This window comes from Ostrinia nubilalis, chromosome 16 (assembly GCF_963855985.1).
Source record: "Ostrinia nubilalis chromosome 16, ilOstNubi1.1, whole genome shotgun sequence".
Lineage (NCBI taxonomy): Eukaryota > Metazoa > Arthropoda > Insecta > Lepidoptera > Crambidae > Ostrinia > Ostrinia nubilalis.
Window position 1 is genome coordinate 12,218,851 of NC_087103.1, and position 121,170 is coordinate 12,340,020.

A 121,170-nucleotide genomic window follows, 5' to 3' on the forward strand; every position below is an offset into this window, starting at 1 on the left:
TGCCCATACTGATCAACTGCTCGACTAAACTATCGGCCGACGAAAAATCAATGGTCTGCGCATAGGCTTAGTCACTACGACCACCCAGCCAAACGCAGATGTCCAATTAATTATAAAATCCAGACATCCCAGAGTATTATTGTTTATTTTATGTTTATTATTTCTCATAATCAAACGAAATAAATCTAGATGGTCGACGTATAAACATTTCACCTTTGACCCGACCTTATCATTACCGTTATCCCAGAGGTCACGGTACAGTTGGTACGGTATACAACCGGTTTGCTAACTCTATTATTAACTTTTTGCGGTGTTTTAACCACAGGTAGTGGTAATAGAGTCTAAATTGCAACAAAATATACAGGATGATGTGCTGACAATGCTTTCATACCCCAAACGACATTTGTATGACCTCGAATAGTAATGAGAGAGATTTGCATGAGTTGCTCTTGGTGATTCCAAGTCCTGGCTGCGAGACTCGATATTTTTAGAATGACTCACTTTCTGGTTTTGAAACGAAAAACGTGATTTTCCTACTTTTTGTTATGAGGGAAATCCAAATGGCTTCAGTTAGTAATGCCGAATTAATGTTTAGGCTTGTATTATTTATTTTTAAATACTAATCTGTGCTTTTGTGTGTAATTTATGGAAATCGTTTTTCAAAGCAGGTTTTGAAAAACGATTTCCATATATTCGGATTCACCATAAAATTACTATTATGGAACAGCAATGACTGTGTTGAGTAAAGGATTCACGCTAAAACATTTAAAATAAATTACTTTCTATTTCACCATATTACACCACTAAGTAAGTAGGATAAAAATTCTAGAACTATTTTTGTTATGTATTTGGATTCCGCTAGTCAGTCTTAAATCCAAGATTTTCTAAACCATTGTTAAATCGCGCGTTAAAAGAGTTTTATTATTACAAATTAAAAATATACACGAAAAGGAAACTAAAATTAAAACAAAATTAAGTAAAGCTACTCTTCAGACTCGCAGTTAACAAAATTAACATAAATTGCTTCTAAATGGCATGTTTATAAAACTGATAAGTAGTAAACATGTGTTCCTGTTTGTCACACAATGTCATTGTTTCGAAATCGCGGTCCTATTTCATTTATTGGTATGATTAATGATTTATTTATAGCTAGCACATTGTGTGCAAACTCAGAACATTAGTATTCGACTGTATTATCTCGTATCCGGATTTTGACAAAGGATATAATTGCGAGTTACGACTGCAAATTGCTGATTTTAAGTTTGCAAATTCATTTATTCGTTTGTTTTATTCAGAGATGATTGGGAAATAAAAAGGAAGAGAACTTACCTAAAGAAACGCAAAGATGTAGCGAAACATATGTTAACAACTTACTTAAAAACATTTGACTGCGAGCAAAAACATTTTTAATATTTTTTGGACTAGGACAAAATAATGCTCCAAAACCATGACACTAAATTCCAAAAGTATTACTTACTTACATTTTTATTTTAACAAATTTTTCTTTCACACAAAAGAAAACATAATATTATTATTGTATTGAAAATTTGACATGTAGGTAATGAACATTATAAATACATTTCTTATTCTTAATAAATTGCCTCGTAAATTGTTTGACGAAAAAAAAATCTGGATAAATACGATCAACATGTTCTAAGTAAGTAAATAAGGAAATAATTTAAATAGACTAGACACAAACAATTAAAATAAAACCTTAATACTTAAATCTCTTTGACAAATATTAATTTACACATTAATTACTTAATTTAATGCTTTGCGTTACGTTCGTGTTCAATTACTTTCACCTTTTGTTTGTTTTGTATTGTTTACTATACAAAATTGCACACAACTTTGCACAATAGAGTTCAATGTTCTGTGGAGTGTTTGCTAACAGTTTATCAAACTAGGTACAGTTAACAGCGCAACAAGCTATACATTCTCTTTGCAAAAGCGCCCTTATCACAAAAGGGTGCTACTATGTTTACCTTAATTTCGTACTGTTAACATACTAAAGTTTAAGCAGTTAGGAACGGAGTTCGGATATACGAAATAATTAGCTAATTAGTTTAGTGTTTTGACATATAAATCATCTTTATCAGGTCGTTATATTAAATTGGACATCATACGTTGCGATTTTTTGTCGTATATTCTGTATCTATTTAATCAACTAATAGGGTGTAGAATTATTCAACTGATTGTTTTATTAATTTTAATATCTTCAGTTTATTCTATGAAAAAACGAAGAGAGAGTAAACGGCAGTTATTTCAATATTCTGCTTCCTGATATGAATAATAATTTCATGCTAGACATGCTCTATTAAATTTCCATTAGGTGTAAATTACAAACGATCGCACAGTGGGCCGACAAGATTTTTCTGGAAACAGGAGACGTGTTTGAAAACATTCCAGTTCAGTTCCCATACTTCACACAAATCGTATCGTTATCGTTACGGAATGGCTACAATCAGTACTGCACCTTCCACAGCTAATAATAACGGCGATAATAAATCACACGAACAAATAACGGAGCGTTTTCCCCAGCCCACTGGGAAATGACATTGACCTCCATTCGAATGTCTTTTGTCTACGCTCTGAAATTAACTTCATTGTTGATTGTCCGTGTTTCGTTATGTATCACACGGGCGTACGCCTTTGTTTGGTACAAATCCGATACTGAACATTTGTTGCCAAGTGTTTTTGCACTAGTGGCTCGTCCAGACTTTGTCTGGGTTAATAAACCAACGCTCTTTAATACTCTAGTACTAAACTAAGCAAAGCTTGTTTATAAGTAGATTCCCGAAAAATCTGACGATGAATATATTAAACATATTGCAATACATTTCAAACAGATTCATACGCACAATGATTATTGTATTATTCTGAATTTATTATGATTAAACTCGCGACTACTACTAGCATAGTATTCGTACCACTTGGCCACTTGGGCAACAAAAATGTGTTTTATAAATAATATTTTGAAGTAAGTGATATGTACGTACTTTACTATTTATTTATACTTTTTTTTATATGTATTTCGAAGTTTGTCATAACATAAACATAAAAAAATGGAGACACCTTTACATAATCGTTCTAAAGTAATAAATCAAACGTAAATAAAATAGCATAATTATTATTATTATGACTCATTATTCTGACTAATTCAACAGTGTCCTTTAATGAATTAAATTGGTTCTGTTGCTTGTAATTAATGATATAATTTAATATGTTGCTTGTATGTATGTATAAAACAAGACGGCTCATTACTTGTACATAATTTATACTCATTATAAAGTTAAATAAATATAAGTTATTTAATTGGAATTATGTTTGATGTTTTTGTTGAATTTTCCACGGTAAATAAATAATATGAGCGTCAAAAAAAGTTACTAACTGACGGATATATTGTTATTTTTACCTCATTTTTGAGGACCAGCCAGAATTTCGACATTTTTTAAATTACATTCATGACATCTGATTCTAAATGTTAAAACGCCAGATACGTAACATTCGAAATGATACAGGTTTTTTATGGATTGCATTCTTCGATGATATAAAATTCCTACTAAAATCGTCCCTAATCTAATACCTTCTCCATGTCGCTTGTCAGTGTTGCCACATCTCCGGATTCCTGGACCGATTCCAAAATGGAACTTATTTACGTAATTCTACATACCTATGCGACGATTCGAATCCTTTTGTAGCTCATAAACAACCGGATCAATACTGAATGCTGTATTGTTTCCAGCCCATTAGCACTTTCACTGTGAATAGCTTGGAGAAATCGTTTTACAATAGCCAAGGTTTTGCCGAGTGGGCCACACAACCAATTTAGTCTGAGCTATGGACCTAATGTTCACCCCGCGACGACACCGCGAATTGGGGATTCCAAAAATTTTCCAATGAAGTCAAAATGTTTGAGTGACTCAGAGCTGCTTTGGATTAAAAAATAAAATTGTTTATTTATTAATATCAATAACAGATTGAGTTCTAACTAAGTAATAGAATTCAAATCTTGCAGGATTACAAAGAGAATTTTCTTAATCGAATGAAGATTCATCTCTGAATCATCAGAGCTCCAATAACGGTGGGCGTATTTGCATGATTTGCTACACTCTTAATAATTTCGGTCATGATTTTACGGTCACGCGTAGAAAGTATGCCATTTGGTTATCGCAATTGGGATCTATTTAGAGTTCATATTTCATCAGCCCATTTTCAATATTACGATACCGTTACGGTGAATAACAGGGTAACAACGTTAGAGGTGGCTGCGTGAGCGGTAAAGCAAATTATACCATAGGATCCAAGTAGTTTATTATCTAATCTTATCTGCCATGTTTTCCTGTGGGGATTCACTACATAACGTCACAGACTACGTAACAATGAAGCCAAGAAAACTGTGCTAATGCTTTTTTAAGTTCTTATGATTTTCAACATCGTCATATGGTATGCGTATTCATCGCGTCTCTATCTCAACAACGAATTGGGTAAAGGTACTCTGCTGCCATCGTTTATAACTTTTACCAAAAGGATTATACATTTATTCTAATTTCGCTCTTATTCTACTATTCTTCAACGGAAACGGAATTCATTGTTAAAACACCAACAATTTCTGTTTTCCACTGTACACCGCTGAAATATGCAAATGCCACTCTCGTTTCTACTTTCAGTCATGTTACATCTTCGTCGCACCGCACAAACATCTCAACAATACCTGCATTCAATTACCCAACGTTAGCGACAAACGCGAACCTCGGTGAAATCGCGGCGAAAGCGTTTGCGCAACTGTTCCTCGATCACAAACGGGAACAGAACAGCTCGGTATACAGGCTGTCCCTGTAAGTAAGGATCAAACAAAAAGGATTGATTCTACGGCTCAAATGCCACTACTTTCTCCAAGAGAAGGAAGTTCAAATCTTCCAAAAATGTTTAAACTTTTCATACAAATTGTCTTTAGTAAAATCAGCCAATTACCTAGTATGGGGAGTGGGGATGTTCTTTTTTTTCTGAGAATTTTGTTCCTGTAGAGTGTAGAAAATCGTATTTGGATTTTGCACAATAAAATAAATCCTTTTTGTTTAATCCATACTTACAGGGACACCCTGTATTTGCGAATGTCACCACCAATGGTACACGTCACCTTTCTCTGGACATAAATATGGCTCGCGTAACCAAAGCGAACCCTTCCGCACTTTGTCACCACTTGTGACAGTAACTGCACCCGCTTCGAGAATTAATAGTATCGCCAGTGAAACTGCCAATTTATGGTCTAACACCTTTTCCTGAATTCGTAACGATCTGGACACAGAAATAATCCTAAAGGATGCTAAGAAAATTACAGAAGGCACAATATTGACATTTCCGTCGGTTGCTATGAAGAAATTTTTGACGTTCTTCGTCGTATTAGTGACAGAAGGTCGTCGTAACATGCAGAAAGGTAATCTTATATGACATCAGTACCTATCCGATTACAGCTTTCGTAAGGCATGTTGTAACACTTGTAACGACGAAACTTAAATCCTGACTATAATTTTATCGTTAGAGTTAGTAACTTTTAATAGTACAAGTGATTATATTGGCAAAAGCAATTTTAACTTTCAATATTTCTACATCATTATTGACCTGGTATTTGAGTTCTAGATAAACAAACAGCTGCTGATAATATTGTAAAACACCGTTTTAAATGCTTGGATTGTTGTTTATTTGATCAGTCGATTGTTATCACGCCAAGATTGGTGCCAACATGGTTTCATTGTATCATTAAACTAATTTGAAACTGATAGAGGATTTAATCTGGGGGCACGGCAGTGCCCCCACCAAGTCGAGCAAAAAAGCGGCACGGCCGTACCATCCTTTTCTCGAAGCAATTCAGGCCATTTTCGACTGCCTGTAACTTCGTTGTGGATAAAACTAGAAGGCTGAATTTTCATTAGCTATGCAGGCATTGTAAAGACACGGTATATTTAAAATTTCATTCAATTTGAATCAGTAGTTTAAGAATTATAACGGGTCAAAGTTACTTAATTTTGTCACTCACTGACTCACCGATCATCAAAACTCTAAGGCACTTCTAGCAGACCTAGAAGCTTCAAATTTGGAATATAAGTGGTGTTTGGTGTATGAATCAAGGAAAAACTAAAATATTTGGGGGCACGGTAGTGCAACCGCCAAGTCGAGTAAAATTTTTCAATTTCGGTACAGTTTTCTAGATACATAACTGCTGTCTACAAAATACAAAAAGAAATGAGATCCCATCAAAAACAATACTTGTCAAAAAAACCAAGTCTCGCAACTCAGTTGTTCTACGGTAAAAAGTTATGAGATCCATGTAATACCAAGTCCAGGCCAGGAAATCTTAAACGTTTTACATAAATATATTGACTTGGCCATCGCATGAAAACACGTGTAAATTAAATTATTTAGTGCGATGGCCAAGTCAATAATTTATGTAAAACGTTAAAGATTTCCTGGCCTGGACTTGGTATTACATGGATCTCACAACTTTTTACCGTAGAACAACTGAGTTGCGAGACTTGGTTTTTTTGACAAGTATTGTTTTTGATGGGATTATATCTTCTCCTAGTAATTAATTATGCAAATTATGCAAGCTTGAGACAAGCATAGATCGATGGTTTATAATGAAGTTACAATTAGCATTTACAATTAATTACATTACATATTCTTTTGAAATCTTGCGCTTCGTCAGAGAGGAGACAAATACACATTACTTATATCGCTTTATATTTTTTATACGTCAAGACAATTTTCCTTTAATCGTTTTAGCTCGAGTGTTTCTAATTGATACTGAATTCTACACGGAATAAAGCAATCAATCTTTTTTCGATACTTTACAGTGAAATGTCGATATTGTTATCCATAAAATGTATTATTAGAAAGATCTAAAATTCTTCCAACTGAATCCATGGAAATTTTATGTTTCAAAATAGACACGTCGGTTCCGATAGTTAAATCATCAAATAAACCAGTTGTTGTCGAAGAATGAAGGAGGACGAGATAGGGGAGACTGGCCCAAAGCGGGCACTCCGCCTAAAGCGGGCACCCCCCTCTAAACTTACACTCATTTGCTCGACTTGTTGTTTTGTCTTGTTCACGTTATCCCCCCGCCCCGCCGCTCCCGCGGAGGTCGTGTGTGCCACCTCCGAGTGACAACACCATGCGTGGACAGCGATAAACGAAATTCGACAATTTTATTTGAAAAAACTAAGGTATGGTTGTTGTGTTTTGGATTAAACTGAGTGACGTACGTTATTATCAATGTATGCGTAATGTGTTGCACCTACTTAACCGTGTTTTAAGGATATTTCCTTGAAAATTATTAAAAAGGAATTATAGTTTATGTTTTATGAAACGTGGTGTGGCGCAAAAGGCAAAGTGAGCAGGGCAAAATGAGCATGCTCACTTTACCCTCTTCATAGCCATATAAACTAACTTGCTTTTATTGTTAGTCCTCTACATTTATCGTGTAGGTATAGTCAGTTTTTCTTTGCTGGTAGAACAATGTAAACAATCTTTTTATAACTTATAAAGTAATATCAGTGAAAAAAATTAATAAATTATATGATTTGAAAAGACATGGTTGTGAGCTTTGTGTTTATCTTATTTTAAAACGAATTATTTCGTTAAAAAGGAATATTAAGATTGTTTACAATATTGGACAAACAAAGAAAAACAGACTTTAGTGTAGACATATATCTCTTATTATTTGACTTTTTAGATGGTAAATAAATATAAAAGAAAATCACAAAAAGGTTCTTGGAGTGAAGTTGTAATACTTCAGCTCAAAAGCTTCAAAATACTAGAAGATAATGATTCAAGACTGCATTATTCAAAGAGAGTTCCTTCTGATTAGTTTTATGTTTTAATTTTTATGTTGTTTGATGAATTTTTATGTCTAGAATCTATTTTTTCGCAATAAAGAAAGTATGATTCTCATTCTGTGTTTGAATAGACATTCCTTATTATTCAAAGGTCAGAATTATAAAGTAAAAATAAATAAAAAACTATTGCCCTCTGCATGCCCGTTTTGCCCGTGTGCCGGTGCTCGCTTTAGGCCACCCCCTCGGGCAAAGTGAGCAAGTGATAGTGTTTCGTATTTGAGTGCCTACTTTTTATATATTAGACAAATGAATGATTTGAAAATGCCATGTCAAACTACAATAAATGTAGTAACTGATCACGATAAAAACTTATTCCATTTTGCTTATTCTGTGTGTTTTTTTCCTACTTTACCTTAAGGTGCCCGCTTTGGGCCAGTCTCCCCTAAACACCGTGACAGGCGATTATTATTATGAATTTGACAACAAAATTATTCGTGCCAATATTGGCATTACGTCTTCGTCTAGCCGTCTCGTTACCGTTTGCGATGACAATACAAATTTAATACCAATTCTGTTGCGCAATCCATTCGACACTGTTTGGGCGATCGGATTTAGAGAGCGTTCGAAAGTGGACCACGGAAGCGAGAACCGGGCCATTGGGTGAAGAGAATCTACAAGTAGGTAACCAGACTGGGGCCTGATTACCCGTTTATCAGACCTTCTGAAAGCTAGCACGGTGATTTGACCTTTGTAATCATTGAAATAAGGGCGCCGGATCCATTCGCGACAGTACAACAAATTGAGAACCGTAAATTAATTAAATTACATTTGATTTGACTAAAAGCCAATTTCCAGTCAAGTATGATCGTTTATATGAATGTGGTGACCTATTTGGATAAATATTCACAGATTTTAAAAAATCGCGCACCAATTTGTCGAGGAAATATTTCCATGACTTATTATTAAGTATCCTACTTTGAGTAGAATGATTTATTGCGAACTGAATCCTAAAATTACCCCAGTTAATCTGGATTACGTGGACGATCATTTCATTATAAATTATGTGCTGTCTAATGCTCATGCTTCAAAATCTAACTTTCAACCTTATTATCGAGTAGGTCACTACAACGGTCAATTATTTCATCGCACGATCGAAGTTGCGGCACGTTGATGTTGCTCAAACGAATTACGTCTATATGTGCCATCCGAGTAACTGGTACGCGAACGTTGCATCCATGTTTGAGACCGAGTTTAAATAAGTCTTTTTGTACCTTATTAATCAAGCCTGTTACATGTTCGACTCCGTTCTCCTCTGGTATGCTGAAATCATCGCGGTATACGTCTGTAATGATGTGTTAACTTTCAGTGTTATCGTTTACATTAATGATGATTGAAATGTTTCTAATGACTGGAACAGAAGCATGGAATGCTAGAAAGTACCGACAATTTCCGCCGTGAAATGTCGGGAAGTGGCTGTCGTTCAATTTATACGAGTAATATAGATCTTATCGTTATTTGTTTTTATTAAACTCGAGTTATGAATTGCTTTCGTGTCTTTAATGGTTTTAAAGATTTGTTTGTCGTTTCCAAATTCGTTCAAGCTGGGATTTAGTTTAGTCCTAATTGCTTTGACAGGAACAGTAACCATATTTATCCATAATTTCTGGTTTTTCTTTGCGAATTAGAATATGCCTAAAGCCCCTTATCAGATTATGATAATTATCTCCCGCCGTCTCACTTAGTTAACCTAGTTACAAAGTATTTGTGTTTTCGCTATCCTGACCTCGTTTCTTACCTTCCTAGCAAATTTTCCTATCTAAACGATAGAGATAAAATTTATGTACTTTCTGCGATCCAACTTCACAGCGCCTGATCGTTTAAGTAAGGCCAAGTTATCTGACTCGGTAAATTTGCACTTGCACACAACTTAGGAGTGAATGATTTTAACTTCTGACTTAATGAAAGTTGTTTAGAAAACTGGTGCCGTTTTAAAACGGTTAAGTGATCTCGATTTGGTTGATCGAATATTATTTTCTAAAAATAAACGGAAATGGTGCCAGCTGAATATCTCTTTAGATCAATTGACCATTGGAGAGAGGTAATGGAGTGACTGAAGAGCTGATGCCAGATTGATGAAGTCTAAAGTAGATTTTGCAAAACTGTGCTGTAAACTAATTGCTTTCGTCAAATAGCGGTAGTAGCTCTTGTTAATAAAACGAGCGCTCGCTCACCGTACATTTGTTATTCATTGCGCACTGTGACATTGTTTTGTTTGTTAAACATAATATACTTTTATCTCACATTCTCTGTCGGGATCATAAATTATTCATTGTTCTTTTTTCGCTTCTTTGTTGCTTTGAATAATAAATTGAATTCCGCAATCGGCTTGTTTTTTAAACAATAATGTCATCAGCGTACGTGTGTTATATGGAACATCAGATGTTACGATTGCTATGAGTGTATTGTTTTGGTGTTTGGTGCTGAAAAAACTAGTTTGGAAAGTGCACTGCAGCTGTCACTTGTCAAGTCGTCACACGCAACGCATCGCTTGCTTGCTCTACATTTTCGTTTAGAAGAGTATCTTGAATGTTTGAGTTATCAACTGCATTTAACTTGAACATGGAGATAAATTAATGATGCTTGATACACTGCCGAAAGGAGGTTGCGATTTTAATTTTAAATGCTAGTTATTTCTAGTATTCAGTAGTAAAATAAATCCACATACTTAGCATCTTACACATTCGGTACTTTCATCATCATTTAATTATCAACGGTGTAACTACATGGATTGCGGATAGACTGCTGCTTCAGTTCATTGATTAATTTAAGCTTCGTCTTCTCATGAAGTCATGATCCTCATGATTCTCTTACAAAAACGGCTTGAGTCCTAGTGGTTACATTAGTCTTTTGACAGTCACGATCGCGTATCAAGTTATTCTGCGCAACGATATCCTCATTACGCCAATCAAGCCGCATTAATTTTTACTGCCACGTTTAGACAGCTACTTATTTCTAAACGAATTCTTAATAGACAGTTGTGCTTAGTAGTCTATTTTTGTCTTCGAAATTACATAATTACATCTCTTTATGCGTTGCTTAGATTTTTTATCGGCTAAGTTGGTAAGATGCCTAATTAGAGATTAGTTTACAGTTTTCACGCTCTCTTTCGTGTCTGTGATGATTTGTGGCTCGTGATGATGTATTTATAGATGATAGTTGAAACTCGTTCAATACTGTTAAATTCTTTACTGATACGGTATAATTTGGCCATGACCTAATCAGGAAATATGTCATGTTATCATCAATTGATGCTCAATGTTTGACAGATGGTCAGTCTGTTAGTACAGTTCGTGAACGATTGTATTGTACTTAACAAATTCGCTAATTGGATTGTGTCACGTGTTGAATTTAAGCAGGTACTCACGTTTTATTTTATTACCAAATTAACGTAACATGTGGATTTGTTATTATAGCTGGTGTTGTTGATGCCTAATTATGACCTTGACTCACGCAATTCACGGTTGCGGTCGCATAACGAAGTTCTAACTGAACACTGAACAGTAAATTCGCGTGAATGAAACACAGTGACGTGTTAAATCAAATTCATATACAAATTCCTTGACTCCACTTTAAATATCGTTAATATCGTTAGGACTTCTATCTACTACTACGCAAAATTTCATTTTATGTCAGTTCTTATTTTATATCAATTTGCTGTGTCCAAGCTGTTAATGTCCCTATAATAAAGTTGTTTACATTTTCTTTCATTTGACGTAGAGTAGACTAGAATGTATTCCTAGCTAGCTATCGAGAAAAAAACTAGCTTTGAAAATATTATCATTGATTCATTATGTATGTTTTCCTAGCTAGCTATCGCGAAAAATACTAGCCTTGAAAATATTATTATCATTATGTATTTTAATTTTTGTCATTACATCATCAATATCGGCACTAAACTAGATGTCGTTGACTGATTGAATATTCTGTTTACCGATGACATCATTGTAAAATAAATAAACGTTCAGGTTTAGCAAATAGTAATCGTCCTAAGATCGCTTCCTGTTAAAAACATGCTGATTATAAATTATAATAATACGGATGAATAGATTGTGACGTCAGTAAGTCCCTAAATGTGCTAAATGTGTGGCTATCTGACGCACTAACGTCAAACTTGTTTGGTAAGTAAGACGCACATTCGGCGATTATTTTGATGATATCGTAATTTTAAACGTCTGTTTGTTATTTTTTATTCATTTGGGTCAGATTGTAAGCGATGGAAACCAGATAGCTTAACGTACCTTAGCAAAACATGTGCGTATTTTGTGGTATTATTGTGTGGCTCATGCGTAAACTTTTTGCTAAACATAACGTTTTTTTTGTGGAAAATATTTAATAATACATTTATAGAGATCACGTGTACTAGCTAGTTATTGGTAAATCTTTTTCTGACAGAGCCTCAATACAAAAGTGGTTATTTATTGACATCAGCAATATGCAAATTTTGTTTGGAAAAAACAAAAAACTTAAGTTTGTATAAAAAAAAAAAACAAAATGAGCATCGCATAAAACCATAAATAATGAAACGTCAAACCGCGAAAACGGTATCATTGCCGTCTATAAAAAGAACTCAAAACGTAATCCCGAGATACGGCATTGAAAATCAATTCAGCGGTTGCTACACGGTCTGCACTAGCAATGGAAAGGCAAAAGTTGAATTACGTAACGGAATTGTGTAACCGCACGGTGAAAGAAGTGGTCTCACCAGCGGGCTTGCAGTGTTGCAGCCGGCATGGTCATGACTAGCCGACTGCGCGGCTTGTATCGCGCCACGCGTTAAACCCAGTTCAAACAAAACATTCCGTGGTACTGTGATTATTCTTAATAAACCTGACGGGAGTGTGTCTAACCCCCTCCTTGCCGTGGATTTTTAGGTATCAATGCTTGACCTAAAGTGGAGTTACGTTTAGAAAGCATGTCGCCTCTTTTGCTTTTGTTTGCGAAGGAGCTTATGGTCACTCGGATGAGGTTTACGTCCAAGTTTTAAACTCTTGAGTGTTTTTTGTTTATTTTGACCCCAGGTTCGCATTTCCAAATGTTTTTCACTATCTTCAGTGTTACGAATTTTCAGGAAACATTTTCCTCAATCCTTTGCAAAATACCTTCATGAATTAATCATGAGGAAAAAGGTTTTTTTTATAGAAAATTTGAGGAATACTTAAGAAAAAATTTTTTTACTGTCGCTTTCCTTACTGCTATATTATGGCTCTACCTACTCTATTCAATTTCATTATCACGTAAAGATCTCTATTTTCTAGCTTAGTTTGTAAAAACATTACACAGAACGGACAATATGCATGTCATTAGATAATAAATTGTCATGATCATTTATTTATAATAGCCATAATAGGATTTAATTGTATAACAGAAGCCTGTGGATGCGACATGTATTTATTGCAAAGTCAACTCTATCACTGTTGTCATATGACTCGAATCACGTAGAGCCTATTCACGCCCACATGAACAGTTTGGACTCGATAACTGATAGAAGTTTTTTTTAGTAATCGATTGTATCGTTACTTTAAAATGTTATTCTTACGTCATGATGACCTTAATTAATGCGTCAGCAGATTTGCGGCTTCTCAGACCAATCTCTGTACCGTAACTGGGTCAGCGTTCTTTCATAATGAAACCAGACAACCAGTTTTACATTATGTACAATATTGTTGTTTCTTTTCTCACTTGACTGTTGCCTCATTTATTCTGAGGCTGGGCTCCTTTTTGGGAACATTCTGACTTCCAAATTCTTCAATTAAAAGAAAAAAAAAGTTACGAGCAATATTGAATACCATTCCTCTCGTATTGTTTACAACTTAATACGGCGAATTCCTAAATATTCACTCCATAAAGACGTTTTGTAAATAGGCCGATGTTGGCATAAGTTGTTGGCATAACGTCTAAAACGCGCATCTTTGGCAAACTACACTGTGTGATATTCCAAGTAGAACTTTAACCTCATAAACATAACGTCTCCTATCATTTCTGATAAACATCGTTGGTGTTGGTCTACGTGTATGGTACATCATCTGTCATATTTCATGTTGGCATAGCCGTGAACTTTATTTCCTACAAATTAAGGTCAGTTTTAAGTTAAAAATGTAGCGCCCTTCCTTGTTTTAATATTTCCGCAGTTATTTTGATGTATTTCTCTTGGCTCAATATCAAAATCACGAGACAAATTCACTGATAAATTGCAATTGCATAAACGTGATGTTGTGAGAACATTCCCTAATTACCGAATAGCATATTTTTTGGATTCCGTCAATAGATTTTGTCATTTTCCTCTTAGCAATTAAATTGCGATGATATTTAACATTAAACAAAACACTGTTGTGTTGAATGGCTACTTTTAAGTGTTAGTTTAGATAGATAGTTATTTATAGCTTGGGCAAGGCAGAAAGTCCATCGATTCAATTTAACTTTAACTATCAACTATCAGGCCACTCAACTTTGTCAAGTGATTGAAATAGTTGCAACATAATTTATGGACCAGTTCAATATTCAGGGGCCTACATACGCTAATTTAAGAAGCTCATTAGTATGCTGAGTCTGAGTATGGTCAGGTGATGATAATTATAAATAACATTGAATAATAAGCTATTAAAATTGCATTGTTTCATTCTAAAACACTGTGCTTTTTTGTCTTTTGTACATCAAAACAAAATGAAAATACATTCGGTAGCTAAAACGGCTTACATGATGTTTAGAGTAGAATAAATATGGAATAGAAGTAGAATAATAGTTGCGTTAAATAAAGTACCTACCTACGTAAATTAACCAACCCGTCTGGCCAGCTTGGGGAGTATAGGTCAAATCTTCTGTATGCTTTTTAGTAAATTAAAGAGCTTCTGTATAAGCTCTGTATGGGCAGGGTACATAGTACGCAGAACTGACGGCCGATGGGGCAGAAAGGTTCTGGAATGGAGGCCGCGTAGCGGAAAACGCAGCGTAGGACGTCCACCTACAAGGTGGACCGACGACATCGTAAAGGTAGCAGGGAAGCGCTGGACGCAGGCCGCTACCAATCGATCGACATGGAAAGCATTGGGGGAGGCGTATGTTCAGCAGTGGACGTCCTATGGCTGAAATGATGATGATGAAATTAAAGAGGCTCGTTCTTCTGAATAGAGACTCAATCACCTGATGATGAAGCAAGAAGTTTTTTTATCTTATGAACATTGCAAATTATAAGATACCGAGTGCTAAATTAAAATCCAAATACAAAAAACTAATAGCGCCCGCTTATGTTATACTGTCACGTTCAGTTATTTTGTTTGAAGATGACAATTATGTTTGCATTTTATTAGCACCACTTGTGTCAGTGTCTAGAATAGTTTGTAAATGTTTACGGTCCTAGGTTAAGACAATAGTTCATTATCTCCCTACATGGCACTCCGTGGGAGTTTTCATAGCTTAGTTTCTCAATAACTTTTTATTCATCATATTGTGCGCGAAACAAACGCTTGTAAGTTGATTATAAACTTTTCTATTTTCATTTGTAAAATGTTATCAACATTTTAAAAAGTAAAACACTCATGTCTCTAGCTTTTGGTAAAAAATGAAGTGATTTTGATTTATCTTAATATTGTCTAGCCTAAAAAACCTAGTCGAATCTAAAGCTTGATTTTCAATGCGTGATTTTTCGACTTTCAAAGCGAGATTACAAGACAGCTTTAAAACTTTAAAATGACAATATTTACATAACAATGCCAAGAAATAATTATGCATTAGATAATTAATGAGCTAGATCATCACGAACGAAAGAACACTACCGGCATTTCAACACGTGCTAAAATTTTATGCGAAATGCAATCACAAACGTAACTGCGATTGCAATGGAAATCTTACTGCGCTGTAACAAAGTCTAGATTCTGATAACAGCAATAGTGAAAGAAATTCGATTTCTTAGTAGACGGCTATCGACCGGCTGATGTTGATTGTCTTCATTAAATTTATATTCGCGCGTAAAAGTGAAGGCTTCCAGATTCTGCAACATTTCTATTTTGCCGGGTACATAATATAAAATCTGTAGTTTTATTTGTCTGAACTTTTGAAAGTATAACAAGTTTTTAGTCAAAAAGAGTCTAGTGAAGAATATTAACTAACATGTCTTACTAGACAACGAGCCAATTCCACCAGCCCCCTTCCATCACTGGTGAACCGGGCGCAGGTTAGCGTACCATTCCACCAGCTCGCACTAAGCGTTTTGATGACTTTTTTATAATTCGAAACTCTAGTTCGAAAATTGGCTGCCTGCTGTTGTCTTTCCCGAAGACTATAATCCGGGCCTTTTCAAGGCGAGTGTGAATAGACACTTACAGGGCAGATATGTACCATCCTAGACTGCATCCCACTTAACACCAGGTGCGATTGTGGTCAAATAGCCTTGTTATGCATAAAACATATTTTTTACCAAACAAAACGGTCATAGTGGGCGTCGAAAACTACGTTTACCTCGGATCCATATAGGGTCGTTAGAATATAAGACAGCCCTTTAAGGTTAATAGATTTGTTTGCATCATTAGCTGTTGCCGATCTTGCGAAATGTCTGGCTCTTGCCCAATTAAAACTTCATACCACACATTTTCGTGATTAACAATTCAAATCTTCACTAAAATTCTGTTTATGTTTTTAATTATCTACTTTCAACCTTACCTATCAATCAAACGATAAGCATTTTCGTCATGTTGTTATGTCTAATCATTTACAGTGGCATAATTTTGTATAATTAATAAATTGTTCGAATCAAACTTCTCGCACCCCGCGCTTCCTTCGACCAAAAATTGGCGGGGCGCGTCTTCATGGATGAAAAGATCTATACTGGCTATTAAATACCTTTTCAGTCTATAATATAATATTGTAATCTGTCTGATGATAGTAACAAATTATTTCCGCCTCATTCAATAATGTGACCTATTGCAACAGACGTAATAAAAAGTGCCATAAATGTGTTTTTATGTCTTTGTTACATCTGCACAGATAAGTAGCAATACTATAAAATATTGATGTGCATTGGTGCTGTTATACAACTCAACTATTAATTCTTTGAACACAACAATAAATTGCGTTGCATGTTGAAATGGCAGATCACGTTGAAATTTTTATGGAATGTCATCAGCATACAAATAAAAAATACGTCTCTTTACACATTTGTAAAAGTAAATATCGCGTAAATTCGTCATTAAGGCTCATCATAAGTAATTGCAGTTAAGGTTCTGTCCAATAATTGTGGAAAAAAACCCGAGAGATCGTCAAAAGTTGTTAGTTTAACTGAAATATATCTTAATTGTCCAATTAAGTCTTTTCTTCAATGTCAGATTTCCCTCTTACACAGGTCAACGACCCAGAGACCAAGATCTGAGATAACCTCATGGTCGAAACTGACGGCTGACGTGACCTGTCTCTTGATGCAACTCCGTTCGATATTTATTTAAAAGAATTTTAATCGAAGGCACGGTATCGAAGGTCTCCTTGAAAACAAACAAGTGACTGCTAACTCGAATATTGATATAACAAATTGTGAAAGACTTCGTTTTAAATCACTTCACTGGGCTTCTTCACTAATACAACCAAACTCCCAATTTATCTGTAAACAGCAAGAAAAAAATTCATTCACACTATTACAAATACACATTTGCTTGGGATATTTCACACTATAATTACACCATTGAACTTTAGTGTACTTTGTGCAAGTATTGCAAGACATAATGATGTCATTAATGTCAACCAAAAAGTTGCAACCACAATTTATTCTTTCGAGTAAGTGAATTTAGTACACTTATGCTGTTTTCCAGTAAAGGAAGCTTATGATGACACAGGCGTTGTGTCACTTTAGGCTCGTGTTTCAAGGCTTTTAGTTTGTCGAAGGCTAAAAGCAAACATTTGAAAGTACGTCCTAAAGCCATATGAGTGTCTCACGTGATCCCGAGAAAATGGAACGTGACATCGACAAAACGTGATCTCCAATTGACGTCTTGTATCGCTATTTTGATTTAGTCCAATCGCACCACGCTTTCAATCTAAAACAATTGTATAAAACGATGTAGTTTTCCGATGCATTTATCATTGATTGCGATTGTATGTAATCTTGTCCATTGTCGAGTTTTTCCTTTGCATATTAACATATTTAATAATTCAAATAGTTTCTTTTTTTTTCATCTCAACGAGCAGACTTGTTTGATCTATTCATTGTTCATTGGCTTTCTCTTTATATCGGTTTATTATTTCAAATTAATTAATCACATCATTAAACTTCTCTTCTCAATGACGCATAAGATCTGTATCACGCATTCCTTTAATACGGTTCAATAGTGTAGTGCAGCCCAGCTCACTTGCTCTCTTCAAACTAGCTGAACATTGTCTAGCATCGTATGCTGTTGCAATACGGGTTATTTTGCAATTGAATTGTAATGGTCTGGTGTGTTGCCTGTACTTTACCATTCATCGAGCATTGATGTGCGTACAAGACAGGCAAGGTCGATCCGTTCGGCGTCTCATGCGCACCGGCTTTCGAAACAGTTCCGCCAGCCTTACTCGGTTTTCTCTGGCCCACTAGTACGTAGGAAATCGAATCGAGCCTGCAGCAACATAAACGTTTTTTGAAAGTTAATATCAAATAATGTTTAATGGAAAGTCCACTCTCTACCTACCTTTTTAATAAACATCGCATCCAATTTTCGAAACAGTTCAAAAGATGTAAAAAATGATTTATGTTTCAGCACCATCTAAAATAATTATCATCTATTTATGTTCATAAATCAATCCTATGACTACATGTCCGACTGACTGCGTGCTCATACGCCGAAGTCATGAAAGTGTGTTAAACGTTTTTGTTTATCGTCTTAACATCTTCTAACCGCGAAGTATGTTAATGTTGTTTTTCCCAGATATACATCTTTAATTTAAGTTTTATTTCTCTAATATTGGTTTGGAAGCTGTTTTAAAAAAGTGTTTTTGTCTATTATGCCAAAATATTTGCAGATTATCACTTTTGTGTTTTTTGAATAGTTCCAAATTTTGTAATCCATTCGTAATTTGTTGTACCTATACTTATTGTATGTAATATTAATGACTGTATTCATATTTCACAATATTGTGTTGTTGTTCGAACCCTGAAATCAACATTTTTGCATATTGATCAGATTTTTTCTTAGAAACCAATTATGATTGTTCAATATTTTCCGCGCCGTTCACTGCGTTGAGCTGATGGGAATTTACACTGCAGGGGTCAACCACGGATAATAGCCTCAATGTGGAAGCTGTCACACCGCCCTTGGCTTTCATTGCAGTCGGTCGTTTATGTTGTGGTCTCGTAATCTCGTTTAAAAGACATTAAGGCCTATGCAGATAACCAAGATCGCACCGCGTAAAATTGCTTTCCACCGCTTGGGGTGCAACCAGTGGAACCGGTACGAGTCAATATCCTCCAAGACCGCTTTTTCAATAATACCTCCAACCTTCACGAAGGTCGATGCCTGAATTCAATTATACAGATTACTGAAAGGCTTCTGTGGAAAATTTGCGCGCAATATTCATGCGGACAATTAGGAGAGGTGACACATTCCCGTTCAGATATTTATGTTATTGTCTTTGCAGTTGAAGTGATACTGAATTATTTTGAATTGTGAGTGATAAGTGATGTGGTGATAATGTCTTCGGGTGTATGGGATCTCATGCCGGTGCGATGCCGCTGGATTGAGACGTTGAGGCACTGTGGGAAGACTCTGCTGCGTCGGCAAAGACGACTCCTCAGAAGAATCAAGAAGGTAACCTGTCATTAAAAGATCTGATATGGGAAATAATAACAGCTACTGTTTCCAGTCATGAAATAATAATACAGTTGATAATAGTAATAATAAAAACAGCATTGAAACTGCCGGTAATGACAGCCAATCTGTAATATACCTCATAAGCAATACCGGAGATGAAGATGTAACTGTAAATTCTAGATCGATCCAGTATGAAAAATATTATTTCCCGGTAAAGTAATTATTTGTAAGTTATAATATTTTTTTGTTGTGTTACGTTTGACTGAACAGTTTAGGCACTTCTAGGTTTGACTTAGTCAAAGGCCGAAATAAGAATTCACTTCGGGGTTTGCCTGAAGGCCTTGGTCAAACCTAGGATAGACCAGTCATTCCGCGAAGAGACTGCATATCGACCTTTGACTATGACATATACATTTTTATATTCTTTTTTTTAATGAATATTATGATCCATATTTGAAGTTTTAAAAGACAGGATCCATATTTGAATTACAAATTATTGTTAGCTTTACAAATTTTTGAGAGTTGAATCGAATCAACAATCACCATTGTTTTCACAGGTTTGTGAACATTTTTAAGTATTAACGTTCCAATGTCAATAGGTAATTCACGCCACTAAACTGATATTTATTTATTGAATTTAAATTCGACTTCTGAATGTACATGAGTTGCGAAATCGGAGAATCATCGGTCATTGTGTATCGTGCAATACGACGAAACACAAAAGGCTGGGGTTGTGAAACAGATCGAAGTGTCCACTGAGCATTGTTTTATTAGTATTTAATTAGATGCACTGTCAGTTGTTCTTAGTGAATCGTCTCTAACGCTCTGCGCGAGCTCTTATTGTCAGTAAGTTTTTTATGTTTTGTTTACATTTAAAGTATCAAGAATACTGTTCTAAAGTATTAATTGTTCAGAAATATTTCGAGGAATTTCTGAGATCTCGTTTTTTTCAATAGGAATGAAAGTATCAATATTTCATTACATTCATAGTAATAATTGTGTGATACAAATAAAACTTTTTTAATAAGGTTTTTCATTGTTCTACTTTAAAAACTACTTGTGAGAACTTAATTATTTTTATGTAACAGTTTTACTAAGTACTGCAAATTTTTACTTCACGACCGTTGACCCTGCCCCAGTTACGTTGTTGATAAAACATCCGTTGTTAGTGATAAGGTGCACTTAAAAAGTGATATAATTCAGTTCCTTTTAATTACAAAATTTTAATAAACGAAACTTGACCTCTACTTTATTTTAGTCTTTTCTGTAGAAGTAAAAAGCCTTCCAAATTAAGTGCTTTACATAATATAAAGTACATTTCAATGTCAATAAACTGTATTCACAGGTTTCAAGATTAAAGAGGCTGAAATTTATTGTTTGCTAAAAATCCAAAACGGGCTTCAACATTAATAAAGTCTACGTAGATTCTCTAATTGAATTTTATGTAGACATCAAAGGACAAGAATTTTAATTAACTACACAATAAAATACAATTGTATTATGATTAATAAAAGCTTAAGATTTTTAGGAGATTTTTAGTTTTATTGGAGAGATGAAAGTAAAGGTGAGGTCTAATTTTACAGTTTAATTAATTTTCTCTTGTCGTAGTCTGAAATGCTAGAAATGTCACAGAAAGTTTCTGTAGGTTGTAAAAACTGATTATATGTTGTCTCTTGTTGTGGATTATGAAAGGTATTGAAAAAAAATTGTAGAGCCATCAAAGTTCATTGACATTTTTTCACCCCTTATCACGACTATCATTACTTCTTGGTATTCTTTCCAAGAGTAAAAGTACCTAAACAGATTCTCTTTCACTTACCAACAACATATCAATAGCAAAAATTCGTGGCCCCGCGTAAGTTTTGCAAGCGACCGCTTGCGCCATAGGTGCGCCCGCGCACGCGTTGCCAAACTCGACCGTTGTTATAATATCGCCGGTTTCACTTTGCGAATCTTGAAGTAGGTATACTTACACGTACACGTGCTCTCCTCAGGGTTGCCAGTCGACCGGGATTTAGTGGGATTCTCCCGACACCCGACAAAGTAAATCTCCCGAAAAATAACTTAATTTTAGTGCTCCCGCATCCATACATTTACTTTTTTGAAAATAGTTTTCGTGATAATAGGGTCATTTGATCTGGCAACCCTAGCTCTTCTCTTCATCTTCGGATTTGCCCCGAGCGAATGTGGGCCGAGTTGAAAAAGTTTGTTTACCAAATTTTGGCGAAATCGTTTTCTCTGCAGTTGATGAAATAAAAATGCAGCACTTAACCACTTATAACTACGTAATATTTACTCAAAATTTAGCAGTTTGATCAACCTCTTAGAAACCGGATAGGACTTAGCTCGGATCTCAAGATTTGCATGTATCTTTTTAAGGTCTTCTTCTGACCTAGATTCTTACTGAGTTATTCTTACAGGTAAATATTATACCTCAATGTTTAAATGTTAGTATGTAACTAGTATTTATTCTGTGGCATTATGTAAATGTTTAGCGAGTTCTTTGAAACTGTGATTCCCCTGGAGTGTTTAAGTATATTTTGTGATATATTATTGCTGACTTGCTGACCTATAAAAATGGGGCAAATGAACTTGGAATACAATAAATTTTAGGTTTATGTTCTTTCTACCTATCACGTCTATTTTGATTCTAGCTCTTTTCTCAAAAGAGAAAAACCTGTACCTTGGCTATTTTCCAGACATAATATTTTATGACAATAAATTAGCTTGAATGAACACATACAAAGTTTTACAGACCAACCTCAGGTCATTGGGTCGAGATGCTAAAAATATGCACGATGAACTGATGATTTTGTTTGTTTATACGCCTATAAACTCGTGCTACATTTATAACATGCTTTACGCCTTGTAAATCTATATATATAAAAGAAAGTCGTGTTAGTTACACCACTTATAACTCAAGAACGGCTGAACCGATTTAGCTGAAAATTGTCAGGGAGGTAGTTTAGAACCAGGAGAAGGACATAGGATACTTTTTATCCCGTTCGAAATTAAAAAAAAGTCTGCTTATTTATTGCCATTAAGGCGGAACAAAGTTCGCCGGGTCAGCTAGTTAAAGATAAAGATGCAATGTCTTTCGTTACACGAATTTGAATAGTTTTTCTGCCAATCGGCAAATTGTATGTTTTCTTATTTTCTATCAGAATGAAAGTTTTACTTATCTACCAACTTTTTTGTGAACGTCATAGTTCAAATGGCTATGTATGCGTTTGACCTTTCATCCAATAAATACTTCTTTGTTGGGATTTACACATTTTTGATTGACAGCAATATACAGTGCTAGTTTCACCACAATTTCCTCAGTTCTTATAAACTTATTTATTTATCCTAGTTAAATAAATTTTGAGATCTAAGTGCATATTGCTGTTATTAGTACCGTATGTTAAAACAACCGTTTGACAAAACACCAAAAGAGTTGTCTAAATAAACGAAAGTCAATAACCCGATCGGATGTTGCTCCTAATCACAGTACGAACATGTATGGTAGTGCGAACACTACACCGATTTGGTATCGGCCGATTCTTCATACTTTGAAGTCGACCCAACTATCAGCTAACTAAAAGTCTGTAGTCTGTAGGTTGCCTAAATTATCTATTTCACTTCTGTAATGGTGCGTCCAGAGACTGGGCAAAAGCCAATTCTACAGCACCTAAATTAAAGCTCAATTTCCTTTGTCCACAGGTGTACCTACACAGTTGGCGCTCCGCAGACGAGCTTAACATGTTGGTGGGTGCGAAGATCGGCGGCGCGACACCTCTGGTCATCGCCTGCAGGAACGGGCATTACGACGTTGCTGAGTACCTCATTGAGAGGTGCAAGGCGGATATTGAGCAGCCTGGATCAGGTGAGCATCATCTCAGTTTCATGCCAGCTCTAAATTCTGAATTTTGAGTGAAGCTACGGAAAAAAGCTAGTCTAAATAACCCTCCTTCTGGCTTGACTTACTTGACTTATAGTCCTATGTCCCCTAGATGGGTCAGAGGGCGTCCACAACAGTCCTCCATCGCGTTCGGTCTTGAGCTATGTGTTTGATCTCGCTCCAAGTCTCGCCGATCTTCTTTGCCTCGTCTGCCACAGTGCGCCGCCAAGTTTGCTTGGGGCGACTACGTTTGCGTTTTCCTTGGGGGTTACAATCCAGAGCCTGCTTGGGGATGTGATCCTCCTTCTGGCGCAGTCGGGTAAATAGCTTGCTAAGTAGAGCTCTAGATTCTGACTACACAGGAGTTGATTATGTGCGAAAGAGAGGAAAGAAATGGTATCTTAAAGCGTTTCTAAGTATTCAATTTAGATAGGTAAGGTTATTTATTCTCGGAGAAAAGGGGCTCGTATTAAATATTTAGTGATTCGTCATTCTGTTTCTAAGAAATCTACTTTATCTACGAGATTTTAAAAAAGTACTGAATGAATACCCAGAAGATAGGCAGCTGTTTTATATGCGTGTGTTGCGAAATGCTTGTATACGAGAATGCTTCCGTACTCTCTGTCTTAATTAATTAGCATGTATTATTCCGAAAACGAAATAGCTGCGTCGTAAATTTATCTGTAGAGCGTTCATTATGTAATTATTAATTTATACCCGTATGTCAGTTTTAGTGGATATTATTTATGTTGTTTATCTCAAAAGTCTACAAACATTCTAGTACTAGCAGGTTGATAAAGAACAGCTCAAATTGTAGAACTTTCATTTCTGTACACAAACTATCCATTGTTACTAGGTATCTATTACAATTACGTCTTCACAATAATAGTAAAACTGCTCTCGTAATTCCAACATTTAACTCTGCTGTAATTATTGTTCTCTGTAACATTTCTTTGTCGAATGCTCGTGATGACTTTCCTATTGCGTCAATAGTTTGGCGGCTGGCCATTTCACCTTACTAAATAAACACCGCGGTTGCGACTCGCTCAACTCTCTGGCAATTGACAAACGTGTGAGCAATTGATTACATATTGTGGATTGTTAGCAGCTAAATGTGTGTAAAATTTAAATAGGCTCAGCTAAAGAAGTCAGCATTTTATAAAGTCGTAGTAAAATTGACAATGTTTATTGTTTGGAAGTTTGGTTTGAAAGTAAGGAAGATTGTAGTCTTATTTTTAAACTTTTAATCGATTTTTTCTATGATTAATTTTGCGATCAGTCTGCTTCACATCTCGATCCTTTTAATCGAAAACGAATTTTTGATTGACAGATAACTCGATAAAAATTAATTGGTTTCTCAACGACAACATGGCAAAGCATGACAGAAGTTGTCAGAAGTCATTGTCTTAAAATGTCGGCGAAATGCTACAACAAAACATCATGTTTTCAATTAAAATCAAATATTAATTAATTTTCTTAAGGAAATTGTGTTAATTGTGAACATCATCATTAATAGAAGTGCTGTAAACAATGTGCCTGAGATGTTTGAGTTTTGCCGATTGCAAAAACGAGGAAAGAATGCGTACGCATTTCATAAATTTTTTCAACGCTAATGTAAACTTGTAGGAAGATTATATAGGAAGTGAAGTTAATAGGCTATCAAGCAATGTTGGCTTCTTCCTTCGATTTGCTTGTAATAATATCCGGTATTATCAGAATTATAGTTTAGTTACTGTTTTCAATAAGGCATCATGCTATGTTTTCAAGACGGATACCGAATAACCAATATATTATTTATCGGTAACCAGTAGAGATCCATGGAGGAGGCCTTTGTCCAGCAGTGGACGTCATTTGGCTGCAACGAAACGGGTTGGACGCAGACCGTCCCATTCGCATTTCGTCACGAATTCTAAAATGGTCCCATGAGTGGATAATCCATTAATTTTCGTACTACCTAGTAGTAATAATACCTAGGTATTGCTTTATAGTGGAGAGTCTCAGGTAACAGGTTTCAAGGCGCCATCGATCGAGTCCAATGCAAGTTTTCCCAGGTTTCCACGCAACTTGTCGCTTGCACATGATGCATGTGAATTATTATTACTCGTAGAATTGCCACTCAAGTAACAATATTCAAGAATAGATTCAAGCCGATGTTTCACTTTTTTAATACTATCTAGTGTAGTGTTTCAATTTGTACCCGTTTTAGGTACAAATTGAAACTACTATTCCCACTTAGGGGCGCGATAGGGGCGACTTTGAAACGAAAATGTATAGTCTGATGTGCTGTCGACTGTACAAAACCCATGGCCATGGTCTACAAATTAAAGAATTACAGACCGACCTGTTTTCCGTTACTCATACTCTCCATGTCTAAAATTAACACTTAGTAGACATTTCTACTGTATTTGTCACTGTCAATTTGTCAGCCCTCCTCCAGGTCGGTGATTGACGAGGACTTACAACAAAAGCTAGACTGAAACGTGAATTATTCTAGAATGGTGTGAAGGTCGTGCTCACTGATTACCCAAGGCTCTCTCAAGGGCGCGTTTACAAAGCTTATTTATATTTATAACCTTGTCCTTGAGTATTGATTGAGGTTAACCCTTAACAGAAGTGATGAATAAAACAATACGGCTGTTTTTGTTACTACCTTTTGATAGAAGTATAAATGGAACGTTCGCCTATAATGTAACAAGCTAAGATTGACCTCTCTACAGATTTATTATAAGTACCTATAGATTTTTAGTCCGATTAAGTCATTGCAAGTGCATACCAAGTGCACGTGGAGACAAAACACTTAAAATCTTACGAATTCAATAAAAATTGTGATATAACCGAATGTTATCATAATTTATTTTAAGTAAATGCAATTGCAATGATTGAAAAATATATTAAATTGTTGCATAAATGATAATCTTGATGATATTATGCCGGATGCATGAGTTTGTATGCACCGGGCTGAATGTAAAAAAAAAAATATTTTTTGGAGCGTTCCGCACGCGTGAGCTAGCAGCTAGTGTATTCATTACTTTCATATGCAAAATCTTGTCGCGAACCCTGGTGAACCATTCCCTAGGCTTTAGGGCATCATGTGCGTTGAAATAATGCAAAATACGTATTACGACATCTACAATAAGTCCTTTTTTTGTTCCAGTGACATTTGACGGCGAAACAATAGAAGGTGCGCCACCGCTATGGTGCGCCGCGGCCGCAGGTCACTTGCAACTGGTCAGGTTGCTGGTTCGCGCTGGCGCGAATGTGAACTCTACGACGCGGACGCACAGCACGCCACTCAGGGCAGCGTGCTTTGACGGACACTACGATATTGTTAAGTTCCTAGTCGAGAACGGCGCTGGTGAGTTGGTCTACTGCATGCTTATGTAGTTATGTAATTATGCCTAGGATGCGCGCCGTGATAAAATCTTATCAACGAGAAATGTATGGGGTTATCGTGCAAATCGATAAAATGCCAAGATAAAAGTATCGTGGCGCGCATCCTAGGCTTACCTACTGGTAGTTTTAGAAAGAACACAGCTAGATATGTACCATATTGACATATCAACTGGTAAATTGTCTATTTACGAATAATACGGTCCCATAGTAAAAAAAAAGTATTGTATAGGTACCTATTTGATTTATCAGTCATCAGCGCTGCGCTAAATAGAGTTTGCACTCTCTATTTTCTTTTGATTAATTAACTAAACCAAATTACTGACCACACGCAACTCCTGCGCACTTATGCTCGTACATGTCAGTAATAATGGTCAATTTCGCTTACAGTCACTTGATTTTAATATCACGTTTTTATCTGTGCCTATTAAACTGTCCGTTAAACAGCAAAAATTCATTACAATTGTTCCACTCGTTATTTTTCAATTATCTCGTCAAGTGTGCTAATTACTGACACGCCATTCGCATTCCAGACATAGAAATAGCCAACCGGCACGGGCACACGTGTTTGATGATCGCGTGTTACAAGGGCCATATCAGAATCGCCAAGTATCTGCTGTCTTTGGACGCTGATGTCAACAGAAAGAGTGTTAAAGGCAATACAGCGCTACACGACTGCGCTGAAAGCGGGTCGCTGCATATACTGAAGATGCTGTTAGGGCATGGCGCTACGATGGACGTTGATTCATATGGTAAGTTTAGGAAGTCTGTCACAGAAAAAACTCATGAAACTCTTTTATTAAAAAGCACTTACACGTCCCAGTATTAACTCTACCACTGCTTCGGGACAATAAATGGGCCAGTGCGAAGAACAAGAAACCCAAAAAACTCAAGTCACTATTGTCAACCCTTGAACTAACCGGGCAACATGGAAAGCATTGGGGGAGGCCTATGTTCAGCAGTGGACGTCCTATGGCTGATGAAAATACAGTATTATGTCGCATTATAAACAGCTATAATAGTGGTAAAGACTAGCAGATTTCTACTAAACTTTAGTCTTTAACTTTAATCAATACTGCTTTCCATATAAAGTTTGGGCTATTTCTGTTGGTCATTGATTTAGCCTCTGGAAGTCTAGACTTGGCTGTGCTGTTTTAATAATGAATGGAAACAATGAAAAATGATTGCATATTGATTTGGCTATCCCAAAGCTTCCACAAAGCTTTTATTGCATAGTTAACATGTACGCGTGAACATATTAATGATATATACTAAAGGTTTCCGTACCAGATGTCCGTACTTTTGGCCAATTACGGCTCTTTTTGTCCTTCCCTTTAACCTTTAAGATACTTTCCTGGTGACAGACGTAAAGCCAACAATATGAAAATTGCATCCAGATTAGTAGTTTTGATTAGCGGTTCTCAAAACTTAATTCATTCAATGCACATTTTCACACAATCTTCATCAGTCTCGACCATAAATATACCATCATACCAATTGATCCTCATTATTACCAATTCCTTTTATCTTTCAGGAATGACACCACTCCTAGCAGCATCAGTAACGGGTCACACGCACATAGTCGAGCATTTAATAAACGTGGAGTACGGTTTAGTGACGAGGCAGCAACGTATTGATGCGTTGGAACTCCTCGGAGCGACGTACGTCGACAAGAGAAGAGACATGGTCGGGGCTTTAGCACTATGGAAACGAGCGATGGATGACAGGTGAGGGAATAGATACCTTATTGCCCAGTAATAAAAGTGGAGTACGGTTTAGTGACGTACGTCGACAAGAGAAGAGACCAGTAGGCCTAAGATGCGCGCCTTGATAACTTCTATCGACATCAATGTATGGGCAAAATCGATAAAATGGCGTGATAACCGTTTATCGCAGCGCGCATCTTAGGCCTAATGGTCGGCGGAATAGATACCTTTTTGCCTACATTAAAATCACCTTTGATGTCGATAAAGTGACTAAGGAACCAACATGTGCACGCTAGGTCTACCTAACCCGTCTAGACAGCGTGAGGAGTGTATGCCAAGTTCTCCATTTGCTTCTGGTAAATTAGAGATGATGTTCCTGCAGTGATCTGAAGATGAAGTTACATAGTTAACTTTTTGTTCACGTTTGAGTCACGTTAGACTCACGAGACACTCGTTTACTGCCCACAAGGAATCATATTGGGAAGCACCTGGGTACGGGTAGCGCAGTACTAAAGCCCAGTCTCTGAGCACATAGAATTTTGTCCAATGACCCCAAGCTACCCATCCTTATCGCTCGCGCGTAATTATATTGCTGTCGCGACTGTGCGACGGGCGCGCCGGCCGGCTGCAGTGAGTGTGCGAGCGCGACAGCAACATAATTACGCGCGAGCGATAAGAATGGGTAGCTTGGGGTCATTGGACCAAATTCTACGTGCTCGCAGACCAGACTATAGTCGTTATGGAAATCCGTGGGGAAATCCTTTATCCGCAGAGGACGGATTCGGTTGAAAAACGAAACGTAAAGTCCTCAAGTATCATGTTACCGTGTTCTAAAATAATTCTTTTTTTTTTTTCAGATTTCCCGCCGACGGCACGGAACCCATTCCAAAGCCGAAAGACGTGCCGCGCATAGAAGCATACGACTTCGCGGTCGAGCCGAGTAACGCGCAACAACTGGAGGAAATACTCGCCGACCCTGATGCCATGAGGATGCAAGCTCTCGTCATTAGAGAAAGGATTCTAGGTACGTGGACACTTGCAAACATATACCACACTAGCGGCCGCCCGCGACTTCGTACGCGTGGATCCCATTTTACCCCCTGCATCTATCTTACGCGGTTTAGATTTTTTCATACAAATGTTTTTTCCCGCTAACTCCCGTTCCCGTGGGTATTTTGCAATATGCTGTTGTAACTAAGCTTTAAATTTACTAAGGTATGTGCATGCCAAATTTCAAGCGTCTAACTTAAGCGATTTAGATTTTTCATACAAAAGGATTTTCCCGCTATTTCCCGTTCCCGTGGGAATTTCGGGAATTCCTTTCTTAGTGCACCTCTACGGTACCTAAGCTACGTCGCTTCCAAATTTCAAGTGCCTACGTTTAGCCGTTTAGGCTGTGCGTTGGTCTGTCAGTCAGTCAGTTTCTCCTTTTGTATATTTATATTTAGATTAGATACTGTGGTATGGGTGAAGTAGGTATATGTCGCGAGCAAAATCTAGTGATGAAAAATCAACGAAAATGTAGTCGAAAAAACAAGCACAGATGTTTTATGAGACCGATAACATGTTGTTGGAACCCGTTTCAGCAGATCTTACAATCGTATTCACAAACGTTGCTTGCTTTAGTGAAGCAGCAACGCTATGCGAAGTCAAACGCACAGCTTTATGTTTGTGAATCTAGCTGTACTGAACTGAAATATTGTTCACTTGAGTTATTGCCACATCAGTTAACCGAATTTTTTTTATTCTGTTTGGCCGAACCTTTTTAAAATATAGGTATAATGACGCAAAAACTACGCAAAAGGAGAAGCCGGCAATTGTTTTTCTTTATTGGCAATAAAGGAAAACCCTGACCATGAGAATTCAACACGTGGTTCGTTTAATGGTTCTTAATTTATTGCTAGTTATTTTTTATGATCCTTAATTCATGTCTTTAGCTCGACTATAGTACAATTCAGGGAGGAGACTAATAAAAAGTGATTATAAGATGATTGTTTACTGCGCCGATTTTCCCCAACTTTAACGTCTTTTGGACCCATTACGACACTTGGTTAGGCATAAATTCGCTAAGATTCTCAAACCATCTCATGTAAACGCGCGAATACAAACGGCCTTATGTAATAATTTATGCCCGTTTTCACCATCAATCCCTAGTGACCCCTATGAAAACAAAATTCCTGTTATGTGTTACAGTAGGGGTCACTTAAAAATTAGGGATTGATGGTGAAAACGGGCATAAGAGTCTCTTTACGCACATTAAAATTTACGCGTGTCGCCTCGCGACCATCTGAACTTTGCCTAAGACTCGTGTAAATATTTATGTATTTTAAAAGCAAGATTGCTCCATTTTAGGTTCCATACCAAATATATAAAACTAACTTGCTAAGTTAAACATATCGTTTTCAGGCCCAGCGCACCCCGACACGTCTTACTACGTTCGATACAGAGGAGCTGTATACGCGGACGCCGGTCGCTTCGCGCGGTGCCGGCAGCTATGGCACCACGCGTTGGACATGCAGAGAGCTGTACTACCACCGCTGTCGCCGCTGACACAGTCGAGCTTGTTCAGCTTCGCAGAGCTGTTCTCTTATATGCTGGCTGAGAGAGCACGCCCCCCACTAAGAGGTAGGTCTAGAAAGTTCTTCTACTCTAAAGCCTGGTCCGTGAGCACGTAGAATTTTGTCCAATGACCCCAAGCTACCCATCCTTATCGCTTATCGTAATTATATTGCGGTCGCGACTGTGCGACGGGCGCCCGCAGTGAGGTTGCGAGCACGACAGCAACATAATTACGCGCGAGCGAAAAGGATGGGTAGCTTGGGGTCATTGGACAAAATTCTACGTGCTCACGGACCAGGCTTTACCAGGAGTAACAAATGACGCGTGCGGCGTGCGCACGCTCTTTTGTTTCACATGTCCCGCCCTCCGCTCTGAGGTAGGAGAAGAGTCTAGAATAGAGATGAGACGTATTTACTAGAACAGATCCACACACTAGGTATTTTACAGTACTAGGCGGCACCTATTCCAATTTTTTAAAATACTTGATCCACCTAGTATTTTATAAATTACACGATTTCCGACCCTACCATCAAAGTAATAGAGGTTATTATTGCGTAATCCGTAGTCGTGTATTACGCGCACCTAGTATTTCTCGCTAAGCTTATGTGCGAACGTAGAGATTCAATCCGTCTCTGTCTGACCAAACCAATTTGAGCGCGACGAAGCAAACGCACACAAACGTAGTCAAACCATATTCATGTAAATAAGAAAAATATGTAAATATTTTTATGAAATTGATATCTTTTAAATACGCCAACTTTTAAGTTGACAGTCATATGCCTGTTGAAGTATGAAGGGAGGAATTATTATTCAATTTCAAATTGCATTATTCATACTACGGTTGTATCTTTTAAAAAAAAATTGTATTTTAAAGTCATATTACGTGGATTAGTCCGCACTAGTCGCGTCAAGTATGCAAAATTACTATGTACTAGGTGGAATAGGTATTTGGATCGAGTATTAATAAATACTAGGAATAGGTGCACCTAGTATCAAATTTACCTAGTATAACCCATCTCTAGTCTAGAACATTCCTTTAAAACAAATGACGCGTGCGCTAGCTCTTTTGTTTCTCACCACACGTTGGACATGCAGAGAGCTGTCCTGCCGCCGCTGTCGCCGCTGACTCAGTCGAGCTTGTTCAGCTTCGCAGAGCTGTTCTCTTATATGCTGGCTGAGAGAGCACGCCCTCCACTCAGAGGTAAGTCTAGAACATTCCACTCAAGATGAAACAAATGACGTGCGCGCACGCTCTTTTGTTTCTCACCACGTGAGTCAAGCCCCGCCCCCCCGCTCAGAGGTAAGTCAATAGTCTAGAACATTCCATTAAACTAGGTGAAACAAATGACGCGTGCGCTCTTTTGTTTCTCACCATGCACCAGCTGGACATAATCCGGAGAAACAAATGAAGGAGAAGAGTCTAGAACATTCCCTTAACCCAGGTGAAACAAATGACGCGTGTGCACGCTCTTTTGTTTCTCACCATGCAGCAGCTGGACATAATCCGGAGAAACAAATGACGCGTGGTGCACTCGTTCTTTTGTTTATTTCTTATCAGAGGTAAGTGAAAGGCCTAGTCTAGAACATTCCACTCTAGGCACCACGCGTTGGACATGCAGAGAGCTGTCCTGCCGCCGCTGTCGCCGCTGACTCAGTCGAGTTTGTTCAGCTTCGCAGAGCTGTTCTCTTACATGCTGGCTGAGAGAGCACGCCCCCCACTAAGAGGTAGGTCTAGAAAGTTCTTCTACTCTAAAGCCTGGTCCGTTAGCACGTAGAATTTTGTCCAATGACCCCAAGCTACCCATCCTTATCGCTCGCGCGTAATTATATTGCTGTCGCGACTGTGCGACGGGCGTCCGCAGTGAGTGTGCGAGCACGACAGCAACATAATTACGCGCGAGCGAAAAGGATGGGTAGCTTGGGGTCATTGGACAAAATTCTACGTGCTCGCGGACCAGGCTTTACCAGGAGTAACAAATGACGCGTGCGGCGTGCGCACGCTCTTTTGTTTCACATGTCCCGCCCTCCGCTCTGAGGTAGGAGAAGAGTCTAGAACATTCCTTTAAAACTAATGACGCGTGCGCTCGCTCTTTTGTTTCTCACCATGCGCCAGCTGGACATAATCCGGAGAAACAAATGAAGGAGAAGAGTCTAGAACATTCCCTTAACCCAGGTGAAACAAATGACGCGTGTGCACGCTCTTTTGTTTCTCACCATGCAGCAGCTGGACATAATCCGGAGAAACAAATGACTTGTGTGCCCTCGTTCTTTTGTCTATTTTTTATCAAAGGTAATTAAAAGGACTTGTCTAGAACATTCCACTCTCAGCACTACGCGTTGGACATGCAGAGAGCTGTCCTGCCGCCGCTGTCGCCGCTGACACAGTCTAGCTTGTTCAGCTTCGCAGAGCTGTTCTCTTACATGCTGGCTGAGAGAGCACATCCCCCGCTCAGAGGTAATTCGAAGGAATAGTCTAGAACATTCCATTAAGCCAGGAAAAATAAGTGACGTGTGCGTACGCTCTTTTGTTTCTCCCTGCTCAGGTAGGTCAAGAGTCTAGAACCGTCCACCCTGACACCTTTGGTATACAAAGGTGTAAATGGAACGACATGATGTGGTTTTAAGTCTCTCAATTATCTCATGATTTTTTTTCTGTGCAGTGAATGATGCGAGCTCGCTCTTTTGTCTTCTTACTACGTTCGTTTCGTTCGTTTCAGCCAAATGACGTCCACTGCTGGACAAAGGCCTCCCCCAAGGTTTTCCACAATGAACGGTCCTGCGCTGCCCGCATCCAGGTTCTTCCCGCGACCTTTACCAGATCGTCGGTCCACCTAGTAGGAGGCCTGCCCACGCTACGTCTTCCAGCTCGTGGTCGCCACTCGAGAACTTTCCTGCCCCAACGGCCATCGTCTCTACGAGCTATGTGCCCCGCCCACTGCCACTTGATTTTAGACTTCTTACTACGTTACGCATTAGAAATGCCCGCCCCTCGCTTAGAGGCAGGCTGAACTGTGGATTAAACCTTAAGTGCTAAATCGACCGATCAAAGATCTGAATTCTTGTGTGTAGATTTATGTTTATAAATACGAACTCTATTGATCTTTTTAAGAATACAATAGTATTATTTCTCTTCGCCAGGTCGCATAGTCCCTCCGGTGACGTTCGACGACGTAGACCCGGTGTTCAGGAAGGCGCTGTCAGAGATCCACCGCGGCATGGAGCTGTTAGACTCGAAGCTCAGCATCGACAGGGAACAGACGCTGACCACGCTGCAAAGGTAACCGACTTCAAAATGAGAAGGTTCTCAATTCTCAAAACTCGGTTCTTATCACTATCAAACAAAGTCGCTTCGCTGTCTGTCCCTATGTATGCTTAGATCTTTAAAACTACACAACGGTTTTTTTATTAGTGATTTAATTTTTAAGTATAATGCATGTACCTGTGCGAAGCAAGGACGGGTCGCTAGTATATCTCTAAAATTATTCGAATTCCAGATTGCTTCCATAAAAGTTTCACCAAAATTGGTTCAGTTGTTCAGTTTTTAACTCATATTAAACTGGAAAAATAGTATGTCATCCAAGTAAACGAATTTGGCTTCTTGTGACTTTTATGCTCATACGTACTTTCAGTGGTACGATAAAGTTCAATAAAATGTACGAAATCAATTTCTTATTTGAAAAACGACTCCAAAATTTTGTATATCTGAAAGTGTTGTGAATGCTTATACTAAAACGTTTGTTTTTATTTGTATAGAGAACAATAGTGTCTATACTAACCTAAAGAGGATTTAGGGCGCTATTTGGATCAAATATGTAATTGCTCAATAATGAATAATAAATTAAAAAAAAAAAGTTATAAATAAATAAATTCCTTTATTCCTTCTTTTTTTTAATAATATGACTTTGTTTTTAATAACATTTTATTTTGCTCCATCTATTTGTTTGCAAGTACAATCGTATCAAATACCTATGCAAATGTTCATAATTACAGGGTACTAGTGATATCTCTGCACCTGGCCACGCTAATGGCGCGGCTATTGGAAGACCCGGAGTGCACGGAAGAAGTATCCAGCAATATTCACAAGGCAGTGTACTCACTCGTTAAGTTAGATATTAAGGTGAGCGCTTGATTTACTTAGCAATGTCTACCGTTTCATAATTATAATGTAGATTTTATTGTAAGGTGATCATCTTGAATTTAACAGAGGTAAAAGGGAGAATAGCCTATTTTCCACACGCTGGTTAGACGGGTCGGGGAGGCCTGATTTTCGCATATGCAGGCAGGCTTCCACCCCCATCACTTAGATGGTTGGCAGTCCACAACAGTACGTTTCTCTAGAAACTTCCTGCCCCGTACAACCAAACTGTGGAATGGACTGTCGTCTGCGGTGTTTCCGGACGGATACGACCTGCAAGCTTTCAAGAGGAGAGCGTATCTTTACCTTATAGGCCGGCAACGCACCTGTAACGCCCCTGGGTCTGCGGGTGTCTATGGGCGACGGTAATCACTTACCATCAGGTGATCCGTCTGCTCGTTTGCCTCCTGTCACATAAAAAAAAAATATGCCACGGGAAAAGTGGGGGCCATTTTTGAATTAGTGTTTCTATTTTGGACACAATTATGTATCATGATGGCTGTGACACATCTAAAGCATTATGATTAAAACATACCCGTAGCGTAGGCGTGTACGTGTAAACACACCCGTAGCCTAAGCGTGTACGTGTACGTCCCTACTCGCCAGGTTTAAGATAAATCCCAAAAGATTTTGGAGCTGTCCCTGTCTGCCTGCCTGCTCTTAAGAGCAGTGATACAGACAGACAATTTAAATGGGTTAACCATCACGGAAGCGGTTTGTTTATCTTAATATGGCATATAATATGGCAGTAGGAATATAGTTCCCACCATATTTCGAAAGTAATTCCCTTGTCTTAAGATCCAAAAAACACATTTTATGCCCGTTAAAGGCTTAAATTCTTTAATTGATACATCCGGCTAGCTCTCAGCGCTGCGCGACCTTCTATCCCGGCTCAAAAACTGAACATGATTTTACTTCGACACTACATTACTCAGACAAAAGATATTTGCCTTTGTCTAAGTAGTGTAATGTCGAAGTAAAGTAATGTTGATATTCAGTAGTGTCGGAGTAACGTAATGTCGAAGTAACGTTTGTCGGAGTAGCATTTTATAGCCCTTTTTTCCTATCTAACTTGAAGTCTTTACTTGTCAGGTCCGGCAAGGTCGCTCAGCATTACACGTAGCGTGCTCAGCCGAAGGACGGGGAGCTCGCGGCGGCGGTGCTTGGCTGCCCGCACCCGGCGACGCCAGTCCTTGCTGCGCGGCGCTTGTGGCTCTCATGCTGCGTCTCGGAGCCTCGCCGCGCGCTCGGGACGCCTCTGGGAACACGCCGCTGCACCTCGTCTGCAAGGTAAGGCTAGAGACTACTTTCATTGCTTCGTCTGTGAGGTATCAGGCGCCTGTGACGTCACAGCTAGCTCTCAGTCTACGCCCGCGCCCGGTACCTCGTCTGCTAAGTAACACGTGCCTGCCACGTGACGTCACAGCTTCGCCCGGCGACGCCAGTCCTTGCTGCGCGGCGCTTGTGGCTCTCATGCTGCGTCTCGGAGCCTCGCCGCGCGCTCGGGACGCCTCTGGGAACACGCCGCTGCACTTAGTCTGCAAGGTAAGGCTAGAGACTACTTTCATTGCTTCGTCTGTGAGGTATCAGGCGCCTGTGACGTCACAGCTAGCTCTCAGTCTACACCCGGTACCTTGTCTGATAAGTAACACGTGCCTGCCATGTGACGTCACAGCTAGCGCTCAGCCTGCGACGCTAGTCCTTGCTGCGCGGCGCTCGTCGCTCTTATGCTGCGTCTCGGAGCCTCGCCACGTGCTCGGGACGCCTCTGGGAATACACCGCTGCATCTCGTCTGCAAGGTAAGGCTGGGGACTACTTTCATTGCCTCGTCACGCACCCGTGACGTCACAGCTAGCTCTCAGCCTGCGCCGGCGACGCCAGTCCTTGCTGCGCGGCACTTGTCGCTCTCATGCTGCGTCTCAAAGCCTCGCACCCGCCACGTTAGATCACTGCTGCTTTTCAGCCCGCGCCAGGTACATTGTCTGCTAAGTAACATTATTGTGCTAGCCCCGTGACGTCACAGCTAGCTCAGCCTGCGCCGGCGACGCCAGTCCTTGCTGCGCGGCGCTCGTAGCTCTCATGCTGCGTCTCGGAGCCTCGCCGCGCGCTCGGGACGCCTCTGGGAACACGCCGCTGCACCTCGTCTGCAAGGTAAGGCTAGGAACTTACGAAACGGTTTTCTCCCACGCCTGACGACGCAAACAGTGCTGCACCTCTAATGCGAGGTAACACGCGCTCGCCTCGTGACGTCACAGCTAGCTCTCAGTCTACGCCCGGTACCTCGTCAGCTAAGTAACACGTGTCTACCATGTGACGTCATAGTCTGCTCCCAAGCCCGCGCCAGGAGACGCCAGTCCTTGCTGCGCGGCGCTCGTAGCTCTCATGCTGCGTCTCGGAGCCTCGCCGCGCGCTCGGGACGCCTCTGGGAACACACCGCTGCACTTAGTCTGCAAGGTAACATGCAACCGTGACGTCACAGCTACTCCTCAGCTCGCGCCCGCTAAGAACACGTGAATGCCATGTGACGTCACAGCTTCGCCGGCGACGCTAGTCCTTGCTGCGCGGCGCTTGTGGCTCTCATGCTGCGTCTCGGAGCCTCGCCGCGCGCTCGGGACGCCTCTGGGAACACGCCGCTGCACTTAGTCTGCAAGGTAAGGCTGGGGACTACTTTCATTGCTTCGTCTGTGAGGTATCAGGCGCCTGTGACGTCACAGCTAGCTCGGCCTGCGCCGGCGACGCTAGTCCTTGCTGCGCGGCGCTTGTGGCTCTCATGCTGCGTCTCGGAGCCTCGCCGCGCGCTCGGGACGCCTCTGGGAACACGCCGCTGCACTTAGTCTGCAAGGTAACATGCGCCCGCCACGTTACGTCACTGGCACCCGTGACGTCACAACTACTTCTCAGCCCGCGCCCGGTGCCTCATCCGCTAAGAACACGTGAATGCCATGTGACGTCACAGCTGGCTCCCTCAGCCCCCAAGCCAGGAGATGCTAGTCCCTGCTGCGCGGCGCTTGTCGCTCTCATGCTGCGTCTCGGAGCCTCGCCGCGCGCTCGGGATGCCTCTGGGAACACACCACTGCACCTCGTCTGCAAGGTAACATGCAACCGTGACGTCACAGCTAGCTCTGTCTGCGCCCAATACCTCGTCTGCTAAGTAACACGTGCCCGCCATGTGACGTCACAGCTAGCTCTTAGTCTACGCCCGGCACCTCGTCTGCTAAGTAACACGTGCCTGCCATGTGACGTCACAGCTAGCTCTCATTCTACGCCCGGTACCTTGTCTGATAATTAAAGAACACGTGTCTGCCATGTGACGTCACAGCTGGCTCCCTCAACCCCCAAGCCGGGAGATGCCAGTTCTTACTGCGCAGCGCTTATAGCTCTCATGCTGCGTCTCGGAGCCTCGCCGCGCGCTCGGGACGCCTCTGGGAACACGCCGCTGCACTTAGTCTGCAAGGTAAGGCTGAGGACTACTTTCATTGCTTCGTCTGTGAGGTATCAGGCGCCTGTGACGTCACAGCTAGCTGTGAGGCTGCGCCGGCGACGCTAGTCCTTGCTGCGCGGCGCTTGTGTCTCTCATGCTGCGTCTCGGAGCCTCGCCGCGCGCTCGGGACGCCTCTGGGAACACACCGCTGCACTTAGTCTGCAAGGTAACATGCAACCGTGACGTCACAGCTACTCCTCAGCTCGCGCCCGCTAAGAACACGTGAATGCCATGTGACGTCACAGCTTCGCCGGCGACGCTAGTCCTTGCTGCGCGGCGCTTGTGTCTCTCATGCTGCGTCTCGGAGCCTCGCCGCGCGCTCGGGACGCCTCTGGGAACACGCCGCTGCACTTAGTCTGCAAGGTAAGGCTGAGGACTACTTTCATTGCTTCGTCTGTGAGGTATCAGGCGCCTGTGACGTCACAGCTAGCTGTGAGGCTGCGCCGGCGACGCTAGTCCTTGCTGCGCGGCGCTTGTGTCTCTCATGCTGCGTCTCGGAGCCTCGCCGCGCGCTCGGGACGCCTCTGGGAACACGCCGCTGCACTTAGTCTGCAAGGTAAGGCTGAGGACTACTTTCATTGCTTCGTCTGTGAGGTATCAGGCGCCTGTGACGTCACAGCTAGCTGTGAGGCTGCGCCGGCGACGCTAGTCCTTGCTGCGCGGCGCTTGTGTCTCTCATGCTGCGTCTCGGAGCCTCGCCGCGCGCTCGGGACGCCTCTGGGAACACGCCGCTGCACTTAGTCTGCAAGGTAAGGCTGAGGACTACTTTCATTGCTTCGTCTGTGAGGTATCAGGCGCCTGTGACGTCACAGCTAGCTGTGAGGCTGCGCCGGCGACGCTAGTCCTTGCTGCGCGGCGCTTGTGTCTCTCATGCTGCGTCTCGGAGCCTCGCCGCGCGCTCGGGACGCCTCTGGGAACACGCCGCTGCACTTAGTCTGCAAGGTAAGGCTGAGGACTACTTTCATTGCTTCGTCTGTGAGGTATCAGGCGCCTGTGACGTCACAGCTAGCTGTGAGGCTGCGCCGGCGACGCTAGTCCTTGCTGCGCGGCGCTTGTGTCTCTCATGCTGCGTCTCGGAGCCTCGCCGCGCGCTCGGGATGCCTCTGGGAATACACCGCTGCATCTCGTCTGCAAGGTAAGCAAGGCTCGGTAGGCGAGCGACGGTGGTTCTTCTGTTACTAACCGCCCGTCTTGCGATAATCGTCCGCCAAGTTTGCAGGTGACAAACGCAACCGTGGCGGCTGCGTAAACAAACTAGCGGTCACGTGGATTTTGGAATAAAACAGCTATCCCGCAGCCGTATGTGCTCTCGTGGACGTCACACCTCGATCTATCGCGCTCTGTCACCTGATAGCGCCCGCGCTCGTGACGTAACGTGACGTTATCAGCTGGGTCTACTCATCAAGTGATCCGTTAGCCCTCGTGTTAAGCTAAATAAGATTGTGTTGCCTTAATAGTCAGTGTGGGCTCACTACAATAGTCGAGCGGGCGCACTATAGATCGAAATTGCGATTTATGGACATAGCGACTATTTCACAATTTCTATTTGAAAAAATTACCTATACCTAAGTTTTTATCTAAAACCAATAGTTTGGCTGGAAAAAAATATTTCCCATTTCCGTTACGTTAAACATAAAGTGGTCGATTTCGACTAAGCCTTGACAGATCTTGCTTTGAAACTACTTGAGCCTTGTTTTATGGCTTGTTGACTATAATCCTACACTCACCGCGCGCCCAAAGTTGCCCGTTCACAAGTTATGAGCTTCTAAAAAATTTTAAAAAAGTAAGTAAAAGTGACTCGAACCCGCGTTCCTTAGATCTCGAGTCGTTTTTTCTATCGTCGTTTGAATATATCACACCACACAACTATACTATAAAGACTAATCCAATTATTTTCATCCCCAGCTCAACCCCTGCCCTGCTGAAGTAGTCCGCGAGTTACTCGACCACGGCGCACATATAGACACGGTGAACTACGAGGGAGACACGCCCGACGACATACTGCGCGCCTCGCAGCAGTCCCTCGCAGCTATCGTCAACCCCCTACGCTACACGAGGTGAGTTCAACCCTCAACCCCTGCCCTGCAGAAGTGGTCAATGAGCAGCTAGTGCAACAGTCAACCCCCTACGCTACACGAGGTTAGTTCAACCCCTCACCCGTTGTTCTCACCCCTGCACCGTATAAGCGATCTGTGAGCAGCTAGTCCTCGCCGCTTTTTTCAACCCCCTTACACTAAACGGGGTGAGTTCACCCCCTATCCCGTTTTTACCACACCCAGCTCAACCCCTTCAGAGGTGGTCAATGAGCAACTAGTCCTCGCCGCAATAGTCAACCCCCTACGCTACACGAGGTGAGTTCAACCCTCAACCCCTGCCTTGCAGAAGTGGTCAATGAGTTACTGGACCACGACATATAGACACGGTGAACTACGAGGGAGACACGCCCGACGACATACTGCGCGCCTCGCAGCAGTCCCTCGCAGCTATCGTCAACCCCCTACGCTACACGAGGTAAGTTCAACCCCCTACGCTACACGAGGTGAGTTCAACCCCCTACGCTACACGAGGTGAGTTCAACCCCCTACGCTACACGAGGTGAGTTCAACCCTCAACGCTACACGAGGTGAGTTCAACGCCCTACGCTACACGAGGTGAGTTCAACCCCCTACGCTACACGAGGTGAGTTCAACCCCCTACGCTACACGAGGTGAGTTCAACCCTCAACGCTACACGAGGTGAGTTCAACGCCCTACGCTACACGAGGTGAGTTCAACCCCCTACGCTACACGAGGTGAGTTCAACCCCCTACGCTACACGAGGTGAGTTCAACCCCCTACGTTACATGAGGCAAGTTCAACCCTCAACCCCTGTCCTGCTGAAGTAGTCCGCGAGTTACTCGACCACGGCGCACATATAGACACGGTGAACTACGAGGGAGACACGCCCGACGACATACTGCGCGCCTCGCAGCAGTCCCTCGCAGCTATCGTCAACCCCCTACGCTACACGAGGTAAGTTCAACCCCCTACGCTACACGAGGTAAGTTCATCCCCCTACGCTACATGAGGTAAGTTCAACCCCCTACGCTACATGAGGTAAGTTCAACCCCCTACGCTACATGAGGTAAGTTCAACCCCCTACGCTACACGAGGTGATTTCAACCCCCTACGCTACACGAGGTGATTTCAACCCCCTACGCTACACGAGGTGATTTCAACCCCCTACGCTACACGAGGTAAGTTCAACCCCCTACGCTACATGAGGTAAGTTCAACCCCCTACGCTACATGAGGTAAGTTCAACCCCCTACGCTACATGAGGTAAGTTCAACCCCCTACGCTACATGAGGTAAGTTCAACCCCCTACGCTACATGAGGTAAGTTCAACCCCCTACGCTACATGAGGTAAGTTCAACCCCCTACGCTACACGAGGTGATTTCAACCCCCTACGCTACACGAGGTGATTTCAACCCCCTACGCTACACGAGGTGATTTCAACCCCCTACGCTACATGAGGCAAGTTCAACCCCCTACGCTACACGAGGTGAGTTCAACCCCCTACGCTACATGAGGCAAGTTCAACCCCCTACGCTACATTAGGTAAGTTCAACCCCCTACGCTACATGAGGTAAGTTCAACCCCCTACGCTACATGAGGTAAGTTCAACCCCCTACGCTACATGAGGTAAGTTCAACCCCCTACGCTACACGAGGTGAGTTCAACCCCCTACGCTACACGAGGTGAGTTCAACCCCTCACCCGTTGTTCTCACCCCTGCACCATATAAGGGATCTGTGAGCAGCTAGTCCTCGCCGCTATTTTTCAACCCCTTACGCTACACGAGGTTAGTTCATCTCCCACTCTGTTATTCTCACCCCTGCACAATATAAGGGATCTTTGAGCAGCTAGTCCCCGCTGCAATAGTCACCCCCTACGCTACACGAGGTGAGTTCAACCCCCTACGCTACACGAGGTGAGTTCAACCCCCTACGCTACATGAGGTAAGTTCAACCCCCTACGCTACACGAGGTGAGTTCAACCCCCTACGCTACACGAGGTAAGTTCAACCCCCTACGCTACATGAGGTAAGTTCAACCCCCTACGCTATTCAATATTTTTTTTTTAATACCAAAGGCTCTGATCACCACGTCAGAGGTGCGTAGAACAAAACTAAAAAAAAAAAAAACCCCTACGCTACATGAGGTAAGTTCAACCCCCTACGCTACACGAGGTGAGTTCAACCCCCTACGCTACACGAGGTAAGTTCAACCCCCTACGCTACACGAGGTGAGTTCAACCCCCTACGCTACATGAGGTAAGTTCAACCCCCTACGCTACACGAGGTGAGTTCAACCCCCTACGCTACACGAGGTAAGTTCAACCCCCTACGCTACACGAGGTGAGTTCAACCCCCTACGCTACATGAGGTAAGTTCAACCCCCTACGCTACACGAGGTAAGTTCAACCCCCTACGCTACATGAGGTAAGTTCAACCCCCTACGCTACACGAGGTGAGTTCAACCCTCAACCCCTGCCCTGTAGAAGTGGTCAATGAGTTACTGGACCACGACATATCGACACGGTGAACTACGAGGGAGACACGCCCGACGACATACTGCGCGCCTCGCAGCAGTCCCTCGCAGCTATCGTCAACCCCCTACGCTACACGAGGTGAGTTCAACCCCCTACGCTACATGAGGGAAGTTCAACCCCCTACGCTACACGAGGTGAGTTCAACCCCCTACGCTACATGAGGTAAGTTCAACCCCCTACGCTACATGAGGTAAGTTCAACCCCCTACGCTACATGAGGTAAGTTCAACCCCCTACGCTACATGAGGTAAGTTCAACCCCCTACGCTACACGAGGTAAGTTCAACCCCCTACGCTACACGAGGTGAGTTCAACCCCTGAACCCCTGCCCTGTAGAAGTGGTCAATGAGTTACTGGACCACGACATATCGACACGGTGAACTACGAGGGAGACACGCCCGACGACATACTGCGCGCCTCGCAGCAGTCCCTCGCAGCTATCGTCAACCCCCTACGCTACACGAGGTGAGTTCAACCCCCTACGCTACACGAGGTGAGTTCAACCCCTCAACCTCTGCCCTGCAGAAGTGGTCAATGAGCAGCTAGTGCAACAGTCAACCCCGTACGCTACACGAGGTGAGTTCAACCCCTCACCCGTTGTTCTCACCCCTGCACCATATAAGGGATCTTTGAGCAGCTAGTACTCGCTGCAATAGTCAATCCCCTACGATATACGAGGTAAGTTCACCCCACACCCCATTATTTCTCACCCCTGCACCGTATAAGGGATCTGTGAGCAGCTAGTCCTCGCCGCTTTTTTCAACCCCCTTACACTAAACGGGGTGAGTTCACCCTCTATCCCGTTTTTACCACACCCAGCTCAACCCCTTCAGAGGTGGTCAATGAGCAGTTAGTCCTCGTCGCAATAGTCAACCCCCTACGTTATACGTTTTTCTCACCCCTGCACTGTATAAGGAATCTGTGAGCAGCTAGTCCTCGCTGCTATATTCACCCCCATACGCTACACGAGGTAAGTTCAACCCCCACCTCGTTATTCTCGCCCCTATCCACCCCTGCCCTGCAGAAGTGGTTGCTAGTCTAGTCACATAGCATAGTTCACCCCGCATCGAGTTATTCTCACCCCTAAACCGTATAAGGAATCTGTGAGCAGCTAAAGCCTGGTCCGTGAGCACGTAGAATTTTGTCCAATGACCCCAAGCTACCCATCCTTATCGCTCGCGCGTAATTATGTTGCTATCGCGCTCGCACACTCACTGCGGACGCCCGTCGCACAGTCGCGACAGCAATATAATTACGCGCGAGCGATAAGGATGGATAGCTTGGGGTCATTGGACAAAATTTTACGTGCTCACGGACCAGGCTTTAGTCCTCGCTGATAATTAAATAAATCTTTTTTTTCTCCAGCCTCAAATGCCTAGCGGCGCGCACGGTGAAGAACTACCGCCTGCCCTACCGACACGTGGTCCCCACCTGCCTACACTCCACCATCATCACGCACTGAGCCGCCAGGTCAGTGACCTCTATGGTCCCTAGCACCTCCAGAGATTTGTCCTGCGATCAACAAGATCTTTCAAGTCAACCACTCATTAAAATTGTAGCTGTGAGAAGCGATGACGTCAGCGCGATCTCAACGAATTCAAAGCACCGGATTGGTCGGTCGGTTAAATTTCCACTTTGACAGATGTCAACATGTCACCCGGTTTGACAGATGCAGATGCGAGCGAAACGGTTGTAGTGTATTTAGAATTTGAAAATTTATTTTGAGGCTATTATATTGTTTTAGTGCCGATGCCGACGGGATTTTTGAGACCAATTTGATTTGAAAATTGGAGCATTGGAAAAAGCGTGTTTATCTAAAAGCCATATTAATTTTGCAAGCTTGATATTAAATATCCTAACGGTACGCACTGTGCGATTACTAGGCACTTTATTTATAATTTTCAGTGTATTTATTTATGATTGTGCAATTTTAGAAGCTAAATTTGTATAAATTCTTCATTTTGTCGACATAGATCTTTTTGATTTTGAATTTTACATTTCTGATATGTTTAAGCATTGATGATTTATATCATTTTGAGCAATAACTTTATTTTTTCTTACCTACTTATATTTTTATAAATTTTAATACTGCCAGGAATTGACGATTGTTAGACAAGTTTATTTAATAATTTTTAACTTTATCCTTTTTATAATAGTTTTATTGTATTAGGATAGAACCTACTGGAATTGCAAATTGAATGTAATGTAAATAGTATAATATTGTGGAATAGTAAATTTCAGTGCTGTGCCGTATAAGTCATGTTGATATTAATCTTATTTCATCGCATTGTAGAGTCGAGTCTTTATTTGATAGAGATAAAACTGTGTATTTGGAGCTTCTTAACTATGTACAGACGATGGTACATCAAGTATAACACTGTGCCACGTAATGTAATACGTGTGATTTTTCGACAAGAATTTGTAACTTGATGTGTTGGCGACTGTATCTAGTGACGGAACGAAATATTTTTTGACATAGTAAGAATACTAATGTGAATCCGCCATCACGATGATATTAAAGCTAACTCAATGTAATAATGCTCAAGCTTATGGTGTAGTCGGTCGAAGTTGCGTCATTTTTATTCTGTGTGTGAGTTACTGTACCGGCTATGAAACAGGATAGCTGTTGTCGTTTTGTTTTATTTTTGACCCATATAACACAACAATGGATCCTTTGAATGTTACAGGAAAAGCATTATTTCTTTACTTTACCAGAAAGTTGTATTAAAATATCAATGTTATATTATCCACAAAGTTGCCGCGTTCTGTTGGGGATTAAAATCAACTTTCACAATATTTCAATTTGGGCACAAACATAATATTTTTATCTTAACATAACTTTTGACGGATACCCATTGCATCACACTTAATTTAGACCTACAATAGAATTATAGTTGGCCAGACATAAATCAGAATCTAAAAAATAAAGATTTACAAAATTGGGCAGTTTACCATTCATCTTCCAGTTAGATTGTTAGATTTTAATAATAAAAATCTATAAACTGTAGAATGAAATCAGTTACTAACAATATTGTCGTCATAAATACCTATTGCTACTAAATCTACGAATTTCATCTTTGAGTTTCAAAACTGTGTCATGTGTCAACTGCCCAATAATTGAAAATATCTTTATGTAACTGGAATTGATTGTGAATAACTTGCTGACCGTAATGTGCACCATAGTAAATGACAAAATATTAACGGGCAGGTATGGTGGCAGGCTTGCCCGCCGGGCATAATTCAAACATAATACTTAAAGTACGTCGCCCGCGCGTATGTATATGCCAAAACGCTATGCCATGTGTATAAGATCGAAACCGGTCTCGCGACCAAGTGATATTTGCTTTTAGTTACTGAGCCTCTCCAGTCTCTATTAGGTTATTTACACACGAATTACACTAAGGACTAGAATAACCGTTCAATTCGTGTGTTATCGGCCTCTAGTCCTATTTTGTATCTTACTACATTCTGGGTAAAATAGTTAATATCTTTACGTTTTAATTCGGTTAATCGAAATTGAACTTTATGTGTGTCACCGAGTGATCAATTACGTTTAACGCGTTTATATCGATGTAAAAACAAATTAGAAAAGTAAGTAGAGTATTAGAAATTTTAATTATACGAATAAATTGGTATTGTATATTAGCTAGATGGGTAATATGACAAATTAAACTATTAGAACTGATTCGAAAATAAAAATATTAATTTTATATTTTAATTGTCATGAGCGGTATGCTATATATTATTGTGTGTATTTTGTCATAGTATATTTGAATTTAGTAATACTGCGTGATTACATGATACTAGTTATTTTTGAAATTAAATAAAATGCTTTAAAATATATCTTGTTTCATTTTTACGCACTTTGAACCGTTATACATTTTTAGTCCTATTTTACATTGCATGATATTAAGTAAGTTTAAAATAATACAAATCATTGTTGTTTTATATTTTTATTGTATAAAGCAAATTAAATGAAAATATAATTCATTTTATTATAGCTTAATGTAATATTTTGTAATATATGTAATATTTGTGTGCTCACACAATATAATGTTAATAAAAAGTTTTACGCTGATAAATAGAAGCGTACAAAGTGATTAAACCAATTATTTCATACAAAAATAAATTCATTTCGGTTTCACAAAAACCTTCATCAATTCCTGCGGGGCAGTTGCCAGCAAAGTCCTCAAGTCGGTATTCGGAGACCCTGGGAATCGCGTCCATAGATTGTTGGTCACCACTGCATAGTTTTGCATCAGAACAGCTGCCATGGTGACGCCGTCGGTGTTTTTAATCTTCGCGATTTTCAGTACGAGCGGTAGAGTGATTTTTTTGAGAAGGAGTTTTCTGAGGGCGCATACCAGGGGGAAGAATGTGAATTGAGGGAAGTGTTCTGTTCCTGATACGGCTGAGAGATATAGCTGGCAGCCGATGAGGTCTTCGTTGTTCCATACCAGGCCGAGGGCAGCGGCTTCGCTTGCCACGATGGCTGGGAACCGCAGATGGTTCTCGAAAGCGTACGCGGCCACGAGACCAGTCAAGCGGTTGTAGGTAAACTCGTAGTCTTCCACTGGAATGTTAGCACCTGATGTGTTCTTCACCAGAAGCGGTGTACTGTAAAGAAATTTTTGTAAGTATTTATAGTCGTTAAGTTAACCCTAAGGCCCTTTTCACATGTCCCGGTTGCCGGCTAACCGGCGCCGGGTACCCGGTGGTGAAGTGTATGGGCATGCTGGATTAATTACGCCGGTACATGTGAAAGCTACGTACCATGCCCATACACCGGATTAATTACGCCGGTACATGTGAAAGCTACGTACCATGCCCATACACTTCACCACCGGGTACCCGGCGCCGGTTAGCCGGCAACCGGGACATGTGAAAAGGGCCTTACTCTTACTCTTCCCGCGGGTTTCGTAAGAGGCGACTTAGGGAGCAGGGACTACACATTAATCAAAGAACGGGCAGCAGCACGGCAGTTAAACATCAATCTTTTAAACTGCGATCTCCAACCCGCCTGCGAAGCGTGGACATTACGGCAAAAATCTTCCACTAAAGTGGAGAAAAAACATTTTTTTAAATATTGCAAGTTAACTTAAAGATGCAATATTAAAGTCAAAGTATCTATTTACAAAGAAAAATATTAAAATTAAAGAGACGAATTGCAGTAGTGTAACAGTTGTTAATGCAATTATATTCAAGTAGGCATTTATGATTAACTAGCTTTCCGCCCGCGGCTTCGCCCGCGTGGTATTTTGTCAGTCACAGAAAAACTTTATCGCGGCGTTCCTGTTTCAAAAACCGGGATAAAAACTATCCTATGTCCTTTTTCGGGACTCAAACTATATCTATGCCAAATTTCATTAAAATTGGTTCAGTGGTTTAGCGAGACAGACAGAGTTACTTTCGCATTTATAATATTAGTATAGAAGTACTAACTTTTTTTCTAGACACATTTTGTCTACCATGACGTTCTCCCCTGGCTCCACGGTCTTCAAGCTCAGCCTTAGCTCGTGTCCCCTGGCCAAAATCTTCTCAATATTCTCGCTACTCCGCAGGAACTCGGCCTCTCTATACACGGCGTAGAAAGTAGACCCAATGAACTTGGTTGTCTCTTTCTTTTTGTCGGAAAACTCGAATTTCTTCATGCTTCTGTGGAAACAGAAATAGGTTTGTAGACATTCAAATACATGTTGCGATTGGCAGAATACAGGGTGGCCAGTAAGAAATAGATTAGAAACCAACCAGGTGAAAGTTGAAAATAATCACAAAATTAACTCTTATCTCCTAAACTAAGCAAAATCGTAAAACATACATGGGGGTGATCTAGATACACCTTGATGTAAAGCCAATCCAAAGGATGATGGGCACAAATGTATGGAAAGTGGTACCCGCTCCAATAGCCATAACCAATATATATTTTAAAAGGCCTTTAGATGTAGGAAAATGTCTGCTATGGGGCCAGTTCTAATTCACGTTTTGAAAGCAGTAATTCCACTAAGTATTATAATGAAAGTATAACACAATCATCCATGTATACGAGTATGTATTATGACTACAATCTATTAATATAACTAAAAGAAGCATTGAAAAGGAAAGGATTATACCTACGATGAACTACCCAAGCTATTAGCCCTTTATTCGCTTTCATCATCATCATCATCATGATCATTTTAGCCATAGGACGTCCAGTTGAACATAGGCCTCCCCCAATGATTTCCACAATGGCCGGTTGGTGGCGGCCTGCATCCAGCGCCTTCCCGCTACCTTTATGAGGTCGTCGGACCATCTTGTGGGTGAACTTATTGGGTCTTGTGGATTTGTTCGCTTTAGCAACCCATAATAAAACCCTTAAGAAGTAATAAAACTTTAACCCCTTTATTAATAAAAGTTACACCCTAGTTGAACTCTGGCTTAAATTGTCATTTGGTATGGAAATGTCATTTAATTCAAGGTTCTTCCTAGGTGTAACTTTTTATTAATAAGGGGGTAGTACTTCTTTAAATAAACATATTTATTTCACAATCATCCCCATCAATAATTATAGAGTTAAGGAAGGATGCTGGAGCAGTAAACCCTTCCTGCCTCGCATAACCTAAGTACCATACGATGGACACGTATGATACTTCTTCTTCTTCTTCCTCGGTCCCTCACTGATGAGGATCGCGACCACAGATAGTGTTCCTCCACAGACTGCGGTCATAAGCTGTGTGGACCGCACGATGCAAACTCCCGCCCACCGTCTTCCTCACCGCGTCCGACCATCTTGTCGGTGCCCTGCCCCAAGCGCGTCTGCCTTCCATACTGTATGATACATCCATTGCTCAGTGTGATCCGCGCATCATTGTAGTGACGCAGCGCCGAGGAGCGTTGGATGGTATGCAATATTTATACAAACAAAGTTTTTATGTTGATGGATTTTTGGCTTATACTGTGCTCACTTTTAAATCATTGGCAGACTGTTTGGTGCCGTACTTTACTATAACTTTGAAGGTAGCGGCTAAATGTTCGCTTTTGCGAGTGCTCCGTCCAGAGTACGACTATTTATTGTTGGATATTATGGCGACTTTGTTTGTCGTAATAATCGATTATTTACTTGGACATAATTTACATTTATACATCTATATTACTTTTTATTCAAATAATAATAATATGTTGGGCGTTTTGCAGCTAGTTTTAGAATTTGTTTTGAATGATGATTTAAGAATAACACAATATTTTTATTTATTCCTTTTATGTTATCAGAGCTAGATAGAATCTTAAAATGTTTTTACCAAAATGTTCGGGGACTAAGGACTAAGACCAGGGTTTTTTATAGTAATTTAATTAATTCGGACTATGACATAATTTTCTTGAGCGAGACCTGGCTGTTGCCTGGTATTTTCGATGCCGAGCTTTTTGACTCTCGGTACAATGTTTATCGCACTGACAGGGATTATGAGCGACGGGGTATGACGATGGGTGGCGGCACTCTAATAGCGGTCAAGCGCGAACTAATGGTTAGTGTTGGCTGCTCGGGGTCACTTCCTGTATTTTCGGATGCCGATGTAACACATGTTGATATATTATTAGCGCGCGGAGCTAAGTCTAAACGACTACATATGTATTGTTGTTACTTCCCGGTTACTGCAGATCAAGCTTTATCACAACATTTATTATTCGAATCAATATCCGAGCTGAGTGTGGATAGATCTAATGATGAGTTCTTGGTTATTGGTGACTTTAACATGAGAAATGTGTCGTGGACTCCTGAAAATAGTGCTAGTAAAAAAAGTTTTATCTTATCGAATCCTACTGCTGACTTGATGACTGCTCAATTGTATTCTTTTATGTCATTTACTGGATGGTTTCAGTACAATGACATTCTTAATCATAACGAAAGATCATTGGATCTTGTTTTCTCTAGTTTTCATTGTGAAGTTAAACGAACTGAGCCTTTATCTGAACCGGAAGATAGTCATCATCCATCTTTGGCAATAGACGCGTTGGTCATTGATAATGATGCTTGGTTAAAGCAGGCGCCCCGCTCAATACTCAGATTTCACGCTGCTAATTATGACACAATAAAGGATGAGTTGGCTATGGTTCCATGGAAATTAGCTTTGTCTAGCACGGATATTGAGAGTGCATTGGCAAGCTTTTATTCAATTATTAATGCTATTATAGATAAGTATGTACCGGTAAAAAAGGCAAATAATTGTAATAATTATCCTGTGTGGTTTTCTTATAAATTAATTAAAATGATTAAAAAGAAAAAGAAACTACATAAAAAATGGAAAAATTACGGCAGATTATCGGACTACGAAAATTTCTCTATATTAAGAAAGGAGATAAAGGACTTGGAAGTATCTTGCTACAATTTGTATATAACCAGATCAGAAATAAATATTAACAGATGCTCCAAGCACTTTTGGACGTACATTAAATCTAGGAAAGTCACAAATAGCATTCCTGATACACTGTGCCTTGATAACGAGGTAGGGAATGACGGTCAGTCCATTGCTAATTTATTTAATAATTTTTTTCAGTCAGTATTTGTACAGGATGTGCCCTTAAACCAAAACATTTTAGAATCCAACTCTGCCGTGCTATGTAATATAGAAATTACGCAAGAAATTGTTGAAAAATATTTAAATAAAATTAACGTTTCCAAGGGATGTGGACCTGATGGCTTGCATCCCTTATTTTTAGTGAAATGTAGTAAGCAGCTGTCATACCCTGTCGCACATTTATTTAAGTTATCATTATCATGTGGTATTATGCCTCTTATTTGGAAGCGTTCTTTTGTAGTCCCTATTCATAAAAGCGGCGACAAACATAATATCCGTAACTATCGTGGTATCTCGAAACTCTCTGTTCTTCCAAAAACCTTTGAAAAAATTGTTTATGACACTCTTTACCCTGCTATTAGTCCTTTGTTAACAGTGCACCAGCATGGCTTTATTTCTAAGCGCTCGACTGAGACGAATTTATGTGAATTCCTGGATACTGTTCTTGAATCGATGGAAAACGGGTCGCAGGTGGACGCTGTTTACACCGATTTTTCCAAGGCGTTTGACAAAATTTCCCATTCGTTGTTAATTTTAAAGCTTAACGCCATTGGTGTTCATGGTGACCTCTTGCGATGGTTAACATCTTACCTTATGAATCGATCTCAAGCTGTCACAGTCAAAGGGTTTGTTTCGAGTTTTACTCCAGTTACCTCCGGCGTTCCCCAGGGATCTCACCTCGGACCATTGCTTTTTAACATTTTTATTAACGACATAATCAATTATTTTCAAAATTCAAGGTTATTACTTTATGCGGATGACACGAAAATATTTTCTACAATAAGATCTAGAAATGATTGTGAATTGCTTCAAAGTGATCTTAAACGGTTATGTGAGTATTGCTCTCGTAATGGACTTTATTTAAATGTAGACAAATGTCACACTATAACCTTTACTAGGAAGAAAAAAGTTCTACAATTTGACTACAAACTTTATGATACATCCTTAAAGAGGGTCACCGAGGTGAGAGATCTTGGGGTTCAACTGGATTGTGGCTTATACTTTGAACCTCATATTAATATAATTATAGCAAAAGCGTATAGATTACTTGGATTTATTTTGCGTCAAAGTACTGATTTTAAAAATGCTAACACGTTAATTTTACTTTATAACTCTTACGTTCGCTCTCAGTTAGAGTATGCATCGCCTGTTTGGAACCCGATGTATTCCAAGTATATTAACATGTTGGAGGGAATTCAGAATAAGTTTGTAAAACGTTTAAAATACAGGTTTAGGAACTTAGATTCCAATAAAATTGAATCCTTACTGGTTCGCCGAGAGCACAAAGATCAAATATTTTTATTTAAAATACTCAACGGATTAGTCGACTCTCCTTTCTTGTTAAGCAGTCTGGCTCTGAAATGTTCTAGACCTGGCGCGAGGCGTAAGTTCACGTTTTCAACCCCTGTTTGCAAGACTAATTACAGATGTAACAGTTTTCTTATAAGAGCTAGTAATAAGTATAATGATGCTTACAGTGATATCGACATATTTCATTTGAAGTTGGCGCAGTTTCGTCGCCTATTGAAGGGTTTATAGATTTCAAACTTCATTATTATAAAGATTTTTTTTTAATCCACTATTAAGAATGTAAGGTTTTGTTGTGCATTTTTTATATTTTGTGATTTTAAATTGCTCGCACTCTGCATAACTTTCGATTAACTTGTAAAGTTTATCTGTGGAAACTGATTAGGCTACTGTACTGTTTTTATTTTTTAAGTTCACATGTATAAACTCATGCTGTTTGTTTCCTTAATAAAGAAAAATAAAAATAAATAAAATAAAATACTTAGGTTACACAAAAAGTATCTTTATCATCGAACGCAACCAGATCTGAGGCTGGTGGCCATAGTAAATGTTGTTCGTCTCGGTAAGACCTTTCAAAGGACACTACAAACATAACTATTGGAGCCGGGTACCATTCTGCAAAAAAGTATGTATATCTTCGTACACAACCAGATCTGGGGCTGGTGGTCATAGTAAAAGTTGTTCATCTTGGTAAGACCTTTCAAACGATACTAGACACATATCTATTGGAGCCGGGTACCATTTTGCCCATTGTCCTTTAGATTCCTTACATTGTAAGGAATCTAAATTTCCCGCGCCCCACCATTTCCCGCGAATGTTTGACTGTTATCGGTACACGCTCATTTGTAGTTAGTATACAGGTTGTTTCTTGTTTTAAGGTGCAAATGGTGCACACTTGTCATGGTTCTCGTGGCCTAAGTAGGTACTCGCACGATCCTCGCACCGGCAATCGATAGGTATGAGAAACATCTTATCCTATCATTACGTATCGATTGAAAACTTGAGTTATATTCAGTTACATTGCCTTGTTATTGAGTTATCTTTTAAAGTTTGTTTAGTTTATCATGCCTAGCAATAGCCTAGATGACAAAATTTCAATTATTTGTCCGTCAGACAGGTAATTAGCAAATATTAGACTTGTCTTTTTTATTTTCTTTCATAACTAAATAATAAGTGCTAATCGAATTGATATGTCGCGTGACGTCACTTTGAGTAAAAATGCTCGAAACTAAGCTACACTTACAAAAATTATAGTATGAAAACTTGAACAAACAATACCCGAATATTCCGATACTTATGTATCTATCACCTCTCACTGCCTTGTCAACCTTTACAAGAAACACTCTGAGCCCCGATTACGGTAATTTTTAACGTCAACAATCCAGACACGCTTCTCGATTCTGCGATACGATTGGTCGTTCAACAGCGTACGTCAGCTGTTTTGACCAATCGTATCGCAGAATCAGAAACGCGTCTGGATTGTAGACGTTATAAAAGTTACCGTAATCGGGGCTCAGTTCAATATTATTGGCCTATTTAATTTAATGCAATGAAATTATGGAGCAGTAAGCCTGCTGATGCGTGAAAAGAAAGAGATAGTGTAACTAACTAACATAAAAGCGTACCTACTTAAGCAAGCACTTAATTTTAGACACGCCATCTTCTGCTGACTAATCGTACCTACTCGATACAATACTTAACTATGTACATTCTACACAAAAGATAAGAATGTTTACGTACTCTATTCATAACCAAGGGTCATTGTACCTACTTGTCGAAAATTACCTCTATAGTCTATCGTATAAATAAAATGTTATAAGTGCTATTGACATAGCTGGGCACCGTTAATCAAATAGTTAACTTCGTTAATCGTTAAACCGTTAATAAAAAAGTTAACTTCGTTAAACGTTAAAACGTTACATTTCGCAAGATTTAACGGAAGTTAACGTTAATCGTTAATCCGTTAACACATTGTCATGATAATAAAACGAAAAAAATAATTGGATGCAAGGTTCAAATAATTTCGAAAGCTTGTATCGCTCATGGAATTTATTCCTCTTTTATGTTTGCGCTACAAGCTTTCGGAATTATTTGAACCTTGCATAAGTACAATTATTTTTTTAATTTTAGTACAACTGCATTTCAGAATAAAAGATTGTTTTTAAAAAAGTTTTTTAATTATTATAATTTTATTTTACACTTTTTAGCAGTATCTCAATCTCAGAGCCTTGGTTCAATTACAATACAATTTAGCACCAAAGTGCTCGAAAAGACAAATCCAGCAAACCCAAACTCGATAAGTTTCCACCGTTTCGTTTAGGAATTCCTATGGCCACCTCCTGACTCCATCATCAGGACCCTGGACATCATCTAGTACTAAAGTGCTCGAAAAGACAAATCCAACGAACTCAAATTCGATGCGATGCCGCCGTTTCATTAAAAGTTCCTATGGCCACCTCATAATTCCATCATCAGACCAGCTCAATGGTACCATAACATTGCTATGTCTTCGTACTTACATAAACATACCAAATGACAATGCCAGATTTTGTATTTTGTATGGAAGGTGGCGTCTTTTTTTTCGCGCGGCCATCGACCAAACTTTGTTTTTTGATTACAAAATAGTGTAATAAACCAAACTTACTATGGCATGTATAAACTCAGTCTGAATTGAGTTACGAGCATTAGAAGTTTGATGATTTTCCTACTAAGATTTGCTTTTTGCGCGCAAGTTTTGTAAGAAATTGCAACAAAATATTGAGCTATTTTTTTATTGCGCTGATTCTGCTCCATATTGATGTCTGGAGCCTTTAATAGATGGTATTGTTTGTTTACACATACAATGTCACTATTTTGTTGCAATTTCTTACAAAAGTTGAGCGCAAAAAGCAAATCTAGTATGTAAAATCATCAAACTTCTAATGCTCGTAACTCAGTTCAGACTGAGTTTAGAGGTATACATGTCATAGTAAGTTTGGTTTATGTCACTATTTTGTAATCAAACATAACTATAATAAAAAAAAAACTTTTTTAAAAACAAGCTTTATTTCTGAGATGCAGTTGTACTAAAACGAAAAAAATAATTGTGTGCAAGGTTCAAATAATTTCGAAAGCTTGTATCGCGCTATGGAATTTATTCCACTTTTTTTCTGTATGCGCTACAAGCTTTCGAAATTATTTGAACCTTGCACACAATTATTTTTTTCGTTTTATTACAACTGCATCTCAGAAATAAAGCTTGTTGTTAAAAAAGTTTTTTTTTATTATATGTAATTTTATTTTACACTTTTTAGTTGTATATCAGTCTCAGAGCCCTGGTCATCATTTAGCACCAAAGTGCTTGGAAAGATGAATCGAACGAACCCAAACTTGATAAGTTTCTGCCGTTTCGTTTAGGAGTTCCTATGGCCACCTCCTGACTCCATCGTCAGGACCCTGGACATTATTTATCACTAAAGTGCTCGAAAAGACAAATCCAACGAAACCAAATTTGATGCGATTCCGCCGTTTCGTTTAGGAGTTCCTATGACTCCATCATCAGACCAGCTCAATGGTACCATAACATTGCATTGTCATCGTACTTACATAAGTATACCAAATTTCAGCTCAATCGGTTGAGGAGAACTGGTCTTAAATTCAGTTGCTAGATTTGTCCCACACATACTAACAAGTGAAGTCAATATAAAGCTTGTAAAATAATAAAGCTTGTAATAATAAAAAACAAGGTATGGTCGATGGCCACACGAAAAAAAAGACGCCAATTTCCGGCATTGTCTTTTCAAATCAATCGGTTCAGGAAAACTGGTCTTAAATTCAGTTGCAAGAGTTGTCCCACACATACTAACAAAGTGTCGTTAGTGATCTGGTTACAAAAACTGTTGTTTTGGTTTCTGGAAGTTCTGGAACCCCGAACGTACCTTCTTGTTAGAACGCGTTTTTCAGAGTGCCTGTTGTATCTTTTTAATAAATAGTAGGTACTGGATTAACGATTAACGGACTGAGGATAATTTAACGGAAGTTAACGAGTCCGTTAACATTTTTTAAAGTTAACTTAAAAGTTAATCCGTTAATAGAAATGTTAACTTCGTTAATTAACGATTAACGGATTAACGAGTTAACGCCCAGCTATGGCTATTGATTCCCACTCACTGTCACTGCACACCATAAGTGCGAGTTAAATGTAAATGTCAACGTGAAATTGTGAACTATGTCAGTTTATAATATAACGCGTTAGATTGTAAACTAACAGTGGGTTAGGTTAGGTTAGATTGTAATTTAACTACGTCAGACTATAATCTGACGGAATTCACAATTTTACGGTGACATAAACATTTAACTGAGCGCATTATACGACGAGTAATAATAAAATAAAGGTAACTATTGTGAAAGGACTAAAATGTTTATTAGATTGTTAAAAGGATGTAAGTAATAAATAACTAGAAAAATAAGTTAGATCTCGCTAAAAAGTTTAATAAAACATGAATTCCGTGTGTCAATAAATATGAGATTCTTCTTATTACACTATAGTCTATACCTACTTACTTACCTACTTATTTGTTGACAAAAAACGCGAACTAACTTCAAGGAAAGTTAGTTAAATGGATAAAACTCTTGTTAACTTTCTAATCTATAATAGATAAAATCATTATTGTTTACTTATAGCCTGACCAGGAACATAAAAACCCTGGCATAGAGGCGCGTCAATTGCATTTGATAGTGCAACACTGAGTACAGTCGTACCTGTATAAATTAATAGGCTAACTTTATGTATCAGGATTCAGGATTACGGGCTAATTTGATATTTTCATAAATTAACGAAAAAATATTATTATAGGTAACCTAATTTAAATAAATTAAATGAAACCATCAATCGAGCTAGTAGATTTATTTTATTATTCATCAATAATCAAATTCAGAACTTGAATATTGTCTGCAATGTCTGCTCATGAACGCTTCAAACTCGGTACTTCTTTCCCAATCCCATAAAATTCAACACTTAGAAAGTGACAAAATTTTTAAAATAGGTAGTTGAAACAAACCACAGCTAATTTTCATAGTGGACTGTACTATACGATAAACATGTCAGTCAATTTGACAACCTTTGTCGGAAACATTATTCAATGAAAATATTGTCCGAACCCTTAATATTTCTCTTCAACAAATACTTTAACACATTGTGAACCACTTTTCTTTCACGACTATAAAAATATTTTAGCAATTTAATTCATAAAACCAATTGCGCACATTTAAAATAAAGTTTGTTTACATTTTGACAGCAATAGACTGACATGCAAGGTGACATGTCAATGAAGTTTTCAGTTACTGTTGCCATTAAAAGAAATTAGTACCATTAGTTTTCCGCAACATGGCGAGGGTTTTTATGTTCCTGGTCAGGCTATACTAATCTTACTATGTGTGTTATTATTTATCTAAAGCACTTTTATTATTAGCACTTTGTTTGTTTTAGATAAAAAGTTGTAATGATAAATGTAAGACATTGATACCTACTTTGGCCTTCTAATGAAAAAGTGCAACTCACCTGATTTTTTCACTGAATAGCTACAAAATAACTTTATTTTGGTTTTATAGCACAGAATACACAAAACTGCGTCCGAACTGTCGAATATCTTTAAACAGAATCACTCTCTAATCTGTGAACTGACTGAATGACTCACGAACACATTAATATATACCTCTAAAATACAAAACATTAGCTAATAAGGCATGGCATTGTATTGCTACGAACAGTCGTGGCCATTCTTATCTTAACAAGCTGTCGCTTTCATCCAGCATTCTACAATGAAGAATGTTCACTAATTTTGTTTTTTAGCTTTCTGTATTCTCTGTTAAAAATAAAAAATACACGTGAAAGAATTATTTCGATACGTCAATTAGTTTCCAAGATATTTAATTTTAAAAGTGCGGGCGGCGGCTGGCCCGCCATTTTATGCGCGTGACGTCATATTACAGTGACCGGCTCATATTTGTATGGGTGGAATCTTGCAAGCTGAATTAAGACCCACTTCCAGGCAACCGATTAAGCTGAAATTTCGCAAACACATGTGATTTGGATGACCATGCAATATTATGATGACATGGAGCTGATCTGATGATGGAGCTGGAAGGTGGCCATAGGAACTCTATAATAAAACGACTTAAATGCATCGAGTTTGGGCTCGTTCGTTTTGTATTGATGAGTATTTTAATTCTATATAGCAATCGGGGTCTAATGATGGAGCTGGAAGGTAATTCGCAATAAAACGACACAATCGCATCAAGTTTGGGTTTGGTTCAATTTTAATTTCTGTGATGGGTCTGGGTGTTAATATGTATAATAAGTTTGTATTTACAAAAAAAAAAATATTTAAGTATGTTTATATCCGTTTTCTAGTGAGCGGACGCTGTGAATGTACGTCACACGGGGTGACGTGACCGTCGGCGGGACTCAATATTTAAGCGAACTTTGAATGCCTATAAAATCATAACTACTGAGTATTTTTGAATGAAATAAAAACTAATGTATTTGTAAATGTAAAAGCTAAACTGTAACATAGGTTTCAAGTGATTTTGCATACCTAGTAACATTCTCAATTAACACGTTTTAATTTTGCGCTTTACAAAAGCGCTTTATTACTTGAGAGACGGGAGCGGCGTGACTCTATGCCATGCTATGCTCTATGCACAGTACTTACCCTGCGTAGTGTTTTGTTTTTAAAAGTTGATAATCGACTTGGGTTGTGGTATCGCGTCCAATGATGTAATCGATTCATTCACTTCGGACTCGATTATCAAAAGCCTAGTTGGTTGAACTCGCTTGGAAAAGAGACAGATAAGGAAACAGTCAATAATGTATTTATGATGCATTCATTTACTTATTATTTCGCTTAAAGTTATTTTTGTAGTACCCTTATCGACTTATGGGAAGTCTTCTATAATTAGACTGTCGTATCTAGATTAATTATTAGCATTGTTTCCAATTGTCTAATTATAGCGTACCTACTATTAATGATTTGTACCTACTCTATAATTTGGTGTTATTTAGTAGATATTTAAAAGTAGGTATTCAACATTATGAAAACTTAGTTAAAGTGCTTTATTCCTCTGTTTATTTCCAATAAACCTCATTCGTCGAAAACATAAACACAAATAAACGCTGCGAGTTTATCTTCAACACGAGGCGCCATTACACTCGGTGGCGCGAAACTGCCCTATTTTGTAAGTATAAAGGAATACATTTGTCAAAATTACCGCTCGCGCGGAATAACTAGACGGCACACAACGGCTCTCGTTAGTCGCGCATTTCGTGGCCCCACCTCATACATTTTTATGAGAGGCTATATTATCCACCCATGTCTTGGTGTCAAGTTGTGCTGTTGCTAGGCAGACCTTTTCAATGTGGATTAATGGTAGGAGTAGTTTGCCACTGCGTTGTCAAAATTCAAGTATAGTCAAAATAAAGTTTGCGTTAAAAGTCGTATAGTGGGAATCGAACCCACGACCCTTCGCTTGCTCACTTATGACATCGTGGGTTCGATTCCCATCTCAGGCGATTCAAGTTATTTAAAATTCACCAAGAAATAGGTACTACCTACTACAGTTTTACATTTATCAGCACGATTTTTTGTTTCTCGCCCTTATTTACTAACTTACTTAAGTACTTCCTAGGCTCTTAAATAAATAATAAGTTGATGATCGAGTTTAATCAATGAAACTACGTGTAATTAAAAAAAAGTTTTACTTACTGAAGTAGGTACCTGCTAGTTACTCTTAATATTTTTTTTAAAACTAAGTCCTTTTTCGTAATGCGGACTAAAACCAGATCACTAGACTAGTATGCTATGCGATAATCATTAGTTTATCTAAATTAATTAGTTGAAAAAGAATAACCTAACTATAGATTTTCGCCAGGTCGCCACGACAATATTTTTTAGATAATTATTACCTATCGTCGTTTAAGTTCTATCACCACGTAAGTAATTTTTTGGCGGTTATGCCATTTCGATGCCATTAAGACACGTCGGTTTCGTCCAATCTCCTGAAAAGTTGCAAAAAATGACTTACGTGGTGGTAGAACTTAAACGACGCTATATTTCTAAACTGTCTTTATGTGTTTCTTTTCTTGTATAATTCTTACTCTTTGTGTCGTTTATTGAGACTTAAAAATCGTCGACATTGTAACGTGATAATATTTCTATTATAGCTTGTGCAGTAACATACTTACTATGAAGTATTTGGATTAAGGTAATAAAAGGTAACGCAAAGCCGATCAGAAAATCTGTCGTTTCTTTAAATCAAATCGTACATTTACAAAGCCGATCGGTTGTATTGCTGCAATCCGCTGACGTTACAATTAGACGACGGCTTAATAGCATTGTTTGGTGATTTGATACAGCACAAGTGGAGTTAGTAGGCTCATCTTAAATAATATATGTATAACTCAAAGGTGACTGACTGACTGACATAGTCTTCTTCTTCTTTTCGTGTCAACAACAAACCTACGCAGCCCAAAACTCCGCCACAAGAGTGGCGTTGTCAGCAGCACTCATCAAATCCTCCTGAGTGCAGTTGCTTGGGCTTGGGCTAGGGTTGCCAACTTTTGAAAGGACCAACCCGGGAGAATTGTGGGGGGGGGGGTCTTGCTCCATAGTTTCTCCATCACGCTGAATACGCGCTCGAATGAAGCATTAATAGAGACAGGAATGGAAAGAACAAACGTGACATTTTTTTTTAATTCAGGACAAGGATTTCTGTCTTTCGATTTCGTAAAGAAGTCAACCCAGCATAAATCCACTCCATTTTCTTCAATAAGATGTGGCTGCACCTCACGCAAAAGTCCAACTTCATCGTACAATTTGTCACTATCCATGTCAATATTTAATAATTCCTGGAGTTTAGTAATGCTGGTCCATGTGATTGGTTCTTTTATAGATATAATTTATACACAAGTACGAGCAGCAATGGATGCATTTAATTTTTAGAAATACCGGAGAAAATATTGCTCTCCGGGAGTTCGGGAGGTTAACCATTATTTCCGGAGTCTCCCGGGCAATCCGGGAGGGTTGGGAACCCTAGCTTGGGCACTCAGGGCACGACATAGTGATCTATCAAAGCACAGCCCAAACCGCTGGACGGATCGGGCTGAAATTTGGCATGCAGGTAGATGTTATGACGTAGGCATCCGCTAAGAAAGGATTTTACGAAACTCCACCCCTAAGGGGGTAAAACGGGATCCACGCGTACGAAGTCTGTGAAGTCTAAAGAGCTTAAGTATTGAATAAACTTTTTGAATTTGCTTTACCGCAATAGCTACGAAGAGCTATACAGGGTGACTTTCAAATCGTTGGCATCCTTTTAAAATAAGACTCTACTCATGATACATAGTACATTCCCCAAATATGAGACATCGCGGCGCACAGCCTGCGCCTAAAACAGGAGTAGATGTGATTTACTCTTAACTGCGATTTTATCCAGTTCAATCTAGATATTTATTTATTTATTTATTTAAGGCTCACAAAACAACTTACAGTCATATTCAGGCACAGATAATATTCCATAGATTAATCTAAACCGCAACTCTAAACATGTGTGCACAGAATGAATTGAAAATGATGAAATAAAGAGGGTAAGTAGTGTTAGTTTAACTTATTTTATGCTTAGTATTTAATGTTATTAAGTGTTATTAAATTTTACAAAGGACAACTTGACTTTATATTCAGGATATCTCTCCTGAATTTGTACAGCTTAGAACAGAATATGTCCAAAGAAGAGTGTTCAGTGACAGTGTCATTATAAAGTCTGCACATTCTGGTTATAGGGTTGTAAAAAAAGGTATTGTTTTTGTAGACTTGGAGCGAAAATAATTTTTTGGTAGGGTTTCGGGATTTGTAATGAATGTTAAAATTAAGAAGGGAAAGAAGATTTGGTGAATCAAGTTCAGAGTGCAAAATCTTGTGCAGACAGGCCAGTTCAAGACATTCACGTCTGGAGGCCAGAGACGTCATTTTGAAGCGCTGTAGCCTTGCCCTGTATGACCTATATTGGCGACCTAAACCCAATCTGAAGCAAAGAATATTCAGAAACTTTCTTTGGACACCCTCAATTCGGTCCGCGTGAACATTGTAGAATGGCGACCAGATTACACAACCATACTCCAAGATGCTTCTGATCAGTGAGTAGTATAGGCATATAAGGGTAGATTGGTTCTTGAAGTCCCTTGTAGAACGTGTGACAAAGCCAAGGAGTTGAGTACATTTGGAGACAATATGGTCGTAATGACAACGAAATGAAAGACCCTCGTCAAAGTACACCCCCAGGTCTCTGACAACGGATTCGCGTCTTAATACAAATCCGTGTAGAGAATAATCATAATATGTTTTATTTTTAGAAGTACCAAAAGATATAACAAGGCATTTGTCTGACAACTGAATCAAGATAGAGCTGGGTCTGGTCAAACCCATAACCGGCCCGCTAGAACCCCTGTATGAAAGAATTAATACAATAAACAACAATCTTCGAACGCGATGGAGGACTGTTGTGGACGCCCTCTGCCCCATCTAGGGGACATAGGACCTTAAGTCAAATTAAGTCGAACAACAATCTTAAATCCACTTGCGCGTTTTAAAACCGCGAGCCTACTGTCCAATTTTATGATGTTTGACAGATTTTCATGTTTGCTTTTAATATAATTGTGTATCAGTTTATCTGAGGCTTAGAGGATTACACGGGCGCCGCCGGCCGCTAAATTGAATTGTAATATGGTATCGTTATTAATAACTCCGGTGGGGTGCAGGGCTGTGCCAGAATTTACAGATTTATTGAGTTTAAAGGAAAATCTTCACTCTATTAATATGACTTGACCGTGAAAGATTGTAGCAGTAATGTGGTAAAGTAAAGGCATTCTTGTAGAAGTAAAACTTAAGCAAGATTTTCCATTGAAAAAGAGCAATTATGCTTGCCGGCCGATTGTTCTATTTTTTTACTGAGCTGTAAGACGAAAGTGTTATTATTTTTACGCCAGTCATTTTTAATCGCTCTCAAAACCTTTGACCACAGAGGCAATTAAACTCTACTTATCTCAAAACTCTACCTACCGTAAAAACTGTATAGATTTAAACGTAGCATCATTCTTAAGGGTTAATAAATTAAATATTTTATAAATAACCAATCAACCTCTATTGTACCGAAAAACTTTACCTCCAGCATTTCAACCCTATCAGATCCCGCAACCGCGCTCGCCGGAGCGTGCCATTTTTTCCGCAAATTTTAAGCGTCTCCCCGTATTCCACGAATCAGCTATATTTGTACAATAACTGCCCGCCTGGGATCGCTCCGGGCACAATAGGTTCTTTGTTTAACGACGTATTTCTATTGCGCGCGTGCTGAGTTTTTTGAATGGGACCCATTTCACCCGGGCCGAGGTTAGTTTTGCACATGCCTATTATAGGGTTGACATACGTTGCCTATTGTAATTGAATGTTTACGCGGAATTAAGTTTTTATTGTAGTTATACGCGTTTATGAAGTTGTTAGTCTTGCTAGTTTGGACGTGGAAACACTTGGTTAGTGTTTCTTTCGAAGCTTTTGTAGACCTAGTGTGCTTCTTACTTATGAAATCTTTTCAGTAGGTAACTTATCTTTCGTTTAAATTGAACACTTATGTACTTTTACTATACTTTCTATTACACAAAATAACTAATCTTAGCTTTAAGCAAATATAAGCAAGGAATAAGTAAAGATTAGCATTGCATTTTTGATATTACGCTAAGTACCTACTGAATTTAATAAGAGTGGCTAAAGTAATGTACTATTATTTAGCTGAAATATCGATGAGAGATCCCAAACTTCGACCAAATATATTTACGAACGTATTGTAATTGCATCCAGCCATTGTAAATTATTTCTCCATTGCAATAACCAGCTTAAACTGTAATACGGTTAAGCAAACCGATTGCGGGAGCATTGAAACGTCCATTATTTCCCCGCAAAGCGATCCCACAATATTTGCCTTTGCGTTTGCGCACAGTAATCGTGTTAGTGGTCGCCACCATAATATTTGTCTGATTTTGTACTACGAACTCCTCGTATGTTCTTCTGATTATTCGTTGCGGGTTCAATGTAAGTTTAACTTTCTCCCGGGACAAACTTGACCTTCACTGGTTGGGTTTTTATTGGCGGTCAAGCTGTAGATTCTGACTATACAGAAGTTGCAGCGGTGGAAATAGTCCCGTTGGTTTTGTACTAACAAAGTTTGTTCGTTCCTACGATCTTTTCCACCAAATGACATCTATTGGACAAAGGCCTCCCTCAAGGATTTCCATAACAACCGGTCGTTGCTGCCCGCATCCAGGTTTTCCGCGACTTTCACTAGCTCGTCGGTGCACCTAGTGGGAGTTAGACGTAGTGTAGGCAGACCTACACTGCGTGTACTGGCCCGTAGCAAGAACTGTTCAGACCTCAGATCATAGAAAGAGAATAGATATGAAGTCGCGCGTAACTCAGTGTTGCCAGTCGGGTCTTGTCAGAAATTACCAGAAAGATAAAGAAATGTAACCTTTTTGAATAAAAAGTAACCTTCATACGGAGCGATTGTTAAGGTTGTTCATGGATGGTTCATGTTTACCTAAATTCGAAATTTTGACCATTCCATGAAGACCGAAAAGTGACGGGTCGTATAAAACCGTTTCATGAATTTGCGTTTTATTATCGAAAAACATTCGCTAATACTCATTGTCTTTAACAAATAATAAATCAAATTCATGTTTAAATGCACTTTATGACATAATTTTTAAATTGTCACTATTAATATTTTTTACTGAATAACCTGTAAAAGTTAATTCTACAATTTCTGAAAAATCACCTAAAAGTAACCTTTTCATTAGAGTAACCTAAAAGTAACCAAAGCAGTTCAAAAGTAACCTAAAAGGTTACAAAAGTAACCTTCTGGCAACACTGGCGTAACTACACGAGAACCAGTGTCCCCACATTTCCCCCACCACAGCTCCCACACACACATTCAACTGTGTAAAAACAAAGCGACTGAGAGTCTACGACAACATGTGCAACCGGCTTAAAAGTGCTGTGATTGGCCAGAAGGCGTGCCTTATGGCCAATCAATGGCCGCGTGACGTGACGCACACTTTGAAAACGCTAGTGAGAGAACAAAGATAAAATGGAGTCGACAAGATATCGATACTTTAAATCGCTAGGGGCAAGGCTCGAAACTGGTTTCACAAAATGCTTATGTATGAAAACCTTTTTATTATTATACGTTATTATTAACTACTATGAACTATCACGCATTTACTTTTTAATTATGGCGATCTGCGTACCGCATAATATGTTTATCAAAAATAATGCCTATATTAGGCTTTCAACTAGCTCTTATAGTAATTACATAGTTGACAGTTACTAATTACTTCTACTGTTATTATATTTTTTTTGTAAAATCTTATAATCGCAAGTAACACATCATTTTTTTATTTAAAATTACAAAATAGAAAATTATAATTTACTTCTATTTATCGATAATAGGAAACCGCATTAGAACACGAGCACGGCACTATGTTACGACCGGCACATGCGGCCGTACTGTGTATTTTCACACGACAGTGGATATCGGAAGAATTAAATACATTGCGCAGTACTTGAGCATGACATAAAGTGGTTGCTAACTAAATCGTCAATGTACAAGTGTGTTAGAATTTTTATCACGACTGATTTCGATATCGCAGTAACTGTTACGGCACTGAATTCGTTCGTAAAAATGTTTAGTTTTTTTTATTTATAAGCAAAATACCAATGGATTTGCAATACTTACATGTAGTAAATGACTCCATTGTTCCTGTAGTTCTTCGTTTCACTTGTTTTATTGCACGTAACGATACATTAATCCAAAATATCGGAGAACATTTCCTTAGTACGACTGAATCGCGACTAACCTAGCTACGCGGCCGATGTTCGTTTCTGGGCATATCGCGGAGACACGCGCCACGCCCCCGTTTCACATCTATTCCCTTCTATGATCTGAGGTTGAGACTATTCAAAATATTTTTTTACAGTTAGGTATCTGGGGAGATAACATTTTTTCTATAACTTGAACCGCAAGTTTCAATTCCATTTCACTCCAATTTTAAGCGCACCCTATACCTATTCCATAGACTCTCTCTAACTAAGAAGGCCTTTTTCGGTAATCATTCGCCAGTAATCGCTTTACCACAAACGCTATTTACCGCTCCACCAAGTTTTGTCGTAAGTATAATGTACAACTTAACGAGACGGTCCGGTAGTCACTGGCTGAAGGAAGACTCATAATATGTATAATAGCTGTGATTATAGGAACTATTATATTTCTGACATCCATTTATTGCAGTTCATACGTGAGATGTAGGTACTAATAACTAGACAATAAACAATGTTGGACAAAGAGACATTCGATATTTTTCGACAACTGCTTAGGACAACTGTCGATTCGTTTTGGATCACTCCTTTACTGTCTAACGCATCTTCGACTTTTGAAGAATATTTTTTTTTATAAAGATTATTAGCAATTTTTATTGCACAAATTACTAATAGTCCCGTTAGCCCTTCGTGTTAAGCTAAATAAGCTTGTGTTACGATCGGGCTCAACACAATAGTTTAGCAGCGGTGGGATTCGAACCCGCGTTCCTCGGATCTCGAGTCGGCCAGTCCGACCCATTCACCGTTCGGCTATCGTAGCTATAATACATTCAAAACATAATAAATTGGTTTATGAGAATTCTCTTGCTACTTTGAATTCGAATGCTTCAATAATACGCCCCCTCCGCCGTTATAAGTACGAGATCGATTATCTTAGGGGGCGTCCATAAATTACGTGAGACAATTTTGGCCATTTTTCAACCCCCCCGCCCCCCTTGGTGAGATTTGGTGAGATTTTGCCTGACCCCCTCCCCCACCCCCTAATCTCACGTGATATTTAATAAAATGCCTATTTTGCAATGTCTATGCTTCGAGTCTATTAGATTTATATGAAAAAATCAGTAACCCAATGTCGTGCCACGCGCAGTGCAGGGTTCCGTAGCTTCCCGTCGTTTAGTAAGACAAGCAATTTCTTCAACCTAGGACCAGTTTTTTGATTCATAGTTAAAATAACTAATTGTTAAATTTTGCTACTAATGGTTAAATATTAATAAAATGTAAACTAATAGTTAAAAAATGTACTAAAAGTAAAGTTAAACATTGTTATAAAAACATTTTTTTCTGTTATTTAACCACTTGTCATTTGACATCTGTCAAATTTGACTATTGGTTACTTTAACTGCAAATACATAATATTTTCATACGTATGTAATGTCATTTTTTAGGGTTCCGTAGTCCTGAACCCTTATAGTTTCGACATGTCTGTCTGTCTGTCCGAGGTTTCGCTTGGAAACTATTGGCACTGGGGAGCTGTAATTTTGTGAAGGTATTTATATTAATCACGCCGACAAAACGGTAAAATTAAATTGTCATAAAAAAATCTAGGGTAGCTCCCCTGCATGTAAAGTGGGGATGAATTTTTTCAAGGAAAACTATAACGGTTAAGATACATTACTTAGTTTAAGAGTAATAGTCATTTGACTCATGTTTTATACAATTTCTTAAGCAGTAAAAATTCCTTAGAAGAAAATATGAAAAGTGACTTTCTGAAATATATTGTGGTAACGACAGACAACTACGGAACCCTACACTGCGCGTGGCACGACACGCACTTGGCCAATTTTTTACGCAATAGCGATGCCGATGACGTTTTTTTTTTAATTTCGAATTTTCTTAATTTCGACATTTATTCTGCATCTTTAGTGTTCACAAATGCAGATGGAGGCATTTTTAGTTTAATTTGATTAGACGGTTTAGAATAAATTGTCATTATCATCATAAAAAAATCATTTTTTTATACTTCAATAACCCAGTTTTCTGGCAATTTTACTCTATTTCTTGCGGGAAAAATTACGTGATATTTTCCGAGACCCCCCCTCTCCCCCACGTGAGATTTAGTGAGGTTTTCGTTGACCCCCTCCCCCCCCTAAAAGTCTCACGTAATTTATGGACGCCCCCTAAGATGGTGCAACTCAGCCTAAGAGTTAAGGTAAGGTTAGACGGGAGATTTAATATTGGCATGATTGATGTTAAAAGATTTCTTCTATACTTGGATCTGTGAGACGTTTATTATTGTTTGAAAATCAATCACATTTCAATTTCATTTTGATCGATCGATTCAGGTTTTTCAATCATGGAATTCGTTTATAGATAAAGTTAGTTTCGAAGAAGCTTTTGGTCAGCTTTCTCACCTGATGAAAGCTAGGCCGAAGGTCGAAGTGAACTTCACTTGATCACAGGACATAGTAATACCATGCATAATTGCATACGTTCTATTAACATAGGCAACCTACTGTAGCATGATCTGTTAAAATTATAATATGATTGATCCGATATTGTCCCGTTTTGTATACCTAATAAAATAAATTTTTATAAATAAATAGGTCTTAGAAATTATAACTACTTTCATACTTTCAACCGCCGTGTCTAGTGGTAAGACCACCTGCTTCAGACGCAGAGGTCCCGGGTTCGATTCCCAGTGGGGGCATATTTTTCTGTTTGGTTTGGTTGGTGGTAGGGCTAGTTCTAAGTCCGCCTGGCTAGCTACCCCCATCTTACCTAAGTCTGTCGCCATAACAACAATGTTAACAGCATTGTTGTGTTCCGGCAGTTTTGCCTGACCCCCTCCCCCACCCCCTAATCTCACGTGATATTTAATAAAATGCCTATTTTGCAATGTCTATGCTTCGAGTCTATTAGATTTATATGAAAAAATCAGTAACCCAATGTCGTGCCACGCGCAGTGCAGGGTTCCGTAGCTTCCCGTCGTTTAGTAAGACAAGCAATTTCTTCAACCTAGGACCAGTTTTTTGATTCATAGTTAAAATAACTAATTGTTAAATTTTGCTACTAATGGTTAAATATTAATAAAATGTAAACTAATAGTTAAAAAATGTACTAAAAGTAAAGTTAAACATTGTTATAAAAACATTTTTTTCTGTTATTTAACCACTTGTCATTTGACATCTGTCAAATTTGACTATTGGTTACTTTAACTGCAAATACATAATATTTTCATACGTATGTAATGTCATTTTTTAGGGTTCCGTAGTCCTGAACCCTTATAGTTTCGACATGTCTGTCTGTCTGTCCGAGGTTTCGCTTGGAAACTATTGGCACTGGGGAGCTGTAATTTTGTGAAGGTATTTATATTAATCACGCCGACAAAACGGTAAAATTAAATTGTCATAAAAAAATCTAGGGTAGCTCCCCTGCATGTAAAGTGGGGATGAATTTTTTCAAGGAAAACTATAACGGTTAAGATACATTACTTAGTTTAAGAGTAATAGTCATTTGACTCATGTTTTATACAATTTCTTAAGCAGTAAAAATTCCTTAGAAGAAAATATGAAAAGTGACTTTCTGAAATATATTGTGGTAACGACAGACAACTACGGAACCCTACACTGCGCGTGCCACGACACGCACTTGGCCAATTTTTTACGCAATAGCGATGCCGATGACGTTTTTTTTTTAATTTCGAATTTTCTTAATTTCGACATTTATTCTGCATCTTTAGTGTTCACAAATGCAGATGGAGGCATTTTTAGTTTAATTTGATTAGACGGTTTAGAATAAATTGTCATTATCATCATAAAAAAATCATTTTTTTATACTTCAATAACCCAGTTTTCTGGCAATTTTACTCTATTTCTTGCGGGAAAAATTACGTGATATTTTCCGAGACCCCCCCTCTCCCCCACGTGAGATTTAGTGAGGTTTTCGTTGACCCCCTCCCCCCCCTAAAAGTCTCACGTAATTTATGGACGCCCCCTTAGAGACTTAGACCAATTAGGGTGATATAAACTTAGATTGATAGTTCCGTTTGATAAGGTACCATAGTAAGTACCTTATCTATATTTGGGATTTGTATGTATATGTGCCCTGGAAAGGGCCTATGTACTTAATAAACTATTTAATTACATTTCATATCAATCTCTGGATATTACAATAGACTAATGTCAAATTAAAGCTTTGACTTCATACTTTCGTTTTGAACAACATCATCATTTTTATCTGTGGGGACCTATAAGTGGTTATCAAGTGTCATTAATTGTAAAATAATGAATTATGTAAACCCTGGTCTTCCTAATATAAATAAATAAATAAATTTCAGGCAGAACATAGGCCTCCCCCAATGTTATCCATGTTGTTCGTTTTGAACATGTCTCGCTATAATTTCATTGAGTAACATTTTAAGCAAGTGAGCCAACAAATATATTTCTAGAGCGCATCTGTCTGGTATTTAAAAGGGCGGAATAACGTACGTATTTAATTCGCAGCAAGTTTTCGCCGCCCGCCCTGCGCCGCCGCCCGCCCGGAGGAGTGGGGCGCGTTTTAACTTTCCGCACCGCTGCCGGCACTGCCAGTTCTGCCACTACTAAGGAACTCATCCAGTATTAAGTAAAGTTTTGTATTTTTAATGATTTTGTTATTATTTATATTGTGTGATGGGCACTAAGTTTTTTTGGATTGCAGAGACGACAAGACGCCCTACTCGAACAAAAATTGGCACTTTAAACTTTAATAATTTGCAAACAGATCCCTAAATGAAAAAAAATAGACTTAGAAACCCCTAATCCATTTTAAAAGACCTATCTGTGGTATCTTAAATAAAACACTGATATATGTTCACTGTGTAAGCTAGTGCAAGCACTGACGTCCGTCCCGTGTGGCGGCCCGACTACGACTGAGCCCCCACCGCGCCGTACTAGTCAGTGTTGCCATAGCGCACACTCTTTATTTGTGTAGTAGTACACCACATCTCTTCCTTATTTTATTTGATTCGAGACAAGCTATATTATAATTAATACTACTACTAAATTAAAGTACATTGGTTTGTAATAACTAGTAAGTAGGTACTTTCTATAAGCTTACAAATTATACACAAATATTTTGCTTATTCAATTTCCTGACACGTTACTCATCTTCCTTTCAATTAAATTGAAACAAGTCAAAAGGTCAAAATATTCAACCGTCTTTGGACAATAACCCATTAATGATCTGTAATACTTAATTAGTAAGTACTTCCTATAAGCTTACAAATTACACATAAATATTTTGCTTATTCAATTTCCTGACACGTTACACGTCATATTCCTTTCAATTAAATTGAAACAAATCAAAAGGTCAAATTAATATTCAACCATCTTTAGACAAAATAGCCAATTTATCAAATAAAATATTAGACTCAAACATCACAACACATTATTATTTGACGTCAAATAAGTTAATAAATAGTAGGTGTGTCTACTTACATTACGAATTTCCCACAAGATAGGTAGGTATCTCAAATTAACATGTCAATTATTTTTCTTACAATTTTAATTTCCTTAGTGGAGGCCTAGGATACGCGCCATGATAAACTTTTTATAAACTTTGAATGATAAGCCCATACGTCTGTTGTCTAAAATCATGGAAAGATTCCATCAGGGTGCGCATCCTAGCTCAGCTGATCTAGTTAAATACAATAAAAATAAAGTTTAATCTACCACTGCTTCGGAACAGTAAGTGGGCCAGTGCTGAGAAGAAGCAGCGCAAGAAACTCAGTCACCTCTGTGGGCCGCTTTTAAAGGCTTTACTAGTATTTTATATATTGATGCGAGCGAGCGAAGATAGTTATCATATTCGGATCATTTACCTTTATACAGTTTGTGGCATAAAATATAGTGCGTTCACTACTCCCACAGGTTAATCTTATGTAATTAATCTGAAATGTGTAGGCAGGCACATCACTCACACTTTTTCATAGACTTGTCTTTATTTTGCCATGAAATATGAACTGTGAAGCTACTGTCTCACTGACTGGCTTGCTGACAAGGTTTCGATATGTTGTTGAATTTCTCAATAAATGACACTTACGAGTGAATAACAACGCTGTTGAATAATTTACACAATTATTTTCAACGTTCATTATTTGTATGCTACGGAGTTAATGAATTCCTATCGTTGTTATATGCATTTTTTAGACATAATTATGATGTATGAGACTTGAAGTTATAAATGTCTATTCTTTTCGAAACTAAAATGATCTGTCACGCTATATATTATATTGTATGTATAATATTATGTAATATCATTTTGGTAGCGTTTGATTTTCCAAACCACCACCGGCACCGAGTGCGCTTCGATTTTCATCGAATCATCACTGGTTCTAGACCCATATTGTTTTCCCATTTAAGGCGTCACTGGACTATGTCAAACATATCAAAACCAAAAGCATCCAAATTGGTGCAGCCGTTCCCAAATTTTAGCAGGGAAAAATTAAATGAACAGCAATCTTTTTTTCGTAATAATGTAATATTGTATTATTGGCATAGCAACATAATATTCACATAGGATAGGTATATATATATATATATATTTTTTATTAGGCTAAGTGTACGAATGTCTGTATAGTTTGTCTGTATATTATAATATGTCTAACGGTACCATCCGCGGTAGAACATTATTATTGAAACTGACTCAGATACTGGATACCTGTATTATCGTGACATTGGTTCTGCTAATAAAATATTTGATTAGATTTGACTTAATTTAATTTGTTGACAAGACTGATCACATTTCTCAATTATATTGACTTCTTTATTCTTAAGAAGAAATAATATAGGTACCTACATTTATTTGGCACATTAAAACAGCGAATTACGAATTTGGACAGCGTATAAATTAATTTGGTAATAATGCCAAAAGGGCTTCCACCCAGCATAATGCCGCAGTGCGTAGCACTACAACGCTAGTTTCAAGTGGTTGCTGAGAGAAGAGGTCAAAACATTCATTTTCATCAAAGTTGATTCAGTAGTGTAGTTATTAGTCAAAATAACTGTAAAATATTGTCTATCTAAGTTAACGATTTCCTTTCCAATCGATATATATATAATATAAATATATAAACATTTCACAATTAATTTCAATTTAAATTTTTTATTCCCACATATATCACGTCCTTCCACGACTAGCAATTTTGATTTACAACGTTGATTATTTATTAGCACCGGTCGATAATTAATCATTTTGTGCATGCTAGTGATTATCGCACCCCTGCTACTAAGTGGTTATCAGTTGTATTTTTCAATATACAAAACGAACATCAGTGCCAAGGAACAACTGCCATTTTTCGATAATAGTTATTGTGATGAAAATCGCTTGTATAGGTATAATCGTTCCACATGATGGCTAATATATAATATCGGCTTTATCCCTGGCTATACAAAATGACTATTACAAACCTGCCTTTTATACGCCTTTGTACCTTTGATAATGTACCCTTGGTGATTGATTGGTGATAACCATTGAGGTAATTTATAAAAATTATAGAACACTACACTACTTAGGTAGGTATGATCCATACAATATCAGCGATTTAGTTGCTTGCCAGCTTTAGACGTGTTATTAAAGTTATAACACTTTTCTTTCTTTCTTGAAATAATGTGAAATGTATTTGTGCTGTGACTGTGACAAAATGCTGTGATGTGAAGATGTTGCATACATAAACTCAAGGAATACGGCAAAGTGCCAAGGAATAACTTCCCATCGGATAAATAAGATTCCTGGATGGCTCAAACTTGAAGTGAAAATGTGGTTATGTTCTCCAGTCGATGGACCACATGATGTCGTGCCCTGCGTGCCCAATCAACTGCACGCGGGAAGATGTATGCTATTGAGGACACCACTCTTGAAGCGAAGTTTTGGGTTGACACTGTATAGGTTTGTTGTGGACACAACAAGAAGAATAATAATTTGATGTCATAAAATTCAATGCAATCACCATATTTGTCAGACGCTATAATATCTACATCTGACCAACGATACAGCGCTTTGTCAACTGCATAGACAATTTGGTTTGACTTTTCAAAATAGAGTAGGTACGACTTTTGTGTACCGTCCTCTAGTTCACATTTGACACAGTAAACAGGTGTACCGATTAGTTTCTTTTTTAGTGGGACCTAAGTAGGTAAACGACATTTATTTTATTTTTATTTTTTTGTTTGTCTGACAATACTGATTCTTAATTGTTTTCAGAATCAGGCACAGATTGGTTGCAATGTAGAGAAATTGATGATTATGGGCACGCTGTACTTGTATACCACCTTATGAGTGCCGTATGCACGATTCACTGGCTCACCGTCACACTGCTGACGTCTACCATTATTACTTCTAATTTGACAGAGATCAGTTGACAACCTATCACTTGTGCGCGTGATACAGTACTGTAGGTACCTTGTAAATGTTTTCGATGGAAGTCACGTCCTTTTTTTTATAATAGATATTCTAGGCTACGTCAAATTTAATGGTTACCACATTTCTTCATCAATCATAAATCATCACATCACAATTTCAAAAAGAAAACCGAGACCAACAAAATCAGCTGTTTGTACTGTGTGAGATATTGTTTTACTTTTTTGACGGTTCATAGCTTGTCTCTGACAATTCACAACTTGCCTAGTTTTTTTTTACTGATACAATACTTCAATTTTTTTTGACGGGAAATCATCATAATATCATGAAGGTTTAAAATATTATCTTGTCTCGGGTCATGTCAGTTCCTTGGAGTAGGTACTTTGTAATAAATTATGATATTTTTTGTCTGCTAACCTTAAATAGATATAAGTAGGTACTTACTAATATTTGATGTTTGTACAGATTTAGTTTTAAGACCTTTTTAAACCCTTAGTGTGCAATTAATTAAATGAATACGTAATTTCAAATTGACAATGTGAGTGCTTAGGATTTATCTCTAAGCTCACTTGCATTTAAAGTAAATAAATAAATCTATATACTTTACTATAATAAATCTATCATTTTCAGCCACAATAATAAACCTATATTATGGTGCAATTATTTCATGAAACTCAAACACACAACGATACCAGGAGGATAGATATACTTTAAGACCACTAATGAATTTCACAACTTTCATTTTTGAATATTTTCTACGTGACAGTAAATTATTATCTTGTCTCGTGTCGTTGTATGGAACTCTTTAATAACAGACTGATACTTTGTACTAAAACTCTTTAATAATACACTGATACCTACTTGATTTAATAACACACTGATACTTGGCGCTAATAGTAATCTCCGAGTTCATTATTACGTGAATATAAATGAAGTTTCTTTATTATTCCATATTAGCAATACACTACTTGCTTTGTTTATTGTATATTATTGTATATTAGCAATTCACTACTTGCTTTGTTTATTGTATATTAGCAATTCACTATTCAATAACAGACTGATACTTTGTACTAAAACTCTTTAATAATACACTGATACTTGATTTAATAACACACTGATACTTGGTGTTATTAATAATCTCAGAGTTCATTATTTATCACTAAATACTTAATTTCAGTGTGGGCGGGAATCGAACACGCGCCCTCACACGTACCTACGTGAAATTGGTGTTAAATTGAAGTTTGTTTATTATTCCATATTAGCAATTCACTACCTGCTTTGTTTATTATTCCATATTAGCAATTCACTACTTGTTTTGTTTATCATTCTATATTAGCAATTCACTACTTGCTTTATTTATTATTTAAGATTATATACCCAATCAGATTGTCATAATTTCTTTACAATACACTATCTTGTCTCGTTTTATAGGTAGCATTGATGTAAACAGGAGGTAACCTACTAGTATTACGTATATTTCATTGTAGTAAAACAATTTAATTCGTTCAGGAATACGATCATTGTAATAATATAAATTATTTAGTTCGATAAGGAATAATGATCAAAACGAGTCTCAGTGGCATTGCAAATTACAGTTTAAATAGGTACCCTTCAACTGGCAGGCAGACATATTCTAACTGCGTCAGTTTGGCTCAAATGATCTTAGATGATTTAGTTTTAACAAGACTAATTACTTAATAATAACAATTGACTTTTGGTAAGTAACGAGTTTGTTACTTAACATAACACCTGTGACTCTGTGACTCATGCGTACGCGCAACATAATCAAAATCAATATTACTATGGGTTGGAGGTTTGGTATTGTTTGTAAAATTAAATATTAATTGACTTGACGTTGATAATAATAATGATTTTGATAAATAATAATCGGCAAATAGACTATGAATGTACATTCTGTAAGTGTAATGATTGTAGCTACCTCCCTTTTATTTTATTTAATTTATTGGGTATATAATCATTAAAATTATTAATTACTCACTTTTATCCTCGTCGCCATTGTGGTATCTTAAATAAAACACTGATATATGTTCACTGTGTAAGCTAGTGCAAGCACTGACGTCCGTCCCGTGTGGCGGCCCGACTACGACTGAGCCCCCACCGCGCCGTACTAGTCAGTGTTGCCATAGCGCACACTCTTTATTTGTGTAGTAGTACACCACACTATCCAACTATACCCCACACGATGGGGTAGAAGATGACAAAAAAATTCATCCCCACTTTACATGTAGGGGAGTTACAAAATTTTTTTTTCCAAATTGTATTTTACCGTTTTGTCGGCGTGATTAATATACATACCTTCACAAAATTACAGCTCTCTAGTGCCAATAGTTTCCAAGCAAAACCTCGGACAGACAGCCAGACATATCGAAATTAATAAGGGTTCCTTGTCAGGACTACGGAACCCTAAAAACCTTTTTTTTTTACTTTTGACTCAATGACAGTACGATAACTACGAGTAGGTATGTCCACTGTGTCCACGTAACATATAAATGATCACTATTCTACGAGTACAATGTTCAATTAAGTATTACTTATTTTACGAAAGTAAGTAAGTACATCAAAATGGTTCAGAACAGAGAAAAATAATTTGTATTTATTCGTGGAACTAATCTTAAACAATGGTAGGGGCAGTTATTCAATTAAGTGGAGGCCCGTTGTAGCCTCCACACTTTTAGTTATGTCTCGTAGTCGGTGTAAGCATTAACATTTACCTTATTACGCCCACATAAATTGAGTAAATGATTTACGAATTTGTTTTGTAATTAATTCAATAACTTTTGCCCAGTCAATCATGATTATGATTCGATTTTAGAGGCAGAAAAATGACTTTCTGTGACGGACCGAAAACGGGTGAAGCCGCGCGCAAAAGCTAGTAAGATAATAAAAATGCTTTTTATGTAGATACAATTATTTACTTATGTAATTTTTCTTATTCATAATCGTTAACATTGAACAAAACAAAACAAAAAAAAAATAGTTCAACCAATGTAACAAAAGTGTCCCAACTGAAATTTTGCAAAAAAACAAACGAAAGTGTCTAACGAAACTCAATAACAACCAACATTAATAAACTAGCCTAAAAAGGCCACACAAACCATAATTGAAATTACTACACCCTACCTTAATCACTTTGTGTTGCAACCCGACTCCGCTTCATTATGCCTGATAGTTGGACGTCTGGAATTACCTTACCCTTATGTCGGTTTTGGTTTAATTGCCTGTCCTATTAGTTTCTAGAAGTGGCATTATGGTTTCTGTAGGTGTAGTGAGTGCGTGTACTTTATACAATGGAGCTTTGAAGTCTTTATTAGAATACAATTACCTACTTATCTTCCTACGTTGCTCTAATTTTGAGATTTATGTGTGCATTTCTTTTGTTTTAATACATTTTTTTTAATTTACCCATTGTAATAATAAAGATAATTATAATATAGGATAGAATAAGATTAATAAAGAGAGATTGTATCGAGCTTAAAAAAGCAACCTCTTTCGCGAAAATAAAACTTCTAGGTGAAAACAGGAGATCGACGACAGAAATGTTAAGTCTGATGTACATACTTATAATCATAACGCTTCTATACAACAAAAAACTAAAGTTACCTATCCACGTATCGCGTTAAAACCTGTTTATATTAATTCAAACAACTAAATTAACTATACCAATCTGTAATAATCAAAAGTTGGAAATAAATAGATTTTGTAACGCGGCGCGCCCTTTTATTTACTACGAGCGACCAGCGTCGAGCCGGCCACTACGTCACAGCGAGGTCTACGCGCGCGCGCAGCCGGTTTACCCTGCCCCGAGACCCCGCACGCCGCCGCGTACGTCACGCGCGCTCACCGGCTGGCTATAAAAGGCGTGCGAGCCGGCCTAGCAGTCAGTTCGTCCGCGACGCTCCGCGCATCCGTACCACGGAACACGATGCGTCCGCCGGATTGAACTCGCACACACCGCGATGGTAAGGTCTGCTTCCGTAACACGGAACTGGCTGGACATCGCGTTGTATCGTCCTATGCACGCTTCACGTGCTGATAGATAGATAGATCTATAGTATTTAAATGTTGCCTTGTAATAATCAATTAACTTAGTTTCGCTAATTAGATGTTGCACATTGTTTACATTCATGCTTAGCTCAAATGCATAATCCAATCCTGGTTTTATGACTTAGATAATTATTCACGCTTCTGGCTATAAATTTATTAAGTAAATGCTATTGTACTAAATATGGCCCTAATGCATACGCCGATCCTAGTTTTATGATTTGCACATGCTTTTGTTATGAACTTTATTAATTAGACGCAATTATTTAGTTTTCAATTAAGTTTAGATCATATGCATAAACCGATCCTTGTTTTGTGTTCTAATTGAATTACTCACGCTTTTGTAATAAAGTTTATCAAGTAAATACAATTGTATAGTTTACTATTGGATCCGGCTCAAATGCATATACCGATCCTCACTTTTACTTCAAATGTTAAAATGACGCTTTGCCATAAGATTCATTAATCAATGCAATTAGTATTGTTTACTATTATGTATTGTTCATATGTACATGCCGATCCTAACTTTACTGTGATATTTGTTTATACCGACTAATAGCTCCGTAATTGAGAGGTTGTCTGCTTTGATTGTGTAATTTAGTCATAGGTTTATTGGCAATAAACACGAGATAAAGCCCTATACAATCGGTCTTGGTCATTTCTCTCTGTAGGTTAGGTTCCCCCCTCCTACAAATAGGGCGACCCAACGTGGCGCCCTCTTACAAACTGGCGTCCCAACGTGGCGCCCTCCTACAAATAGGGCGACCCAACGCGGCGCCCTCCTATACATTGGGCGTCCCAACGTGGCGCCCTCTTACAACTGGCGCCCAACGTGGGGCCCTCTAATAAACTGGGTCCCATCGAGGCACGAATCCAAACCTAGACCAAAACCGCACAGACAACCTGCTCTCTTAGTTTCACGAATTAGGGATTAGTCGAAATAGGGTTAGGCTAATTAAGATAGGCTAGACTCGTAACACGAGTAGGTACCTACTTTGGCAGATTCGTCATTCGTGGTAGGTACTACCACAGGCCGCCAAAGATACGACGTTGAGAATACCAACGGACCTGCCGCTTTTTGGAAGACCCTTCTATTGTCTACGAGTTAGAGGAGGTGTCCATCCAAGACATATTTGTAAAGCTGAAGGAGGAATTTGCCCTTCTACGAAATGTTTTCCTCTATGGCAACCACACTTGAATTTCAAGTCACCTCAACCTTCCATGAGTTCGGAAGTTGCAAGCGGGCTTGTAGTGGTGCCGTCAGAGATGAAGGTTAATAGCAGCGAAAAGCTGAAGGAGGAATATGCCCTTCCGCGAATCGTTTCCCCATGGTAACCACACCTGGATTTCAAAAGTCACCTCAACCTTCCATGATGAGTTCGGAAGTTGCAAGCGGGCTTACAGTGGTACCAGTGTTAGGGATGAATGTTAGCAGCGAAAAACTCAAGCCCTGCTTCGATATAGGGGGAGGGAGGAAGCTCTTGATGGCCTTGAAAATTACGGGTCGAGCTGAGACTATTATAAATTCAGTCACATCAGCCCTGTTTGGAAATAGGGGGAGGGAGGAAATTATTCCTTACGGGAGAAGTTTGAGAACGCCTGAGGGTTTTCGTGGCAACTGTACTCAGGGCTCAGCACCAAGGCTCTATATGATATTTCGAAGTCATGGACTAGCTCTTTGAAATTGCAGACACCAATGTTCCTGACCAGCGCCTGGGCCTGTACCACTCGTCAGCGCTCCGCCTGTTCCAGAGCGCTGAGACAGCGCCCCACCTACTCCAGAGCGCTGAGACGGCGCCTGTGCCCAGTCCAGCCAGCCTACGGTGGTGCCCCCCGAGCCACCTCCACAGTACCATGCGTGAGCGTGGTCAACCAGAGGCCGTGCCATGCGTGAGCGTGGTCGGCTAAAGAAGATGACCTCCCCTACCTCCGCAGTACCATGCGTGAGCGTGGTCAACCAGAGGCCGGGCCATGCGTGAGCGTGGTCGGCTGAAGAAGATGACTTCCCGAGCCACATCCGCCGAGCCATGCGTGAGCGTGGTCGGCCGAAGAAGATGACCTCCCGAGCCACCTCCGCCTTGCCATGCGTGAGCGTGGTCATACGAAGAAGATGACCTCACGAGCCACCTCCGCAGTGCCATGCGTGAGCGTGGTCAACCAGAGGCCGTGCCATGCGTGAGCGTGGTCGGCTGAAGAAGATGACTTCCCAAGTCACATCGTGTGATGGCACGCCGTCATCCACACCAGTCCTGGCTTCCTCGTCGGGACGACTTCGGAGCCAGAGGGGGAGTCTGTAACGCGGCGCGCCCTTTTATTTACTACGAGCGACCAGCGTCGAGCCGGCCACTACGTCACAGCGAGGTCTACGCGCGCGCGCAGCCGGTTTACCCTGCCCCGAGACCCCGCACGCCGCCGCGTACGTCACGCGCGCTCACCGGCTGGCTATAAAAGGCGTGCGAGCCGGCCTAGCAGTCAGTTCGTCCGCGACGCTCCGCACTTCCGTACCACGGAACACGATGCGTCCGCCGGATTGAACTCGCACACACCGCGATGGTAAGGTCTGCTTCCGTAACACGGAACTGGCTGGACATCGCGTTGTATCGTCCTATGCACGCTTCACGTGCTGATAGATAGATAGATCTATAGTATTTAAATGTTGCCTTGTAATAATCAATTAACTTAGTTTCGCTAATTAGATGTTGCACATTGTTTACATTCATGCTTAGCTCAAATGCATAATCCAATCCTGGTTTTATGACTTAGATAATTATTCACGCTTCTGGCTATAAATTTATTAAGTAAATGCTATTGTACTAAATATGGCCCTAATGCATACGCCGATCCTAGTTTTATGATTTGCACATGCTTTTGTTATGAACATTATTAATTAGACGCAATTATTTAGTTTTCAATTAAGTTTAGATCATATGCATAAACCGATCCTTGTTTTGTGTTCTAATTGAATTACTCACGCTTTTGTAATAAAGTTTATCAAGTAAATACAATTGTATAGTTTACTATTGGATCCGGCTCAAATGCATATACCGATCCTCACTTTTACTTCAAATGTTAAAATGACGCTTTGCCATAAGATTCATTAATCAATGCAATTAGTATTGTTTACTATTATGTATTGTTCATATGTACATGCCGATCCTAACTTTACTGTGATATTTGTTTATACCGACTAATAGCTCCGTAATTGAGAGGTTGTCTGCTTTGATTGTGTAATTTAGTCATAGGTTTATTGGCAATAAACACGAGATAAAGCCCTATACAATCGGTCTTGGTCATTTCTCTCTGTAGGTTAGGTTCCCCCCTCCTACAAATAGGGCGACCCAACGTGGCGCCCTCTTACAAACTGGCGTCCCAACGTGGCGCCCTCCTACAAATAGGGCGACCCAACGCGGCGCCCTCCTATACATTGGGCGTCCCAACGTGGCGCCCTCTTACAAACTGGCGTCCCAACGTGGCGCCCTCCTACAAATAGGGCGACCCAACGCGGCGCCCTCCTATACATTGGGCGTCCCAACGTGGCGCCCTCTTACAATTTTAAATAAGGCAGATCTCTGATACATTTTTGGATTTCCTTTAAACAATATGCCCCAATACTATTGCCAAACCAGGTAGCAACCGCCAATTAAGCCGTAACGCACACCGCGCAAAGCTGCGGGGTCATTATAATGTGAGCGAAAGAAAAATCCTAAATTAATTGGCGAACATTTAGGCAGATTACGTCTGCGGATCGCTTTATTATCGTCCTCTTAAAAAACCTTTCAAAACATGAATTACTCATAAAGTACATTGAATTATGAACCGTATTCGAAGATGTAAGAGTCTGATTTTTAAATGGGAAACTTTATATTAGAATATATTTTGTATTTTTGCGGTCGCGTGCGAGTAATTACCTGTGTATTTTTCGGTCTTTGATTAAAAGCGGATTTTCTTTCAGTGTACGAAGTAAACATCTTTTTATTTATTTTTATTATTTATCACGAACTGAAAAGTGGCTGTATCTCTTTGTGTATGATGAATTTTGCTAAAGTTAAAAAAGTGAAAATTATTTACCTAGACTTTATAAATACTGTATTAAAATTAATTTTAAAAAGTGATTGGTCATCTACAAATGGAATTTTTACATCGCTGTTTTAACAACAATCAAACAAATCTTTAATAATAATAATCAAAATAATTACAAAACGTGTCTATTATTTACCTAACAACCAAATGAGAGAGGATTAATTCAAAATTCCTAATCCTGCCGAGTTTAAACTGCCAATATTTTTGTATGAAATCGGCCGTGAAAGCATTATAAGGGCAGCACACACTGCTGGTATAAGGGCGCCACCGCAGCGCGTGCGGCGTGACGACTCTTCATTATGATAGTATTGAGCATCACTTCGTTAGGGGCGAGACAGAGTCGATATCGATGTTTTGAAAAACATCAACATTATTCTACAGGGTGACTTTGTAATCGTTGGCATCCTTTTAAAATAAGACTCTACTCATGATACATAGTACATTCCCCAAATATGAGATAAATCTAACGTTTTATTATAGAATCATACTTACAGGACCAAGAAAGACCACAATCAAGAATAAGTCTGCAGGGTGCATGGTGAATTATTTGGGGAATTCTCGTAGTCATATTTTGGGCCAAACAGAAATTAGGGTTAGATTCATAAGAGAACTAAGTACGGGAGAATTTTATTATCGATATCAATAGTTACAAACATACCCCGGCCCTATAAAACATCAATTGGCGACGCAACAGGGGCGCGCAACCCTTCAACTCGGCTTAATTCTATAATTGAGGGTTAAATCTGCCGACAGACGGCGCTGTTTATTATGACACGTGATTATTCAGTTCATGATTTTCGCCGCAGTCGGTCGCCGCCTTATCTTGATGCCATTTAGATATAGTTTTGTATGCGTGGAGCTTTAATTGGCTGGCTATTGGAAAGGTTTATGACTGGTAGTTAAGAGATTAGAGATTTTATTTGTGATTGTAAGACAAGAGAATTTAATAACAAGCTGAATAAAATGTATTTTTTAGCAAGTGTCTTTTGAATGAGCGTACAACACGTCAAGTTAAGAGTTGTACTTACCTACCTTTTTTAGTTGTAATAGGTGGGAAATTTCTATGAAAACGAGGTATCTGGGTAGTCTGGGTAGGATAATATACGACTGCCCATACAAGAAGAAATTAAGTACCTCAAAACTGTGCAACCTTTTTAATCCCTGTGCCGTTAAAATCTACTTAATTTATGTCACCTAAAAAGTTTATGGTTAAAGGTATTCAAGTCTGTCGAGTTTAGAGAAAATATTATAATGAAAATATTGAAACATAAAATCTACAGTTTACAATCACAGTTTTAAATTAAAAGTTTTCTCAATGATTGTGGGCACCAATTATAAAGTTTTAATAATACCGCTCAATAGCACTGCTTGCTACCTACACACACTTCAGAGTGGCTTGTTAACATACGACTTTGATTCAATTTGTTATTTAGTTGTTACAAGCATAATATTTCAATGAATTTATTTAGAATATCTATCATCCACTCTCCGCAACACGACAGTTTATTTTAAGAAATAAAAAAAACGCAGATCATTCAAATTTGAAAAACCAATTTATTCTGTTATGATAATAATCTATCTAGAGATAGCGATAAATAGTTCATTAACTATCTATTTATTTTATTAATAACTTACTTAGGACAGAAAACAAAACTTATTAAAAACGAGAAAAGGTATTTTCAGAAGATTAAAATAAAGAGGGCAAAAAATACTTATCTGTGATGTTGCGATCAAGTGGACTAAGCAAAATTGAAATCAAACCCTGAAACTTGAAGCCGTGACTCAAAATAACCTCCCACGAGAAAAACATAATCCCCTGAAACTGTAACTCCAATCCGAGCATAAAACAATACATAGATACTCAACGCCCACTACCCCGTGCTACTAGGTACTTCCCGCCGAACAACCCTGAATATCACACCGCATAATGGGGCCGTATTTTAATCGAACCAACAAATTAATGCCATCATACTTGTAATTTCAATCACAAAATTAATTCAGGCGCCTTAAATAAGTGTGGGGATCGATAAGAGGGTGGGAGGTGGGGGGGTTGGGGCGTTATCGGTAAATAAGGTTTTGCTCGCGCGCGGGTTGGGCGAGCATTCGCATGGAGGCGGGGCGAGCGAGGCGTGGCGCGATTGGCCGCGACGGCGAGCCGCAGTACCGCTTTGGCCGCGCTCGGTCGTGTAGCGCTCGGAAAAGTTATGTTTTGAGTTGTGTCATTTTTGCGGTGTGCTGACCACGGCGGTGAGGTGAGTTTTTTAAGTTACTTTTTATTATTAATGAATATTTTTTAAGTATTTATTATATTTGATTTAATTTTTAAAAGAGTTTTTGCTGGTTATTCAATCAGCTGATTGTCATAGTACTTAATATTTTTTTAGATGTTTGACGTTGGTAACTATTAATTTGCCTATTACTTTTCTTTGTGATCTTACAATAAATTTTTATTTTACCTACCTAATGACATAAAAATAAAAAAAAAAACTTGATTTCATTTAACTTTTAACATTTTTGTAACTTAGATTTCAAAATATTTTATTTTTATCTGTATTTTGCTTTGCATTTTGAAAGCAGCAAAGTTATCTTAAGACATTTGCAAAAATAACTTCCTTTTCGCACATTTTCCAAGTGGCATTTTGATTAATTATGTTCCACTACAAGAAAGACAATTTCTTTTATTGCTTACATTTTAGGTACCTACTAGTAGGAAACCTGTGTACCTACCTCTTAAGTAGGTACATATTTAAGGTTGTCATAAAATCACCGAATAGAATCACCCGTGTAACTGTTTGTCTATTCACAAAAAAAAACTTAGGATTTGCCACACCTTAAGTATTTTAGAGTCCAAAGAAAGCTATTTAGACGTCATTAAAGAATACCTTAAAATGTTATTTATGGGATCAAAATAGGGCAATGGATAGCAATTATCTAAACTTTTTTTAAAACGAATCTTGTTATAATCGTCGGGCCCGCTTAGCATAATATGGATAAGTAGATTTACCTATTGAAACTTTAGTTAGTAGCAATAACAGGAAATTCAAATTGAAAAGGCCTTAGGTACAGTTCAAGCGGTCTTAGCTAGAAACAATATCTTCAAGATAACTCAGAGAGTTGGTTGTATAAAACTAAAAAGGGGAACTTATTAAAAAATACTAGTAGAACTTAGAATATTGGTATGATTATAAATATTTCAATACAAGTAGGTACGAAAAAGTGCTTTAGGTTACGCTATCAAATACACCAAGCGTAGGAAAGGAAAACTAAAGAAAGAAAATCTGAGTTGACTCATTTGCAAAAGTGGCCGAAATATTAACTTCTAGAAGAAATATCTTACACCAACATCTACTTAGTGTGTACAAAAATATTAATGCCTTAACCTTATTTAGGCTTGAGTTACGGTCCTCATTGGTACCGTTTATATAAGAAAGAGCAAGAAAGGCAACTTTACCTTAGTTGCGATCACAGTAAGATGGTGCTACATTGCGTAAGTTATGCTACCTTTTCCAAACGTGCCACTAAGAAAGAAATATCTCTTGACTGTGTGGCCAAAAAATGGCCAAATTAGATTTATCCGATTTTACCTACCAAAGTTGAGAAATTTTTTTTTAGGTCATTGTGGGCAATAGCGGAGAATCTGGACCACTCTACTTATTATATCCTCTTTAATAATAAATCTTTTACTAGCTTAGAATAAGATAAGTTTAGTACCCACTATCCGCCATCCTTCAGTCTTATATCCTCCTTTAGTAGCCACCAACTAGAGCATTGAAAGAATAATGACACGAAAATGCCAAAAAAACAAACCTGCCGTTACATCATTACAAAAACAAATCTACCAACAAACAACAGTGACATTAAGACCCTCGAGAAAATCACTGCACGCGAAAATTACATTCTCGCCCGAAAGATAATCGTAAGATTTAATTTCTGACTTCGTTAAATATAGATGGCAGCGCTGTACCGTTGTTTAAAGGGGGTGGGGCGGTCCCCGGGGGCCCCATAATTGAAAGACAAATAGGGGACGGGCGATTCACAACGAATTCATTATTTCTACATTAACTTTATGCCACCTGACTTCGTCGGATTTTCGCTCGTGTTTGCGTAAGTTAGTTTACTTTTGATTTCGTATTTTGGAGATGAAAAGTCGTTTTGAAGGTGAAATATCGAATGCTATTATAGAATAGGTAGAGATGTAGGTAGGTATTTTGTTTGGTATTTCAATTAACTGAAGTCAAATTACTTTAAAAAGTAATTAAAATGTAATACATGATTTCGAATAACATATTTATTTACTTCTGTGGGCTGAGTGTGAGTTTAAAAAATGTATGAAAATTTTAGTTTATTAAAGTTTCCCGCTAGGGGCGCTCTACAATCCGTCATACAATTAATGTCATTTTTTGACGCGCTCACTAGTGAGCGCATTTGCTATAAACTCGCACTAGGCCCTCTGTTATTTTCTTTAAAACGATTCAGTAGAGTATTTCTTACGTGTACCTACTACTTAGTTCTTCACACCTCCATTTGTAAATTAATTTAGCTCTTCGTAGAATAGGGCTTGCTTATCTTCGTAAGACAAAAGATCTTTAACTATAATTTAGAAAAAAGAATCCCTAAGGTGGGACTTTTTTCGAGCTAAAGTTCAGATAGTAACCGTTAATTAAGTTGGACATTTTTGATGTATGGATATGTACTTGCGTTATTAGAACAACCTGCTACAGTTTTTAGATTGATCTGCCGTCGTCCTACGATACTCTACATTGAAACAAAGAAATATTTTTTTTTATTTTATCGTAAAACGAAAAACAAATTACGCAAACAATAAGAACCCGGCTTCTTCAAACGCGGCGTTTTAATTTAACTTCGGAGGACGTTATATTTAACTTTTAACAAAATCTCCTCACACTCCCGGTCTATTCCGAGTTCTTTACGAGTTTCCTTCATCTTCAACTCGTACTAAAATTGCGTTTACAGAGCTTTGCGACGAATTGTTTGTTGACTTCGCGATGTAAATGATTGGTTTCATTCAATTTGCTTGGAAAAATTGATGAGAATCGAAATGTGTAGTCCGGGAGCTGGGTAGAGTTTTTAACTGAATATTTGAACTCGAACTTTTTGTTGGGTATCTTAATATGACAGACAGATGTGCGTAAGTTTTTTTATTAGTTATCTGCAAAAATGTTACCAGTTGATCAATTAGTCAATTTTTTACCTAAAATAAGAATTTTAACAGGCAAGTAGATCACAGCAGTTTAAGTATTTGATGTTAAAGTGTTAGGTTAAGTTATGTAAAAATATTGGGGTTTTTCTGCCTATTTTACAAAGCGACCAAAAACTATTTTAGGGCGTTTAAAACATTTTAAATATTTGGTAAACATACTTGCTTTAGATTTTGACATTGTGTTTGACAACACGCAGCCATTCAAAAAATTATTTTCTGCTTGAATAAAAATGTATTAACTTAAAAATAATGAGGAAGATGTAAATCAAAATTTATTCCCCTTTTTCAGCCCTAACAAAAACTTTAAGCTAAAATAAGACTAACTGTGAAAAAATTTTGTTGATATCACGAAAATTGAATATTTTATAAGCAAATCAATATGGGAACGCGCGAAAACTGATAGCACCCCTGGAATACGGGCGATGACGTCACACCGCTCGTTGGGCAACGACGGACGGGGCGGCGCGGGTGCTAGCTGCGCTCTGTAAACTTATTTTCGTTCATTTCGATACATTTTTTATTTATATGTATTAACCGTATCTGATGTCAACCAAATAATCTTCCGAAAGTAGATTTACTTATGGTTGCGGATACTTTCAGAAAACATGCAAAGTACCTATATTATTGCAGAAATCCAAGAGCTAAAACTTGCAAGGTAAGTGAACCTATTATTATGGATGCAATAAATAATTGAGTATTTAGTATTTACGCTTTTTGTAGTATTTGAGGTAGATTATAAAAGTTCTATCTAGTTTAAAAGTAAAAGTACTAGTGCTGGCAGTCAGATTGCTGTGGGTTATCGATAAAAAATAATACCCATCAATAATTTAGCAACGTTATGTCTTAATATTTTATTTTTACAGAGTTGGACGATCACGTCCAGTCGTGTTATAGACTAACTATCCAACTATCGAATTATGGACATAATGTAATACTCGTAGGGTAAGTTCATTTGAAAAGACTATATCCGCAGTGTACAGTAAAAACAAGAGTTACTACACCTGAACACAAAGTTAGAGCTACGGCATATCATTGTACATTTGTTTGTGCTGAAGATAACGAATAAATTGGAAAATCTGGAATGCGGAGTTTGTGCAGCAAGCAATGAAGAATGCAAACATACAATGGCATTAATTGGTTTTAAGGTTATATGTATGTATAGACGTAGTGAAGATCCCGCTTGTACCGAAGTAGCGTGCTATTGGAGGAAACCAAAACTGTTGTGCAAGTTGGATCTCAGCTAAAATTTATTAAAGTCAAAGATGTGAACTATACAAGGCAGTATCAAAAATATATGTGTCTGTAGTACTACCACCATAACCATCTGACACAAAGATCAGTCCATTGGGCTTGATGATTTTTTTTGTTCACTTTAAAAAGTTATTAGTATACACTTTGTAACTTTCTATGGAATCAGTGTACGATCATGAATCGGAAGTAAGGTACAGTCTGTTTTGTCACAGTTAAAACTGGTTTCTAACTCTATCGAGGGTCGTCAACGTTTTTCCTGATTTTTATAGTTTGAGTCTGTTACGTCTTTCTTTTTCTGTTCTACTTGAATCTTCGTATCTCTTGTCTTTATTTCTATTGCAGATAACTCTATTCGGCGTACTACGCTACGTGCCCTAGCTGCCTATTGCCATTTCAGCTTGCTAATCCGTCGGGCTATTAATCGTTTGTCTAAGGTAGACAATACTTGTCAACAATCTCGAGAATCAAGCTCCGAAACGAAACTGAGTAGGGCGCAGTTCGACATAAGCTTCATTTTGTTCGTATTCATCCGAATGCCTACCTGTTCCGATATATTCGATTAAGGACTTTGAGCATTGTGCCGAGGTCTTCCAGCAACTCTGCCATGAGTGCCATGACCACAATATCGTCAGCAACGGTAGCGATAATTAATATGGCACCGCTGGAGAGACTGCAGCACTGCCCAAGTTTCGATCGAATCGAAGGCCTTCTTCTCATATTCCACGAACGTCAAGCATAGTGGCAAGTTATACTCCTTCCTTAGTTTTCTGTATAACCTGCCGCAGCTCTGCCCCAGGCAGAAAGGTTCTGGAGTGGAGGCCACGTACCGGAAAACACAGCGTAGGACGTCCACCCACAAGGTGGACCGACGACCTGATAAAGATAGCACGGAGGCGCTGGATGCAGGCCTCTACCAACTGTGCGATATTATGTGGAAGTTATTGAAGGAGGCTATGTTCAGCAGTGGACGTCCTGTGGCTGAGATGACGATGATGATGACGATAACTCTATTCTAGAGTATTATTATCTCTTTGACTTCTACAGGCGGATTGTCACAAGAATGAAAAGTAGGGGAAGCCCGGGCAGCGCGGATAAGTTAAGGAAAAACAAAAAAATAACACAGAAATACTGAACTTAGGAACAACCTTTATTTTTCATTTATAGCACATATAATCACAATTGCAATTGTAAAGTTAAAAGTAGCAAAATATAATATCTTCATACTTAATTATTACTTTTTCTAAACCTCTTCCATTATCCGCTTTACCCGACCCGGTCGGGTAAAGTGGATAAGCTACGTCGGGTATAGCATATTAGGCAGTAACTCCTGACAGTCATCGCAGAAATAACTGTCAAGTCCATCATAATAACGTACAATTTTAATGTGCCCAACGGTGGCACTCTGAGCATTGGATCCAGTCCTCTATGGGTGGATCCATTTTAATATCATTTTTTTGCATTTTATTGCTTGTTTGCTTTTAACTGGTGTAGAAGTTAATACCATTTACGTTTCTTATTTGTTTTACGTTTATACCTAAACACTATTCTGAAAAGAAAAGAAAAGAAAAATAAAATACAAGTTACTCAATACAAAGATAAGTTATCCGCTTTGCCCTATCCGCTTTGCCCAAAACGTGTATTTCTAAACATGCCTTTTCTTAACATTTCAATACCGGTTTAATGTAATACTAATATTACAAATATTACTAGATAACATTGTTAATCTGCAAAACTAAATCGTTCTTGGGTTAGCTAACAGTAAAAACAAATGAAATGAGAACAAACCTGATCGAAAATCGTAAGAAGAACACACTAAACAATTTTTTTGTCACAAAAATAAACGAAAGGCACCAGTCGCTTTGAATCAACTGTCATGGCGTAGTCAGAGGGGTCACTCGCCTACGCAGCCGCAACTTGTAAAGCCATCTCTTATTGTGTTCCAGAAAAATCGCTTATCCGCTTTACCTGGGTTATTCGGTTTGCCCGGGCTTCCCCTATGTGTTAATACATTTTGTTCGTATAGATTTTTATCGATAACTCAAAGAAGCGACAACATTATTTTACCACCATAAAACATAGTCAATAACAAGGGCTAAAGTAGGTAGAGAGTTTTTAGTATTGTCTTATTGTCTTTAAAGTTTCAAAGGATTCAATTTACTTTTTAAGTAACCCATCTGCGTGCGTGCCTCGTGTTTTGTTTCTCTATTTTTTGTCTACTGTTTCAAATAAAATGTCACTAAAATACTTTATAAAAAATTTGTAATGAAAAATATACAATGGTAGGTGTTTTGTCTTTAGGTAGGTACTCGCATTAAAATGATCTTTGCAATAATATCGACTGGTTTTTGTAGATAACGATTTCTCCCTTTTCGTTAACTTACACCATTTATGTATTTATCAGCTTTTCTTAGCTTTAAAAGTAATTTTCTGGGGCACTAACCATTGTATTAGTATAAAAGGGTTACTATACAATATCTGCATGGTATTTTTTACTCCATAATTCTATAAAACTCGAAATGACTGTACGAGTCTATGAGCGCGCGAAGGAGCAATGCCATCCCGGCGGAGGTAACGGGCGGTGTGACGTCACGCGCTAAACGGTCAAGTGCGAGTTGATTTTTAAAACATCCAACTTTGAATGCCCATAGAAAATTCAGTTTTTGAGATATCGAAAAAATTCTTTTACTAATATTTTTTATATTTTATGTTTCATCTTTTTACATTATAAAATAATTACACTCATCTTCCTCATTGTGATGCTCCCCTAGTATAACTTACAGCTACAAGCCGCAGCACAAGTGCCCTGTCCAATAGACAGGGGAAGTTAATAAAACTCGACTCTCGTCAAAATGGCAGATGCCGACGAGAACAATTCAATTACTTTTATAAGCAAATCCGGGCGCATTTGCATGTTTATGCCGACGTCCTCGGTTGTTTAGTTAAACTTTTTGATTAGAAAAGTTAACAATTGTTTTCTTGTTTAGATTTGGAGTTCATTTTGTACATGATGGTTAACGTTATTTACCAAAGTGATAGTGATTTGCCTATTTATTGCAGATTAGTCTGTTTCTCGTGTCCTTTTCCACACCTCTATACAGGGTGGAATTTTGTAATGCCACCTGGAAGGATACTCTTAATATTGTAGATAGAAAATTGTACTCAAAGGAAACATTCCTTAATTTAGGAAAAGAAATAGAACTGCATTCAAAGATTTCTAAAAATTTGCTTGCCAAACCCGGGAATCGAACCAACTAAAATCTGTTAAAAATTACAACCTGTATTTTTATTGCATCGACAGTAGGAAGGATGAAATCTCTCTAACAAACTTGATAAATCAAATGAAAGGAAAACGATGAAATCTTAAATTATTTTTATTATTTACAGAAAATTGTATGGTATGGTGGTGAATTTTCGAAAATTTTTCGAAAATCTTTGAATGCAGTTCTCTTTCTTTTCAAAAATAAAGGAATGTTTTCTTTGAGTAAAATTTTCTATCTACAGTATTAAGAGTACTTTCCCTCCAGGTGGCATTACAAAATTCCACCCTGTATATTCAAGATCTATAACTTAACTGCCAAAAAAAACTCAACCCGTAAAGGTTATGTTTGAACAATTAAAATATACCTTAATTAATTTAATTATGGCATGGTATTTTATCGATAAATCTGGTGAAAGTCGCGGGAAGTACCTGGATGCGAAAAAAAAACCTATGCCATCCACTGGACTCGTCTGCAGTCAACACACCTTTGTCTGCAAAACAAACGCAAAGGTTTAGATTCAGCCCTTTACATGGAGTCTGTTTGCATCTGTCTGCAACTTGTGTAATCAAGGTTTTTTGCCATTTTTTTAGAATTGTGTCTGTGTCTATAAATTTTACTATGTTTTTGTTCAAAAATTGTGGTCCAAAATTGATTTCGTTACCATAATCAATGACATATAATACTTTGGTTTTATGCGAGTTAATAAACTATTAAAAGCATATTAACGCAGTTTACCATTATTATTTTCTTTGGAAGTAGGCACATTGGCACATTCTCTCTACTTTCAGTAATTTATTTCATTTAATAAATTATTTAAACCTATTTTCTCTCTCGAATCAGAATAATTTTCATAACGCTACATTGTTTTAGAAACAACTTTTTAACGGTATCAAGTTATTAACCATTTATTCGAGCATATTTCTATTGTAACACAAAGCGCTCGTCGCAGCACCGACGGGCGACATCGTGCAATATTAAACGTTTCCAAAACCCGCCCCGCCCGTTTAAATATTAACCGTCGCGTTAACGTCTTCTCGCTTCCAATTAAGCGCACTGCCAAAGTAAATAACGAGATCGTTTCGAATTAATTTTGTACAAGCTTGGCAGCCCGTTTGTTTAAAGGTCTCCGCTCGGGCATTGTGCGAGTTAAGGGTTAATGATTAGATTCGGGGAGCGGTTATGGTGAAGATTATCATAATTTTCATGACATTTTCGAGGTTCGCTGTTGAAATCGAAGTGAATAAATTGTTCTACCTAAATTATAAATTAAAAAGAGATAGATTGGCTATACGTACAATGTATTAACAAAAATCAAATCTAAGTAAATTATTGTAATAATAATATCCATATTATCGTAATTACAGAAACGACTCCGACTAAACCACCACAGAAATAATGTTGATGTAATTTTAGATTACCTACCTAGAGTCCTAGACTAATATTATTTTATTTGGGAGATTAACTAGGTAGAGATAGATAAATAAGGACGAGGTAGAGATCAAGAGAAGATAAAATGCACATAATTTTAGTTTAGTTTGTAATGATAGATTTGACTTTGATAAAGGACTTAAGCGCAAAAAACACTACATCCATGCAACTCTATCATGAAAAATATGACAAACGGTGGCACACTGATTTTGCCTCAAGCATTACTCAATTTCCTTACAAAATCACGTTTAGATGATAGAAATAATACACAAATATAACTACAACCGAATGTCCCTTGACCGTTTTTGTTACCGAACTATCTAACAAATATCCGAGCGTGACGAAGGACCAAAGGCTGTAGGGTCCGAAGAGATTAAGTAAGCAATATTGCTTGTCACAAACATCTCACGGGTACACTTCAGAAGAATCGGATTTGTTACTGATGATTACAGTGAAGTAAACATCGGTTGAAATAATTTAAACAGGTTATACCGCGATACGCGGATAGGTAACATTAAAAAACTTAAACTTAATTTTACAGTAGGTGCAATGTACCAATGTTAAAAATATTTATAACTACTTGCCTACTACGGAAAAGTGAAAGTGCTGTAATAAATAGCTTTCCAATAAACATTACAATATATCATCAATTAAAACGATCAATATTTGATTATTGAAATTACCACTGATTCTTTTACAACGCTATACATATATGTAGATTTTTACTCGTATCTACTGCAATGCAGCACTCGATTAATTGAATTAGAAACTCATTTAGGAATTAACTTAGGTGGTATTTGAAACAAATATAATCCGTATACACGATAAGGTATTTATAATGTTTGCTATCAAAAAATGTCCCTCAAGATGAAATGAAAAGCTTTGGTATTGATGACAAAGTGTGGCATCGTGGCATGCCTTAAATAGCATCGGACCAACAAAGCACCACTGGGGACTCAAAGGTACTTCAAGGAACGCCTGTGACCATTTGGATTTAGGCGGTGACCACGAAATGAATATATTTGTAGACTTTTCTTCGTAATAACCAATTTCCTCAACGGTATCTTACCATCATCTTAAAGTTTTTTTGTTAAGGAGATTGTTATGATTGATTCTTTATATGGATTCCTGAATTATAATTTTCCGATTGGATTTTAGGAAGGGATTTCCAACACGTGAACTTCCAGGCAGCTGTATCATTTGTTAAAATCTTTTAAAACAGTCAAAAGAACCCATAACATAATAATAATTACTAACGGGATTGCTACCATGTATCTTAATATTTTGAGTTTCCGATATTTCGGCACTGTTGCAAGCGCCGTGGTCACGTAGCAATCCCGTTAGTAATTATTATTATGTTAGTGAATATGACAGTTTAAACCCCGTAACATGTTTGAATTATTTCTTTTCTCATTCAAGCTTGAAGACAACGCATTATGTTGCCAAATGCTAATAATTTCACCGTTCTATCGTTAGATTTAGCGTAAGTAAAAGTAGAATCTACAGATGCACAAAATTTTACCAAAATCGAATCTACAATCACCCAAATAAAACTCACTGAAATCATAGTCACCCCAAAGCTTTACTCGCCACAAATAGATAGCCGGGTGTCCCTTTAGCTGCGGATTATCCGGCAAGTGCACAACATGTTGTCAATGCGGTCCCGGCGCGTCGATTTGTTTGGTCACCCTGTATTTTGGGGTGAAATCGGACTATTTTCTGGTAATGTTAGTTATAGTTCCACAGAATGCAAACGGCTGGTGGTTCTTGTGATAGCTGATTACAGCATAATTCAAGCTTTATGCACTGTGGAATCTTATGTGGCTGTAATTACGAGTGAATTTGCAATAAAAATGTATAGTCAGACAGATGTGTTGTTGTCAGTACATTATTACTTACAATATTAAGCTATGCTAAGCTTATTGTAAAATCAGGAAGATTTAATGAAGGCTACTGACAACGCCAATCTTGTGGCGGAGTTTTGGGCCGACGCTGTGTAGGTTTCTTGTCGACACGACAAGAAGAAGATTGTAATAGTTGCATAGAGTCTCAAAACAGATACCTATTTACGTCCTTTTATTGGCTCTTGAAAATCTCTATCGACGAGTGGATTGCAAATCTAAGATGCAATCTTAATTTTAATCTGAAATGAAATGTCTATTCAATTTTGACCTAGATATTTTGACTTATTATGTAACGACCTTTCGTAGAACCTACGTTTAAGTATGCTCTCTTTCTTGGAAAGCCTTATAAGAGTAAGAAAAATGTATCTAGAGACTTGCGATTTTGGTTGCAAAGTAAATAATTTTTAATTGCCTGTAAAACTTCTTCTTACTGTTAATAGATATGGTTCTACCGACAAAGAATACCAAAATACAAACCAAATCTGTCTCATTTAAAGATATTCTGCTTTTACAAAACCGGCAAGTCCAATACTCCACGCATAACAAGACCAAAAAACCGATTAGTTCCGATACAAGTGCACATGTGCTCGTCCCGTCCCTCGGGATATGATATCAACACCATATGGCCTTCGTAAGGGACTTATAATTACAAGTGATGCTGTGCGCACTGTCAGCGATCGCTGAACCGTGGAAATTATGATTTATAATGGAGATGCGCTGACAGATTGCAGAAGGATTTTATTTGATTTGAAGTTTTCCATAAAATTACCGTAAGTTGAGTTTAGAACGCGCAAAAATGTTGGTATTTTAAGACACACAGAATAATCATTTATTTTTAAGTACCTAGTTGTTACAAAACAATGCCTTTCATAGAATATTTTTTAATAAATATCTCTCAATTTATTATTAGAAAGGTTTTTAGTAAAATCTTTAAAAAATACGAAACGAATGAATTAGATAAATCTATAACATGTCAATATCTGATTGAATTCACTCAAATTACAAATAAAACATGCAGGCAGTAAGTAACATTAATTTTATTAGTTCACATCAGACTAATAAAATAATCATATTCAGCCTTCCAAAATAACCAATAACGATAATGATAATAAATAACCGTGTACCATTACGGTAACACGCCATTCTGCGACCGATATTATCAAATCACCACAAAAAGAAAGAATACCCTTAACAAAAAAGTAACATATGCAGTTATTACAATAATGTAATGTCGTTTAACTTAATCAATTATTTTGGCGGGCGCGCGCCCCGGCCCACTGTGCAGGGGTGACACATATTAACTAATCACACCCCTTAATGACCAGCTCGATCTGTCACCCGTTCTCGTCGCCGACAACCCTATGTTGATTTTTGACATTAAGGATGGTTGTTTAAAGTGGCCATCCATCACTCGAGAGTGGTGACATGTTTTTGTTGCATTTATTTGGGGTGATTCGAAAGGTCACAGTTTAAAATGACTTTTCAAAGTGTTGTTGGATCGAGATATCGATGCCTCCTAAGTAAATAATCGTAAGCCACAAAATATCAATTTTGATTTTATAAGCATTTTATAATTACTAAAATACGTATTATCGAACCCGCTAACAAAAATTGCAATATCATTTAAAATAAAAGATTTTTCACACGTATTCAATCGTATGTAATCCACGATCGCAACGTATACTATCGTAATGTCCTGTGCGATCGTCTACAGGGGAGAAGCGGTTTGGTTCACCGCTAGCGAGCGCATACTATTAGGTAAGTAGTAATTACAGTTTTCCTTTTGGTGTTGAAAATTGCCTTATATTTTGTTACTAGCTATTCAAAACTATAGTAATTAACACATAAGATTCTTTACGTTCCTTTTTTAAGCTAACAAAGTATCGTATGTTTTACATACCATGATAAACGTTGTCAATTAAATTTATTTTTTATCGTATGTAATACATACGATTATTAACGTGGTTTGTTTTCGTACGTTTGATATTGTATGTGCAATTTAATATTGTTTACGTTGGTAAATTGAGTATTTATTCCTATTGTAACGTTTAATTACGATTTTTTCGTCTTCGTTGTGAAGTTAAATTATATTTTATGTTTGTGTTTTTTTAATATTTTCAGATTCGCCATTGCCTGAAGGAGCTGATTTAATAGAAATCCAAGCATTTTCTAATTTGATCTCCAGTGATTTACTTAGTGATGAAGGTACTTCGATCCTACTAATATTATAAATGCGAAAGTTAGGATGTCTGGATATCAGGATGTCTGGAAATTTGTAACTCTTTCGCGCAAAAACTACCGAACAGATTTTGATGAAACTTTACAGTATTTTTGTTTATAACCCAGAATAACATAACATTAGGCTATAATTTATGACGATCTGTGACAAACTAAATTTCTTTAATTAGTGACATTTTTATGTATTTTTATAAGTACCTAATCAATAATAGGTAAAAAGCTTTATAACTAAAAAAAGTAAATCTGAATCACTCTCAGCATTTTGATTAAAAGAATCTACAAGAAGATTGTGATAGAATTGGTGATGCACCGCTGGAATGACACCTCTAGTACAAAGGCTTACCAAGTATTTTTTTTAACTTTGGTTATAGGTAGCATATTTTATGGTTAAAAAGGAAGCAAACATCAGAGTAATCTTGCTGTCGTCGTCTCGTGTTAGTTTTAGTAACAACAGTCATATATTGAGACTCATCCAAATGATATTTATAATGGAGTTTATTTGAACACAACATCACCGTTCAAGTTCTTAGTCCAATTTTTACAGCCTAAGATTGACTCAAAATCCAAAAATTTGGTATGATGCAACTCGATTACAGTATATGGTTTCCCATCTTGTTTAGCCCATCGTACCAATGAAAACCATTCTAAAGGAGTATAAATACATTTATTTTTGGCACATCTTTCAATCAAAGCATGAAACTACAACCATGTACTGTAATCGAGTTGGATCATACCAAATTTTTGGATTTTAAGTCAACCTTAGGCTGTAAAAATTGGACCAAGAACTTGAACGCTGTTGTGCAATGGATGAAAATAAAAGAAGTCAAGGTGCTTCCTTCTGAGCCAAATAAACTCCATTATAAATATCATTTGGATGAGTCTCAATATATGACTGTTGTTACTAAAACTAACACGAGACGACGACAGCAAGATTACTCTGATGTTTGCCTGCTTTTTAACCATGTGCTACTATAACCAAAGTTAAAAAAAATACTTGGTAAGCCTTTGTACTAGTGGTGTCATTCCAGCGGTGCATCACCAATTCTATCACAATCTTCTTGTAGATTCTTCTAATCATAATGCTGAGACTGATTCAGATTAACTTTTTTTGGTTATAAAGTTTTTTACCTATTATTGATTACTTATAAAAATACATAAAAATGTAACTAAATAAAATAAATATCTTTAAAAGTCCAGTAGAAAAAAATAACTCATAACTTAAACTTAATTGATTTCAGAAAAAAAAAACACAATTTACTGAATTATCATTAATTATTATTCATGTTTCCTATTATATAGATTCCTTATGTACAATTTTTGAATAATATTAGAGGCTCTAATAAGATTAAATACTATTTTTTTTTAAAGTAAGAACAATAACGATGTAACTTTGTTAATTGATTTTATCAATTAAGAATAGATTTTGCTTATTTTAAGGTTAATAAAGAAGATAAATATTCCTTTTATCACTTTATAAATAAAACTTTTTAATTTAATCGTAATTGCTATGTTTAAAAAATAATCAATGTTTATTAGAAAACAAAAAAAAAAAAAAATTATTTGATCTCGTCAGTTAATTACTTTTGATTTAATTATTTGTAATAACTTCACATTCTATGTTAATTTAAAACTATTTTAATTATATTTTCATAAGAAAGAAAGACTGTTATAACGTGATTCTTTGGTACAAATTAATAAATATGGTATTTAAAACAGAGGTTTCATTTCAAGATTTTCATTGTGTTCAAATTGATTTTGTGAATCCTTTTGTCCAAAATAGATGAGTACCTAATTGAATAATTTAGTTTTAGCATGAATTTACAATGAAAAATTAATAAATATGTAACATACCTTCGACAGTATAAATGATTATGTTCCCGTACAATGGAGTATGTGGCTCTTACTATATATTTTACCTACAGCTAGACAAAGTAAATAATTGTATAGTTATGTTACGATTTCTATGACTAATTTTATCCGCCGTAAAACACCGTAACAACAATATCTCCAAAACTACAATATATTTACAAATAAATGTTATTGTATGAGAATACACCTTAAATTGACTATAAGTTTTGAAAAAATCGTATCCCTAGCTCAAAAGATGGGAAAACTGCACACATAAATATCTTTAAATGGCTCTACTGTAAAGTTTGGTTTTAAGACATACGATAGTTTACTTAGGAGGCATCGATATGCTTTAATTTATAGCTTTTCAACTGCCCCATTTAATAAACAGAGCAGTTTTGGATACTACAAACAAACAGTTAACTTTTAAATTACTATTTTATGTTAATTGTTTGTTAAAAGTGTATTAAATAAGGTTTGTTATTATAATAACTAAACATTGAGAAATACCTGTCTACTTCGATTGTATTTTACACTTAGTTCTATGAATGGGTTTTAACTATTCCAACAAAGACTGTTTAATATTTTGTTCTATTGTTAATAGTGATGCCTAATTGTAGCGAAACCCTAGCGCTAACCAAGTAACAATAACAACAAGTTAAATGAACATTTTAAACCAAAATATCACTTGTTGAAATTGATAAAAAGCGGCACAATTTCCGAAACGCTTGCACCGCACAGAGGGGCGTCACTCCTACATTAGCCTCACCCGACCCTCGCCGTGCTCAATTGATATTCGATACAGTAAATTCACACGCAAACTGCCTATTTGTATACAAAATGATCACTTTTGCCCCAATTTATTGCGCCTTTCCCCACTGTGCAGTTTTATTGGGCGGCAAAAGTAAATGTAGTCATTTTTCCCGTAATGTCTCTCTTTGTTCGCGATCTTTTGTTAGTTTTATTAAACGCATTCCGTATTTAATTTGTAGAGGTCTGTTTAATTTATTTAATGAAATATTGTTTTTCATTATCAGAAGGATGCTGTAATTATTGTTTTATGAATGATATAATTATTTGTATGAAACCATGATCGGATAATTTGTTTTTAATGACAATTCAATTAATTATAATTGTTCGTTCATTAATTTTTCGATAAGTATAAGGAAGTCGGCCAGTTGTTATGGAAATCCTTGGAGGACGCCTTTGTTCAGCAGTGGGCATAATTTGACTGAAACGAACTAACGAAGTTCCTTATGGAAGATACTTAATTTGGTTATCATTTTTATTACGCGTGATCCATAGTCAAGTCAGTTACCTTTTCTATTTCTTCTAGGATGGAGGCTACAAATTTGGCAATGCCTCCAAGGGACTCCATTAAGCCCAGAGGGGAACACAAAGCCATGCAGTTAAACTCCAAACCTAATCAAGTAAGTAAAAACATTTCTTGTTCTAAGTCCACCTAGCTAATTAAGTCTTGTCTAAGTTTGTCATCATAATAATGGAGGCAGTTTCAACTGCTACCTTCAGGTAAGATCAATTCCTATTAACTTCACCCGTGACATCCACAAAGGAATGCATGTTACGAGTGAAGTTTGACCCCACTTGATCAGCCCGCAATGGAGGCCGCGTACCGGAAAACGCAGCGTGGGACGTCCACCCACAAGGTGGACCGACGACCTGATAAAGGTAGCAGGAAGGCGCTGGATGCAGGCCGCTACCAACCGTGCGATGAGGAAGTCATTGGGGGAGGCTTATGTTCAGCAGTGGACGTCCTGTGGCTGAAATGATGATGATGATCAGCCCGCACAATATGTAACTTTACGATTCACTTTTTTGCACAATACTGTAAAGATTAAGATGTATGAAATAAAATTTTGTTTTGGAAATGTACAAGATCGATATTTTCATCATCATCATTTGGGTCAATTTCCCAAACACATTTTTTAAGCGGCGTAGATGAAAATCATATGTTTTTTATGACATAGAACTTTGATTTTTTTTTACACGAAAATATACAGAGGTTCCATTTTGAGGACAACATTATTAATGAGTATTTTCTTTTACAAATTCGACAAAAAATAATTGAACTAAGCGTTTCTAATTTTGGTGCAGTGTCCACATCCTTAATTTCTTACAATATGTATTTTTTTAGCTGAAGATCAAAACAGAACTTAGGGAAAAAGTATATTTTTGGATTATACAATCTATCTATTATCTAAGATTACCAAATTAAGCAAGTTTCCCAAATAACTGTGATTAAGTCACGTCCTTAAGTTTTGTCCGCGAAAAATTTATGATTTTGGTGTCAATAATGAAATAGCTCGTCAGTTTCTTTAAAGATCAAACAGGATTTAAACACTCCCATCATTCGTTAGGTTTAGTACCGCCCCCGCGAGCAGTGACGGCAGACGGGTGCAAGACCTCTGCGTCTTCCCGCCAAAAACGTAAATGTGTTGTTTTTTTTTAAACGGACAACAATTCTGCAATTTTGGTGTCTTTTTGTATAAGATTTCTAAGCTATTCTTTTTAGTTGAATTCCTCGTATAATGTAAAGGAACTGTTTTCATACCATGTGTTAAAATGTTATTGTTATATTTAAAACAGATTGCATATAATTTAGCTTTTTCAACGAGAATCTAATTTTGGTGAGTCAATTTTGGTGTTTTTGGTGGTGCACCAAAGCATTTTTAACCGACTTAACTCCGTCAATTGTGAACCGATTTTCAAAAATCTTTTTTTGTTCTATAGGGTACACTTATGTGGTGGTCCCATTGTCACCAAGTCAGGATCTGATGATGGGATCCTAGGGAAATCGAGAGTAAACCTCAAATTTTGTAGGAATGCAATACGTTTTCTAAAGTTATTCAAGTAGTCATCATCTAATGTTGATGAGGTGATCATGGAAGGTAAAACTCCTTAACGCTTAGGAGTTGGAGGATAATTCTTTAAATATTTTAGGTAGGTATGTACATACAGTTGTATTATTTCAGGTATTTAAGATGAGCTGATGATGAAAGGTCAAACAACATAAGTTAGGAGTTAGATGATACTCAATACTCATTTGTTGATACATACATTGACACATGATACATTGATACTTTTTAGTTGCCGATATTTAAAGTAGGGAGCCTGTATTTTGCTAAGAAGATTATTTACACTTGGATTGCACATTAAACATAGGTACTGTCCCTCTTCAGTGACAATAACAAGGACTAATCAACTAAAAAGCATGAAAAAAAATAATTTTAACAAAAAAATTAAAACCGACGCCAACAATCACTTAAAAGTAGAAAATAAGTACGTCGTTATTTATTTATTAGGACAATATACCATGATTAATATTTTTGGAGTCGGTTCTGGTAAATTTAAAACCATTTCTTGAGCTTGGCACTAAGATATGACCGACTGACAGCATATTTTCTAATTTTGGTGCTTTAATATAAATTTTGGTGTTCTCTTAATTTTGGTGTAAGGAAAATCTAAAAAACTACTGGACAAAATTTAATGTCTTAATCATTTTAGAAACAGTATAAGTTTCCAATAAATTTGATCTATAATTAAAGAATAAAAATACACAAATAACAATTTCCACCAAAATTAGGCAAAAATATGCACTTGTTGAAATTCACCCATTTCAGCCACAGGACGTCCACTGCTGAACATAGGCCTCCCCCAATGACTTTCACATCGCACGGTTGGTAGCGGCCTGCATCCAGCGCCTTCCCGCTACCTTTATCAGGTCATCGGTCCACCTTGTGGGTGGACGTCCCACGCTGCGTTTTCCGGTACGTGGCCTCCATTCCAGAACCTTGCTGCCCCATCGGCCGTCAGTTCTGCGTACTATGTGCCCAGCCCACTGCCACTTCAGCTTGCTGATCCGTCGGGCTATGTCAGCGACTTTAGTTCGTTTACGGATCTCCTCATTTCTGATTCGATCTCGTAAATGTCGGTCCGAGTACAGGAGCAAAGCACGAGGGCGATTCCTCTACAGCGAGGCGTAAGACAGGGAGATGTTATATCTCCGAAACTCTTCACCGCGGCATTGGAAGACGCTTTCAAACTCCTGGAATGGAAAGGATACGGCATAAACGTTAACGGCGAGTACATCACTCACCTTCGGTTTGCCGACGATATCGTGGTCATGGCAGAATCGGTGGAGGACCTCGGCACCATGCTCGAAGACCTTAATCGAGTTTCCCAACAGGTAGGCCTTCGGATGAACATGGACAAAACGATCGATATTTTAGATCATAATATTATTATATCCTACAGTTCGAACGGAATTTTCCTAAGAGGCTTGACTTAAAATACCCACCAACACCGTCTTAGTTTACTTTTGCGTCCAATTAACTAAACATTTTCAAGATGTTGGCTTTTAAGGGTCACCTACGCAATACTTATTATATACATGTTAAAGATACTTAACTCTAGCATAATTCGCCTATTTATTTAATCAAAAATAGGAGAGATACCTACAACCAAACGCTACCGGTCCAATTATCAATTAACAAGAACTTAAGTTTGATCAAGCTTCTAACTAAACTAATTGAAATAGCCTACTTATTGCAAATTAATTACTGACCCAAATTAATTTAATTTAATCAGCTGAATATCGCTATAACGAAATGTGGATCGAATATGAAATAATATAAAAAAAATATAATGCATTTCAAATACCAATTCTCAATCATCCCCTTCAGTGATCCCAGTAAGCGAAAGGCCAATTTCAGTCCTAAATCTTGTGATGCGATGAAGATTACGAAACCCTAATGCCATAATTTTCTTCCAGGTCGGCACAGTTCTTCTCTACGGAGTGCCCATTGTTTCTCTCATCATTGAAGGGGTAGAGCGGCTCTGCCTAGCCCAGATCTCCAACACACTTCTCAAGCAGTTCTCTTATAATGAGATCCATAACAGACGGGTGGCTTTGGGCATCACCTGTGTCCAGTGCACACCAGTTCAGCTGGAGATACTGAGGCGGGCGGGAGCTATGCCGGTTTCTTCAAGGAGATGTGGTGAGTTTTTGTGTCTAAAGCAGTCGTTTGCGACCTTTTAGGATAGAAGTGTTTCATCATTAAAGGCGTGTAGAACTGTAGACGAACTCTGCCTAACATATTCCATAACTAGTTCTTGTATAACGAGATCCATATTAGAAGAGTGGCGTTAGGCATCACCTCTTCAAGGAGATGTGGTGACTTTTTGCGTCTTCAGCAAAGATTGGAGACTTTTTGTAATAGAAGTGTCTTATTATTTCGCCTAGCTCAGGTCTTCTATGAATGCCTAAAGACGGACATGAGGACCGTCTAACTAAAGTGTTAAGAATTTTTACTAACTGTAACTGTGTATCTACAATATTAATATTGTTCTATAGCCATCATAAAAAGAGTCTATTTATTCTCAAATACATACGAGTCGTTGGTCCACCTTGTGGATGGACGTCCCACGCTGCGTTTTCCGGTACGTGGCCTCCACTCCAGAACCTTGCTGCCCTATCGGCTGTCAGTTCTGCGTACCAGGTAGCAGGAAGGCGCTGGATGCAGGCCGCTACCAACCGTGCGATGTGGAAGTCATTGTGGAAGGTCTATGTTCAGCAGTGGACGTCCTATGGCTGAAATGATGATGCTGATGATGACATACGAGTCTCTACCTGCATCTTCACCACACAGACGTCATGCTTACTTTGTTTACCAGGCATGATAACAAGAAGGGAAGCAGAGCGGCTCTGCAAGTCGTTCCTAGGCGACAACGCACCGCCAAGACTGCCGGACGACTTCGCGTTTGCTGTCCATCATGAGTGCGCTTGGGGCTGTAGAGGCGCCTTCTTGCCAGCCAGGTGAGACTTCAAATTAAGCCGAACACTAAGCCTAGGCGCAGACCACCGATTTTTAGTTAGCCGATAGTTGGGTCGGGCTCTTAATCAGTATGGAGATGTATAAAAGTGCTCACGTTACACTGATTTGGTATCGGCCGATTCTTCATTCAAATTAAAATCGGGCCCAATTACTTATCGGCCAAATAAAAATCGGTATTCTGCGCCGAGATATTTAGGTGACAAAATTTATTATTGGATCATTTTATTGGATACGTGACTTTAAAACAACTTTGAGATGTGTGTAACGTGTGTGTTTAGTAGAATTTACATTCGTCACTAAGTCCTAGACAACATTAATTAGAAATTCAATTTTGTCTCGAGCTATTTTTCATTGGGATTACACTGAATATGTGATTTAGCATTATATGTTTTCTAAACTTAATAGAACCGTATTACGTAGAACACTATTTATTTATTTATTTATTTATATTAGGATGACCAGGGTTTACATAATTGATTATTTTACAATTAATAACACTTGATAACCACTTATAGGTCTACTACTTGTAATATCATTAACGATTTGGCATTAAACAAACGATTTATCTATGAGTATTCAAATAATTATTTAAAACCATTGTGCAATGGTAATATTGTGTTGTGGTCTATAGTCTGGTCTGTGAGCACGTAGAAATTTGTCCAATGACCCCAATTATCGTTAATTATCGTTCGCACGTAATTATATTGCTGTCGCGCTCGGGGTAGCTTGGGGTCATTGGACAAAATTCGACGTGCTCACAGACCAGACTATATCTATTGAGTTTATTTTTCCCCCCAAGGTACAACTCATCCCGAGCGAAGTGCATCAAGTGCGCGTATTGCGGTTTATTCTTCTCCCCAAACAAGTTCATCTTCCATTCCCACCGGGTGGGCCCTGGAGACAAGTACGTGCAGCCTGATGCTGCCAACTTCAACTCTTGGCGGCGACACATGAAGCTGAGTGGTAGCCCGCCGGATGAGGTGGTACATGCGTGGGAAGATGTGAAGGCTATGTTCAATGGGGGTACGAGGAAGAGGATGCTGTCTGCTGCTAGGTAATATATTGAAAACAGAAGCAGAGTTTTATAATTAAGACACATACTTGTGAAGATAAAGATTAAGAGATTTTTTATAAACCTAGTTTACGTCGTAGCAAATAATCGCACAAGAATAAAGTAGATTAGTAGACAATGTCTCTATTACGTCGTTTTCGATTCACTTTGCATACTATTTCGTTTTTAAATTTTACATTCATCATCATCATGGATTTAAGCGGTAAACCTAATCGATTTGTTTGCGAAAATACGCAACGCTACGTTATGCTACGAAAAATACTACGAAATGCTACGACATAATATAACGCTGCGTGCGTTATAACTTATAGACCACTATTAATACGACGAAACTCGTAGTACGAACACAGAGTGTTGCACTTCATGCATTATGTTGTGCTATTATGCAGCACACAGATCGCTTGCAACTTGTGAAGACCCCGAACTACTTTTAAATTACAACATTGTCAAACTCTCCAAAACAGTAAAACCAACATCTTCAAAAAGTTCAGCCTAAAATTGTGCCACAGAAGGGTTCCTACCCGCAGGCCCGAAGCCGACGGCGCTAGTGAGCCGAAGCGGCCGCCGGCCAGCCCGCCAAGTGCTCACGCGCCGGTGCCGCGACTGGCCGACTACGTGTGGGGTGCGAGGCTGCCCCTGCCGTATGCGATACCGTGGCTCAAACCGACGCTGTGGACCCCAGGTGAGAGTCAGGTGGTTTAGGTAACCTCAGGTGAGAGGCAGGTGGTCTAGCATGAAATGTGTCTTGACACATTTCACTCACTCACTTTCATAGGTACTAGCTATGGCCTGTACCTAGACTACGTGTGGGGTGCGTGGCTACTCTGCCGTATGCGATACCGTGGCTCAAACCGACGCTGTGGACCCCAGGTGAGAATTAAGTGGTCTAGGTAACACCAGGTAAGAAGCAGGTGGTCTAGGTATGAAATGTGTCTTGACACATTTCACTCACTCACTTTCATAGGTACTAGACTACGTGTGGGGTGCGTGACTACCCCTGCCGTATGCGATATTGTGGCTTAAACCGACGCTGTGGACCCCAGGTGAGAGTCAGGTGGTCTAGGTAACCCCAGGTGAGAGTCAGGTGGTTTAGGTAACCCCAGATGTAAGTCAGGTGGTTTAGGTAACCCCAGGTGAGAGGCAGGTGATCTAAGTATGCAATGTGTCAAGTCTTGGCTAGTACCTAGACTACGTGTGGGGTACGCGGCTACCCCTGCCGTATGCGATACCGTGGCTTGAACTTATGCTGTGGACCCCAGGTGAGAGAGTTAGGTGGTCAAGGTATGCAATTTGTTCGTACGATTCTAAATAAACCAAGGTCCATTTAAAATATTAGGCACTCAGCAAAAATCTTAAGCAACAGCTCTACTTGTATGTGTCCATCGTCTTAGTAGTTCAACAACTTTCGTTTTATTAAATTCCAATGGTGAACTTCAATGTTAAATAATATCGTCTATTTACCAGGAGCTCTGACCGCGCTGAGCGGAGTGAGCGCTTTAGAAGAACCACGTGCGTTCCGCCCTGTGCGCTCGCATCGGCTGGACTCGCCGCAGCTTTCGCCCGCGCTGTCGCCACCGCGGTCGCCAGAAAGGTAATCATCATCATCATCACATCATTTGTTAGGAGTTGAGTGGAGTGAGCGCCCTGGACGGTCCTGGCGCTCAAGCAGGCTGAATGAACTACTATACTAATATTATAAATGCTAAAGTAACTCTGTCTGTCTGTCTTGTTTTCACGCCTAAACCCCAGAACCGATTTTGATGAAATTTGGCATAGAGATAGTTTGAGTCCCGGGAAAGGACATAGAATAGTTTTTATCCCGGTTTTTGAAACAGGGACGCGCGCGATAAAGTTTTTCTGTGACAGATAAAATTCCACGCGGGCGAAGCTGCGGGCGGAAAGCTAGTAATTAATAAAGTGGAAGCAAAGAAAAGAAAGGATAAATAAGGGGGTGGAGTTTGGGGCAGCATGGACAGTGATCTGAGATTACCTACTAAATAAGAATTTGTCTGCCCCTTGCACGAGCATATGTACTTATAAGACGAAATAAAAGCTTTGGTTGCAAGTAATTATTACACAGGCACAAAAGTTCATATCACTTTACACTTAATGTATTATTATCAGTTAAGACATAGGTATCAACTAACACCTTTAAAAATCAGTGTTACGTCCAGATCGCCAATGGCCACATCATCTCCGCGGCAAACCCGCTCACCGCTCCGCTCGCCGGCCCGCTCTCCGCTCCGCTCGTCGCCCGCGCGCTCCACCAAGAGCGACAGAGACAGCGATGAGAGCGTCGACATTGAAACTACTGAGGAAGATCAGCCACGAGATGCTGTGAGTACTAAGACTTTTATTTCAGCCAAATGACGTCCACTGCTGGACAAAGGCCTCCCCCAATGATTTCCATAACGACCAGTCCTGTGCTGCCCGCATCCAGGTGTTATCGACTTGCTACAGCTAGCTTCACTAGATCGTCAATCCACCGAGTGAAGGCTGAGTTGCACACCCAGCTTTGACCGTAACTATATGACGTATCGATAACCGGTGTTTTTTGTATGGAGTTTGACAGATTTCTGACGTTTGTCAAAGTTAAAGTAAGATGGTGCAACCCGGCTTAAATAATATCTTTCTTTTTATGTGAACATCTTCTCATGAAACATTATGTAGATACTCATAGAAGACATTAAGGTTTTTTTCCGCTATTAAGGGCTCTTACACAAAACCCCGATACGACGCGGCATAGACGGTGTTTCATGGTAAAAATTCACGACACAACATCGTAACCCAGCGTGCTCCGATGCACGACGACATTCTGTCTACTTCAATAACAAATGTGAAGCCAACTGAAAAGCTGAAACCGAACAATATCATATCAAATAAATACAATCCGATTCCTTATTACGCAACTAAAGCCTTTATAACTCACGTAAACGTTTCTCAAAGATGCAATTTAATGGCGGAGTATTGAGTGAATCGCATTATCTACTAGTCCCAAGCATTCGGAGCAAACCGAGCTTCGCTTGAATCCAATTTAAAAAGTTGGAGCAGGAAAATTTTTCCAATCACCGTAGTTGCAAGGCCGGTAATCGGCGATTAGTTTTTTTTTTTGCTTTTATATCTGTGGGGCGCGCCATTTCGATGAATGAGGACGGTTCTGATAAACTGTGTCGGACAAAACGGTTGGAAATCGATGTAGATAGTGAATTTGTAACTCTAAAGTAGACTAAACTTGATTTGAATTTAAAAACAAAATCACAAATTATTACATCCAGTTATTTATTGATTGAATTATTGTATTGATAGGAAAACAAACAGCATTCTATAAGAAAGAAAAAAGAAAGAAAAAAATATTTATTTGGTACTAAATGATATAACACACAGAGTTATAGTTATGGCAGAAACTTTAACTTTTAAAGGTACATACTAACCATTTTAAAACAAATGTATGACTTATGAGTCTACATTACGAACCACTTAGCCACGACATAAACATAAAAAATGATACCCTATAAATATAAAGAAGAACTTCCAACAGCCTAAACTTGTGTAATTAATGCATTGATTAATTTTATTCAGTTTGAAACATTCGCAATTTAAATCCTGTAGGTGTCGCGTTTTCCCGCCGGACCGAGCGTTCGCCTAAAATGGCCGACAGTACGCTTTGGCACGTCGTAAACTGTGTAATTACTGGCCCGTTCGAATTCAAATGGACTTCATTTCGGTTTTAAATAAGAGAAAATGTTTAATTTAGTAGCGATCCGCTTGGACCAATTAATTGGGGATTTTCGTCTCGTACCAAGCGAGGCTGTTTGTTTTTTATTCCTTCGCTCTATGTACTGACCGTTGAATAAGTTTTTGTGCTGTGATTACGACCTTTTTTTAAACAGTTTTCTTTTTTACGAACCGCTTTTGTTCGTTAACGAACTTATTTAATTGTCTACACCAGTGAAGTTAAAGGCGCCCATTACTAAAATAATATTAATTCTTATTTACCAGTAACTTTTTTACACGAGAGATTTTCGCGCTTCTTTTTTACACGAGAAAATATTTTCAGTCCATCTCTTTCAGTATTTTGAAATAAGTAGAATTAGAGGAAAATACCTTATTAATAGTCTAAGATGTTTTTATAGTTGTCATTGTTAATAGTCTCTCCCTTTTTATCAATCACAAAACCGTAGCTGATCATTACCTGCGACACTTTTAGTGCTAAATTCAGCACAGTTATTTCACTAATATCAATCAATCCCCCAATTATATCGCTTCTAAATTAACAAATCAAACCAAGGCTTGACTCACGATCAATACGGTGATTAAATAATTACTGGGTCGTTATACGTCGTCCTTTGAAGGTATTAGCGCGAGAGCCCTTCGGCGCGCGTTAATTACTCGCCCTGGCTGACGCCTTGTTTACGTCTATTCATACTGGTAAATAACCACTAAATAACGAAACACCTGATTAACACAAAAATTAGGATTAGATATTTTTGGATCTAGTTCGGTGGAGTTGGTCATTGAGTGGAGTTCACTGAAATTGTAATACTGAGATAGAGATTGTATTTAATCAACAGTTATTCTCGGTACGATTAATCATGCATTAAATAAAGACCTAACAGCAATAGCACGGCATCTAGTACTGAAACCGTGAAAAAATCAAGATTACATTTTTTTGGATCTAGGTTGGTGAAGTAGAGTTGACTCACATTATAATACTGAGACAAAGATTGTGTTTAATTTTTTTTCTCGTTGCGATTAATCTTACATTAAATAAAGACCTAACAGCAATAGTTCGACGACATCTAGTACTGAATCCGTAAAAAAAATCAAGAAAATGGTGTTTTGGTAGACTTTATCCTTTGTAAAAATAACACTCGTAGTACTTTATTTTATACATATTATTATAGTAAGGTTAGTAATTTTGTTTATTGCCTGTCGGTTAGTGATTTTCACATAATGTTGTTTATTCCGTTAAAATTATCATTTGATTTGCATAAACTCACCAATTTGGTGTGTTCCTCTTAATTAACCCACATTGAATTGTTTCATAATCGGATTTAATATTTGTAGGCAGAAATAGATCGGCCTATGAAAAGCTTCATACGCCCTTGGTGATTAATTTATTATCTTAAACAGCGTCTCTTTAAAGGGTATTTAATACCAGTAGTGGGCATAATGCCACTTAATTGTTACTTAGAGAATATGACTTTCGAAGGTCCTTGGTTCGATTTTCGAGACATAATTTAAAAAGCACTGATTTAAAACTTCCAGGTTAATTAGGACATAAATAGTGTTTTACTACTAGACATTCGTGAATTCGTTTCGCTGAATCACTTACTTTTAAACACGATTTCCTACTGTGAATCTGTCATGACAGTAACTTTTTTAAGAGAGTTGATTTCACACAAGTTCTAATACTGTCACTTTCCTCAGTAACGAGAATCAAAATGAAGTTTTGCAACTGACCATCTCCACAAATATTCAATTCCATACCATAAACCCTATCAATTATACAGTTACATTCTTAGTTCTATCAACCGGACTGTACCATTGAGATTAATTCGTCAAATCGGATTAGTGTAGATCGGCTTACACCGGCGCCGCGGGCGCTGCGAGTGATTGTCTGCAGTACATTGTTCGTACTGCCTACCGGTCGACGATGGGTTTATAAATACATGCCCATTTTTAGGCTGGGTTTTTCAATTACTTAGTATTAGTGCATGGGAGGAAGGATTGTGAGCTTTTCCGAGATAAAAGAGAAACATGTGAAATTGTTTATATGCTTTGACGTTAAATTTTGATGAAGTGTCTGAAATTCAGTCGTTTTGGACTTATGAGTTATGAAGTTATACAGTTATTGCTACTTGTTTAATTTTACTTAAGTCTGAAACAGGTACTTTTATGATGATGCAACAGAATCTAATGAAAACTTTGTTGAAATCGTGCTAATGTAAATATCCTGAAAATAGGAGACAATTAGTTTTTCCAGATTTTTTATTCGTACCTACATAAATTACAGTAGCATAATAAATATCTAATAAAAAAAAACATGCGTGTGTTTTATCTTCACATTACTTTCTTCCTTACTACCATTCTTTAACTATTCGTCAACAACAATCAATTTAATAACAATTGTCGTTTAAGACGTGTTAACACTATAATCTATTTGGGTCATCACGAAAATTTAATTACGCCCCACTGTGCCACTCGAGTAGACGACAGGACATCAAGCTAATCTCAGAACATCTTATGCCATTGTAATACGTCCTATATTGCAACAAAAATATGTAGTATGATGTGACTGTACCAGACTCTACCTACGTGAAAGTCGAAGTAATGTTTTGATACAATATTTAACACCGCTTATGCTGTTTGCATTGGGGCGCGTTCGCAAACACACTCGATCACCCTCCGAACAAGCGATTTTTATTCGATTAAAGTACCGTATCGGGTTGCTTAATTTTTGTAACGTTTGTGGACAACAATGGGGCTAATATTAATTACTTTTATTGTCTGTCTGATACGGTAAAGAATGTTGTAAGTAAAATATCCACGCATTATGTTGTATCCCTTAACTTTAACCGTAACTTTGAAAATAGCCGGTATTTTTGTATGGAGTTTGACAAATTTTTGACGTTTTTTAAAGTTAAAATATGATGGTAAAACCCATCCTTATCGATAATTCCTTAAACAACAACGTTGAACTTTTGTAGCCGAGGCGGGCATTGATTTATAACGACATCATCCAACAATAACAATTTAAACTATTTATCTGAAGATGGATCAATCGTCATAAAAATAGCTGGGTATTACAAAAAAGGTGCATCATTCTTACTTCAAATGTTGAACTTTTTAAAAGTTTCAGAACGTTTTTCTCTGTTATTTTGTCTTAAGCGCCACATTGCAACTAATACAAAGCGCGTACGTGCCTCAGCCGAGGCGGGCACTGATTTATAACGACATCATCCAACAATTGAATCGCTGCTGCAATCCGCCCAAAGTATCTATTAGCTACGTGCTTGGAGTGCTGAGGAGGGTTACCACAGCGTAACTAGATTCAGTAAGTTTTGTTCATTTCTCGAGCGTAAACAGTGTAGAGTTACACAACGAGAAAATTAGAGATATGATAAAATATTACAAGGATTAGGTCTAGGAGAAATGAAAGAAGTGGTTTCAGTGGGGATAGACAGAGATATTATTATCAGCATAAAAAGACAAATAATAACAAAAACACACGTAATGTTAGAATGAATTCGGTAAGAGCTTTTGTATTTATTCAATTCGATGGTCTGGGTTTATTTATAAAGTCACACTGTCGGATCTAGAGCGTAACAAAACGACCATTTTGAATTGAAATCTTAATGGTTACCTAGGAGCAGTATTTAGGGGGATAGAATCATTAGTCAATACTTATTTATTTATTTAAACTTTTATGCCAAAATAAATTTGTACATAAGGCGAACTTAATGCACTAAAGCATTCTCGACCAGTTTACCTTTGGGTTGAGCAGAAAAGAAAGAAAAGAACTTACTGACTTATAAAAGTCTACTGTGTTCATATTGTGTTATGGTGTGGTAAAACTTTGGTGCACGAATTACACCGACTGAGCCTCTGTGGGACAATAAAGACTATCGAAGCCATATTGAAGTGTCAACTAGAATGACGACACGATGTGCCTGTGTACTTACAAAGTAACATTCGATATCAATTTAGATTCGATAGATCCTTTACCTACCTATCTTTGGAACTTAGTGCAGCGAAGAAATCTAGTCTAAATACTAACGAATGCCCGTATACCTAGCTGTTTAAAAACTGGTGTCAATGATAAAAATAAGTAATTTAGAAGGAGTTCTGTAACTGCGATTTTGATTTTTTTGCTTTATTCATTTGTTAACAATTTATCTGCTCGTATTAATAAGATAACTTTATTATTTCTATTCAAGATACAACCTACTTGTTGAGTATTTATGGACTAATTTGCTGTATTTTTTTGTTTCTTTAAGTACAACTCTGTTTACAAATACTGTTTTCTCAATCTATTATCTTCCTTACAAAAGAGCGTTCGCTTTAAAACAAATTAATGACATACAGAAGCGTCTGTCCCCCGGGGGAGGGCGTCGTGCGAGGTGCGCTTAATTACACGCCCGATAGACTGACGGACAATGCGATCGCACTCAGTGCAGCTTGTTGTAATGACTTAGGAAAGCACAGTTAGTCTTGCGTATTCAGCATATTTAATAGTCTTTTAAAAATAGGGCAGATGTTTTTAAGTATTAAAGCCTTCGCATATAGGTACCATTGAACTAAAAATGAATGATATAGTATAAACTAAAAATTATTGCAGGAATTGTGATATTTCAGTATTCGTATCGTACAAATACCTAAATAATACACTTTCGTAGAATATCTACGGTGTCGCTACGGCGCGGCGTAGACGGCTACACATTCTACGTAGTACAAGTACAGTAGTAACGCGTAGCGGTTTTCCTCGTAGTCATTGTATACTACGAGAAAGAATGTGTAAATAAAAATAATTATCGTGCACTTTATGTACTTACTTATTCTAGTAAGCTCGATTTTTTGTTTATATCAGCTACTTAGCTGCTTAGTTATAACTACCATTACTTTAAATTACATGAAACTAATATTACAAAATTAGAAAGAAAATTGATTATTTGTTAAAAAAAATGAGTTACGACACAGTTTTGTCCGTCTTTTGTAAAATAACAGTAAATCAAAAGGATAATTTAAATTCAGCCCATTTTCCATCACAATTCAAAAAGTACACGAAGTCTCCGCTTTATTTGTAGCTTTGAGGCTGCCATATGTCGTTCTTACACCTATTGTGTTTTTTGCCGGGACATTTTACGTATTACACAATGGCCTAGGCCACTGAAAATGTATGGCCCGCTGGCCTAGATAGGGACTTGAATAATTAACGCTTGCTGGGAACTTATAAGCGGGCTTAAAGCTTTCTAAGCTAAGAATTTCTAAGGACATGATTTTTTTTCTACTTCTTAAGTTGGGGTCGTTGAGATCACTAGCCGCCCTCAAGTTTTCAATTAAAACTTATTGGTTTTTCAGGGCACTATTGTGTGTTTTTTGAAAATATAGTGAAAAATAACCCGCGTATCATCTGTACCTACTACTTATACCCGTTTTCACCATCAATCCCTAATTTTTAAGTGACCCCTATTGTAACACATAACAGGAATTTTGTTTACATAGGGGTCACTTCAAAATTAGGGATTGATGGTGAAAACGGGCATTAGTCTTACACATAGCTGGGCACCGTTAATCAAATAGTTAACTTCGTTAATCGTTAAACCGTTACTAAAAAACTTAACTTCGTTAAACGTTAAAACGTTACATTTCGGATGATTTAACGCAAGTTAACGTTAATCGTTAATCCGTTAACACGTGATAATAAGACGAAAAAAAAAAATGTATGCAAAGTTCAAATAATTTCGAAAGCTTGTATCGCGCATGGAATTTATTCCTCTTTTATGTTTGCACTACAAGCTTTCGAAATTATTTGAACCTTGCATAAGTACAATTATTTTTTTCGTTTTAGTACAACTGCATTTTTTTTTATGCATAACAAGGCAGGTATTTGACCACAATCATTTCAGAATAAAAGCTTTTATTATACACTTTAGTTGCATCTCAATCTCAGAGCCTTGGTACAATTACAATACAATTTAGCACCAAAGTGCTCGAAAAGACAAATCCAACAAACCCAAACTCGATAAGTTTCCACCGTTTCGTTTAGGAATTCCTATGGCCACCCCTTGACTCCATCATCAGGACCCTGGACATCATCAGTACTAAAGTGCTCAAAATGACAAATCCAACGAACCCAAATTCGATGCGATTCCGCCGTTTCATTTAGGAGTTTCTATGGCCACCTCCTGACTCCATCATCAGACCAGCCCAATGATATCATAACATTGCATTGTCATCGTACTTACATAAGTATACCCAGCTCAATCGGTTGAGGAAAACTGGACTTAAATTCAGATGTAAATAAATTAAAAAAATGCATTTTTTATATCGTTGCGTTTGTAATCTTGTTACAAAAACTGTTGTTTTGGGTTCTGGAAGTTCTGGAAGCCCGAACGTACTTGTCAGAACGCGTTTTTCAGCGTGTCTGCTGTATCTTTTTGGTAAATAGTAGGTACTGGATTAACGATTAACGGACTTACGATAATTTAACGGAAGTTAACGAGTCCGTTAACATTTTTTAAAGTTAACTTAAAAGTTAATCCGTTAATAGAAATGTTAACTTCGTTAATTAACGATTAACGGATTAACGAGTTAATGCCCAGCTATGGTCTTACAAATATACACATAAATGTAAAAAGTATCTAACAAATAATCGTATTAAAGTTCAATTCATTTTAATAGCTCAACACTAAAACAAAATGGTAAATTAGAGAAATGTCGGTAAATACAAACGTTCCTGTTTCATTACAACAAAAAGCAATTACTTCCACGTTTCATAGATAATTCATAGTTTTGCGTTCAAACGAACAATAATCAAATTATTTGGAGCTACACGTTTGATGTTTATCTGATTAAATTAAATGCCCAATGTTAATGGCGTTTGAATTTGTTTTTGAAGTTGTAATGTTATTTTGTTCTACTTTATGTAAAACTAGCGGCCGCCCGCGACTTCGTACGCGTGGATCCCGTTTTACCCCCTTAGGGGTGGAGTTCTTAATCCTTTCTTAGCGGATGCCTAAGTCATTAATAACATCTACCTGCATGCCAAATTTCAGCCCGATCAGTCCAGTGGTTTGGGCTGTGCATTGATAGATCACTATGTCAGTCAGTCAGTCAGTCACCTTTGAGTTATACTATAATTATGTTTAGATTATTAATAGTATTTTAGTATAATACGCGTATTATTAATATGAAGTTACATTAGAGTTATGTTAAGACTTAACTACCTATTATGCAATCAATGTAATTATTTTCTTATTGTTAGCCAATTTAAAAATCAGAGCGGGTATGGTTCCTTGCATCAACCCGGATTTTGTACTTACCTAAATTCCTTATTGTATTAAGGAGCAGGAAGGCGCTGGACGCAGGCCGCTACCAACCGGGTAACATGGAAAGCATTGGGGGAGGCCTATGTTCAGCAGTGGACGACTGAGATGATGATGATTGTGTGCTTGGATGTAGATTAATGATCGATGCCAATTTTCAAAAATCGCACAATGTAAGCACTTAATTAGGTAATTAGTATATGAAACAAAACTTGCATATTTTACTATATAATTTTATTCAACTAAAGAATCGAATCCAGTTTCTCCACTATCATAAAAAAGGCCAACTGTAACCACTAGGTCACAATCATTACGTCAACACCGTAATTCTTATTCCGTTCGTTTTAACAGCGAGTCAAATGCCGCGATGGCATTTGAGCTTTTTATTTACTCATTTGGGAAGTGGCATTTGCCGTTTTTATTGGTGGCAGCGTGTGCGGAACATTAATTTTGCTATTCAGTGGATGTAGTATACATAGATAGGGGTTTGATAAAAGTATCAGTCAATATTGATGTGTAAAGTTCGCGCCAATAGATTTTTGTAATGTTTGCAAATAAAGTGGAATGACTAACATTGACATAAAATTATCTATGGCACTAAAAGAAGTGATAGATCTTTATTTGGTGGCTAGAAACAATCACGATTTTAGATCGCAATCGAGTGTTCCCTATTTTGTCTACAGATTGGGTCCTGTCCAGCAGAATCACGGTCAATAAATTACAAAAGAGGGACATGTGAACAGAATATTATTTTTTAAATATTGTCCTACTACCATTGTACTTATCCATCTATGACATACAATGTATGACAATGTAGCGTGCCTCAAATTGCATTAGTACATTTAAAATCACCGACATGATAGAGTTAGCCGGTCCTCGCGGATCGCATGCGACACGGTAATCGGCGAGCGATTTATTATTGAAGCACTGCGCGCGTTGGTTACGTAAATAATTATACGGAACCACTCATGAATTGTTTATAGACGGGCTGTAGAGCGAATGAGATTTAGAGCTGGCAATAGATGTTGACACAGGAAGTTCAGTTTATTTTGTGGAATTTAGAGCTATAGCATACTCTTAGCATCGGCGACTTAGTCGCTTTTTGAAAGCTGAATGCAGCAATCACTACACATTCCACACCGCACCGAGTTAGGTAGGTATTCGTGCTAATGAAACACAGTCTATCAGCCATGATATAATGAGCTTTATTGGTGGTTGTCAAGTAAAAAGTCGTCGTGGAATACTAACCTTTTTCCAGCTATTTCACTAGCACTTATTTTTAAAAACCCGACTCTACATAATATATTCGAGGATGACTTCGTGAATTTTTTCTTTTCTTGTAATAACTATGCCATGTCTATTCATTATAAGTCTACGTTGCACCGATTGCTTTTAAATGAAACAACAATAATTACCACGAGCTTTGTCTAGTGGGCGCCACTGTCACACGCGTGTGGAGTATCAAAACGCTTTCCCAAACTTTGTTTTAAGAGCCATTTCACAAAAATATTCCGCGCGAATTTAGGTAAAAGCTGTCAACGCAACGTCAAAAGAGTAAAAAGAACGCTGAAATGGACAAAAAAATCTTGAGCCGTGACCGTATTAAGACTTGATTTAAGTTATTAATTTTAAGGTAGAATGAGGTATTCAAACTTGATTAATTAATTTAAATTTTTAATAGAGTTTATTAAGTCTTTTATATTGCGATTCATAATGAAACACGAATAGGTATAATATGTAAAATATATATTAAGTACAAAATAAAGACAGTCACATAGTGAAAAATAAATCTGCCCCCTTACAGCTCCATCATCGGACCCTGGATACGAATAATGAAACACGAATAGGTATAATATGTAAAATATATTAAGTACAAAATAAAGACAGTCACATAGTGAAAAAAAAAAATCTGCCCCCTTACAGCTCCATCATCGGACCCTGGATACGAAATATTCGTCAAGGCGAATCACACAAGCCCAAACTCCATATAGTTCTATTGTTTTGTTACGGAGGTGGCCATTGCATCTCCTCCAGATCCATTATCAGACAGAGCTAAGAAATAAATAAATAAATATTATTATAAGTAAACAAATAACTAAAATAATTCATCTTACTATCTTACTTTTTACTAGTCTTACTAATATTATAAATACGAAAGTTTGTGTGGATGTCTGGATGTTTGTTACACTTTCACGCAAAAACTACTGAACAGATTTTGATGAAACTTTACAGTACAGTACAGCAGTACTAGGCAGTCTGTGTTCAACTATCACTCGGGTCGGACGTTCCTATCGCAAGACCTTTGGTTCACTCAGTTCCGATACGACTCTAGTGCTGTGTGTAATTAT

The 121,170-nt window shown here is 38.2% G+C and overlaps 4 protein-coding genes and 2 long non-coding RNA genes across 6 annotated transcripts; 4 read left to right on the forward strand and 2 right to left on the reverse strand.

Moving 5' to 3' along the window:
* The first annotated feature begins 12,619 nt into the window (after positions 1–12,619).
* On the forward strand, positions 12,620–38,484 carry LOC135079553 (protein fem-1 homolog CG6966-like). The gene is made up of 14 exons (XM_063974204.1): positions 12,620–12,701; positions 19,491–19,660; positions 23,366–23,528; positions 26,698–26,898; positions 27,467–27,685; positions 28,468–28,660; positions 29,497–29,663; positions 31,046–31,264; positions 34,337–34,475; positions 35,189–35,315; positions 36,426–36,878; positions 37,341–37,484; positions 37,656–37,787; positions 37,885–38,484. The coding sequence occupies exons 2-14, from the start codon at positions 19,544–19,546 to the stop codon at positions 38,482–38,484; spliced, it is 2,874 nt and encodes a 957-aa protein (XP_063830274.1). The 5' UTR covers positions 12,620–12,701; positions 19,491–19,543.
* A 1,186-nt stretch (positions 38,485–39,670) lies between these two features.
* On the forward strand, positions 39,671–40,888 carry LOC135079415 (protein fem-1 homolog CG6966-like). The gene is made up of 2 exons (XM_063974074.1): positions 39,671–39,756; positions 40,720–40,888. The coding sequence occupies exons 1-2, from the start codon at positions 39,685–39,687 to the stop codon at positions 40,873–40,875; spliced, it is 228 nt and encodes a 75-aa protein (XP_063830144.1). The 5' UTR covers positions 39,671–39,684; the 3' UTR covers positions 40,876–40,888.
* A 2,074-nt stretch (positions 40,889–42,962) lies between these two features.
* LOC135079416 (uncharacterized) lies at positions 42,963–47,244 on the forward strand. The gene is made up of 2 exons (XR_010258795.1): positions 42,963–43,868; positions 44,769–47,244. It is a non-coding gene; the product is annotated as an uncharacterized LOC135079416 (long non-coding RNA).
* Positions 47,245–47,340: 96 nt separating this feature from the next.
* LOC135079161 (uncharacterized) lies at positions 47,341–59,021 on the reverse strand. Its single transcript, XM_063973747.1, has 3 exons — positions 58,803–59,021; positions 48,846–49,058; positions 47,341–48,020 (listed from the first exon to the last, which is right to left on the reverse strand). Exons 2-3 carry the CDS (start codon positions 49,052–49,054, stop codon positions 47,534–47,536), a joined length of 696 nt encoding a protein of 231 aa, XP_063829817.1. The 5' UTR covers positions 49,055–49,058; positions 58,803–59,021; the 3' UTR covers positions 47,341–47,533.
* Positions 59,022–91,379: 32,358 nt separating this feature from the next.
* Positions 91,380–92,172, reverse strand: LOC135079162 (uncharacterized). Its single transcript, XR_010258750.1, has 2 exons — positions 91,955–92,172; positions 91,380–91,715 (listed from the first exon to the last, which is right to left on the reverse strand). It is a non-coding gene; the product is annotated as an uncharacterized LOC135079162 (long non-coding RNA).
* A 10,012-nt stretch (positions 92,173–102,184) lies between these two features.
* LOC135079554 (SKI family transcriptional corepressor 2) lies at positions 102,185–110,144 on the forward strand. The gene is made up of 7 exons (XM_063974205.1): positions 102,185–102,277; positions 105,640–105,865; positions 106,542–106,683; positions 107,502–107,756; positions 108,284–108,456; positions 109,239–109,365; positions 109,949–110,144. The coding sequence occupies exons 1-7, from the start codon at positions 102,185–102,187 to the stop codon at positions 110,142–110,144; spliced, it is 1,212 nt and encodes a 403-aa protein (XP_063830275.1).
* The last annotated feature ends 11,026 nt before the right edge of the window (positions 110,145–121,170 follow it).

Bases quoted from the DNA above. Each gene is read 5' to 3' on its own strand.
- LOC135079415 (XM_063974074.1), top strand. From the start codon at position 39,685: ATGCTGCGTCTCGGAGCCTCGCCGCGCGCTCGGGACGCCTCTGGGAAC. The intron at 39,757-40,719 runs GTAAGGCTGAGG...TTTCATCCCCAG, and splicing joins CGCTGCACTTAGTCTGCAAG to CTCAACCCCTGCCCTGCTGA.
- LOC135079553 (XM_063974204.1), top strand. From the start codon at position 19,544: ATGTCTTCGGGTGTATGGGATCTCATGCCGGTGCGATGCCGCTGGATT. The intron at 26,899-27,466 runs GTGAGTTGGTCT...TTCGCATTCCAG, and splicing joins CCTAGTCGAGAACGGCGCTG to ACATAGAAATAGCCAACCGG. The intron at 35,316-36,425 runs GTGAGCGCTTGA...TTTACTTGTCAG, and splicing joins TCGTTAAGTTAGATATTAAG to GTCCGGCAAGGTCGCTCAGC.
- LOC135079554 (XM_063974205.1), top strand. From the start codon at position 102,185: ATGGAGGCTACAAATTTGGCAATGCCTCCAAGGGACTCCATTAAGCCC. The intron at 102,278-105,639 runs GTAAGTAAAAAC...ATTTTCTTCCAG, and splicing joins TAAACTCCAAACCTAATCAA to GTCGGCACAGTTCTTCTCTA. The intron at 105,866-106,541 runs GTGAGTTTTTGT...TTTGTTTACCAG, and splicing joins GGTTTCTTCAAGGAGATGTG to GCATGATAACAAGAAGGGAA.
- LOC135079161 (XM_063973747.1), bottom strand. From the start codon at position 49,054: ATGAAGAAATTCGAGTTTTCCGACAAAAAGAAAGAGACAACCAAGTTC. The intron at 48,021-48,845 runs GTTAGTACTTCT...ATTTCTTTACAG, and splicing joins AAAATGTGTCTAGAAAAAAA to TACACCGCTTCTGGTGAAGA.